Here is a 127337-nt window from a genome sequence, read left to right on the forward strand (position 1 = left end):
TGGTTGTTCGATGTTGGCAATATTTTCCATAACGTTCCATTTAGCTGCCAAAAGCAAATTAAATAGACAAATAGCTTACAATATCGCCAGGCTGCAATATCACCTTTCCTTCCCCATAGCTAAATGTAGGCAACGTTAAGCAATTAACAATTAGCCTACTAATATCAACTTACAATCTGTCTATGTCGTTCACTGCGAATTGTGTCCTCTCTTCCGCCCACAGCACGGGAACGTTAACTACGCTCGCCTGCCTACCGCGCTAGCCAGGGCGCTAAGGCTCTGAGGCATGGGAATCATAACGATACTTTCATTCAATAAACAGACTTGTAGGCTATTTATAGTTTGACTCGCTTTGTTGTCATGTTAAATTAATATCTAAATAATCACGCTGACGGTGTCAATGACAATCAATCAGGAGGAGTAGTTATTGAAAATAATCACGCTTTAGACATGACCAGCCTACTTCAACTTGATGGCACATAGACCATAGCTAGCAATAATTGCAAATATTTTTTAGATCTTCTGACTAAGTTTACTGTACTTATTCAAACGACATCAGCACCACTGTCACTGGATATAAAGCAAACGTTGACTTTCACTCGGTGCTTCACTGACTGTAAAAAAGTGTCATAATATTATCTATCTGTGCACTGCCTGATGCTTGACAGCAATTGCTAGCTCGATGAGTTGTGAAACGACATCAGCAAAACGTACCACTCGGTCCGTATTAAATTTACAGTTAACAACATTGGCTTCCCAGGCATGCATTTAATTACCTTTCACTGCCTTCACGTCTGCCAGGCTCCAAACTGTCTTCATAACAGCAGTTGCAATTCAGTATTAAAACAGCCTTGGTAAAGTTAAAACCAACTATTTGAACTACAGTTAGTTTAGCCTACCCTCATAACTAGACCTCTCAAATTCCGAAATTTGAAGTCTAAATATACACACTTTATGTTGAAAGTGTAACTGCGATTACATTCTAATTAAAATCCTCCTTGCCTCAAGCACACTGCAGACAGAGCGACCGCTCTACTTCCGGTATTTCGCCGACGTTGGGAGTGAAGTTCACCCAGAATGCTCAGGTCAATACAAATCATCCAAAACACACCGTCAGTATGAAACATCGTGTAATTGTCTAGTATATATACCAAATGAACACCCACAACATTTAACAGCGTGTAAGTCCGTACTTGTCCTTAGGGGCCATGGCATTGCTTAGATCTAACAAGTCTCCGGATGAGACACGCCGTAGCGGAACATCCTAGAGCTATCCACATTGTACCGTTGCGGATCATCTCCGATATCCAATGATAAATTGTAAGGTGAAAGTCTACTATCATATGCTAGGGAATGTATGCTAGGACATGGCAGAACTCCATAGTGCTGTGAGAATTGCACCAATATATTTTACAAGAATGGCCTTGATTTGATTTTTTTTTTTAAATATCAACATTGTATCTTAAATCACTCTGAAATGTCATTTCTGCATGACCTAAGCAATTTAAGATGAGCTATTCTGAATAATAGCATACATTCACAAACACACACGTTTTTGCTAATTATAGAGCCATCGACAGACCAAATAACACCAAATTTATTGAGGGTGCTTTGGATGGGGTCTCAAGTCATCCCACCAAATATGGCTTTCATACGTCACAGCATTGCCAAGATAGGCACACTTCCTGTTTGGCGGCTTCGCTCGCTGAATTTAATTGGTCGTCACAGGCGAACGCTTGGACGTATGAAGGCGAAATCAAGGCATTTGATCCGCCTTGGTCTGTAGATCACGCGTGCCAAGTTTCATGACGATCGGATGAACTATGCGGCCAAAGTCGCTTTACTTTGATTTTGGACAAAATTCAAAATGGTGGAAAATCCATCATGGCGGAAAATTACGTCACATGGTGCGTTGGAATCGGCTGAGTCAGAGGATTCCAACGGTATAAGTTTTATCAAAATCGGCCATACGGATCAAACGTTACGGGCATTAACGTGTTTTCAAACTTTGACCAGTTGGTGGCGCTAGGGCGTGAGAGCGGAGAGCATGAAACCTGGTGGTGTCAATCAGGGTAGTCTCTTCTATCAGCGTACCAAATTTCATGACTTTATGTCTTACGGTTTGGGCTACAGGTGGAAAAATGTGTGGGCATCAGCGCTCAAAAATAACTTTTCCATTCATTCCTATGGGAAAAAATCGACCGGAAAAACTGGAATAACGGGAGAACGACAAGGCGTATCAAAAAGCTGTATACAAGCCACCATCCTCGCATCAGGACCGACGCGTGAGAGGTGGAACGGCGTCTCTAGCTCTAAATCCCTAGGACAAGATAGGGAGACAAAAGTTTGACTTAAGATAAATAAGTAGTATATGAAACGCACGGAGAACAATAGTGTGCTTTTGCAAGCACACTAATAACTTGTGAGTATACTGTACTTGTGGCCTGCATTTGATCCCAATAAGTTTCACTCAGCCGCAACAGCTGTGACAAAATGAGTTACTGCTGGATAGAGGCGAGGTCAACATAATTTACTCCACTGTCTGCTCCTGTTGGTGAATTGTACCTGAGCAAGCACACTGTCTGTCTATATGGGCTATATGAAATGTTCATTTGTTCATTTATGAGTGGACTTAACAATTAAATTACCTTAAATACAGGCAAGGCTGAAGTTTGACGAGCACCAGCTGGAAAAACATTTTGAGGTCGCAGGCGCAAGGCTGCAAGGCTGCCTAAGAATGACACATTTTAACTACCCCACAGCTGCCACCATTCCATTAGTGAGTCCTACCGTGTTGGGAAAGCTGTTAAAAATTAATTCCATGACGGAAGACTTCGATATCGCTTGCAAGATGGTAGCAGCTGAAATGGCCCATGAGGCTGGGGTTCATACTGTGATTCTTTCTGATGCTACTGTTGTAGTCATTCCATGTGAAATCAGACAAAATTCAGGAAAGTGGTTGCAGTACCGATTCAGATTTTCCTCAAATTTGTTCACACAATATTTAGGTTCCACAACTAAAATCTGTAAAATATTTTTGTTAAATTCTGTTGTTTTCATAGTCTTTTTGCCCTCGATTGTTTACACTACCTAAAAGGCCTTATCTTGGAGGCCATGTTTAGACAATCATATCTTAAAGGAACACTTCACCGTTTTTCATATTAAACTACGTTATTCCCTTAATTAAAACGAGTTGATACATACCTCTCACGTTTCAATGCGCACACTCACTGGCTCTGGCGCACGGCGCTACTTTGATAGCACAGCAGTTCATTCATAGGATCCAAACAGAGATGAAGTTAGAAGCGACCAAACACCTCCATGTTTTCCCTATTAAAATACAGTTACGCGAGTAGTCACGCAACCAAGTATGGTGAGACAAAATAAAACGTAGTGCATATCTACGTGGGTAAGCGGGATAACTGTATTGTGTGGCGGAATAACACTTGGGAGCACTAAGGCCGCGTTCAGACTGCAGACGAATCTGATTCAAAGCTGATTCCTTGTCATATCCGATTTTTAGGGCTGACTGTTCACACTGCCTTTAGCAAGTGTCCAAATCGGATATGACTCTGTTCAGACTGGGTCACATTAGTAACAGATCTGACAGGTTGCTGTAGCAACGAAAACAAACATTTCTGCCATCAGGAAATACTTGCTAATTTGGTGTGATTAAACATAGAACAATACAACTAGGTGAGTGTTCATTGAATGCATGCATACGTGCGCATTTGCACGACAGAAACCGAAACTAATCAGTGGCAAGCTCCGCTTCAAACTGTTGGAAGGCTATTTAATTATTTAACGGCATTTAATAGAACAATGTGGATTATTGCAACTTCCATAGAAACAGAGCAGAGACTGTATAATGCTCTATTTAGCATTGAGTATTCTTAAGTCATGTTTAATATAACATGGTCAAAAGACATAGCCGTAACGTGGCTCCACAACTCGAAATAGGTGGGCGGTCACGCACGTAAAGTCACGTCGCGGACAGTCAAATCCGATCTGAGTGTTGGGAGCTGTTCAGACTGAGACGCATCTGTCCATATCCGATACGAATGCGATATGAAACTACCTCCCGGATGTGGTTTGCAACCGTTTCGCAAAAATCGGATTTCATGTGACCTGTCACTGTTCGGACTTCAAAAGTGACATCCGATACAAATCTGAATGGGCTAAAAATCGGATTTTGGCTGGCAGTCTGAACACAGCCTTAGACTCGGCGCAGTAATATCATCACTCTTGCACTTTCAGTTTCACTTTGGAGTGAGGATATTACTGTGCCGAGTCTAAGTGCTCCCAAGTGTTATTCCGCCACACAATATAGATATCCCGCTTACCTGCTTAGAAATGCACTACGTTTTATTTTGCGCCAGAGCCAGTGAGTGCACGCATTGAAACATGAGAGGTATGTATCAACTTGTTTTAATTAACGGAATAACATAGTTTAATATGAAAAAACGGTGAAGTGTTCCTTTAAGATATGAATGTCTAAACATGGTGTCCAAGATAAGGCCTTTTAAATAGTGTTTTTCCAGTTGGCCTATTAGCCTGTTTGATGCTCAATGCAAATCAAACAGGCTAATCTCTAGCTATGGTGAAGGGTACAGTATGTGACGATGTGGGGCTATTTTAATTCCAACAGGCAAGGGAACTTTATCAGGATGCATAATATCCTGGATCCACGAAATAACTGGCCTTTAAAAATAAAAATCTGCCTGCCCCTATGTTAACTCTATGTGTTAAATTCCTATAGGGTTACATAGGGGGTCAAATACTTCCTTCCCCCTATAGCATTTATTTATTTACGATACATTCTTCAATCACAGAGAATTTGGTTGGTGTCAGTTTGGTTTTTACTAATGTTTTTAATTAAGGCATTAAGATCAATTGTCAAATGATGATGATTTTATATTCCTCTTTTTAGGCAACTTTAGCATGGTATCAAATACATGTTCTCCTCACTGTGTACAGTACATGTTACGAGTCAGCTAAGACCGCCAGCACGCACAACCAAAGATCATTGTGCTCTAGAATTTATTTGCGCTCAACCAACACCGTTCGTTATGGGCACTGCTATCAACCAACACAGCAAAGCAAAGCTCTGAGGTCCACTAAAAATTACAGGTCCATCTTCAGTGAGCATGCATAATGTAATGTTTATTGCTGTGCCAACATGATGGCTAGAAATTAGGCTAGAATTTTACTGCTCCGGTAGGCCAGTGTAGGACTCAAGGTTAGGAGCTGCACCCATAGGGCCTCTCATTCGTCTTTTTGTCTAGGCTATCCTCCGTTCCTTCCTCGGTCCTCGTTTCCCACTGATCTAGATAAAGAATGATGAGGTGGCAACAATGGGATAGTCTATCCAGTGTTCTTTATAAATCAGTTGGAACGAGCCTGGAGGGCCGAGCATCGAGGAGAGAGGTTGAGAAGGGGCCACACTACAATTCTTCATTCACATCCCATACCTTAGGGGGAGCATGTCATTATAAGTTATGTCATCTAGATGTAACGCAAAGCGCAAGTGTGTGTGCTTGTGTGTCTGTGCCTCTCTGTGTGTGTTTATGTGTGAGTGTGTGTGTGTGTGTGTGTGTGTGCATGTATCTTTATATGTGTGTGCGTAGTCACTAAATATATATCAATTTATTGTATGGTCCCCCATGAAGCAAATTACACAAAACATGGCATACATTCAGAGGGTGTCATCATGATCCTACACTTCAACACTTGGTTTTGAACAGTTTCCACAAATATGCGGAAACTGTTCACCAAACTTGAAATTTCTGTAAATGATCAATGATCTCAACAGATGATAAGATTTTGGTGGGTTTGAATTACTGTCCTTGTAGCAGCCCTTCATTTCCACATTCCACAGTGGAGAAGTTCACCTTTTCTAAATAATTCTGTTTCCTTATTAGCTTAGTGATTGAAATCAGAGAGGGTTACAGCAGATCTTGTCTTGCTGTTGGAATCATCATTGTCGTTCCCATTTTCCGCTTTGAGAAGGACTCAACCTCCCTGGTTAAGAACCCCGAACTGGTGCACTCTAAGGTGAGGGCTAGGGTGGCCAAGAAGGGAGGTGACCCCACCGACCACCGGCAGGTACTGGCTGAAAGCGAGCAGCAGCTCAGCCAGTACAGGGGTCCGACTTTCCGTTTGCTATTCCGTTTGCTACTCAGAAACGACGTGGGATACTCAGTCCGTGATGATCATTGTATACCACGAGGCAAAGAGAAAAGCAGATTGCAGCACCCAGAAGCATGCCCTCATTGTCCACAAGTATTATTATATTATTAATAGGGTATTATTCAAAATGTTACAACTATGGAAATTCATATATTTATGGGAAATTATATATTATTGTGTTGCTTTGTGGTGTTTAAAGACACCACAAAGACCTAGGCATTCTGGGCTAGGTAACAGACAAGCACTTGTCGCCTCATGTCCATAGTCATATGAATAGGTGTTTCTGTAAACAGGCCACCCAAAATACGGTGTAGCTACAATGACTCCTACTTTGGCTCTAGACATACATTCATAAGCTACATTTAACAAGTTCAGTCAAATATATTCACAAACAACACTGGATGTGGTGGACATTTCTTTATTCTGAGAGGCATCACAGGCTCCTTGCCCCTCCCCGCTTTCTCTCCTCTGCATTCGCATATAACAAAGCATTAAGGATTGTTGAAGGATTATTGATGCCACATAGAAGCATTGCATAAGACGGCGTGCTAAACTGCTATTAATTCCGCATAGCATCAGGCACTCAATTAGATACACTAACACTGGTCAACATTTTAATGCCTCTGTCATGTTTCATATTTGGTAAATAAACCACAATGAAACGTTAACTGCTGCCATTGGTCAATTTCTCTGTACTGTAGGTTATCTGACAACCCAGTGTGAGAGGTGCAAGCCGCGCAACAATGTTTATTTTTGCAGCCAATCACTGCTATTGTTTTATTTTTATTCATTTGATCTTAGTCGGCTAGATTTGAAGGCAGCCCGCAGGTCAAATCCAACGGGCCGCATTCACCCTGCTTTACTTTGAGGTTGGCTACGACAGCGCCTCCGGTGTAGTCTACTTTTAGATTAGATTAGATTAGATAATACTTGATTGTCTGTTACACAAGGGTTACAGAAAATGTTCTTTGACAAGGCTCCAATAGATAGATAGATAGATAGATACAGTAGATAGATAGATAGATAGATACTTTATTGATCCCCAAGGGGAAATTCAAGGTCCCAGTCCCAATCACAAAAAACATTCACACAGATATATAAGGACAAGACATGGGGTGTTGAGGTATCAGCTGTGGTAATCATTTTGTGTTGTTCAGTATGGTTATTGCAGAAGGGATGAATGATTTCTTGTAAATATTCTTCCGGGCCAGTGGTACATTGAAACGCACATCTTTGTGCATGGTGTTGTAGTGGTGACTCAAGTTTAAAGGGACACTTCACCGATTAGCATTAAGCTTTGTATCTTTAGAAAACCAGTCATATTTTTGAATGGCCGTGCAACATTCCCTCAGGTTGCCTTGAGACGAGAGAAATACGGTTTTCAATGTTGGACTTCCTGCTTTCAATGATGTAAAAATCGTCATTTTACATAATTGAAAGCAGGAAGTCCTATATCTTTGTCGAGTAGATGAAACTACAAACACTTTCCTCATTTTTCCAAGAGGGGGCGCTAGCGGTGGGACTTCACTTGCAGAAACTAAAATATATAGCCGCCATCTTTTTTGGAAGCTATAGGCTCCCGGTCTGTGGAGAAAGCTGATAAGTAACTACGATTTAATATTAAATAATAATTCATTGAATGTTGATATTGAAACTGATATGGCAAATGGGAATTCTGAAGATCTGGTATGTGAATTTGATGCACGAGATGACCTGTACGAGCTGTAATACAGCACAGAACATCAAGGCCTCCATCAAGGCCTGCAGCAAGCCTGGACGTCGATTAGGATCATTGGCTGTCCATTAGCCTTTGCCTGGGCTAGCTCTGGCTAGCTCAAGAATGGACTAGCTCTCACAAGGTCAGTTATCCTAATGTTATTCACAAGTTATGGCACAAATAGTATTAGCGATACTAATACTTGTTAAAGGTCGGGTATTCTAGCATATTCTGTCAATTTGCGGGACATTTGACATGGAAATATGTTAATTAACGTTTTGTTTTTTTTTTGTTTTCGCTAATTCCTTTTGAAGACCAGCAACATTGATATATGGCCACAAGATTGAGTACAACATAAAACAATGATCGTTTTAATTTTAGAATCGTTATTAATGCCAAAATGTTACATTAATGAGTCCTTCTGTGTACTTGTCTTCTTCCTGGTGGGTGCTGGTAAGGCAGTGAAAGGCAGGGAATTCTGGGAGTTGTTGGATTTTATCCACATGACCCAAAAATACATTTTCGGCTTTTTTCTCCCATCTCAGGGGAAAATGAGGGAATGATGCATGACCATTCGAAAATATGACTGGGTTTCTAACAATAAAAAGCTTAATGTAAATGGGTGAAATGCTCCTTTAAATCTTTTAAGGCTGATTTTGTTTCAAAGCATAGCCTACTGAATGCAAAAGTTGACTTTGAATTCTGTGATAGGATCAGCTGTTTCCGATCTTGTCTAAAATGATAGGCTTGCCTGAAGTTACAGACTTACTTTTCCAATACGATAAACAGAGCCCATAAAGAGACGAATCGACCAAGAACAGAGACACAGGGGGCTAGAAGTACAAAGACGTATTAACAGAAAGACAGAGAACTGGACGAGACCAACAATACAACAGGGCAAAGGCCTCTTTGGCAAAGAAGTATTGAAAAAAAACGTCTTATTACACATGTACTAATGATTATGTATGTCACATAAGTATGTGATATTACATATTGTTACATAGGTTGTCACACTGTACCTCATTAGACTATACACTGAAACAAGGACCCCTTAAAATAAAGTGTTACCAATAAAACATAGACTTATTGCCTATGTAACTCTGCAAGGCGAAACCAGTCGCTTTGGTGAAAATCCACAAAATTAAGTTATTGTGCTCACCCGAACGGTCATAAACTAAGCTTTCCAACGATATGTATATCGAGGGTATTGCAAAAACTATCACAAAGATAACTGCTATAACTTACATAAAACACCAGATTATTTAGCCTATTTTACAAAAGCAGAATTGGGACAAACTTCACTGGTCCACAATGGTCCAATTCCATCAGTAGAAAAGAAATGAAAGTTTTACCTACCAGGTCAAGAAGGTTGTCCTTTTGATTTGTGAGGTCTTATACTGTACGTGTGTTGGCTCATTTACAAAGTCCAAACAATAAACCCAGTGGGATGGTCCAGTTTATTGCATTTAGTTAGGTCAGGGATGGGCAACTGGTGGTCCTCCTCCTCATTCAGTGTGGCCGGTGGATCAGTTTTCGGTTTTTACCTTTTATCTGAACTGGATCCATATTGTTATACGATCATTACAATAGTAGTAATGATAAGGAGTGCTTCCCATATTTAAAAAAAAAAAAAAAAAATCAGCGGAGTTCAGCTTTCTGAGCTACAGCCAGCGTGGAAGAGATACCGAGAACTGAGCAGTCTATAAAGGAAACTCAGTCAATAAAATCACACTGTCAGGATCTGGCCTCGGCTGAATGACTTTTTGCCACCCTGGTGGCCGTTTTGTGTATTGTTCTGTGTTTGTTCCCTTTTGCTGTTCCTCATGTGCTCTGTTTACTTTGTCTTGTCATGCATCTCTGCCCATTCCCTTATTTGGACCCTGCACATCCTGTCTTGTTAGTTGTCTTGTTGGTCTCGTCCAGTCTTTCAGTTAATTACAGTGCACGAAAATGCACTGTACTGTTCTTCTTAGGTTTTTTCTTCTTAACATGTTTAATGTAACTTCGACCGTTTAATGTAGAAACTTCATTCAAACTGTGTTATGTAGGTCTTAGTTAGGACACCCGTGGAATGTATTTTTCATCTTTGTAACTGTTATACTTTTAAACTATTAACAAAAAACTACTCAACATTTCCCAATAGACTTAAAGGAGTCATAGAACGCATTTTTTGACCATTACAAATTGATCTTTGAGCCTAAATAATGTCATATGTAAATTTGTGGGGCTGAAAACGCCCCAGGAGCACTGCTAGATCGCCTAATACAAGGTCATAAATAAGCCTGGCAATGAAACAGTTTGTTTTTCCCGCCCACTCAGCAAGTTCATGAATATTCAAATGAGATGCGCGCTGATTGGTCTATTGGCCGATATGTCCTGAAAGTTGATTGGCTCAATCCACCGGTCTGAAGCTAGAGCAAAGTGAAACTACGTTTACTGCTGGTAAATAAAGCCAAAGTCTTTGATAAAGCTATCAACAATGGATTTAAATAAGGAATACAGCCGTACATGTATAAACCGAGTCAGAAGAAGGTTCTGACGAAGATGAAGTGCAGCAGATTCCCCAACAGAATGAATGTGTTAGATTGGTAAGTTTTATCAGTACATTTCTTAGTATAGTAACTCTCCAAAGTTAGCTGTAATAACGCTAGCATTACAACGTCTCTGCCATAGACCACATATCTAGATACTAGCATCGTAAGAGCAGTTTAACAAGAATTAATCGAAGGTATGCAAATGAGAGGGGGTGTATCTAAAGGGGGATGGGCGCCTATTACGTGTTATCTGAGCTCTGTTCAGATTGGAGCATTTCAACACGGCTGTTTCTATTTCCCAATTTGCATACGAAAGCAGGCGGGGGACGCGGTAAAGTCTTTGGTGTTGTCCTTTGGACACTGCTCGCAGCCTAAATTCAACAGGAACAAGGTGAATGTGGTTTTGAATTCTAGGACTCCTTTAACATTGGGCTGATGACATCACAATGGGCTAATTAATCTGATTTTTGCACCTGTGTCAACGGCCAGCTGCTCAACTAGGCCCCATCAAAGGGTTGTTGTTAAACTGATTGCACCTGTAGTCTATCAACTGCTATCTGCTGAACTAGGCCAGCTCTCTCGTTAGTGTTAGGGGAATATTTCTCATGAGATATCTTTGATTGTCGTAAGCCTACTTCTGTAACTAACTAGGCTATTATTTTTCGCAGTTAGATAGCTAAATGATGCTAGCTCTCGTTGGCTTTTCCAAGTCACGTTAGTCAGGCTAGCAATCTGTGTTTGGAAACTATGCAGTTTGTCGAATGTACATCCTTATGTATCTTTTTGGTATTCTTGAACAGTTTTAGCCTACGTATCTGTAGGCCTACTTTGAAAGCGTATTGTTGAAAACTTAACACAAGTAAACACAAGAACAGTCAAGCATTAGCCTGATTGCCATCGACTTTCAAAGCTCTGCGAGACTTTAGTCTGACCAAGAGCCTGTGCTCAACGGTTTCTCCAAGAGCATGGTTGACCTGCCTCGTTCAAGTGCCTCGATTTGCTACTGGTCAATGTCAGAAAGGGGTTTGCCGAGTTTAAACCAATCACATGCTCCATGGTGAAAATGAATGAAGCGCTTCCCAGAGCCATAGATAGAGAGAGTTGCGACACTCTTTGAAGTCGCCGCCGCGCCGTCACGTGGTTCACGTACGCTACAACAGTTCTAACCAGCCCTGGCGCTGCCATGTTATTTCTATGGGATAGACAGCAATGATCACGAGAAACATCGAAACATTCCAAACACGAGTTCAATTTGAAGTGCTATAACGTTGGTTAGCATGTTTACATAGTGCCCATGACATATCGCAAGTTTGCTCTGCAAACATCGTTCTGAAATAGTCTATTCTGTGGTAGCTGACACTGCCATTTAGCCTACCTCTTGGCATCAGCTCCATTCCTGGTTCCGTGATTTGCCTGTTTGTCGTCATGCATAATAAACTTACATTGTTGAAATGTATGTATTTTGTATCCAATGTTACCGTGGGTATTTGAGATGTTCAGTGATCCTCTCCAGTTATTTTGATGAGATGAAGGTGGCCACCCTAACTATATAGGCCTACACACCCACAGCCTTCACAATTTTAGGAGTAAGCCATGAACATCTATAATATATGGCAACCAGTAACAGGTTATACGTTAAAAGTTAGATCAATGCAGTCAATCAGTTAATTTGTTTATTTTAAGGAATAGCCTAAATATGGCCACCACACAGCCTTAGTAATATTTTCAGATTAAGCCATAAACATATGAAAATACATTAACAAAGAACGATAAATAACAGCCAAAATGTTAAAAGTGTGTATGTTAAAGTTAAGTTTGTTCAACAGTTCGTTCAGGACACCCACTGTTTCGATAACATTGTAACTCAATACGCAATCATCTGTTTCAAGAAAGCACTTAGAACAGCATAAAAAGGATGACTGATACATTTTGAGTTTTCAATACATTTGTTTATTACATTTTCAATGTGTGGAACAAGTAGGCTATGTTTTAACAACATCAAGAACAGGAATACACACAGAAAAGGCTTAAGGGAGATATGGTGAGACTGCAATATAAAAAGGAGGGTTAACACCCATTTATATTTTCAAAGACATTCTGAAAAACATTTCAGATTCCCAAATCTGAACAACCGTACCGTGTGTACAACTAAAGACATTAATGTGCAAAGGATGCTGGACATGCACACCTACAGTACAAGAAGGTTAACTGAGGAAGATGCATCACATTTGGCTGGAGGTGTGACAGGAGGTGTTGGAGATGCTGAGGTTGGAAGGGTCCCTTCGTTTGGACCTAAACCATAAAAAATGACCTTCTCTGATAATTTCAGTCAATACTACACACCCGTCTTGTCCTCTGCATCCTTGGTCCTAGGCAAGAACAGGCACAGAGGAAAATGGAGAGAGCAGGTAAAAGTCAGTGTATACTTGGTACAATACATTCACAGATGCCACATCAAGGTATTAGCATAAACAAAAGCAAAAGGCCAGCAAGAGTTTTACACGGCTGACCCCTTCAAGGTTGGTTGGGGGTGCCACACCTTATAACTTTTATAACACCAATGATTCCCAACAATATCTTTCATGGTTATTTTGAGAATAAAAAGGTGACAGGCTATAAGAAATCACTGCACTTTTAGCCATTGCATTCATCAACACAAGGAGACTTTTCTTATTGTAATAAGAACAATACTGAGGGTAATCAGTAACTGACTTTGTGAGGAATGCCAGCATGCTGTACAGACAACAATTGGGATTGATTACAGTATACCCACTACAGCTAACTAGACTAGGCTACATCATTGCAAACATTGTTCTTATTCTATGGATGGACCTAATTCTACCCTTAAAGCATAACCTACACTTTTCAGTTATCCATACAAGGTTAAAAAAAAAGAAAGAAAATTATTATAGCCTACTTACAAGGACCACTTAATTGAAGACAATGTCTTGTCACATCACTTTCAGCATCTGCAAGATAGTCATTGCAATCAAAATTATTCCATCAAATACATCGACCTGCTGTGGTGATATAGACCTCAGAAATGTACATTCAATGTAGAATAATATTGACTGCAACCTGACATCCAACAGCAGTTGAGACAAAAATAAGTACTGCACTGTACACGCGCCCCTATCCCAAGCTCTAGTCTCGTGCCACTGTCCCGACTCCCGAGTTGGAACAGTAGTGGCACTAGGGGCAGGACTGGACAGTAGTACAGTTTTTGCTTCTACAGCTCTCCTGGCCTGAAGTTCATAATTGAAATTTCTGTTGTGAAGAGATGTACCCGAGTTCATATCCTCTCTGATCACAAGTTTAGCTTCAGGTTCACTTCATAGTGCCATGAAACATTCCATCTAGCAAGCTAACAAGCTAGATCAGGTCTAAATGAAATGTCATCCCATTAATTAGTTCCACTGTTCATCTGAAGAACAACTTAATCACAAACTCGTTGATAACGAGCACATCTGATGCCATTGCATGCATTAAGATCACGTTACTGTTCCCCCTTCATTGCATTTCGAATGTGCGTGAGCTGACTAGCTAACATTAGCTAACACCATCAGGTTCAGCAAATAGGATTATAAATGTCATACAAACTCCTTTATAACCCCATATATTATCTAACGTTGCTCTACTACAGTAGCGTAACCAAGTGTGATATGTCTGACATTCCTTATTGACATAGGAACATTACATTTAAGCTAGCCTGCCTCCACGTCTAAGGTTAGCTTGGCAGGCTAACGTAACGTTATGCTCTGAAATTTCGGTCATAACTAAGATACAAAAATAACAGTTAAACGAGCAGCACAAACAACTCGAATAACACTACGAGTACATACTGGTACAGTTGATATAGGAAATATATAACAATTTCAAAAAAGGTCGTGCTTTCGTTTACTTACCGCTGACAAAGTTAGGCAGACACCAATGGAAGTGAATGAGGCAAACTCCGCGAATGTCACTGTTAAGAACTGTTGAGCTCTCCATAACGCGGAAGTAGCCTGAAAAAACGTCCGCCATTGTTTCCTATGGAGGTCTATGGGAGTTTTTTTTTTTTTTTTTTTTTTTTTTTTTTTTTTTTTTTATTACAACAATAATATTGACAGTAACAAAATATACAAACAGGTAACATTAAGGACTGAGATGATGCCAGGGGGAACATAAACAACATAAAGGGAATACATTACGTGGACATAAATAAATCAAAATGTATGCATAAATCCAGAGTTTTTATAGCTTTGGGATTTGTTGAGTGTACAATATTTTTAATGTACTGTTTAGCTTCATTCAAAAAGGCTGTAAAACATGGCTTTTGGTTACAGAATTTAGATTTGTGAATGTGAAATTTCGCAAGAAGTAATACCAAGTTGATGATATAGAAGTGATTAGATTTACCATATGGATAAGATGTGAAGCCAAACAGTACATTACTAAAGGACAATGAAGAATAGGTGAAATCTGAAAGAATATGCTTGAAGATATCATTGCAAACAGATCTCCAGAAGTTGCCAGTGTAGTTACAAGACCAAAATAGGTGGTCAATGTCCTCCAGATGCAGGTCACAAAAGGTGCAGTCCAGGGTAATGTCTTTTTTAAATCTTTGTAAGAAAGTCTTTGTAGGGTAAAAGCGATGTATCATTCTGAAAGACACTTCTTTAACCTTGTTCGTAATCATATATTTGGAAGGTAAACACCATATTTTTCTCCATTCTAAATCAAAAAACAAGTTATTCCAAAAAGAGACGACACTAGGAACAGAGATCATATCTTTTTGAAACAGAGCACGTATTTTAAAGTTATTATTCTTAATAGAAGAGAAACACATTTGGCCAATCTCAGTGACAGTTGGATTTAACGGTAATAAAGAAGACTCATGTGAGCTATGTTGTAAGAGACGTAAAGCACCAGAAGGTATTGCATCAAATACAATAGCGTATTCTCTAGGTGGGATAGGTACATTGTGTGTGTGTAAGAATTCAGTGTAAGACATAAGCTCACCATTAATATTAATGAGTTGATTGACCAAATAAATACCGTGTTTGAACCAGTTTTCTAAGAACAACATTTTGTGTTTATATAATATGTCTCTGTTATTCCAGATATAATACCTGTGAGGAGAAAAGTTATGTTTATAGATTAAAGACCAGGAAAGAAGCATCTGTTTATGAAAGTGGGAAAGTTTTGAGGGTATCTTTTCAATCTTGTAGTTACACAATAGGAAAAAGTCAAGACCACCAAGCTTAGAAAATAAGATGTTTGGGATAAAGTTCCATATAGAGTTGGGGTTTCTCAGGAATTGTTTAATCCAGTTTATTTTAAAAGTAAAGTTAAGAGTAGTGAAATCTAAGAAGTTTAGGCCACCTTTGACATAGGGATTCATCAATACAGATTTTCTTATATAGTGGATTCTATTTCTCCACACAAAGTTGTAGAGCATTTTGTCAATGGCTATGGAAGTTTCTTTGCTAACAGCCAGGGGTAGAGCAGCATAGATTAGACGAGATATACCTTCTGCTTTAGATATCAAAATTCTACCTTTGATGGACAGGTCTCTCTGAAGCCATGAACAAAATCTTTTCTGTACTTTGTTCACTTTAGAATTAAAGTTCAGAGAGCATCTAGTATCTTGATTTTGAACTATAGTTAAACCAAGGTATGTGACTGAATCTTTTATTGGAATGCTAGATATTGACAGAACATTGCAAGTCTTAAGGGGGAGCAGTTCACACTTACTTGTATTTAGATAAAGCCCAGAGGCAAGAGAGAATGATTTAATTGTATCAAGGGCAATTGAAACTTGTGAGGCGTCTTTTAAGAATAGTGTCGTATCATCAGCAAGTTGACTGATTATGATTTCTCGTCCTGCTATTTCAATGCCCTTAAGGGGGCTAAGCGAGATGAGGTCAGACAGCATTTGGGCACATATTAAGAATAAATACGGAGAGATGGGACAACCCTGTCTGACTCCACGATTTACATTAAACCTAGGAGAGGTTCCAGTGTGTAATTTAATTGAGCAATTAGCATTTTTGTACATGGTCTTAATTGAAGAACAAAAATAAGGGCCAAAACCGATTTTTTCTAAGGCTTTAAAAATAAAATTGTGTTCTATTGTGTCAAAGGCCTTACGAAAATCCAAGAATAAAATATAGGCCTCATCACTATAGAGATCAGGATAGTCAATGAGGTCAAGTACAAGTCTAATATTATTAGAAATGTGCCTGCATCTCATAAAACCGGATTGTGTCTCATCAATAATGTAATCTAGAACAATTTTTAATCTCTTGGCGAATATTTGGGCTAATACCTTATAGTCATTGTTGAGGAGACAGATTGGTCTCCAGTTATCAATGAGAAGTGAGTCTTTATTAGGTTTTGGGATAAGGGTTAACAGTCCCTGGGATAGAGTGGGGGGGAGAGTTTCAGATTCAATGCTTTCAGCAAATACATGAAGGAGGAATGGGGCTAACTGCTCTGTAAAAGTAATGTAAAATTCAGAGGTTAGGCCATCAACACCTGGAGATTTGTTAACTTTTAAGCGATGAATGGCCAGTTTAACCTCATTTAATGTTATTGGATCATCACATAAAATATTGTGTTCATTTAATATAGATTTAGTGTTGGTAAGCTGCTCTAGAAAGTTGGTAGTTACTGTGTCATTATATTGAGTTTGATAGAGATGGCTATAAAATGATGAACAGTAATTGGCAATTTGTCGGGGATCATCTGTAATAGTGCCATTAACATTAAGTTTTTTAACAGAATTTGATTTATTACGAGACCTTTCTAATTGAAAAAAATAAGCAGTATTTTGTTCCCCCTCTTCCAACCATTTACACCTTGATCTCACAAATGCTCCTTCTGCCTTTTTCTTGTATAAAGCATTTAGTTTGTCTTGTTGTATAATTAGTTCCTCTCTGTCTTCTTCAGTTAAGTCGTCAGGTAGAATCTGTGTGAGGGCAGTTATTTTTGTTATTACATTAGTTTCCTCACCTATCCTTCTTTTGGCTAAAGTGGCTCCATAATCTCTTAGAGCTTTGGCTACCTCAAATTTAAGGAGTTCCCAGTGTCTGGTATAATTGTTTTCTACTTTAGCCTTGCACCAGAAGTGTTCTATGAGTTTCTTAATCATCTCAACTACAGATTCATGCTTCAGAAGGGAACTATTAAGTTTCCAATATGAGCTTCTAAGTGATTGTGGGTTTTTTGAGCCAAAAGAGACCTGAAGCGTTACTGCTTTATGGTCAGTCAAAGGTGTTGTGAGAATATTGCAAGTAACATTATTTTTGTCTAAACAACTAGAGATGAGCCAGAAATCTATGCGTGACATAGAAGTCCCAGCTTTATTGCTCCATGTGTAAAGTTTAGTATTGTGATTTTTCTCTCTCCAGATATCAGTTAAATTGAACCTCTGCATGAAAGTAATCAGATTAGAGGGAGCCCTCGCTACACTTTGTGGCCATCTATCTAAGGAGTTGTTTAAGGTTATGTTGAAATCGCCTCCTATCAAAAGTAAAATATTAGGATACTTAGAAATCCAGTGTAAGAGGCGGGTTTCTAAGACATCGAAAAAGAAATCATTTTCAGGCTTGGAGTTATACCCATATACATTGGCAAGAAGAATAATTAAATTATCAATGTTAATAATTAAAATAAGGTAGTGGCCCTCTGGGTCACTTTCGGAATGTAGGACCGACCCATTAAAGCAATTCTTAAGAGTAGTAGTCCCTGCTGACCTTTCTGTACCGTGCGAAAACCACACTTCATTGCCCCATTGAGATTTCCAGAATGAAGTATCATTTACCACAGAATGTGATTCTTGAAAAAAATAAAAATCAGCCTTTTGCTGTTTAGCAAATAAAAATAAAGCTTTTCGCTTAACATTTTCTCTCAACCCCCTGGCATTTAGGGAAACTATTGATAAAGACAGTGTAGAAACGAAGAAATACGAGTTGAATTGTACTAACCAAAGTGAACAATTTTCAACCCTTTTTGCATTAACTGTTAGATGAATAAGAACAACATCTATAGGGTTTGGCACTATATCAGAACATAACTGTGCCAAGATTATCGTAGACAGTGCACTTGCATGTAGAAACAGTAGCACATAGAAAAGCAGAGTTTATGTCAGGTTGTAGGCTACTGTAGAGCAAGTGTGTAAAGGTGAGTATGAATTGTGTGCATTTGTGTATTATTACGTGTGTAGAACTTTAGTGTATGGCTGTGGTAGGTGTGTGTGTGATGTGTAGCCGTTGTGGTTAAACCAGTGGGTTTGAAGTGTCCATCTCTGCCGAAGTTGGGTGCGCCGGTTGCTCGCTGTGCAGCGCTGGAGGTGGACGAAACTCCTTCCCCTCAATGATGACTCTGATGCCTGCAAAGTGGGCTTTCTTCCCTTCTTTTTTTGCCGCGTCGATTACAGGCCAAAGCTTCTGTCGTAGAGCTCTGTCTATCGCCGTAAGATCCTCTGTAAACCGCAATTTATTTTCCGATAAGAAAGCACAGCCTTTTGCCTGCCTCCAGACCAGGTCCCGCGTCGTTCTGTTCGAAAATCGGATGATGGTCATCCTTGGTTTTTTCTGCTGCTTGTCATACCGGCCCAAACGGTGGACAATGTCGATGTCATCTTTCAATTTCGTCCGGGCTTCCTCGACAACAGCAGCACAAATGTCTAACACTTTTTCTTTGATATTTTCATGCATAGTCTCGGGGATGCCATGGAGTTTAAGATTCCATCGTCGCTGGTATCTTTCCGCCTCGTTAACTTGTGCCTCTATTTCTGTTAGCCTTCTATCGTTACGTTCACATGTACTTCGGACTGTAGACATTTGTGATTTCAGGCTGCTAACTTCTTGGAAAGCAAAGTCAATTGACTTTTTCAAGGCATCAATGCTGACAGTGTTACGGGTAATCATACTTTCTAGGCTGTCAGCTCGCTCATTAACAACTGCAGCAATATTCTGTTGTAGATCTGACAGAGTCAATTCACCTTTGAGGCGCTTCTCAGCTGGTTTGGCGGGAGTGTCTGAGTCCAAATCTGGCATCGTTATTAGCTCCGGGCTTGGGCTGCGCCGAGAGTTGGAGTAGCTATGTTCCAATTTGTCTCCACGTGAATCATTTGGCATATTCGCTCGAACAGGCTTAGCTGAAGACATCTTTCCAACCTGAGGTGAGACTCTCGTCGTTCTTGAAGTTTCTTGTTTACGTTTGGTGGTTTGTTCGGATGGCATGTCCGCCGGCTAACAGTCACACGTTGTTCCTCGTATTTTCAATCACGATAATAATGGGCTACCTACCAGATACTATATACGATACTTTACATATAATATAGATACACATTCATTCCGACACAATTTCGATCGTGTGTTGTTCAAAACATTAGGAAAAGGGGTGAATATTGAAATTCCACTCTAGCTGTGTAACTTTCCGACCGCACTCAGCGCCATCTTGGCCGGCCCCCCAGGGGTCTATGGGAGTGTCGCCACTCTGTTATATCTACCGCTCTGGCGCTTCCGTTCAATCCATGTGTTATGGTCGCAGTTCTGCTGCGTCACTGCCTTGAACACGCCTCTACCCAGAGCCGATGGAGCTGCTCAAAGTTGATTGGTTCTCGACCAAAGGGGGCAGTTCCGCAGTTTCGTGGAATTCAGAAATCCTGCCCGATCAGCAGTTGGCCAGACCAGCGACAGCAATGCCGAAGGTGTTACGTCACTGGGAGGGCGTGCCAGGCTAGTCAAGCATGGCCATCATTGGAAAACTTCTGACAAACAGTGTTAACTAGCTCTCTTGTTCTGCCTGCTGGTAAGATAATATGGGCAGCATAATATACATCAAGGTATTCTAAATAACTAATTCACTAAGCCATTCATCTGCACATTTATTCTCTTTGATAACATTCTGCGTGTCCTTCAATCACCTGCACCCATTTTTAACGATGACACATGGAAAACGATTAAACGATTGTTCTTCCTATTGTAGCTAGCAACCCACTGCTACGCAAGTAGTTGCCATCTCTCAATCTGTGTTTCGATCATAAAAAATACATTTCGGAGATATTTGTAACCGTAGTAACTACAGTAGGCCTATGTGTAACATAATGTAACCCCGCTGATATGTACGGTTCTGCCTACCACTCCAGTTGTAGGCCTAAACAAACGGTCACATGACATTAATGGCCTGTGCAGACTACACAATTTCAACCCGATTTTGCCACGATTGTGTCGTGGCCGACAAATGTCCATTGTTGGGTCCGAATATTCAAAGTCGGGAACGACGTTTAAAGGAGGAAGCGTCAGAATTTTTGGGGAATCTCCTGCGACTCCCATGTTGACACTGACACTGTGACGACACACGACGAGAAGGCTACGATAGATGATCTTGTAATGTGGCCAGTCTTGCGGCCACGACGCTGCACGATTTTGTGGTTCTCTGATCGCCTAGTCTGACATGGTCAATCGTAAGAGATAATCGTGAAAGACAGAAAAGTCGTGTAGTCTGTACAGGCCATAAGGCATTATGACGTTGGTAGATGCAAAACCTTAATAGCAGACAAGACTGACCTTTGTCACCTACCTTTTACAAGGATACAAGGATGTGGTTGGCCACAGCATTGCCAGAGTCTCCCCAGTTATGTCTACTTGGAGATAGGTCCCTTTTGCCACCAGGGGTTTCTAAAGCAGAATCCGCTCTGGCACTAGCTGGGTTCATCACTGCTGTACGAATCATTCTTAGACACTGGAAAAGCCAAGTAAGGCCTAGTTTTGCAGACTGGCTGAAGCTAATGACAGACACAGCCTCATTTGAAGAGCTTATAGCAAGACTGAATGATGGTAGAGGTAAATTTTCTCAGGTCTGGTCTCATTTCCTGCATTTTATTCAATTTCAACAGACTAGTGCCCAATAATTAATTATTATTGTTTTCAAGATTAACGTAATCTAAGCCACACCCCCCCCCCCCCCCCCCATTTTACCTATTATGTGTGTGTATGGGTTTTTATTTATTTATTTATTTTCCTGTCTTTTTTTTTTATTTTTTTATTTCTTTCTTTCTTTCTTGCCCAGATTGCTATATAGTACTGTATGTGTATGTGAGTGTATATTGTGTGTTTCTCACATGAAAAAAAAAAACACAATAAAAACTTTGATAACAAAAAAAAGGATACAAGGATGTTTATTTGTCACATGCATATGATTACTAAAGAACATTGTCAGTTCAGTAGTAGGTAGAGGCTGTAGGTAGGAGCAGGATAAGTGCAAAAAGCGCATGGGGGGGGGGGGGAGTAAGCGCTGCAGGGGGTGAATGATGTATGTGTGTGTGTGGGGGGGGGGTACTAATGTTGTACTGTCTGTATGTACAGTATGTAGGGGTTGGAGAGTTAAGGGGTATGTGTGTGGGGGAAGAGTGCATTTGTGTGTGTGTGTGTGTGTGTGTGTGTGTTCTTATTTGAGTTTTGGTTAATATAACATGGATGAAGTGGAGACCTTACGGACTGTAGCCATAGGCCTATTAAGAAGAGTTTGGCTGCAAAATGCTACAATAGGCTATATCCTCCATTTTGTTCTTTTTTTTTTCATTTTGTTTACAGAACTTTAATTGGGTAGCCTAATTGTTATTTAGATGGCTGATGAAAGGAAGTATGTCTTAGGGTGCAAAGGTATGATTGGTATAAATATTACAGACATACTTCACCTTAGCCCATAGCCACACTTCTTCCTCAAAAAGAGGCCACTTTGGCAAAGTATTGTAACAAGCACTTCTTATTACACATTACATGTACTGTATGTATGGACAACATACAGTAAGTATGTGATTACATATTGTTACATACTGTAGGTTGTCACACTGTACTTCATTATGTAGATAAGGACCCCTTTAAAAAGTGCTTAATAAATTAAAGTTTTACCTACCAGGTTTACAAGGTTGTCTGAGCTTTTCGCTCTATCTCAGTTGATTGATTTGTGAGGACTTTATCCAAAGTCCAAACAATAAATCCAGTGGGGTATCGCTATCGTTGTATAGCTAGGTATACGCATATACGCAGTATTTTACAGTTATTTACTTTCACTATTGACTGACAACGGGTTACAATCAAAAACATAGCCTGAAAAAAACACTTACCCCAATAATGTTTGAATGACTGAGATTTTTAGAGGATATAAGATGGCAATTTCTGGATTGTGCACACCCCTGGACACAAGATTTAATTAAAGTGGAGTGCATGGTGAAAAATTAATCACTTTATTGGCTGTAAGATAAGAACAAGCCTTGTGTGTGTTAGTGTCTATGTACTGTATGTTTGCATGTGCAGGATTTACAGATCTACTGTGTGTGTGTGTGTGTGTGTGTGTGTGTGTGTGTGTGTGTGTGTGTGTGTGTGTGTGTGTGTGTGTGTGTGTGTGTGTGTGTGTGTATTTGCGTGCCTATGTATGTGTATCCATCTGTGTGTGTGAGTGTGTACATGCTGGCCCATGTTTGCGGTCAGTGCCTTGAGCAATTAGTTGCAGGGCTGTGTGTGCAAGTGCAGTATGCCGCGCGCATGCATGTGCAGGTAGTGGAAGAGCTCGTCCGACATAGCGTGGACGCCCGGCTTCGCCTTGACGTCGTCGTAGTAGTGGTGTGTGATGGAGGCACCCTCCGGGTTCGTGGGGAAGGACCAGAAGCCATAGAGGTGCACCTCCTCACACAGCTCCATGGCGATGGTGACGAGCATGAGGCCGGTACTCAGGCGTCTGGCGCGCACCCCCTCCAGCTTCCAGAAGCGCGCCACGTTGAGCAGGTACTGCGGATGGAAGAAGAACACATTGCCTGGTGACCTGAAGTCATCCAGCGTGTACTTGGCACGGAAGGAGAGGCCAGTGTCCGCCCCCTGGTAGAAGGCGGGCAGCACGATGGAGGCATTGTTGTACAGTTGCAGGACTTCGTAGAAAGGCCTGCGCCATTTCTCTAACATTTGGAACCTGTGGTGAGGAGTGGGTGTTTTTAGTGACAGTCATACACACAGATAGGTGAGTGTGTGTGTGGCTGTGAGAAATTAAGCTTTGTATTCATATGTTTAAATTCCAGCAAATGACTGCAATGGTTTGTGTAGCATATTCCACTAATTCATTCAGACAATTCTGCAGTCAACGTATGGCTTTACAATCATGGCACATTTCAAAAGACGTAACAAACACAGTGTGTATTACACATTGAACTAAATTAGATTTATAAATTGGAATTAGTATTTCCAGGTCATGATTTAAAACCGTAGAATCTCACCAATCAATTGCACGTACATTCACATTTAGCAATCCTAACCAAAGGGGCGTAAGTGACATTTCACCAACTTTTACAGGAGAGCCAAAACAAATCTAACTGCTTCTATATGTTCACAGTTAAAGACCTTTGGTTTTTGTTCAATAACTCTATATTTAGAAATGTTTTACTTGTGTCAGCTAAGAGAGCTCATCAAGAGCTTTCAGGTGATATATATAACTCAATTTTGACCAAAATGTTACTTACGCCCCTTTGGTTCTCAGTCCTCGATATGTCTATGCAACAGGTTGTGTTCAGGTGGAGTTGTTTGTGTACCTCTGTCTGATGATACTTGGGTTGATGGTGACAAAGTCAGTCTTCGATCCCACATCGGCAGAGTATTTGTGAGACACAGGTGGAATGTTGCACCTGGCCGAGAGAACGAGAGGTAAACAGTGCGAGAGCAGTCAATGAAGGAGTGTTGTACAGTAGTGTGTGGTGATGGTGGTGTGTGTGGGTATTAGATGCCAGTCTGATCTTTTGAGACCCACTGACAGCATCAGAGGAAAACTCAACAGTAGGTGAGACAGCAGTTCACTGGAGGAAACACACAGCATAACTTTCTTCGATGAACAAAACAGTTTCAAAACAAAACTAACATTTAATCCTTCTGTCTGGCAGCCTATATTTTGTCTTAGATATAACATATTTTTAACATTTCACATTTTCCACATACCTCTACTTTACCTAAGTAAAATCAAAAGTTCCTACTTTTCACTTTTACTCTGTTACAATTTGCAGCAATTATCTATACTTTCTACTGCACCATGGCTACATTCTGTTACAGTATGATTTTTTATATATATAATTATTCTTTTTTTTGTTTGGAGATGGCCCCTTTCTGTTCCAACATGAATGTGCACAAAGCAAGGTCCATGAAGGCAAGGATGGCAGAGTTTGGTGTGGATGAACTTGACTGACCTCAACCCAACAGAACACCTTTAGGATGAATTAGAGCAGAGACGGAGAGCCAGTCTCCTTATCCAACAGCAGTGTATGACCTCACAAATGCACGCCTGGAAGAATACTCAAAAATTCCCATGAACACACTCCTAAACCTTGTGGAAAGCCTTCCCTGAGTTGAAGCTGTTATAGCTGCAAAGAGTGGACATCACATTAAACCCTGAGAATGGGATGTCATGTCACTGAAGTTAGTATGAGAGTCAAGGCAGGTGACCCAATACTTTTGGCAATAGGCTATAATATATTCCAACCTCAGTTTATTCAGATATACTGTAGTATGTCAGCTATAGTTGTGTGTCTATTGACTGAGTCGCGCTGCAGAGCTTAGCCATTTACACTGTACTGTATATGGCACTAATGTCCCCAGTATGCAAAGATGAACTTGTCTGTTAGCTCTCCACCAGTAATAAGGGGAATTGTCTCTCATCTGTACTTGTATTCTGCACAATGGCAATAAAGTTTAATCTAATCTAATATAGGTGTACATTCTCTGTGTTTACCACACTGCAAACTTTTGTTTTTTAGCCGTTTAACTGTAAGTATTAACCAGTTAAAACCTTTTGGTTATCGGTCAAACGGTGAATTATGAACACCTCTATACTCATCATCATCACTCACATTAAATTCAAATGCTGCATTTTTACCGGAAGACAAAGTCAGCTGAGTCTATCTCTTTTCCACATTTGCTGTTTATGTTGATGCCTCCATTCCCAACGACAGCGCAGCGCTTAAACTCTGATCTTGAATAGGGCATGTCCTGTGAACACACAGACACACAGCAAAGCTACAGATGTAGGCATTTTCCAGAGGCACACATTTTCATCTAGTTATTTGTTTGAATATGCCAGACACAGAGAGAGAAAGAGAGGGAGTGTGTGTGTGTGTGTGTGTGTGTGTGTGTGTGTGTGTGTGTGTGTGTGTGTGTGTGTGTGCATGCATGCATGTGTGAGTGCGTGTGTCTGATGACTCACATCAGGGAACATGCCAAATATCTCAGGGTTGATGTTCAGGGTTCCTCCAACCTCATAGCCCAGCTTCGTGCCTAATGGCGTATTGCGCTTAGTGGTGAACAGGAAGGAGGATGCATTACAGCACTGAGACACAGACATCCTAGTTCACACACACACACACACACACACACACACACACAGACACACACACACAAAGGGTTACATATGAAGGGTATGATGAACGATATCAGAGATTAATTTCTGTACAGTGTGTTCTGTGTGTGTGTGTGTGTGTGTGTGTCACTGACGTGAAGTCGTTGATCTCTTCCTTGTTCTGCTCCCACTTGCACACCTGCATATTTCTCCATCTATCAAACAACTCTGAGCTATTCACCCTAAGTATGCACACACACACACACACACACACACAAAATAAACACACTTACAGTGAGAAAAATAATTTGGTACAAGAACATGCGTATATTGATCCTCACTAAACAAATAATATAACTGATAAAACAAATGTAGGACAGGAGTACATTCATTTCGAACAAGAGGTATGTTTGTGTGTGCTGTGTATGTTGTGTGTGTGGACAGTCCTATCATGGCCAAAGCGAACATGTACTGTGGGGTTGTGTGTGTTTGTTTATATGGAACTCACATAGTGAGGACCTTCACATCCAGGATTTCCTTCCTCAGCATTTGACACGATGTGGAATTGAACTCGAAAATCCTATGGGAGGACTCCAGAGACCTGACAGAAATAAAACTCTTAAATTATGGGCCATCCAATCTTCTGCCTGTTTTTATTAGTAAGTAGACACGAATGGTCAGTTGGTCAGTCAATCAGTCTCTCTCTCCCTCTCTTTGGGTGCCTCTCATGCAGCGTTTATACGTCCTCCCTCGCTCCTCGGGCCTCGCTCCTCACTGATCTACATAAAGAAAGATAGAAGAAGGGATAGACTGTCCCATTGTAGCCCCATCATTCTTTATGTAGATCAGTGAGGAGCGAGGTCCGAGGAGCGAGGGAGGACGTATAAACGCTGCATGAGAGGCACCTTTTATCTCCATTGTTTTGTCAAGAGTTGCCTATCAGCCACTAGAGGGCCTCTTGACACAGATGAAGTTTAAGGTTTAAGTTTAAGTTTAAGCTGTTTTACCTCCCAGTGTTAAATTCAGTGACTGTGAATACTTCACAACTTGTATACTGTAGTACATTCGATGTAGACTTCATACAACATTAATTATACAGAGGTGGAAAAATCAATTTTCAGAAAGTAAAAGTCCTACCACATACAGTATCTGTGCCAACCATTCATTTAAACCAGCTGATTCTAATTAGCACAACTCTTCAGCTGGGTAGAGCAGCAATTGATGAGATCACCTGTGCTAAGTGCACAGGTAGAAGCAATACAGTACAGTACATGATCGGACTTTTACTCACTGAAGCTGGAATTTTCCACCTCTGATTATATAGAATATCCATATTGAGTGCAGAATAGACTAGTTGCACAAAAGTCTCCAGGTGAGCCAGGTGTTTGCACCTGCCGCTATTCTGAATGTACAGTAATTAGTGTCTACTGTACACGTCCTTCTTCATCTTAACATTCTGATTCACTACTGTAGGTGCAATATCCGATAAGGTGGGATAGCTTTGCCAACACAAATCCAATCAGCTATACCCTCTCTCTCTCTCTGTATTCTGTCTTCCTTTCTTATTTTCTTCCTGTCTGAGGGTGTCTGGCATACTCGATACCTTATTCTCCCATACCTGGCAGGTGTCAGTGGAGAGTTGTTTGGCAGGTTCAATCCACTCCAGTTGCCTGCCTCATCTCTGTGCAACCGTCTAAACTCTTGCCCACTGGTGGGAAAATGGGTCAAGTTTATTTAATCTTTATTTATCTTTATTTAATCACCAGTTTAAACAAAAAAAAAACACCTTCATTAAAACCACACACACACACACACACACACACACGCGCGCGCACACCAGTGGGCCCCTTCTGTCACACATGCACACACAAGGCTGTAGCCATGGGGTCAACATTGGGGGCGACGAAATGTGCATGGCGGTTGAAATCAGTCCCTGCCATTCTATATACAAATTCAGTTCTCAGTAGTTCTCAGTTTCAGAGACTGGAAATGGAGTAACCCATTCTCAGAAGTCTACGATGGCTCCCTCAAGACCCACATTTCCCTCCTCTGGGATGATGAGGTGCACTCATGGTCTCCCAGAGGAGAGCTCATTTGTTCAACCTCACAGACCATGCAGAAGCGGTGTGAGGAAAAGAAACTGGATGGTGAGGTACTTCAGCTGTGCCTCCCCAGGATGGCACAGGCCCCGGCACAGGGGTTTAACAAGGTTACCAGGACAAAGGTGGATAAGAAACAAGGTACAACAAGAGACCATGGGTGCATCCCAAAGCTCTATTTGCTATTCAGATTAAGGGGTCTGGCCACGAATAATGAAAATGGCCAAACTCGAGGGGCGGCACCAAGCATGCATTTAAAAATCTCACTGCACGCAATTGGATAACACTCTACGACCAATGTTTACTCTGACTGATTCTGGACTTTGACGCAATTGGATAACACTACAACCAAAAACAAATGTTGTAATAATGTGTATCATTGCTCCTGGTCAGAGTATCTTGCGGACACAATTCAAATTGTGCTCTCGCGAGAACTCCAGCTCGTGCCCCTGAAATCTTTCAAAGCTTGACGTATCGAGGATGTCTCATTTTTCTAAATGCAAAGAACGGACAGAGGACAGACAAGAAAAGGCAGATACGCAAGGAAACATCCTATGTTATGCGGAAATTCTCTCAGTCGAATTGTGCAATCATAGGTCCAAGCAGTGAAAGTGAAAAGTTCCCTCCTAGTGAAAAGTTGAAAAGTTGAAAAGTGAAAAGTGAAAAGTTCCCTTCTGTCAACATTCAGTTTCAAACAAGTTTGTAGGAATTTATAACTGACAATAAATGAGTGCATATAGATCAAGAAAATATCTTTATTTAAGGGAATGATCATTAACTACCATGCAAACTTGAAAAAAGTTCATGCCTATTTTCTTCACGCATTGTATTTAAACTAGATGTACTGCAAAGCGGTACAAAATATGACCGCCGTGTGTGTCTGTGTGTGCATGTATCTTTATATGTGGTTTTGCATGCATGTAGTGTACAGTCACTAAATGTACAAATATATTAATTTACTGTATGGTCCCCCATGAACCAAATTACACAATACTTGGCATACATTCAGAGGGTGTCATAATGATCCTATACCTATATACACTTAAAATTCTTTGTGCCGTTTGAACCTGTCAATCAAATATTTGGAAGAATGGAAGAATCACCGGACCAATCACATCGTGTATTGAGTCCGTGGGCGGGCTTAACATAATAGTGACCGACATGCGACCAGAAGTTGCGACGGTTACGCATCCTGCTACTTGAAAACAAAAAGATGATTAGTTTACCATTATCCTAATGCGTGGAGAGGGAGTTTGAAAGACAACTGTTTATCCCACTCCTCCATTGAGCCCTGCTTATGGTGTGTTCCCAGACCATACATCTTGATGTGGGTCTGGCTGGTCAGGCTAATATTTTCAGGCTGTTGGTATAAGTTCATATTCTCTGCATTTTGCGTCTGTTTCTTCTAGCCTGTTGACTAACAAATATGAGACCACTATTCTGATCGTGCATTGAAACTTTGAGATGAGAAGGAACTATTTTTCTAACATACAAGCAGGACATGGATGTCCTCTCACTCTCCTTAATGCAGCAGATCTAACGTTACCTTACCATATAGCCTAACATAATTTGGAAAGTAGGCTACTTAGAGCGTGTGCACACACAAAAGAGCGAGAGAGAGTTGTATGCTCTTTGTAGATTACAGCTCAGCATTCAATACAATCATCCCAGACATCCTCATCAGGAAGCTGTCTGACCTTGGCCTCTCCTCTCATATCTGCCGCTGGATTATGGACTTCCCCACAAATCCTCCACCCTCACTCTCAGCACCGGCTCCCCTCAGGGCTGTGTGTTGAGTCCTCTGCTGTACTCATTGTACACCCAGGACTGTAAGCCCCCCTACCCCAGCAACACCATCATAAAGTTTGCAGACGACACCACACTGGTCGGACTCATTACAGGAGATGAGGCGGCCTACAGATCTGAGGTCCAAAGACTAGTCACATGGTGCACAGAAAACAAATTGTCTCTCAACACTGGGAAAACCAAAGAACTAGTCATAGACATCAAAAAGTCCAGCGCCGACCCCCTCCCTCTCTTCATCAATGACTTCAAATTCCTGGGAACCCTGATCTCGGACCGACTCACATGGATGGACAACACCACAGCAGTGGTAAACAAGGCACAACAGCGCCTGCATTTTCTCAGACTTCTTATGCTGATGGTGCTCTTCTACCGCCCCTCCATAGAGAGTATCCTGGTGTACTGTGTGTCAGTATGGTATGCTGCTCTGCAGCAGACAAAAAACGTATACAGAGAGTGATCAACACAGCACAGAAGATCATTGATTGTTCTCTACCCTCACTAGAGGAAACTGCCAACTCAAGACTGCTCTCAAAGGCCACTAAAATCACACAGGACTCACCCTGGTCACTCACTGTTTGAACTCTTCCCCTCAGGGAGACGTTATAAATATGTCTAAAAACGAGAACTAGCAGGTTTAGGCATAGCTTCTTTCCCAAGGCAATATCAATTTTAAATGAAGCTAAACTTTTTTAATAATGCTATTTGCATTGTTATTCAGCACTTTACGCTCATATATATTTTCTTACTATTATTTATCACACGCTTTTATTATTTATGACACAGGCGGCATGGAGGATGTTTGCAATGTTGCAATGGATGGTGGGAGGATGTATTGAAACGTGTGTATACATGTGTATTTGTGTGTGTGGAGGAGGGTGTAAATTTACAATGAATGTGTTGTAAATGGATTTTTATTAAGTGTATATGTGTGACGCACTTTACTGGAGTGGCTCTATAAATCTCATTGTACTTAAATGCAATGACAATAAAGACATTCATTCATTCATATGAAAGAAGGGTTGTATGAAATGCAAATTCAAAGTTATTAGGAAATCCTAAAGGGAACTAGAACAAGGAAGTGGTGAAGCAATGCTGTTCTGGTCATTTAGTCTACAAGTTCAGGTTTGTTATCAGCCTGCCCAGCAGTCAATCATTATAGCCTAAGCCTACAGTTTAGAGCTAGAGCTGCCCCCCTCCCCCCCCCCAGTATACAGTATAATATATGAAAATTGCATGAGCCAATCTTTCTTCTTCTTTCACAAGCGGCTTACACTATATCTAAGAAAATACAGTTCTGTGTTGTGTAGAAGGTGGCAGAAAATGTGAACTGTGGAAAAGGCAAAAGATTGCATTAGATAGTTCGCTAGATAGAAGTCTAAATATAAAATGCTTAATTCCAGCTTGCTCTAAACCAAATAAAAATGTGCAAATGCAGCAAATGGTTTTGTTTAGCTATAGAATGTGTTTTTGCTTAATTCTTTATAGAACGATTGTTTAGCCTTTAAAGTGTTTTAATCAAGCTTATAGAGTATGCTTTAGTAGTTTTAGTAGTTCCTGCTTAGGGCTATATATAGGCCACGTCCATGTGCTGTGTCAGAATTTTAAGTTTAAGAGTTCATGCTTAGAGCCATATATAGACAACATCCATGTGCTGTGTCAGAGTTTTAAGTTTAAAGAGTTTAAAGGGAAGTCACCAGAAAGAGGAACAAGTGATGGACAGACAGCTGAATGAATAAGTTCAGGCTCCGATGGACAAGTATAAAAAGGGCCCCGTAACCGGGGTTCGATATACATGCAGACAGGCTCTCCATCACCTCTTCAGAACCTCGCCGAATGAGAGCGAGAAGATTTTTTTATTCAATAAAGTCAGAACCCTAACCCTTGGTTAGGGATTCTGAAAAGGCAGCAGAGTCCTTTTTCAAGTTTTCTTTGCCTCCCCTGTGTCAACGAGAATGCTGAACTTCTTGCAAGAGACGCACGCCAACAGAGGAGACCAGGCGGGAAACTGGTAAATTGTCCGTTTGAGGGCTTATTTCTAGACACTGTTAATGGGCAAACACTTACCGCACAATGCACTGACATACACTGGAGTAGCGAACTCAGCTGTGTATTTAGGAAGGGACGTCCTATGCACTGATGCGGTCACAAAACCAACCAACTATTTAGCGGGTGTGTTTCTTTAAAGAGTAAGGTTGAGGCTAGTGGTGCCGGCACGTTTAGGGTAAATGAAAGATGTGGGAGCCATCTGTGCTGCCCACCGTGTTCTACGCAACTTGCACATCATGCAAAGATACGGAAATCTGTTTTTAGTAACAAATGATCAATTAAATCTGTCATGTGCCATGCGTGTTATACAGATTCACACTTGAAAAAGGCCATATTAATTCATTTTGCTCTGTGAATAGATTCAGATTAAGTGTGTTGCATGTTTCCGGTAGGATAAAGGAAGGATAAAGGAACCTGTTTCCCCCAGCCCTGTTACACAACTTACAATTAGGAACCTATAGTAGGAATAGCTAGGTTCCCTTGTCCCTCCACTGACAGGCGCCTTTGTAACAGGAGGATCATTGTCACAGATTAGTTTATGCAATAAATAGCCCAGTCCCCCTATAACAAGAGAATCACATAATTACAAGCATGATTGCAGGTAGGGTAGCGTGAAACAGAAACTAAGGAGAGCCTTCTGTATAATATCCACTTGTTGACCCTGAACTCCGGATTAAGGATTTTGATTCATAAATGGAGAGAGCCTCTCCCTTGTATCAGTCCTTTCGTGCATCCTAAACCCGTCGAAAAGGGGCCTTTGCAACAGACACAACACTGATAACTAGAAACGCAATTCCAAGGAATTACCAGTGCATGAAAATGCAAAAATAGATAGATAATGTAGATATGGTTACTAAGGTGTAGCTAGGGTAAACATGGTGGTTGCATAGTTTACAGAGAGTTGATAGTGTGAAGATAGACAGTTTAAAGGAGTCATAGAACGCATTTTTTGACCATTACAAATTGATCTTTGAGCCTAAATAATGTCATATATAAATTTGTGGGGCTGAAAACGCCCCAGGAGCACTGCTAGATCGCCTAATACAAGGTCATAAATAAGCCTTGCAATGAAACAGTTTGTTTTTCCCGCCCACTCAGCAAGTTCATGAATATTCAAATGAGATGCGCGCTGATTGGTCTATTGGCCGATATGTCCTGAAAGTTGATTGGCTCAATCCACCGGTCTGAAGCTAGAGCAAAGTGAAACTACGTTTACTGCTGGTAAATAAAGCCAAAGTCTTTGATAAAGCTATCAACAATGGATTTAAATAAGGAATACAGCCGTACATGTATAAACCGAGTCAGAAGAAGGTTCTGACAAAGATGAAGTGCAGCAGATTCCCCAACAGAATGAATGTGTTAGATTGGTAAGTTTTATCAGTACATTTCTTAGTATAGTAACTCTCCAAAGTTAGCTGTAATAACGCTAGCATTACAACGTCTCTGCCATAGACCACATATCTAGATATTATCATCGTAAGAGCAGTTTAACAAGAATTATTAATCGAAGGTATGCAAATGAGAGGGGGTGTCTAAAGGGGGATGGGCGCCTATTACGTGTTATCTGAGCTCTGTTCAGATTGGAGCATTTCAACACGGCTGTTTCTATTTCCCAATTTGCATACGAAAGCAGGCGTGGGACGCGGTAAAGTCTTTGGTGTTGTCCTTTAGACACTGCTCGCAGCCTAAATTCAACAGGAACAAGGTGAATGTGGTTTTGAATTCTAGGACTCCTTTAAAGATGAAACATTCCAGTTCTAACTTAACTAATGATTTCTATTCATGTTAAAATGTTGATTAGCTAACTTAGCTAATGATTTCTAGCAGTTACGCTAAAAATGCTTATTATGCTAGCAATGCTAACTTTACTAACAATGCTAAAGAGGTTGATTAGCTAACTTAACCGATGATTTCTAGCAGTAATGCTAAAAATGCTAACTATGCTAAATTTGCTAACAATGCTAACCAGGTTGATTAGCTAACTTAGTTGATGATTTTTTGCAGTTATGCTAAAAATGCTAACTATGCTAACAATGCTAACTATGCTAACCATGCTAACTAGCTAACTTGCTAGTGAGGACTTTTATTTTGAAACATTTGTTGCTAGGGTATCCATGGTGGCCACTATCAGGAAACAAGAAGTTACTGCAGTATAATCATGTTGGTTGCTATGGAAACGGTCATAAACACTTAATTTTAATGGTTGCTATGTTGGTTGCTAGGTACATGGAGGTTTCATGTAGTTGACTGGAGGCATAGTGGATGATAACTGACAGTTGGAATGGTTGAACAGTTCAATAGTTGAGTAGTTTCAGTGGTTAAATGATTTAATAATGTATTATTGCAGTGAGGACCTTTATTTTGAAACAGTTGTGGACAGAGGAAGTAGTGAAACAGGATCTGTAGTCTTAATGAGATTGTATGCTGAAAGCCTGAGACAGAAGGTGCCTCTCATATAGCATTTACGCGTCCTCTCTCGCTCCTCACTGATCTACATAAAGAATGATGGAGCGGCAACAATGGGATAGTCTAGCCCTTCTTCTATCTTTCTTTATGTAGATCATTGAGGATCGAGGAGCGAGGGAGGACATATAAACGCTGCTTGAGAGGGACCCACAGTAAATACTTTAAAAGTTGTATGTAGATAGTCTAATTAATGTTGATAGACAGAATGTTTAATGGATGTTGATAGGCAGATTGTTTAATAGATATTGATTGACAGTTTAATGGGTGGATGAGTGAATGGTCTGAAGAAGATGAATGGATAGAAGGTTGGATGGAATGTGCCTTATATTCTTGTTAAGAGAGACACTGATACAGCTCTCTGAGAGTAGTTGATACAGGTGTAATCAATTTAACTGGCTAGTCTGAGACAGAGTAAATAATTTAAAAGTTGAATGTAGATAGTCTAATTAATGTTGATAGACAGAGAGTTTAATGGATGTTGATAGACAGATTGTTTAATAGATGTTGATAGACAGTTTAATGGGTGGATGAGTGAATGGTCTGAAGAAGATGAATGGATAGAATGTTGGATGGAATGTGCCTTATATTCTTGTAGAATGGAGAGACACAGCTCTCTACTGAGAGTAGTGGATACAGATACAGGTGTAATCAATTTAACTGGCTAGTCTTAAGAGAGCCAGCCTGAGACAGAGTAGATTGTTTAAAAGTTGAATGTAGAGCGTCTTATTGATGTTGATAGGCAGACTGTTTAGAATGGGTGGATGAGTGAATGGTTTGAAGAAGATGAATGGATATAAAGTTGGATGGAATTAGGAGAACTTATTTTGATACTGTTGTGCGCAGAGGATACAGGGGAACAGAATATGTAGTCTTCAGAGAGATTGTATGGTTAAAGCCAGAGCCATATAAAGAGAGAGTTGCGACAACTCCATTGACGCTAATGTTCCATATTTTCTCAACAATAGTTCCCGGAAGTTAGGATCGAACACTCGTTAACAGACAGTAAAAGACGGTTATTTTTATGATTCTAACGAACAGTCAAAATCGCTTCCGGGAACTATTTGAACTACTTGAAGTTACACGAACCACGTCACAAACCGAATTTTCTGTACCCGGGTTGTCGCAACTCTCTCTTTATATGGCTCTGGTTAAAGCCAGAGAAACTGACAGTTGGTGCCCAGGTGGCCGGCCACCTGGCCTAAGATTCTAATTGCTGCCGTGATGTCACAATGAGCAATGTTAAGTCTATGGGGAAATAGCTCAATGTTAAATCTATGGGGAAATCGTTTTTTAATTCATAGTTTAAAAAGTATAAAAGTTACAAAGTTGAAAAATACAAAGCAGACATGGCATGAGCAAGACCTACGCAACAACGTTTGAATGAAGTTTCTACGTTAAACGGTTAAAGCTGAATTGGCTGCGTTAGAAGAAGAAGTTTAACTAGAAATGCAATTCCAAGGAATTACCAGTGCATGAAAATGCAAAAATAGATAGATAATGTAGATATGGTTACTAAGGTGTATCTAGCATAAACATGGTGGTTGCATAGTTTACAGAGAGTTGATAGTGTGAAGGTAGACAGTTTAAAGATGAAACATTCCAGTTCTAACTTAGCTAATGATTTCTATTCATGTTAAAATGTTGATTAGCTAACTTAGCTAGCAGTTATGCTAAAATGCTAATTATGCTAGCAATGCTACTTTACTAACAATGCTAACCAGGTTGATTAGCTAACTTAACCGATGATTTCTAGCAGTAATGCTAGAAATGCTAACAATGCTAAATTTGCTAACAATGCTAACCAGGTTGATTAGCTAACTTAGTTGATGATTTTTTGCAGTTATGCTAAAAATGCTAACTATGCTAAGAATGCTAACTATGCAAACCATGCTAACTACTGTAGCTTACGCTAACCATGCTAACCCAGCTAACAATTTCTGGTTAGGAGAACGTTTTTAGAACGTTTTTTTCCTGGTTAGGAAAACGTTGCCTGAAAGTTGCGAAAGTTGCCACAAGGTTCCCCAGGAAAGTTTTCTTGACGAAAATACTACGTTTTTTTCTGGTTGTTTATTTTGGTTAGCAGAACGTTCTCCTACCCTTTAGGGAACTTTACTATATTTGGTTGCATTAACGTTCCCCTAACCTCCCAGCAACAAAGTGTAAAGGGGGAAAAAATATGTAGAATTATCATGACATCGAGGCATATGGCTCCGCTGTACACTTGCCGACTGCGGCGACATATCTGCAAGCTGGGAGAGCGAACGTATCTGAGGACTAAGGCAATGACATCATAGGTTACTACACACATGAAAATCACTTACCATGAGATGCTTGCTGAACTACGACGAATACGACTTGTTACCATAACTGAGTGTCAGCTAAGTATTTAAATGCGGTTAGGTCTAATACTTTCTTGTCTACGGTGTCTTTTCCTATAATAAACGATTAGTCAGATCAAAACATAAGCAGAGCAGGCGCTAGCCTAACACACTGTTTCAACATTCAAAACAGGCTGTTTTTATTGCATCGTATGCCATTAAAAGTCCTCGGTTAAGAATTATGATGGATTTTGGTTTATTTTGTTTTAAATTGGGACTGGGAATTGTGGGATAGGCTGAGTGAACAGCACAGTAACATAGGCTATAACTTGGACTAGGCTACGTGTTAATATAAAACAATTCTCCCCCGGGAACATTGTGCTGTTTAAGATGCAGTCTCAACGTTTGAGAAAGAATTCATTGGAGTCCTCATCATCATATTTTCATAACAAATAAAGCTTTAAAAACATGAATGCATTTCAGGTGCCACTCTAATCGATTATGGATTAATTCAAAACTATTCGTCAGATTAGTTAGCATGAAATCGTTGTGTGCCTGCCTGGGACTATGGCTAGCTAGCTCTTCCACCCGGTTTACCCTGTACAGTGTTTTTTAAAAGGCTGTTGGACTTAATGGAACAAGTGCATGGAGAACGATGTGAAGAATGTGATCGATACCATACAGCCAGCCTACGTGAGTAACTTTATCTCTGTGTTATCCAAATGTCTTAAAGTTAGCGAGGTTGAGTCTGCTTAAACACCAACACCCCAGTACGGACCCGAGATGGAAGTTTCTCAACCTAGCTTCTCGCGCTGGCCCCTTTAGCTGGGCTGGCTTTGGTCGGCCGAATATCAATCCAACAGAGGGGGGAAGAATAGAATACGGCTATATGTCGATTTTGCAACAAATTATTCCGACTTTGCAGTGTGGCTGCTGGCCGTGTTCGATTGGAAACTCATAGAAACTCTGGGGCGATTTTCATCAATCAACCCCACGCACATAACCAGAGAATACCGATATGGTTATACAAATAAGATACCTAAAAACAACTAAGTAGCAACGTTGTGTGAAAAGAGAAATGCAACCAGAATATAACGTTTTTTTCTTTAGTTGTAATAACGTTCGGGAAACTTTGATAACCTGGAGCTAACGTTCTCTCCAGGGTATTAGAAGGTTACTGATAAATTAACCACAGGAGAACCAGCGGCTAACGTTATTTGCTTGCTGGGATTCAACCAGAATATAACGTTTTTTTCTTTAGTTGTAAAAACGTTAGGGGAACGTTATTTGTTTTGATAACCTGGAGATAACGTTCTCTAAACGTTATTAGTAGGTTGCTGAAAAACGAACCATAGGGGAACCAAAAGCTAACGTTAGTGAAAGTTAGCAGAACGTTAATTGTTTGCTGGGAACTAGCTAACTTGCTAGTGAGGACTTTTATTTTGAAACATTTGTTGCTAGGGTATCCATGGTGGCCACTATCAGGAAACAAGAAGTTACTGCAGTATAATCATGTCGGTTGCTATGGAAACGGTCATAAACACTTAATTTTAATGGTTGCTATGTTGGTTGCTAGGTACATGGAGGTTTCATGTAGTTGACTGGAGGCATAGTGGATGATAACTGACAGTTGGAATGGTTGAACAGTTCAATAGTTGAGTAGTTTCAATGGTTAAATGATTTAATGGTGTATTATTGCACTGAGGACTTTTATTTTGAAACGGTTGTGGACAGAGGAAACAGTGAACAGGATATGTAGGCTTCTGAGAGACTGTATGCTTAAAGCCAGAGAAACTGACAGTTGGTGCCCAGGTGGCCGGCCACCTGGCGTAAGATTCTAATTGCTGCCGTGATGTCATAATGAGCAATGTTAAGTCTATGGGGGAAATTGTAATAGTTTTTAACTAATAGTTTAAAAAGTATAAAAGTTACAAAGTTGAAAAGTCATAGCACACATGTCCTAAGTAAGACCTACGTAACGCAGTTTGAATGAAGTTTCTACGTTAAACGGTTCTAGCTGATTTGCGTGCGTTAGAAGAAGTAGAATAACTAGAAATGCAATTCCAAGGAATTACCAGTGCATGAAATGCAAAAATAGATAGATAATGTAGATATGGTTACTAAGGTGTAGCTAGGGTAAATATGGTGGTTGCATAGTTTACAGAGAGTTGATAGTGTGAAGGTAGACAGTTTAAAGCTGAAACATTTTGATTTGCTGATTTCTATTCATGTTAAAATGTTAACTATGGTAACAATGATAACCAGGTTGATTGGTTAACTTAGCTACTGATTTCATGCAGTAATGGTAAAAATGTTAACTATGCTAACTATGCTCACAGTGTTAACCAGGTTGATTAGCTAACTTAGCTAATGATTTTTAGCAGTTATGCTAAAAATGCTAACTATGCTAGCAATGCTAACTATGGTAACAATGCTAACTTAAACTAACAATGCTAACCAGGTTGATTAGCTAACTTAACTTATGATTTCTAGCAATAATGCTAAAAATGCTAACTATGCTAAAATTGCTAACAATGCTAACCAGGTTGATTAGCTAACTTAGTTAGATGTTTTTTGCAGTTATGCTAAAAATGCTAACTATGCTAACAATGTTAACTATGCTAACCATGCTAACTAGCTAACTTGCTAGTGAGGACTTTTATTTTGAAACATTTGTTGCTAGGGTATCCATGGTGGCCACTATCAGGAAGCAAGAAGTTACTGCAGCATAATCATGTTGGTTGCTATGGAAACGGTCATAAACGCTTAATTTTAATGGTTGGTATGTTGATTGCTAGGTACATGGAGGTTTCGTGTAGTTGACTGGAGGCTTAGTTGATAACTGACAGTTAGAATGGTTGAACAGTTAAATAGTTGAGTAGTTACAATGGTTAAATGATTTAATAGTGTATTATTGCAGTGAGGACCTTTATTTTGAAACAGTTGTGGACAGAGGAAGTAGTGAAACAGAATCTGTAGTCTAAATGAGATTGTATGCTTAAAGCCTGAGACAGAAGGTGCCTCTCATATAGCGTTTACGCGTCCTCTCTCGCTCCTCGATCCTCACTGATCTACATAAAGAATGTTGGAGCGGCAACAATGGGATAGTCTAGCCCTTCTTCTATCTTTCTTTATGTAGATCATTGAGGAGCGAGGAGCGAGGGAGGACATATAAACGCTGCTTGAGAGGCACCCACAGTAAATACTTTGAAAGTTGTATGTAGATAGTCTAATTAATGTTGATAGACAGAATGTTTAATGGATGTTGATAGGCAGATTGTTTAATAGATATTGATTGACAGTTTAATGGGTGGATGAGTGAATGGTCTGAAGAAGATGAATGGATAGAAGGTTGGATGGAATGTGCCTTATATTCTTGTTAAGAGAGACACTGATACAGCTCTCTGAGAGTAGTTGATACAGGTGTAATCAATTTAACTGGCTAGTCTTAAGAGAGAGTGTGCTTAAAGCCTGAGACAGAGTAAATCATTTAAAAGTTGAATGTAGATAGTCTAATTAATGTTGATAGACAGAGAGTTTAATGGATGTTGATAGGCAGATTGTTTAATAGATGTTGATAGACAGTTTAATGGGTGGATGAGTGAATGGTCTGAAGAAGATGAATGGATAGAAAGTTGGATGGAATGTGCCTTATATTCTTGTAGACTGGAGAGACACAGCTCTCTACTGAGAGTAGTGGATACAGATACAGGTGTAATCAATTTAACTGGCTAGTCTTAAGAGAGCCAGTGTATGTAGCCTGAGAGAGAGAGAGAGCTGCTGCACCTGGACTGGCCACCTGGCGTAACATTCTAATTGCTGCCGTGATGTCATAATGAGCAATGTTAAGTCTATGGGGAAATGTTTAATAGTTTTTAATTTACAGTTTAAAAAGTATAAAAGTTCCAAAGTTGAAAAATATATTGCACAGGTCTCCTTAGTAAGACCTACGTAGCAAAGTTTGAATCAAGTTTCTACGTTAAACGGTTCAAGCTGAATTGCGAGCGTTAGAAGAAGTTGGATTAATAACTAGAAATGCAATTCCAAGGAATTACCAGTGCATGAAAATGCAAAAAAAAGATAGATAATGTAGATATGGTTACTAAGGTGTAGCTAGGGTAAACATGGTGGTTGCATCATTTACAGAGAGTTGATAGTGTGAAGGTAGACAGTTTAAAGCTGAAACATTCCAGTTCTAACTTAACTAATGATTTCTATTCATGTTAAAATGTTGATTAGCTAACTGACAAAGAAATTAATATATTTATCATTATGAACTTCATTTGTGTGCGTCAAAGTTATAATCCACACTTTCATATGTGTGTTCAAAGTTGCTATTCACAGTTTCACATGGGAACCTCACAGGAACGCTATGCACCTGCAGATAAGAAACTGGACATGAGCGAGAGGAGGATTTTAGGGAGGTTTCGACCAAGGTCATGCTGACTTGTTTTGCTCTCTGCTTTTCTTTAATAAAACAGCCTCTTTGCGTCCAAGAGCTCAGAGACTGTTTTGGAGAGGGGAGACTTCTCCTCTCTGGTCACTCTCTCCTCTTGGCGCCAGAGTATACTGAAAATTATACTACTTGTCTGTGGTTCTTGTGTCATAATATTGGGAAGATTTTCCTGACACTAACTTAGCTAATGATTTCTAGCAGTTGTGCTAAAAATGCTAATTATGTTAGCAATGCTAACTTTACTAACAATGCTAACCAGGTTGATTAGCTAACTTAACCGATGATTTCTAGCAGTAATGCTAAAAATGCTAACTATGCTAACAATGCTAGATTTGCTAACAATGCTAACCAGGTTGATTAGCTAACTTAGTTGATGATTTTTTGCAGTTATGTTAAAAATGCTAGCTATGCTAACAAAGCTAACCATGCTAACTAGATAACTTGCTAGTGAGGACTTTTATTTTGAAACATTTGTTGCTAGGGTATCCATGGTGGCCACTATCAGGAAACAAGAAGTTACTGCAGTATAATCATGTTGGTTGCTATGGAAACGGTCATAAACGCTTAATTTTAATGGTTGCTATGTTGGTTGCTAGGTACATGGAGGTTTCATGTAGTTGACTGGAGGCATAGTTGATGATAACTGACAGTTGGAATGGTTGAACAGTTAAATAGTTGAGTAGTTTCTAGAGATGCACCGATCGCTCGGCCGCCGATCAGAATCGGCCGATTTTCACGTGATCGGCCACGACCGGCGACCGGCCGGTCAGTCTGAGACATGCCGATTTTATGCCGGTCAAATGCACTCGCACCTACTTGTAACAACATCACACAGCTGAGTAAGCAAAGTTTGATGAAGCTAGCAAAGGCTAACACTCAGGGCTGGATAAAGCGCTAATGCTGAGTTTTTCTATGCAGCGAACGCTGTGCTTTGCCATATTGCGTGGAATTTACTAAGCTGTCACTAGGTTACGTAAACAGCGCACATCACCGCCCGTCTTTGCCGCTAATTGCGTGCTCACAGCTGAACCACAAGCGCTGTCAACAAGCAGCAACATAGCCACGGCAGGAATAAACATCGTTTTGCTTCAGTTTGCCACCTTAGCATGTATTCTTTCACACTAACACAACAACAAAGTCCGATTTACACATTTAGAGGTTTATTTCATTACCTTTTGTCTACTCACGCCTGTATGTTTCTTCTAAATTCGCCAAAAGTAAGCATTCTAACATGTCATACACTATCGCGACCGTGATACAAAACATATCATGTGTGGTGTCGTTGGAAAGCTGTGTTTCTCCTGCATGACGTTATGCCATCCAAATATGGACACTTCCTTTGTATCCGCAAGCAATCGCGAAAGTTCAAAGAAGAGTGTAGTAGACTGAGTATGCATGCCATTGGCTGTGTTTCAAGGCTGTTATCTCAAAATCAGTTTTTTGTAATTTTCCAACATCTCAGCCTATGTAGCACCTATACACACTTTCCAGTTATACACAAGATCAGTAGTCTGAAGATATTTACAGTTGGATATTGTATGTGAGAAGAAAAAAATAGTAGTCCTACAGTGCATTTCTATTAGTAGTGTGTGAAATGAATGTCCCACACTGGGAATAGCCTACTGCAGCTGAAGAAGACTTGAAGAAGAATCTGTCTATTCACATTTTTTTTACCAGCCATTGATAAGTTGATTGCATTTCTATATTAACATGTTGTATTAAAGAAAGGATAGAAAATAACTCTAAATAATTTTGTGTGCTGTAAAGTGGTTAGAAGATGCAAATCGGAATCGGCTAAAATCGGTATCGGCAGGTCAAATTCTATGAAAAATCGGAAATCGGAATCGGCCAAAAAATTGCAATCGGTGCATCTCTAGTAGTTTCAAAGGTCAAATGATTTAATAGTGTATTATTGCAGTGAGGACTTTTATTTTGAAACAGTTGTGGACAGAGGTAACAGTTAACAGGATCTGTAGTCTTAATGAGATTGTATGCTTAAAGCCTGAGACAGAAGGTGCCTCTCATATAGCGTTTACGCGTCCTCTCTCGCTCCTCACTGATCTACATAAAGAATGATGGAGCGGCAACAATGGGATAGTCTAGCCCTTCTTCTATCTTTCTTTATGTAGATCATTGAGGATCGAGGAGCGAGGGAGGACATATAAACGCTGCTTGAGAGGGACCCACAGTAAATACTTTAAAAGTTGTATGTAGATAGTCTAATTAATGTTGATAGACAGAATGTTTAATGGATGTTGATAGGCAGATTGTTTAATAGATATTGATTGACAGTTTAATGGTGGATGAGTGAATGGTCTGAAGAAGATGAATGGATAGAAGGTTGGATGGAATGTGCCTTATATTCTTGTTAAGAGAGACACTGATACAGCTCTCTGAGAGTAGTTGATACAGGTGTAATCAATTTAACTGGCTAGTCTTAAGAGAGCCAGAGTGTACTCTTAAAGCCTGAGACAGAGTAAATAATTAAAAAGTTGAAGGTAGATAGTCTAATTAATGTTGATAGACAGAGAGTTTAATGGATGTTGATAGACAGATTGTTTAATAGATGTTGATAGACAGTTTAATGGGTGGATGAGTGAATGGTCTGAAGAAGATGAATGGATAGAATGTTGGATGGAATGTGCCTTATATTCTTGTAGAATGGAGAGACACAGCTCTCTACTGAGAGTAGTGGATACAGATACAGGTGTGATCAATTTAACTGGCTAGTCTTAAGAGAGCCAGCCTGAGACAGAGTAGATTGTTTAAAAGTTGAATGTAGAACGTCTAATTGATGTTGATAGGCAGACTGTTTAGAATGGGTGGATGAGTGAATGGTTTGAAGAAGATGAATGGATATAAAGTTGGATGGAATTAGGAGGACTTATTTTGATACTGTTGTGCACAGAGGATACAGGGGAACAGAATATGTAGTCTTCAGAGAGATTGCCTGAGAGAAACTGACAGTTGGTGCCCAGGTGGCTGACCAGCTGGAGTAAGATTCTAATTGCTGCCGTGATGTCATAATGAGCAATGTTAAGTCTATGGGGGAAATTGTAATAGTTTTTAACTAATAGTTTAAAAAGTATAAAAGTTACAAAGTTGAAAAGTCATAGCACACATGTCCTAAGTAAGACCTACGTAACGTAGTTTGAATTAAGTTTCTACGTTAAACGGTTCTAGCTGATTTGCGTGCGTTAGAAGAATAATAAGAAGAAGAAGCCTAGGAAGAACAGTACAGTGCATTTTCATGCACTGTAATAATAAGAAACCTAGGGAGAACAATATAGTGCATTTTCATGCACTATAATAAGAAGATTTTGGAAGAACAGTATAGTGCACAGGTGTCAAACTCAAGGCCCGCGGGCCAGATGCGGCCCGCCACGTCATTTCATATGGCCCGCGAGAGCTTTAAGGGTTTGATACAGTATGTGGCCCGCGAGAGCTTAACATGTCCGATACAGTTTTTGCGCATAGGCAATACACTGCAATACAATGCACGCATGTGAGACTGACAGGGAGGCAACATCAACCACCTTCCTCTATGATCAGTGCAACTGGCTACATCAGATGTAATAGCAACGTGTACGTGTGAAAACAAAATAAACCAGTATTCTAAACTATTTAGCGAACGGAGCGCCTAAATTACGCGCTCGGTTTAGCCTGCCTGTGAAACGCATGATTGTTTGAAGTGCGTGTGCTTCTTTGAGAGGGGAATCGATGTAAGTTGTAAACTACGTGATACGTTTACGTCTACGTTTAAAAGGCATGTATAATTGTGTGTAGTCCTATTATCCAAAAAATCCAGCTCCAAATCCTTGCTAATCGAGCAAGTGATTGTTTGGCCAAAAGCGAAAGTAACCCTATTCTGACCGAGAAGAGGTGCATTCATATCAGGCAAGCAGAGGTAGGCTATGCTAGAGGTTTGTAATCGCCCTGTTGCTTTGCATTTTCCTTTCAGTTTAAAACGAACAACATAGAATCCACACAACACCTTTCAACTTTAAAACTTCAAAGAAAAAGTCCACCGGGACCGTTCGCTTCTACTGTATGTGTATGGAACGGTGTAGGCTAGTGACGCATTTCATATGGATGCACTTTTTGACATGACAGTTAGCCTACTCGTTTGCATCACTTGCTAGATGTAAAACTGCATTTCGTTACTGGTATTTCACTCGTGCAATGACAGTAAAGTTGAATATACTCGAATCTAAAAACTCAGAAATATGAAAAAAAAAAAGAATCCATGGCATGATCTCTTCCTGACTGACCAGTGACCCTCATTGAAAAGTCAAACTGTATGGAACTGACAGTGGTGTTTTGTTTTTACAAAACATAACAATAATAAAAAAGAACATGTCATGCTGATACCTCGATTTTAGACGTTTTATCAATGCTAAAGATTTTGTGGCTGGTGCTACAAATCTTAGAAGTTACATCTGGCCCTTTGAGGGCAACCATTGGGCTGATGTGGCCCTCGGTGAAAATGAGTTTGACACCCCTGGTATAGTGCATTTTCATGCACTATAATAAGAAGACTTGGAATAACAGTACAGTGCATTTTCATGCACTGTAATTACTTCCCCTTTTTCGCAGAGCAGTCGCCTCACAGAGTCGAAAAGGGGCTACGTACAAGCTATCTTTAGCAAAGCAGAAATCTCTTGCAGAGGCTAAAGATAGTATACACACACTAACCTATTCCCAAAGTGAGGAATTCACTGAAAATCGAAAAGGTTTAATACGCACACACCACCCTTTTTTAGAGAGGGATTCATCTAGTGAGGGATTCACAAAGTGAGGGATTCACTGAAGTCTAAAAGGGTACACTCCCGGAGTAGCGATCTCAACTGTGACTATTGAAGCGGAGCCCTGTAATCACCAGAGTGGACACAAAACGCGACAATTGAAGGTAAGTGAGCGTATGGTTTGACTTTTGTTGTGGCATCCATGTTTTTCAAACATGCTGACGGCAAAACACTTGCAGTGGGAAAAACAACGAAAAGGAAACCAAGTGAACAAAACCCTCTACAAACGAAAAGACCCAAAACCAAGACACCAGAAACACAAAACAGGCACACAGAAAGACAAAACCCCAAACCACCATACAGACACACAAAATTAAAATAAGGGGAAAAATAAATAAAGAAACTGTTTATAGCTGCTCACAGAAGGCTGCTCATACATTTTGATGTGGTTCTTCGCATGAAGGATCTGATGCACCAGCGCTACCAGGGCAAAGGCACAGATGAAGATGAAACAGAGGGAGCGACAACCCCTCATGCCACGTCCAGACAATCTTGTCATCCTATAATGACAGAAATTGTCTCAAAAAAATTATAAGATTCCAAACAACCACGCTCACACACTCCTTGACATCTTCAAGGATGCTCCAATTTTTGAAAGACACTTGTGCCAGCTTGCACTTCAGGGTTTGTTTTCCTGCTGCATTCTCGTTTCCTTTTTAGAGGTTCCTGCCCCATGCCTCCTTGCCTGTTGAGGTAAGGAAGGACAACCTTAGCAACCTTGACATGGAGAACAAAGAGGCGGAATCCCCCCCTGACAATTGCACTACCCTATCCCACCCATAGTATTCTATTTATTTACAAATGTACATAATGCAATTACACTTATACAAAACCATATTCTACTGGTCTTCATGCTATTCATTACATGCAGTACATACACTTATTCTTATTCGTTTCTGCACTACAATCAGATGTGGGGTGGGTTTCCCGTTAACGATGGATACACGCACTCATGAAGGTTTTCTACGATTCATCTTAAGCCCAATTCACACCAAAGATTCCCGACGCGACGAGACTGAGTTGCAGCGGTGTGAATTAGAAGTTCCACGTAGTTGCAAGCAGTCGCAAGCCGTCGCAGAGCATTAAACACGTTGAGTCGCAGTCGCAAGGTTTAAGAACGTCGCGGCTCGTCTCGTCTCGTCGGGACGCTTTGGTCTGAACCATACTTTAAGATCGTTCCTTTGGTTTTTCAAACTGTTTCCCGAACAAAGACCTCTGAAGTTCACCTACAAAAAAGCTACCATCTTTGCCCATATAAAGAGATCTGGTATCTTGAGTTTCTTGGCGTTGGCATCTGGGGGCCTCCATGTCCATTTAAGCTTGGGGCCTCCAGAAGCTCAGCAGCGGGCCTGTCACCTAAGTTCATATGTGAGTCAAGGCAAGTGACCCAATACTTTTGGCAATATAGTGTTGTGTATATAGATAGTTAGATAGATGTCATCACAGCGTCTCACAAAGTATTTTACAGTATTTTGAAAATACACAACGCTGAAGTATTTTGATACGAAATACAAAGGCGTATGTCAAATACATGTATTAGAAATAGGCTACTGCCCATCCCTGCCTATAGTGTCAGTTTCACTTACGCAGACGCGTTCAATGGGCTCTCACACACTTCTGAAGTCAAAATAGGGTCTAACACTGTGAGCTGAACTACCCTATTTTGACTCCATACACTGTAGGCTAGCCTATAATTGTATGCCTCTTTATTTTTATGACACCAAATTAAGAAGTAGCCTACAGTATATCTCGATCGGGGAAAGTGTTCCCAAATAAAATTCAAATGTGCACACCGCTTATGACAATGAATGAATAAACCATAGCACCTGGTTTGTCTCGCATCAGTCACTGAATGTGTCGCCGGGGTCGGGGGAAAACAAGTTCAACAAGTTATGATAAGCTATTGGCCCTATGCAGCAGCAGCTGTGATGTTTGCTGAGTGTAGGAGATGTACTGTAGGCTCTTTTTTTTTGTTGTTGTTGTCCAAAAGCATCTTACATCGAACAAACTTACATGCTAACCATGAATGGTTTGTATGACACTCCTCTGCGATCTAAGCTTCCAGTTGTTTGTTTATTCAATATATTTTAATTTGAATGTTTTTAGCGTATATGATTGATTGATTAATTGTGTATATTGTAGACATGTTACAACTGTCCCTATACGGGTTGTAACAGTGGAGATATTATATTAAAATCAATTTTGCAACCTGTTCATAAAACCATTAAATACATTGTTTCAGTAGTTTGCCGTTTATATAACAAATTGGTTATTCCAGTGTAAATGATTTTTGATTTATTGCTAAAAATGGCAAAACTGTCAACTTTAAGGCTATATACCCGCCCAAGTATTTTGAATATTGTAGATATTTTATGTATTTAAGATACCTCATGATGAAAGTTTTACCCACCAGGATTCCAAGGTTGTATTGTTGATTCGTGAGGACTTGTACATTAGGTCGGTTAAGCAATTATTTTGTTAAGATGATCCAATATCCACTTGGTAAAAGGAATGTGGAGGTTATCCTGAGCCCCCGCACGGCATGGATGGCAGTGTTCTTAAATGCATACAGTTATCCACTGTTCAAACAAATCTGATGGGAGGAGCAGAGAGGATGCAGTGTCATTGCCATCCGCGTCACTGCTAAGAACAATGCGCCTTTTCCTGTTAAACAATATTAAGCTGCTGTTTTCTCTCCATGACGAACACTACGCTTGAATGATTTATCGCTTGAATGATTTTTTAAGCGCTAGAATTGAGGTCACAGGTGCAAGGCTGAGAACATCAATGCAAACAGGGTTTTATCAGCTGTCCCTGCCATACATGTAAGCTTAGTCAATAAAGTAGCCTAAGAATGACGTACATTTTATCTACCCCACAGCTGCCGTCTGTCCATTTAAGAGTCATACAATGTTGGTATAGGTTGGTAAAAATTAATTCCAGAACAGAGTACACTACAAGCCCATGAAAAGAAATTGTGACTACTTCGAAATCCATCCACATGTCTTACATATTCCATAAACCATAGAAGTACATTTTTATGTTGATATTATTTATATTATATTATTCTGAATACCACCGATAATAATTGTTGACAAAAATGCGCATGGCCTAAAAATGACTAAACACTGAATGACTAAAAATGTGTCTGTTCTGGTTTGTCATTAGCTGCGTTTACTTGGACCTTTTTTTAATTTCAATGTGATTGAAATGATACAATGATAGCTTTTTTACTATCTGGCCAGTGTGACCATCCCAAGTAAGGTCTTCTGTGATATTAACACCAAGGAACTTGACGTTTTTGACCCTTTTCACAGCATCGCCGTTGATGATAACGGCATCAACTGATATTCTTTCCTCTCTTTCCTTTCGTTTAAGAAGATGTGACTAGTAATGTAAAATGAAGGTGTAGGCCTAGTAGATGTAACTCGCATGTTTCACACATTTTGGAATAAACAAGACCTGTTGGACAGCACAAGGAATTCTGCTGACATTGACACCCATGGATGTGTAAGATATTGCTTCAGTGAACCAAGTATGAGTGCCTATAACTGGTTCACACCAAGACCGCCGGAAATCATTCATTTTCTATGGAGAGTCGGCATTACAGGCGTCAAAAGCGTTCTGGGCGTGAGTGTGGCTTCATGAGCTTCACGGGCGTCAAAAAAAAGTTGAGCCTCAGTTAACTTTATGGTAATTAACTATGACACTAATCAGAATGTCAAACTCGCAGGATTGCTGCTTGTGGTTTGTCCGAATGTTTCACATCATGGCTTTGACGCTTTAGGCGCTGAACTGGGTTGAGCGTCGGGCTATGAGCTTCACCAGCGACTTTGACGCTTTTGACGGTTTTGGTCTGAACGCACAGTAAGAGGCAGAGGGACAGAGTCAGGAAAGAGGGGGACAGAGCCAGGAGAGAGAGAGAGCCAGAGACAGGACAGGAGAGATAGAGGCCACACAGGGCACTCCAGAGTTGATGGGGGAACGCAGGCGTAGGCGGCGACTTGTCTCCTCAAGCCCCTCAACTTTTGAGGACAGAATTGTGACCGCTATTGAAGCCGCAAATTGAGGCGGGACACAGGAGAAACACCCGGACTAGGCCTGCTCCCTGCCCCAAGGATGTCCTTACAGAAGAATGCAGCTGCAACGCTCAAGATACATCAAATTATATATGAAGCTGAATTGGAATATACGTACAGTATGTTGTTGTGAATGCTTTGCACACTGCCATTGATAATGTGTACCATGCTGCCATCTCACATTTTCATTTTTGCTTTGGGTTTTTTGTTTTTACAGAATCTGGTCCATCTGGTGGAGCTGTCTTTTTTTTGAAGTTCAGACAAACAGTCACACGTCACTTGCTGTCTTTCCCCAGTAATTATGTCATTAGCATAATAAAGTTCACTTATGGTTTGGTATTGTGGTTTCGTTTTTGGTAAAATTGCAGGAAAGACAGCTAGAAGAGACTACACATACACACAAACACTAGGACAGGGTTCTTACGGGTCAGAATTGTTATCATTTATGGGGCAAAGTCATGGACTATCAAGGAATTTAGTTGTAACTATTTAAAATGTACTTGCCAAAACACATTAATACAACACAGATTTGGTGTGTATCTAATTATTAGGAGCCCTGCTTGTAGTGCATGTGAATTTAATCGAGTCAGTACTGTTACTCAATGACAAACACAATGTATAGCTCACTAACTTTTTAATGACCACCGTCACGAACACTCATACATGAACTGCACACTCAACATCCGTTCCTACACAAAAGTCCCTAGGTGTTTCCGTCACAGTAAAAGTCCCTAGGCCATTTCATAGAAAATACAACATGTTATATTTCAGTTAACAAGTACCTTACCGGAAATGTTGCTGAAGTGTTGCTAAAGTGTTCCCCAGCTGCAGCAGCGACATTTCCGGAGAGGTACTGGCTTGATTAAATTCATTCTGGACTCTCTATCTGACCACATAAAGACCTCGGGATACTTCAGTTTGGCTTTAGGGACCCTCTACTCACTACCACATAAGTGTAATGTTGTTTGGAACAGTAGAAGAGGTATAAAAATAGTGTTTTGTAACGGCGAAAGGACATGCCCGGGTCACTTCCAGGCTAACGAGTTTTGGCTAAAAACTCTCTCAAAACACATCCGAATGACATGATTTGATGTCAACTCAACGTATGTACTCCCAATCATCCATAAATTGATCTAAAGTGCATTTTACTCCAGATAATCCCTTTAAGGTTGGATTTTTACTCATTTTTGTAATTAAGGCATTATGATTAAGGCACAATTTCCAAAAGATGATTTTATATCTCTTTTTGTCAACTTTAGCATGGGTTCAAATACTTATTCCCCGCACTGTATGTGCATGCGTATGTACAGTATGTGTGTCCGTCTGTCTGTGTGTGTCCATGCTGGCCCATGTTTGCGCTCAGTGCTTTGGGCAATCAGCTGCAGGGCTGTGTGTGCAAGTGCAGGATGCCTCGCGTGTGCATGTGCAGGAACTTGAACAGCTCGAGCGGCATAGCATGGTGGCCCGGCTTCGCCTTGACGTCGTCGTAGTAGTGGTGTGTGATGGAGGCACCCTCCGGGTTCGTGGGGAAGGACCAGAAGCCATAGAGGTGCACCTCCTCACACAGCTCCATGGCGATGGTGACGAGCATGAGGCCGGTACTCAGGCGGCTGGCGCGCACTCCCTGCTGCTTCCAGAAGCGTGTGACGTTGTGCAGGTACTGCGGATGAAAGAAGAGCACACTACCTGGTGACCTGAAGTCATCCAGTGTGTACTTGGCACGGAAGGAGAAGCCAGTGTTCCACCTCTGGTGGAAGGGGGGCAGCACGACGGAGGCATTCTTGTACGACTTCAGGACTTCGTAGAAAGGTCTGCGCCATCTATCCAAGCTTTGGAACCTGTGGTGAGGAGTGGGTGTTTTTAATGACTGTTACACACAGAGATGTGTGTGTGTATGTGTTCGGTGTATGTATGTTTGGCTCTGTGAGATAAATTACAGATAAGCTTTGTATTCATGTTTAAATCTCAGCAAATGGCTGAATTAGTGGAACATGCCACACAAACATTCAGACAATGCAGTCAACTTATGGCTTTATAATCATGGCACAGTTCAAAGATTTGAAATACAAAGTATAATCACGCACATCCGTAAAAATCACCTTTCTATAAACAGGACTGAACGTATGCCAGCTCATCCTCACTCGATATGGAGTACAGAAAAGTTCAGAAAATACTTTTTTAGGAGAAGGAAACGCACCCCATATGTGACCATTCAAAGCGAAATCAGTCGTTTTGCGCACAACGTTATTTTGAGAAAATCAACAATAACAAACTTCCGGGTTAAAGGTATACTATGCAGGATTTGCGATTTCATCGCCGGTTTCGCTTTCACTTTTCATTTTCGCTCGTTTTATGCTTGCATATTTCTCTGCAGAGCTTCCCCTACAGCTTTAGCGTGTATATTTGACAAAACTCCTCAATCGGTCAGTCTGCCGTGCCTTTTCATGAGACTTTACATGCCACTTCCTGGAGTAGAGCATGGGTGCGTGCCCGGTGTCTCCTGAAGTTGCAAGTGTGGTTCTACCGCTACAGACCACTAGAGCGGCCAAAAAAAACACTGTTTGACCGGTAATGACTCATTTAATCATATATAACAGTATGGAACGAATTGATTAACTGAAAAACGTTGCATAGTATACCTTTAAAATGTTGAATTTCACGTTTTCGCATAATTTGACTGTATACAGTCTACCGTTTCATATCGTGAACGCATTTCACGGAAAAACATACGTTTTGACTGTTAAACCCGGCGAAGATTCAACACATTTGCTGTCATTCCCGTTGTGCACGCGCAGCTTAAAAAGGTGATTTCTCCTCTTCTTCCATATCGTGACAGGAGAACCATGTCAACTTTGGATGCGGTTATCTTAGCGATAGTTTGTGTAATAGCCTCGATATACATATCGTTGGAAAGCTTAGTTTGTGGCCGTTCACGTGAGCACAATAACTTAATTTAATAAATTTTACCGAAACGACTGGTTCCGCTATACAGGGTCGTCACATATAAGAAAAAAGAAAACAAAATGAGATGCTGACGTGGAAATCGACCGACTCCCTCCAAAAAGCGAACGTCTCAAGAAGAAAATGTCCAGTTGATCAACTGAGCCAGTAAGTCCAGTAAGCCTATCTCTCATACAACTAGTAGAGGCCTCTCCTTTGTGCCAACAACTGGATGTAATGATTTTGACACTATGGTCTTAAAAAGAGAACTGTTTTGGACATAAACATTAAACACTTTAGCCGCTAGAGGCCACCTCCATTGCTTTCTTATATGACACTTTTTTCCTCCAAATCTCAGGTGCCTCCATATATGTTGGACTGTTTGAACAAGAACACATCTATGACCATCAGGCCAATCCCTTCCGTAGCTTAAAGAGAAACTATGCAGGATTGGCGATCTCCGGTTTCAGTTTCGCTTTTCGTTTTCGCTCGTTTTATGCTTGCATATTTCTCTGCAGAGCTTCCCTTACAGCTTTAGCATGTATATTTACAGGCTATGTATAAATAAATAAATTGCAAGCGTGGTTCTTCTTGTCCCTTATGTGTCTCAGACTTCCAGATGTAAACAAGGAGCGATCACCTCCTGCACAAACTGCAAGGTTGCAATAGTGGATAGGGACACTGGGGGCGGGAGGAAATGTTACTGTTTTCGATCAAATTGGTCAGTCAAGCAAAACAACGATTTCTAAGCGATTTTATGACTATGAAAAAGTTGCATAGGGTCTCTTTAATGATTAAAAAAACCATATATTTTCGGAGCTCTTCTTCGGTGTGCAGATTTTTACATTGCCTTTGAACAATTCAAAGATTTAAAACCCCAGTATGTCACCAATCACTTGCACATATTCACATTTAGCAGTCCTATACATGCAACATGTGTTCAGGAGTTGTATGTGTACTTGTCTTTGATGATACTTGGGTTGATGGTGACAAAGTCAGTCTTCGACCCCACATCGGCAGAGTACTTAGCAGACACTGGTGGAATGTTGCACCTGACCGAAAGAACAAGAGATAAACAGCATGAGAACGGTCAATGAAGGAGTGTTGTAGTTACTGTATTTGTGTGTGTGTGTGTGATGGTGGTGGTGGGTGTGGGTATTACAGGTATCTATGGGTATTACAGGTACAGTATCTCTCTACATTGCCACCCTCGGCCCCGGGTGACCCTCCCCATTGCTGAGCCCCCATTCCTCAGGCATGCTGGCAGAGATTGATGCTTCGGCTGTGCCATTCGACCTTCCTGCCCCCTTCCAGTAGCCGCTCTGCCCCTGCTGTGGCTCCCTAGACTCTATACCCATATGAATTAACGCCATCTAAAGGCTGGCTTACATTGCACGATTTTGGTCTGTTTTAACAGTCGCCGACTACTTTTCCAAAATCGGGCGCAAATCTTGCCAGTTGTACTAGAATCTCGGCGCGCTCCCGTCATCTAAATCGTTAAGTGTAAGGTGCCAATCTTAGCGGTTTAAGTCCTTCGGAGTCAGTCTTTTTCTAGTTTTGCCGTTACGACAATATCAAACATGTTTGATATTATCGTAAGTCTTTTCAGTCGTGGCTCATGCAAATAGTGACGTGAACATTAAAAACCAATAGTGACCTCGGTCGACGAACACGAAAACGGAAGGGGCAAAATAGGCGACAGCTGTAGCCTGTATGATTATTTGTTATTTCATTTCTTATAATTTATTAGTCGGCTATTCTACGTGACAGAACAACTCTATATCTGTTAGTGATGTCACACTATCAAACAATGCTGCAGAAACGCGAAAAAAATACTTTGATATGAGTAGCCTATCACGTGAGTTCCTGTTGATGATGACGTATAGCCTAGTGCACGATGGAAATAATTTGAAGGAATCTAGCAGCAGTCTTGTAAATAGTGACCACAGTCTTTGCAAAATCCTAATCTGAGACTGGCCTGTGACTAGACTGTGACTAAAAACTCAATGAATTGTCTTTAGATGTGAGAGGGTCTGAGACTGTAGTCTTTCAAAAATCTTTTCCAAATCTTTGCAAAGTCTGGCAATGTAAGGTAGGCTTTAGTTGTAGCAGAGCACTCAAAGAAGAAAACTCGCCCTAGAGAGAGCTGTGGGGTTTTTTCCCCCCCTGCTGGCTGATGGCGCCCTAGCGGAAGAAGTGTTGGCTTGGACTAATCGGGATTGGCAAGGACAACTCAAAGAGGCCAAGAAACCAGGCCACCGCAGCCATTCACAAAAACCACCCAGACGCGGTGACGCAAGGCCCCCACCCCTCTTAAAGTGGCTAAGGAAGGGTGTGTGTGTGTGTGTAGGTGCCTGTGTGTGTGAGAGTTTTTTTTTTTTTTTTTTTTTTTAAAACCCCTCCAATTACAGTCTAGAGGACTCATGGTTACTGTAGGCCTTGGCTGAAAATGCCCCCCTAGATTTCAATTCTTAGTATCATCCATCATTAATCGGATGCTGTCAGGTGAAAACTCCGCCACTGGCGTGCGGGGAGAGAGTGGCAGAAAGTGTTTCACGTCACACTTGGGCTTGCGTCTCTACGTGGTGCGCTCACGAGCCACAGCGGTGCATCGTCCGTCCAGATAACTTGTGGAGACTTCAGTAGCCGCGTTTGTCCCCTCGCGACCCTGCGGCATTTGCGCTCATCCCGTCACAGACAGAACAGATGCTTGAGAATGGTATGAGAGAGTTCCCCCACATTCCTCTTTGATCTTTCATCACTTACATGGTAGCGTGTGTGTGATGGGTGGTTTCGGCTTTCTTGGCTGGAGGGACAGCTCTGTCTTGACTGATAAGGACTTTGTGAGCAGTCCCTATTTTCTTGTCTTGGCATAAGCCTTATATCTTTCTCTAAGGTTGTTATTTGGGACTGTGTGTTTGTTTTCTTTGTATATTTCAAAGCTGCCGAAAATACTGGCCCTGAGGCTGTCTCTCTTTTATTTTTCACCATCGATCTGGGAGAATTGAATGATTCCATTTACTGCAACTTAATGTTTCCTTAACTTTATTCAACAAGAACTTCATTCAGAACTTCACTCCGAATCTATAGCAATCTGTTTGGATTCAATCAGGATTAAATGACTTGTCACCATATGAGGTTCTCGCAATTTCACACTGCTTTACTGACCTGGTTTCAATTATTCTGGACGGCAAACATAAATATAATTGTTGTTGTTGTTGGACGCCCTTTTGTGCGGGCGCGTCACCATCACAGACAAATGGCATTTTGTTTGTGGCCTAATCAAAACCACTCCGCAGCGAACAAGCTGTGATGGCCTTGCGATGAGGAAACAACAAACACTGAGGCGTTTTCCAGCCGAGCAAAACGCCCCAATCAGTTCAAGACGCCGTTGATTTCTTTTCCCCAATTCTATACTGTATCTTCTTTATGGAGTGTGTCTCTGGAAACATTGACGGACGGTGAAGAAGGGACTCTCCCTTCTATTTCTCCCTGTTTTCTGTTCTCCATTTCCGATCTCTCTTCTCCAGTCCCCTCACTGCCAGTAAGAAGAGACTGACCAGATCTCTGATACCCCCCATACCAACCTCTTTTAAGGATAATTAGGTACACAATTAAATGTGTTAATTTTTTTGGAAGTTTGAAGAGAAGTATGAATGTAGTCTTCTGTTGTGGTTTTGGCTGACCAGATTTTTAGAGAATGAATGTCTTGTAATCGTGCGTATGAACCATAGATAGGCGTATTCCGATGTTCACTTCTGCCAAAATGAAGTCTTGCCATGGAGAACTCAACTGACCCTGTTTCTGCTATTTTTGCATTGCCTACTCCACATCTGATAGCATCAAATGTGCAAAAATGTGTTTCATGGTTTGTAGCTCCTAAGCTCCACAAGGATGAGATACAGACCTGCGAAACTCACAGCAGTAAGCAGAAGTTATCAGATGTGACGTAGTTACACAGTAAAGACCGACTGCATGTTGAACTTCATGATATGATGGGATGAGTGTTGGTGTGAAAGAGAATGACTTTGTCATACCAATACAATATAATAGAGGTCGAGTTTGAAACAAGAGTGGAGAGGGAAACTCTTCAATTTCAGAAAGAGGGACAGTCAGTGAGTTCATGACTTATCATTAAATAAGAAGATTTAGTATGTTGCTTAAATTAAAAATAAAGCACAATATGTCAGAACCACAAAAAAGCCTGAATGTAGCACTGGAGTTCTGGGTGTTAACTGTTTCTGTGGTAATACTGCATTTTAGAAATTCCAAAAGAGAAAATTAAATCGAAAGAGAGAGAGAGAGAGAGAGAGCTGAAAGGGGCCAGCATTTGTTTGTCTTGTGACCTCACCTCTTCCCCTCTCCCTCAGTCATCCTCCAGGAAAGAGAGAGGGAGGGAGGGAGGGAGAGAGCGAGAGAGGGAATGGCATTGGGCGTCATGGCTGCCAGGTCTGTGGGGTGAAGCTGAGGTCAAATTGCTTATTTAAAACGATATAATTTATGAAGTTGTTTTGGCTTTGCCACGCGTTCGCGTCCAGTTTGACGTGTCTGGATTTTCTGATAATGAGTGACAGCAATCTCGTGATGCTGAAATTGACTTTTAATTTCTGCACGTGTAAACTAGTCTAAGCTACTGTGCCAGTTAGCTGTGACAGACTAGCCTACTGGTTTTCATCGTTTAACCACAAAGCCTGTCGACCTTAGGTCTACTAAATTGTTTAGTTGACACCTCATTTCGCGTTTGTCCAGCCGTTCACCTCCGTGCGCCCCATGTCATTCAAAACAGGATAGCCATCTCACTATGAGAAAACGTACAACGATAGTGCTAAGAGATTAACACGTTGGCATGCTTGGTAAAAGTCAGTCTTGCACATAATATTGAGCTGATTTTCTATTGGAAATGGCTTACTGTAGCATTGTGCTGATAGATGAAAAATGTCGCCTATTTAAAGGCACAGTCTGAATTTTAATCCTAGCTCTCCATTTAGTGTGTGCACTTGAACAACTAGTGATGTAGCATAACAGTAGGGCCTGCCATTTATTTTAGGAGGACAGGTGTAGGACATGATACTTTGGAAGGAGAGGGAGTGGTGCAATTTGATTTTCTTTGGAGCAACCTCTTCAAACAGCATCAATATCAATAGGCCTATGGTTCACTATATTGTACAGGACTAGAGGACTGTAAGGGGGCAGGCTATATGTCATCAAGTAGGCATAGGCCTATACTAAAAAATTATAACTTTATGTTGATTTAAGTTTAAACAAAACATGTTATGAACTGAGAAAATCCATGGTTCTACATCATTGTTGGCAAAATGATCATGATAGCCTACATATTTCAGCCATATCTGGTTTAGTCTTGAGTAGGCCTAGGCTACTTTGCTATAAATTAGTTATAGACTTATATATAGACTATATTGTAGTATGTTATAATGTTTGAAATATATGTATCACAGTTTATCAATAGTTCTCATAAAAGTCATCAGATGTCATAATTTAAGGGGTTATTTTTCAAATATTTCTCCCGGCGGTGCTGGGTATATTTTCCTCTGCCAATCACACCCCTGGAATATGGTGTGAATCAATCCATGCTGTTCAACATTATCAAGTGCTGTCAGTAAGAAAAAGAACAAGGACATTTGATATGACATAGACCAAATAGAGCAGCAGCAAACGCTAATGAAATGGTTTCATTTTCTATGCCCCATTCAGTTAACCTAATGATAGCTGCTGGTTATATATTGGGCTTAGGTTGTATCAAATGTTCAGGGGCCGGTTTCCCGATAACGTTCACTCTTAGCGAGCTACGAAGACTCCAAAGGTATAACTTACCAAAGTTGTTTACCTTTATAGTCGTGGTTCCCGAACTATCACTTAGGAGTCTTCTTACGAAAAGCTACTTACGTCCGATGTACAAGGTACTGTCCACCAAGTAGGTGCTGAAACTGGTTGACATCGATTGCTCAGAAATCGATTTCTCACACACGCGGAGCTGCTTGACAGCGTTAAGAAAGACTGTGCGCTCCTTGCACACGAAAAACATTGCAGAAATGTAATTGAAGGTGCATAAACTTACATACGATGATTAAAAATAATAATAATATGATCTACCATGAATTTGGCTAATAAAGTTTCCACGAGGGGGGCGCGAACCCGCAATCTGTCGATGTGATCAGCTATAGATACCACCGTGTTTGCCTGCTACGCCATCCTTCATCACTACTTACAGTATAATGAGTTCTAGGACATGATTTTAATCTGATTTCATAGTAGTATTTAATCGTCTTTAATCACAGCTGATTGACCTGCAGACTCAATTAATTACTGATGTAATTCAGTGTTGCCATTGGTTAATGGTAATGCCATTGGTTAACATTATCAATATAAGCAACCCGCCACCCCCCCCCCCCCCCCCCCACACACACACACACACACATTAAACATTGTAAAAGATGGAGGAGAAAAAGAACAGGAAAAAGAGAGCACCAAGCTTCACGGTGGATGAGACGGAGGTTTTGTTAGAGGAGGTAAGTCTACACAAGACTACCCTCTTTTCAAGCTTCAGAAACACGGTCTCTAACAAATCTAAAAGACCTATGGGAGGGAATAGCCCTAAAAATGGCAGCCTCTGGCTCAGGCGCGCCAAGAGACTGGCACGAAGTCAGAAAAAAGTGGCATGATATGGCCAGCAACGCCAAAAATCGCAGTGCAGTGGTCCGCCGAAAACGGGAGAGGACGGGTGCTGGGCCCAGTTCAGTACCCCAACTAACCTCCCTGGAGAAGGCTCTCAGTATTTTGAATGAGGAGTCGATCCATGGGGTGTCTGGAGGGATTGATGTACGAAGAGGTGATGCTGAGCGTGCATCTTGCTCCCTGGCCAGGCCATCGACACCCCCAAGTGCGTCAACATCCCAGGCCCAGCCTGCAGCCGTCTCCCCAGCCAGCACGGAGTCGCATGGATTCACCACTCTTCCACTGGCACGCACGGCCTCGCCGGAACGCCGCGGGCAAAAAACACACAGGTTGGCACCCTGCCGATGCAGCGAGGAGTTGGTGGACATTGAGAAGGAGAAGTTGTTGGTGCTCCGTAACATTGAACACCAGTTAACGGAGGCGAATGAAATCGCGCGCCAAACACTGCAGCTGAAGAAGGCGAAACTGGAATTGGCCCAACAGCAGCATGCACTGGCAGAGGCGCAGTTCCAAAGACCCTCCATCTCGGTCTCAATTATACTGTCAGCCAATGGTAAGTCTGTTGTTCGTTTATACATTCTGATGTGTTTGATGTCCTCCCAGTTGCCAGACACTCACATTTCTTTTTTTTATTATTTCTACAGATGCTGAACAGCCATAGTGACACCACCAGTCACTGTGTGTGTGTGTGTGGATTCTAATAAACAGTCGAACATCAATGAGTTGTATGTCATTCTTGATTTGCTGAATATCTGATTCCCTTTTGCAACAAAACAAGTGTGTGTGTGTGTGTGTGATGTTAAATCTGCGCATTGAAATGGCAATCTAAGGGCACATTCATTCCTAACGACTGAATTTGCAGGAGTCTAGGACCTGCCTTGAGTGTGCGTTGTGTGCGTTTACGATATGTTTGTTGCTGAGCAGTGCGAGAAAAGTTAAACGTTGACTTATTGCACATTTACAGACGGCTGAGCCAAAGTAAAGTGCAGAAAGAGCGAAGAACAGATAAAAGCCCTTAAGGCACAAAACAAGGAAAAGGGCTACAGGACGATGAGTTAAAATAATACAAAAAGGACAGACCATGAAAAAGGTAACCAGAGGACACTGCACAGGCACTTAAAAAGGGAGACCCTTATACTCAGTCAGTAGAAGTTTAAAATCACGTGTAATCAAATGGAGCAGTGGAATGATGCGTGGAACGGGCTAATATGTTTGTGCTGTTTTGTACAGGTGAGAGAGTTGAGCGGCTGAGTTCTGTAAGGCGGCGGAGCTGAGATTGATCAGTGCCCACTTCTAGGGCATTGCAGTAGTCCAGTTGAGATGTGATGAAGGCATGGATGACTCTCTCTAGTGTAATGTGGAGCAGGTAGGCTTTGGTCTACTCTTAGCAAGGGTTCTTAGATGGAAAAATATTTCCCTAACCACTGCACTGACCTGCTGCTCCAACTTGAAGGCACGAACTTGAAGTTCCAAATATCCATTTATCCACGACACTCAACTTTTCCTATCCTTCCCACCTGAGGACTCTAATGTTTCCCATCGGATCTCTGCATGCCTGAAGGATATTTCAATCTGGATGAAGGATCAGCACCTTCAGCTTAATCTTTCAAAAACTGAGCTCTTGGTGTTCCCAGCAAAAACAGCCATTCCCCAACAGATGAACATCCAGCTTGATTCATCCTCATTGACTCCAACTAGATCGGCACGTAACTTGGGTGTCATAATTGATGACCAACTTACTTTCTCTGAGCATGTTGCCTCAATTGCAAAGTCATGTCGGTATACCCTGTACAACATTAGGAAGATCAGACCTTATCTGACACAAGATTCCACTCAGCTTCTTGTACAGGCAATGGTTATCTCCAAGCTGGACTACTGTAATTCCCTGTTAGCTGGCCTACCTGCTTGCGTATTAAGACCACTACAGTTGATTCAGAATGCTGCAGCACGACTGGTCTTCAATCAGCCAAAGAGGACACATGTAACCCCTCTCCTAGTTACTCTCCACTGGCTCCCTATAGTAGCCAGAATTAAATTTAAATCTCTCACTCTGGCCTATAGGACACTGACTGGATCTGCTCCTAGCTACTTCAGTTCTTTGATCAAGATGTACATTCCCAACTGCCCATTGCGATCTTCTGAGGAGCGTCTGTTATGTCGACAAACCATACATGCTAGGTCAAACTGTAGATCCTATTCTTCAGTGGTTCCGTGTTGGTGGAATGAGTTGCCCAGTGCTCTCCGTTCCAGCAACAGTTTTGGATCTTTTAAGAGGGGTCTTAAGGCATATTTGTTTAATATGCACTTAGTCTTTTGAGCGTTTGTTATGTGTTATGGTTTGTATAATAGTATTGTTTTGTTAAAATTTGTCCATTGTTAGAATTTGACATTTATTCTGCTATTGTCCTTAAATTTAGCCATACCATGCTATAGTTATTGTTATTATATAATTAACTGAGTGACTTATTTGATTGCTATTCTCATTTCATTGTTTTATTTCTCATTAGATTAGTGCTTAAATTATTGTTTTATTGATAAATTGCTATTCTCCCTATTTGTAATTGTTCACTGTTATTTAATTTGTATTGTTATTTATTTGTATGTCGCTTTGGACAAAGGCGTCTGCTAAATAACCATAACCAATAACCATAACCATCCAAATATCATCTTTTTACATGGCACCTTTCCAACGTTTTACACATAGAAAAGGGAAGAAGCTAAATATTCAATGTAAAAAACGATGCAAAGAATAATGCAAGTAGGAAAACTATACTCGTAAATCTTTCTTTCTCCACTCAGGCCTACTTCATTACAGCACTCACAGAAGCTTGAACGACTGTGGGGTTTGAACTTCTGCTTTTATTCATTAGTAGAATAATGAAATAAGAAAAAGAAGGAACACGTGTCAAAGACAATTAACTGAAGTGTGGCAGAGTTGATGAAGGCCAAAAATACAAAAAAAAAAAAACATTTTAACTAAAAATAAGCAACCGCCTTGCTTGAACCCCGGCAGCGTGGAGAGCAGCCCTGGGATGATTAACCCCAATGTGCTCCTCATCTTTCTCGTCCTGGTCCTCCTCCTCCACCACCTCCTCCTCCGGCAAAGGTGCACCTCTTTGAACAACCATGTTGTGGAGCATGGCTGTTATCACCATGACTGCGCAAAAGCTGTGTGGCTTCATCCGCAGTCCTCCTGCCGACTTGTGCAGGCACCGAAAGCGCAGCTTCCAGAGGCCGATTGTGCGCTCTACCACGAGGCGGGTGCGGACATGAGCGGCATTATATGCCTCTTCAGCCTGTGTCTGTGGATTGGCGACGGGGTTGAGGAGGTAGGTTCGGAGGGGGTAGCCACTGTCCCCGAGGAACACGCTCTGGCCAAAATGCCTCCAGTGACCTTAAACAACAGGACTTTGGATTTGTTCACACTCAATTTCGGTACTGGAAAACTGGTCTTGAAAGTCCTTAAAAAGTGCTTGAATTTGGCCATGAAAAAGGTGTACGAACCCTGAAACTAACATTTAATCCTCCAGTCTGGCAGCCTATATTTTGTCTTAGATGGAACATCACATTTTTAAACTCAGGCCTTCTAACAACAGGTAGCCTAGCCTAGGTCAGTGGTTTTCAAAGTGGGGGCCGCCAGGGGGCGCTAGGGGGGCCGCAGCAAGTTGGATGAAAATATATTGTACAAGCAAAAAAAAAAAATCATAAAATATTTCTATTATTGTATGTATTGATATGAAATACCATTATAATAATTTGTTGTACACCGTTTAGGGTTGTAACGATTACAGTGTAAAGGTAAACCATGATAAAAATGTTGACGTTAACAATTACTTTTCAAACCCTATAATTATTATCGCGGTTGATAACCACGGTCTGGAAACCGTGTGTTAAATTGCGTCCAGCGTCATCTGAGCCTGCTTTTGATATAGGCCTGTTAGGCTACTATGAAGCAAAATTGGTACCCTACTGATTCTGTTGTCTAATTTGATGGATTTAACCACGATTCGGATTTAGGCTACACCTTTTAAAAGGCGGAACATTTTCACCGCAAACGTGCGCTGGCTGTCATATAGCCACTCGGCGTCTTTTTATGTACATATGTACATTCATATTAAATCCATTCTAACGTTATCAGGAGAATACGTAACGTTTTATTTTGAGCACTGGTTGTCACTCATTGGATACATAAAACAGATACCAAACTCAAAGTCATGATAGAAGCACCCAGCCAATTAATGACCAAGGAAAAAGTGAACGGGACAACACACAATACCATGCTACTCCTAAGTCATAGATTTTAACATTGCAAGACACTTATCTTTTCTATGACACCAGAAATATTTTCTTTACCTGGTTCGTTTTTGAACATTCATTTTATGTAATGAAAACATATATCCTTGAACTATGCGTGACTACTTTCCAAAAACCGAATGAAACCTAATTACGTTCATGAACTTTTTAAAGTGACAGGCACTCAATTAGACCTACACACCACCCCTGTGATATCATTAAAGACAAGTGGAATCAATGTGAAGTACTCAAATTACTGAATATTTTTAGCTTTAAGTAATTATGCAGATCTCAAAATACTATAATGTTAACAAAATATATAAAGTTTTTGAATTCAAAATATGAAATAGAAACCAGACAAGCCATTTTCTGTGTGAGTGGAGGGTTGAACAGAGACTGCTGTGCATGATCTGTATCCCGCTTAAAGGGATAATCCGGAGTGAAATGCACTTTAGATCAATTTTTCGGACTATTGGGAGTACATACGTTGAGTTGACACCAAAATCATGTCATTCGGATGTATTTTGAGAAAGTTCGAGTTCACCGTTTTTAGCCAAAACTCGTTAGCCTGTAAGTGACCGGGGCAGGTCCTTTCGCCACTACAAAACGCTATTTTTATACCTCTTCTACTGTTCCAAACAACACTACACTTACGTGGTAGTGAGTAGAGGGTCCCTAAAGCCAAACCGAAGTATCCCCACGTCTTTATGTGGTCGGATAGAGAGTCCAGAATGAATTTAATCGAGTCAGTACCTTTCCGGAAATGTTAGTAAAGTGTTGTTGAAGCGTTGCGCAGCTGCCGCAGTGACATTTCCGGAAGGTACTGACTCGATTAAATTCATTCTGGACTCTCTATCCGACCACATAAAGACGTGGGGATACTTCGGTTTGGCTTTATGGACCCTCTACTCACTACCACGTAAGTGTAGTGTTGTTTGGAACAGTAGAAGAGGTATAAAAATAGCGTTTTGTAGTGGCGAAAGGACCTGCCCCGGTCACTTACAGGCTAACGAGTTTTGGCTAAAAACGGTGAACTCGAACTTTCTCAAAATACATCCGAATGACATGATTTTGGTGTCAACTCAACGTATGTACTCCCAATAGTCCGAAAAATTGATCTAAAGTGCATTTCACTCCGGATTATCCCTTTAAGGCAATAAGGTTTTGCCTATATATTTTTGTAATGTAATAAACACTGTCACACTTTTTTTAAAAACTATTTCAGCTTGTGTGTGCCTATCAGTGCTTTTTTAACATATGAACACACATTTTTTTTTAAATACCGCGAAACGTCTAAAACCATTGCATCCCTAAATAGTGCAAAGCCTATAAAATAAATAGATTTTCACCTATATAGGCCTATTTTATTAACTTATTTCTACATTTGCCGTATCGTTGATGGGTTAAATACAACATCATGCAAAAGGGGGGCCTTGGCCACAATCTAGTGGTATTTGGGGGGCCTTGTCATGGGAAAGTTTGGGAACCCCTGGCCTAGGTTACTGTACTTACAGGTAAGCAAATAATTGGTTACTGTACTTAAGCACATTTTCCACGTACCTGTACTTTACTTATCAATAGTGCATCTTTTTCCCCCGGCAAAATGCCTACCCAGGGACAACACAGGGCTAAAGTGACACTACCTGATGCACAGGCTTGTAACCGGAGGGTTGCCGGTTCGATCCCCGACCAGTCCACCATGACTGAAGTGCCCTTGAGCAAGGCACCTAACACCTCACTACTCCCTGCGCATCGCTGGTTGGGCAGGCAGCTCACTGCTCTGGGTTAGTGTGTGATTCACCTCACTGTGTGTGTGCTGTGTGTGCTCACTAATTCGGTTACATTAGGTTAAATGCAGAGAAACGAATTTCCCTCACGGGATCAAAAAAGTATATATTCTATTCTTTCTATTCTTTTTAATATTGTGATATATGCTGTATATATTCAATTTAAATGCTGCATTATTACCGGAAGACAAAGTCAGCTGAGTCTATCTCTTTTCCACATTTGCTGTTTGTGCTGATGCCTCCATTCCCAACAACAGCACAGCGCTTAAACGCTGATCTTGAATAGGGCATGTCCTGTGAACACACAGACACACATTTACAGCAAAATTACTCCATGTGGACCAGACACACACATTTTCATCTGGTTGTTTGTTCGAACATACTATGCTGTATACTGGCTTTTTTGCACACTAGCACTTTAAGCACTTTGCACTCGTCACTTTAATCACCTGCATCATGTGATGTCAGGTGTTCAATCAGTATAATTAGTATATAAGTATGGGCTGCTAGATACCTGTCTTATGTCTGAGGAAGGGCGGTTGGCCCGAAACGTCACATGTGGTGAATAAGAGAAAGAAATAATATTGGAGCCTTAGTGTGCGGAGTTTTTTGTCCTTTTACTGTTGCCTTTTTTGAGTCCAGCACCTACTTTAAAATACTCAGATGTGCGCACCCGCTTCTACACTATTGTTTGTTCGAACATGCCAGACACAGAGAGAGAAGTGAAGTGTGTGTGTGTATGTGTGTGTGTATGTGTGTGTGTGTGTGTGTGTGTGTGTGTGTGTGTGTGAACATACGCATGTGTGAGTGCGTGTGTCTGATGACTCACATCAGGGAACATGCCAAATATCTCAGGGTTGATGTTCAGGGTTCCGCCAACCTCATAGCCCAGCTTCGTGCCTAATGGCGTATTGCGCTTAGTGGTGAACAGGAAGGAGGATGCATTACAGCACTGAGACACAGACATCCTAGTTCACACACACACACACACACACACACAACAACAACAACAGAGGGTCACATAAGTTAGGGTATGATGAACCATATGGAAAAGCGGTTTATCTCTATATGTGTGTGTGTGTGTGTGTGTGTGTGTGTCACTGACATGAAGTTGATGGTCTCTTCCTTGTTCTGCTCCCACTTGCACAGCTGCATATTTCTCCATTTCTGAAACAACTCTGAAGTATTCACCCTAAGAATAATTTAAATATGGAACAAAAACATGCTCATGTTAGTGCTCACTTACTAAACAAACGTATGACAGAAAACAAGTGTAGGACAGGACTTTCAAACTATGTTTGTGTGTGCTGCGTATGTTGTGTATGTGGACATTTCTATCATGGCACATCAATTGTGGGATTGTGTGTGTTTGCATGATACTAACATACCTGAGGACCTTCACATCCAGGATTTCCTTCCTCAGCATTTGACATGATGTGGAATTGAACTCGAAAACTCCATGGGAGGTCTCCAGAAACCTGCCAGAAATAAAACTCTTAGGCTGCGTTCAGACAGCAGACGAATCTGATTCAAATCTAATTCCATCTCATATCCGATTTTTAGGGCTGACTGTTCACACTGCCTTTAGCAAGTGTCCAAATCGGATATGGCTCTGTTCAGACTGGGTCACATTAGTAACAGATCTGACAGGTTGCTGTAGCAACGAAAACAAACGTTTCTGCCATCAGGAGGAAATACTTGCTAATTTGATGTGATCAAATATAGAACAATACAACTAGGTGAGTGTTCATTAAATGCATGCATGCAAGTGCGCATTTGTGTGACAGAAACCGAAACTAATCGGTGGCAAGCTCCGCTTCAAACTGTTGGAAGGCTATTTAATTATTTAACGGCATTTAATAGAACAATGTGCATTCTTGCAACTTCCATAGAAACAGAGCAGAGACTGTATAATGCACTATTTAGCATTGAGTATTGTTAAGTCACGTTTAATATAACATGGTCAAAAGACATAGCCATAATGTTGCTCCACAACTCGAAATAGGTGGGCGGCCACGCACGTAAAGCGCGTAAAGTCACGTCACGGACTGTCAAATCCGATCTGAGTGTTGGGAGCTGTTCAGACTGGGACACATCTGTCCATATCCGATACGAAAGCGATATGAAACTACCTCCTGGATGTGGTTTGGAACCGTTTCGCAAAAATCGGATTTCATGTGACCTGTCACTGTTCAGACTTCAAAAGTGACATCCGATTCAAATCTGAATGGGCTAAAAATCGGATTTTGGCTGGCAGTCTGAACGCAGCCTTAATCAAGGGCCATCCGATCTTCTGCCTGTTTTTATTTTGTAAGTAGACACGAACAGTCAGTTGGTTAGTCAGGGCCAGATGTACTAACGCTTTTGTGCCCACTTCAGGCGTATTTGTTTCACAACGTGTGTGTAAAAAATTGTTGAGATATGTGCAAACAGGCCGCACTGAGGTAAAAGCGCAGACTGCCTGTGGTGGGAGCTGAGCTGTCACATGCATATGCATTCATAGGGTCAGGGAAAGTGGGGTTTCATGTAAAAACATGGGAGAAGAACCATAAAATGCGCCTTAGGCTACTGATCCGCGTAGCCGCAAAGGTATTGTGGGTGCATGCTTCACAAGTCTGATCATTTGCAGTAATTATGAAACCATTCTAACATGAATCATGCCAACGTGAAAGGTGGCAACCCTTGTACAAAACCCGCTCTGATCAGATGGCAAAATCCAGACACACAGCTCCAGCTGCTATCTCCTTCAACCCATGTTATCACTGATGCTCCCGAGCTACAAGGCCTTGTGGTAAACAGGCCTACAGTAAATGCCATACTTAATGTCAGCCTTTCTGGAGCCAGAGAAAGTCATGTACAACGCGGGTACACCTTACCACAAATATTCTATCCAGGAGAAACATATGAACACATTTATACAGTGAATACCCCAGAGTCCCCCCTTGTAATCAAAAAACACAGATTTTTGCATAGATCACACAACGATAAACAGGTCTGATGTACTCAGATAACAAACACAGCATTACTTATCAAGCACTCTGAAGAAAAGAAAAAGAATGCAGGCACCTTGAAAGAAAAACATAAAAATGTATTTTGTTACCGGTGATTATCTTACTGTACATTCTAAAGGGCAAAAGAAAGAAAATCACCGCCACGCTGGTGGGTCAACTAGGGGATTAGGGGGAAGGACTCTAAAGTCCAACGCCCACCAGAAGCGTACGCGGCGCGCCGCGCCACGAAAAAAAAATAGAATTCCATTGTTTTCAATGGAGCATCGCCCACTGGAAACGTCTGCCGCGCAGCAGCCGCACAGAGATAGAAAACTATTCTAAAATCCTGCGCGGCAAGCCCAGACCGCCGAACACCGCTGAACGCCGCTTCTGGTGGGCGCCGGACTTAATAGGGGCCAATCTAGCAGTGGTAGTGGTGGCACACTTCATGACGCACAACACCAGTCGGCCAGACAAGTAAATGACTGAGATGGGGAAGGAGCAGGGGAACGTCATGAATCGAACAATCTTAGCAAACAACAGCCCACCCCAGCTACTTAACTAGTTTCCAAGAAACCACGCATTAAGCCCGGCGCCCACCGGACACGCCGTTCAGCGGTGTTCAGCGGTCTGGGCTTGACGCGCAGGATTTTAGAATAGTTTTCTATCTCTGTGCGGCTGCTGTGAGGCCGACGTTTCCAGTGGGCTTTGCTCCATTGAAAACAATGGAGTTCTAATTGTTTTATTGTCGCGGCGCGCCGCGTAGCCTACGTGTCCGGTGGGCGACAGCCTTTAGTATCCCGCTTGAGTTGGTTTACATTAGCATAGATATCCCTGATGTAATCTGTGACATTACCGTTTGTGTCGGGCACGTACAGTACAGTATGTACAACATTCCTGCCCAATAAGAGCACAAGCACCCCCTTGCTAGCCAAGATCACATCCAGGCAAAACCGGTTCTGGAGGGCCACTTGCCTCACTGCATGTAGTTCCCGGTTAAAAGGACACTTCACCGATTAGCATTAAGCTTTGTATGTTTAGAAAACCAGTCATGTTTTTGAATGGTCGTGCATCATTCCCTCAGTTTGCCTTGAGATGGGAGAAATACTGATTTCAATGAAACCCATGAATAGGACTTCCTGCTTTCATTGATGTAAAATGATGATTTTTGCATCATTGAAAGCAGGAAGTCCAACATTGAAATCTGTAATTAGAGTTTAACACGGTTTTAAACTCATGTTAGACAAATAAGTCACGTGACTTAGGCCTACTCTCTGTTGTCATCAGTGCCTCTGGTTTAATCTGCTAGTACTGTGTTTTACATTTATCTCCATCGCTGTGTCTTCAAAAGTTTTGTATCGGTAACCAGAGGGCACCTGTACAGTATGTGCCTTTTAGCTTAGGGGCACTTTACATGAAAATGGGTTAAAAATACAAAATCATTTTAGCTCCACTCTCGCGTCACCATGTATAGGATGAAAACCGAAAAACTGTGTTTCTTGTCCAGGGGCGGGGTGGTAATCGGGAGATTCGGGACATTTCCCCGCCAGGCCGACCGGCCTGATGTTGTATTTGAACTGGCCCATGACGTGCCTGAGTGGCCGCTAGAACATTTACTACCATAAGATTTAGTCCATATACCTTCTGTTCCCTAAAAATCCCTCCAGTGCCGCCGGTTCCAGCCCCACGCTCTGCTCCGCCAGTTCCAGCCCCGCGCTCTCCAGTGCCTCTGACTCCCGAGTCCCCGCACTCCCCAGCGCCCCTGACTCCCGAGCCAACCCGACATTCTGCCCTGCGGCACCCTGGCCGCCCTCCCGAGCGGTTCCGTCGCTCTGTCCGGCACCCGGGCCGTCCTCCGGAGCTGGCTGACCAGTGGGCTACTATGTAGACTACTTTTTAGCTAACTATATAATATAATGTGCTATATAAATAAAGTGACTTGACTTGACTAGTGCACAAACGTAAAATTTAAACAGAGAAATATAAACTTTGAATGTTTGGTTGCGTGCGAGCATGGGAAATGAGTGTGCATAGCTTAATATACATACAGTACATTCCTTCAGGTGCCCCTGATGCAGTTTGACTGGGTAAAGCCTCATACATTAAAGCAACACTAAAGAGTTTTTCGTACCTTAAAATAATGTTTCCAAAATTATTTCAGCGGTTCATCAACTCGTAACAGGGTAAACAGCACTTCTGCATTCACTTCGCGGCCCTCTATCGGCTATAACCGCACTATGTAACTTTACCAGTTCGGGTAGCGTACCTGTAGTTCGATGAAATGAGACATAAGAAACTACAAATTTGACTTGCTTTGATGTTGCAATACATCATACTTTCACAAAATCATGCAACATACTCTACCTTGTCTGGTATTTGCTGGATAAACAAATAGTGTGTGTGTGAGGAAAAGTGCTTTAGTGTTGCTTTAAACATGGATCTTAAAATAAGCCGCATCATCATGTTGTGACTAGAAAACTTGTGTACAATATGTACAGTATATATTTCAATGTAAAATGCAACATTGTGATTTTCTAAGATGATACATGCTTGGAACTACATTCTCATTCTGGGAAACCACTGCTGCGCTATGCTAAGCTATGCTAACGGTGGGTGTTTCAGGCTGAGTTACTGCATGCACAGAGACGAGAAGAGCATGTATTGTCTTATCTAACTCTGGGGGAGGCAGTCAATAAGCTACAGTATTCCTTTAACTGCTCATCTGTTGAGACTGCACTAAGATATAATGTAAACAGAATGAATTGAAGATGAAAATGGATGGATTTCCAGTTTCAAGAATGAGGTGGATAACTTTGCCAATGCAAATCCAATCAGCTACCCTCTCTCTCTCTCTCTCTGTATTGTGTCTTCCTTTCTTATTTTCTTCCTGTATGAGGGTGTCTGGCATAGATGAGTGAAGTCGGTACTTTCTCCTCCTATACCTGGCAGGCATCAGTGGAGAGTTGTTTGGCAGGTTCAATCCGCTACCGTTGCTTGCCTCATCTCCGTGCAGTTGGCTAGAGCGTTGGGGTAATGGGAAAGTTCAGTCAGTTTATTCCTTCTTTAAAACCATTGACACACACACATACACACACAGACCAGGCCGTAGTCATGGGGTCAATAGCGGTTCTACATGGAGGCCTAGGGACCTAGAGAGGCCCGTGCCACTGTAGCCATATCCCTCGCCCCCCCCCCCCACCCCCTCCCTCCCAGAGCTCAGCAACTCTTGAAGTTAAGAGAGGAGCTACGATTTCTCATGTTGCAAGAGTCGAAGGTAAGCAAAACGATTTCATCTCGTAAGTTACTTGTTGTTCTTGCATATGACCGTGTTACCTTAGTTCCTCACACTTATAATGAAATCTAGTTGGTAAATGTGTGGTCTCAATATGTTTAGAAACTTAATTATATCTAAGAAAACTCATTGAAGCAGATGCGAATATCCAAATGTCAGTATATCCTTGCTAGGTCTAGTGTTGTGAACCACGTGACTTCTGTTGCATTGCTATAGATACATTTTAGTAAAGTAATCAACTGGTTATCTGCCCGTGTTAAGGGAGGGGTGGCTAGTCAACGAAATGTAATGCGTGCCGTGCCCCTATGTTTTTTTTCTTCTAATAGTTATCTTGATGCGAGGAAGGGGCATAGTGTCTTTTCTTGCCCCAGTAAACAAGAAAGTGAGATAAACAGCAGTGAGAGAAACAAATCAAGGTATTGAGAGAGTTGAGGAGCAGGAAGAGGGAGAACCAGAGGTGTCAGTGGAAGCTGGAGAGAGGGCATGTGATGAAAGTAGTGAGGGCTCTGACAGAGAGGGACATTTCAGAGGGTGAGGAGGAATTACAGTTTCATTGTAGACCTACTGTGTGCCCTTAAAATGGTGCTTTCTGCTGTAAACTACTTTTTGTGACAATACGGCTCTAATGTTTCTTTTCTTAAGTAAATACTTGGCTCACATTTTGCAATACATGCAGATATTCATGCAAGTAAATAAATCTAGTAGTTGTGCCCTATGTTTACTGTATATCTTTCTACAGATATCAGCAAGTCCAAGAATGATCCAGCACAGCCCATCTTGAATATATTCCCAACCACTTTGATGGGGGACAAAGACAGAGTTTCAGGCCAAACTGGTATAATCTTCATCTATGGCTTGAGTATTCTGTCATGATGGACTCCACATGTTGCTATGCATGAAGATATTTTACAGTGATGGGCAAGCTACTTAGAAAATGCAGTGATCTAAGCTACCAGTTAGTCTATATTAAATAAAGCTTAACTACACAAAAGCTTCCTGAGTACAAAATGTAGCAAGGTAAGTAACTTGTAAGGGATCATAGCCAAGGTGACAGAGCCGACTCCCTGGATTAGCAACATGGTGGTGATGGAGAAGAAAGCTACGTATGCCTGGCCTGGGTCCACTGAACAAGGCCCTATTGAGGTCACACTACCAGGTGCCCACAGTAGAAGAAATACTGCCAGACTTAGCAAGATATTCTCAGTATTAGATGCAAAAAATGGCTATTGGAAAGTGCGACTAGATCAAGCATGCAGTTATTTGACCACATTCTGGACCCCAGAAGGATGATACAGATGGGTTAGAATGCCATTCGGCACAAAAACAGCTGCGGAGGAATATCAGAGACGACAACACAAAGCACTTCAGGGCTTAAAAGGTGTTAGTGTAATCGCGGATGACATAAAAATCCTTCTGCTCCTATGGGAATTTAACATAGGGGTCAAATACTTCCTTTCCCCTAGCATTTAAGGAAGAACATTTATTTATTTACGATACATTCTTCAATGACAAAGAAAATTAGTGTCCTTAGCGGTTTGATTTTTACTCGTTTTTTTAATTAAGGCATTATGATCAATAGTCAAATAATGATTTTATATTCCTCTTTTTAGGCAACTTTAGCATGGTATCAAATACATTACATGTTCTCCCCACTGTATATGGGTCATCAGAAGGCCTGCGTCCAGATCCTGACAAGATTACAGCAGTGCAGAACAAGCAGACACCAACAGACGTCAAGTCACTTTAGAGGCTGTTAGGGTTTGTGAACTATTTATCAAAGTTCTTCCCTAGCCATAGTACTCGGGAGGACATAGACTGGAAATGGCTGCCAGCACACAACGCAGCACCTAATCATCACACACCACCCCAGTCCTCAAATACCAGGTTGGACAAAAGGGAAACACAGGTCTAAAGTCGGTTTTAAAATAGCCACATACAAATGTAAAAATAAAATAGACCTATGCATATTTTCACACATCCACAAGAATATGACTGTATTTCAAGTTGATCATTTAAGATCCATATCAATTTACTTATACCCGTGCCCCAGAATTCGTTAAGCCTAAGCCTACTTTCACTTTTAAAAAATCACAAACCGCGCAATCTGCCTCCAGTCGTCGAGATGTCCGCCTCTGCATGCCACCGGCAGCATGCCACCAGCGGTCTGTTATCTGCCAATCTCATTTTGCTGGGTTATCTGCATGGGCGGCGCCAGGATAATTTTGTTGGTGTAGCTAAGCTGTTGCTGTGATACAGACAGGTGTTGCTGCTCCCACCCACCCCCCCCCCCCCCCCCCCCCACCCCCCCACCCCCCCCGGCCCGAAAAATAAGGAAGGAAAAAAACTTGGCTTACAAATGGCTAAGAAATCATGATGAGAAGGTAGCCCAGGATACAACAATTAACTTCATCCGCCTTCGTTTCATGACACCCAGTCCTGAGGCTATTCAATGCACCCAACAGGAACAGCAGCACAGATAACCAGATAACGTACACACATGCACGCACACACACATGACCACGCAACGGCAATTGCAAATGCAAAAATCAACAAAATACTAGGGGAAGCTTCTTTAATTAACTATGTATGGATGGGGGAAGCAGAAGCAGACTTTATGTCTTTGACCATGTTGATGGCTGCTGACTCCAAAGTTCGTCTCTGATATAAATGCGAGTTCGAGAACCATAGCCTGTTACATTGACTCCTTCGCGTCGTTTTTTTAATCCACTGACAAATAGCCTACACTTGTTGCATATCGCCGACCAGGAGCGTCACTAGTGTAAAGACCAGTTTTTTCTTTCTTTGGGGTACAGGGGTTTCTCCCCCGGGAAATTTTGAAAATTGTGCTGTTTAAGATGCAGTTTCAACGTTGTTTGACAAGGATATGAAGGCCATTCGTTCGGGTCCTCATCATCATATTTTCAGAACAAATAAAGCTAAAAAAAAATCGTCATTTAGGCCTAACAGAGACCTCACAACCAAGATTTGTTTCTGCCTATTAGGCCTACTGCACTACAACCTGGGAACACTTTCATGTCCAACAACTTTTAATGTGAACTTGGGAATTTTTACGTTTTTGTCAGTTGAAAATTGCAGATCCTTCTTTCACAAGCATCTTACACAATATCTTTAAGGTTAGTCAGTGTATGCTTTAACCTTTGTTGTGGCATCTATATTTTTCACACATGCTGAGGAAAACAAGGAAAGCAGGAAGTGAACAAAACCCTCTACAAACCAAAAGACCCAAAACCAAGACCCAGAAACACCAGACACACAGAAAGACAAAAACCCAAACTGTGACACAGACACATAATTAGCAAACAAAATTACAATAAGGGGGGGGAAAGTATAAAGTAACTTTTTACAACTGCTCACAGAAGGCTGTTCATACATTTTGATGTGGTTCTTCGCATGAAGGATCTGCTGCACCAGCGCTACCAGGGCAAAGGCACAGATGAAGATGAAACAGAGGGAGCGACAGCCCCTCGTGCCACGTCCAGCCATTGGATCCACGCAGGCCATTCTCGTCATCCTATGATAATAACAGAAATGATCTCCAAAATATTAGAAGATTCCAAACAACCATTACATGCTCACATTCATCTTCAGGGTGACTGCTGCGCTTCTGAAAGACACTATGCTGTGTCAGCTTGAGCTTGTTTGTTTTCCCGCTGCATTCTCGTGCACCTCTGTAGATGTCCCATATACTGTAAATTAATGAACAGACGGTGCGTGGTATGTGTTTATATGTGTTGCCTTTAATCTAATTTAATCTTAAAACTAATCCACTGTTTGCGATTTTGGGCTCTATCTTATGCCGGTGCTAGCTCTATAGTAGGGATGCACGATATTGAATTTTAGCCGATATCCGATATGGCGATCTACAAGCTCATTTTGCCCGATTGCCGATATATCCCATACACAAAAGAAATATATTTTAATATATTTTTGGGTGTATGAAATATATGTTGAATATATTACAATATATTTGTCTTTCAGACAGCTTATAACAACATATTCTGAAATATATTTGAAATATATTGTGATATAAATTCACTTATATTTGACATATATTTGACATATATTTGCGATTTTTAACAGGTGAAATATGTTTAATTGCATACCGCTGTACCCATACACAAAATAAATATATTGGGCATATATTGTCAAGAATGTATGTTAATATATGTCAGAATATATTTTTAAATATATTTCTAAATACATTTATAATATAAGTTGAAAACACATTCAAATATAGGGTGAAATATATTTTGAAATACATTTTTGAAATACATTTTTGAAATATATTTTTGAAATATAATTTGAAATACATTTTTGAAATATATTTTGAAATACATTTTTGAAATATATTTTTGAAATACATTTTGAAATATATTTCTACATACATGTAAATATAGGGTGAAAATGTATTAAAATAAATGGTGACATATATTTTAAAATACATTTAAATATAGGGTGAAAATACATTTGAATATAGGGTGAAAATACATTTGAATATAGGGTGAAATATATTTTTAAATACATTTAAATATAGGGTGAAATATATTAGCCTGAATGCCAGACCGAAGTTTATCCCCACCCAGGGACGTGCACAGGGGGGTTGCTTAGGTTGCTCGGGCAACTGCCCATATGCCCTTCTCGACTCATGTTGCCCTTCCGAGGGCAAACAATAATAATAAATCGTAGGCTACAATGGATGCAGAATTTCACGTGGGCCTAGATTTTTTAAAAATCGCAAAGTAAAAGTAGCCTCATTCACTTCCATTGGGGCACCGAGAGCGAAAGTCAGAAGGAGGGCAAATTCTGTTTCGTATAGGCTACTGTTGCAGCGCTTCACGCGACCGGCAACTGAGTTGAGCCTGCATGACAGTCTATCGCGGCCCTCGACGAAAGATATTGTCGCGGTTGTCTGGTGAGACCGACTGCCTCCTCAACGTTGTCGGAAAAGGTTAGTTTGTGATGTATAACAAACGAACAATAATCATCATGAAGTTGTATGATATTAACTAGAAAACGTAATTTCGAGGAAATTACCAGTGCATGCAAAAGCAAGACATAAGATAAAATGTGAAACAAACTTAAATGTACAAACAGTTGTGGACAGAGGAAGGTGAGGGAAGGGGGGGGGCAGTGTGTTGTATGTATGTGGCTTAGGGGCAGAGGTGGAAAAGTCCAACCAACCAGCTGATACTCATTAGTAACTCTTCAGCCAGGCAGAGCAGCTAATTGGTGAGATCACCTGTGTTTAAAGGGACACTTCACCGATTAGCATTAAGCTTTGTATCTTTAGAAAACCAGTCATGTTTTTGAATGGTCGTGCATCATTCCCTCAGTTTGCCTTGAGATGGGAGAAATATGGATTTCAATGTTGGACTTCCTGCTTTCAATGATGTAAAAATCATCATTTTACATCATTGAAAGCAGGAAGTCCAATTCATAAGTTTCATTGAAATCCGTATTTCTCCCATCTCAAGGCAAACTGAGGGAATGATGCACAACCATTCAAAAACATGACTGGTTTTCTAAAGATACAAAGCTTAATGCTAATCGGTGAAGTGTCCCTTTAAGTGCACAGATAGAACCAATACGTGATTGGACTTTTACTCTCTGAAGCTTGACTTTTCCACCTCTGAGTGTGAGTGCGTGTGAGTGTGCGTGCGTGCGTGTGTGAGTGGATGTAAGTGGATGTAAGGAGCATGGCTTTCTATGATGCAGTGAAATGGGAGAGTTGGGTTAAGGTGAGAATGTTGTGGAGTGCATGGAGAAGTGTGGTATATATGAAGTGCTGCAGTCAGGTGTGTGTGTGTGTGTGTGTGTGTGTGTGTGTGTGTGTGTGTGTGTGTGTGTGTGTGTGTGTGTGTGTGTGTGTGTGTGTGTGTGTGTGTGTGTGTGTGTGTGTGTGTGTGTGTATATGAGTGAATGGGTAGACAGAGAGAGCTGATAATGCAGGTTCAATTTAACTGGCTGTCAATTAAACTTGATAGGGCCTTGAGCAGCTGCAGGTGCAAATCAGCTTAATCAGCAGTGCAGTGCGATAGACCTCTGAAGTTCGCCTACAAAAAAGCTTGCAATATATGGGCAGTTGGCTTCAATTAACTCCCGGATCTCCTTATATGGCCAACAGGGCAGCTTCAGAGGTCTATGAAAAGTCAATGGGGAAAAATATTTTGCTAATATTTCAAAAAGTATCAAGTTTACAGAACTGAAATATACATAGACTTAGTCTTAGTTTCAAGACCTACGTAACAAAGTTTGAACCAAGTTTCTACGTTAAACGGTTGAAGCTAATTAGGACCTGGTTAGGAGAATAATAATAACTAGAGATGTAATTCCAAGGAAATTACGAGTGCATGAAAATGCAAAAATGGTGAGGACTTTTATTTTGAAACAGTTGTGGGTAGAGGAAACAGTTGAACAGGATATGTAGTCTTAAGAGAGCCAGAAAGCCTGAGACAGAGAGTTGCTGCCAGGTGGCTTTGAACACCTGGCTTAAGATTCTAATTGCTTAACGACTTCATTGTGATGTCATAATCCAATGTTAAGTCTATGGGAGAAAAAATGTTTTTAAAAATTCATATAAATTAAACGATAACGTTTTCAAAGTTGAAAATTACATAGCTGAAGTCACCTAAGTAAGACCTACGCAGCGCAGTTTGAATGAAGTTTCTACGTCGAACGGTTGAAGCTGAATTGAACGCACAAAAAGTGACTGAAGACTATAATATCGATAACTAGAGATATAATTCCAAGGAAATTACGAGTGCATGAAAATGCAAAAATGGTGAGGACTTTTATTTTGAAACAGTTGTGGGTAGAGGAAACAGTTGAACAGGATATGTAGTCTTAAGAGAGCCAGAAAGCCTGAGACAGAGAGTTGCTGCCAGGTGGCTTTGAACACCTGGCTTAAGATTCTAATTGCTTAACGACTTCATTGTGATGTCATAATCCAATGTTAAGTCTATGGGAGAAAAAATGTTTTTAAAAATTCATATAAATTAAACGATAACGTTTTCAAAGTTGAAAATTACATAGCTGAAGTCACCTAAGTAAGACCTACGCAGCGCAGTTTGAATGAAGTTTCTACGTCGAACGGTTGAAGCTGAATTGAACGCACAAAAAGTGACTGAAGACTATAATATCGATAACTAGAGATATAATTCCAAGGAAATTACGAGTGCATGAAAATGCAAAAATTGTGAGGACTTTTATTTTGAAACAGTAGTGGGTAGAGGAAACAGTTGAACAGGATATGTACTCTTAAGAGAGCCAGAAAGCCTGAGACAGAGAGTTGCTGCCAGGTGGCTTTTAACACCTGGCTTAAGATTCTAATTGCTTAACGACTTCATTGTGATGTCATAAACCAATGTTAAGTCTATGGGAGAAAAAATGTTTTTAAAAATTCATATAAAATAAACGATAACGTTTTCAAAGATGAAATTTACATAGCTGAAGTCACCTAAGTAAGACCTACACAGCGCAGTTTGAATGAAGTCTCTACGTCGAACGGTTGAAGCTGAATTGAACGCACAAAAAGCGTTAGAAGAATATCGCCGAAAACTAGAGAATGTAATTCCAGGGAAATTACGAGTGCATGAAAATGCAAAAATGTATAGATACAGTAGATAATGTAGATATAGTTACTAAGGTGTAGCTAGGGTAAACATGGTGGTTGCATAGTTTAAAGAAAGCTGATAGTGTGAAGGTAGACAGTTTAAAGCAGGGCTATTCAATTAGTTTGTAATAGGGGCCAGTTCATGAAAAGTATCACAACTGAGGGGCCGGAGAAATACCGCTTGAAATATGAGTAATTACGTACAAATGTAGATACAATAAACTACAACAGCACAAACATGGGTGTTCAAATGTTGCATTTTGTAAATGCATAATATCAGAGCCCGTCCCTTATTAGACATTCTCTGATAATATCGTTTTTTGGTGGTTATTTGTGTTTTGGGAATATTTCTGCCACAGGCCCAGACTACCACAGTGGTAGGCCAACATTGGGAAGGTGACACTGGATCTATATTGCTAATATGTTGCATTTTGTAAAAGCATAATTATTTTGTTGTATTTGTGTTTTGGGAATATTTCTGCCACAGGCCCAGACTACCACAGTGGTACGCATTGGGAAGGTGACACTGGATCTGCATTGCTATGGCTAATATGAAATCTGTGATAACATTAACAGCAATGGAATCTGAGCTTTGCGCAGTAACTGCTAGGTCCATACAATTTCCAATGGGCACAAACAGGTTTCAAACAGTGTTTAAATGAATTAAATGTGCGTAATCGGTCGCATATGTAACTCTTCTCAACATACATTTAACGTTCCCACCATTTCAATTGGATGAACGTGTTCACAGATCAATGTTACTTACAGTGGACTTGACATCAAGGCGATGGATGTGTATTAGTTTCACACTGAAACTATTTCCATGGTGCAACCCGTTAAAATGTTAGTAGCTTATAATACTCCAACGTAGTGGCAATTTACGTTGAAACTAAGCTAAGATGGAACTTATGTTCAACTCGGTCAAAACGTTACGTGCAATTGGCTGAGGTGCAGTGGCTGCAGGACTTCAGAGCGAGTGAGAGCATGCAACAGAACTGATGCCACCAAAGTTAAACTTTTAAACCGACTCCTATTTGCTCCAATAGCTACATTACGAGTGGCGAATGTTTTCGCGAGGATCTGCTTGACTGGAGAGGCACACTACCGGTGAGATTTCATGCACCGAAAATGCTTCATGCTTTGAGGAAAAAAGCTTGGATTTGGCGCACGTCAACATGTTGGTGACGCTGCGTAAAAACGAAGCAAGGCACCTCTTTGTATAATATCCAGTAACAAAGTAGCCTACAGCGGCAACGCACCACACAGAACATTATTTCTAGGCGCTACTCGCAGTGTAGCCTATCACTGCACCTCCATTAGCGTGTTTTCCACCAGCTATTTACGTCTCTACCGATCATAAAGATTTGCTCATATATAACATCAGCCAACACTTCAAGGGCCACTATAAAGTATCTCGGGGGCCGGATCCGGCCCGCGGGCCGCTAATTGAAGAGCCCTGGTTTAAAGCTTAAACATTACAGTTCTAACTGAACTAATGATTTCTAGCAGTTATGCTAAAAATGCTAACTATGCTAACAATGCTAACCAGGCTGATTAGCTAACTTAGCTTATCATTTCTAACAGTTATGCTAAAAATGCTAACTATGCTAACAATGCTAACTATGCTAACAATGCTAACCAGGTTGATTAGCTAACTTAGCTAACCATTTCTAGCAGTTATGCTAAAAATGCTAACTATGCTAACAATGCTAACCATGCTAACTAGCTAACTTGCTAGTGAGGACTTTTATTTTGAAACATTTGTTGATAGGGTATCTATGGTGGCCACTATCAGGAATAAAGAAATTACTGTAGTAAAATCATGTTGGTTGCTATGGAAACGGTCATAAACGCTTAATTTTAATGGTTGCTATGTTGGTTGCTAGGTACATGGAGGTTTCATGTAGTTGACTGGAGGCATAGTGGATGATAACTGACAGTTGGAATGGTTGAACAGTTCAATAGTTGAGTAGTTTCAATGGTTAAATGATTTAATAGTGTATTATTGCAGTGAGGACTTTTATTTTGAAACAGTTGTGGACAGAGGAAACAGTTTAACAGGATATGTGTAGTCTTCAGAGAGATTGTATGCTTAAAGCCTGAGAGAGAGAGAGCTGCTGCAGGTGGGGCTGGCCACCTGGCATAAGATTCTAATTGCCCTATTATGATGTCATAATCCAATGTTAAGTCTATGGGAGAAAAAATGTCTTAAAAAATTAATATAAATTCAACGATAAAGTTTTCAAAGTTGAAAAATACAAAGCTGAAGTCACCTAAGTAAGACCTACGCAGCACAGTTTGAATGAAGTTTCTACGTTAAATGGTTGAAGCTGAATTGAACGCACAAAAACGTTAGAGGAAAAATAAAAATAACTAGAAATGCAATTCCAAGGAATTACCAGTGCATGAAATGCAAAAATAGATAGATAATGTAGATATGGTTACTAAGGTGTAGCTAGGGTAAACATGGTGGTTGCATAGTTTACAGTGAGTTGATAGTGTGAAGGTAGACAGTTTAAAGCTGAAACATTCCCAGTTCTAACTTAACTAATGATTACTATTCATGTTAAAATGTTAACTATGGTAACAATGATAACCAGGTTGATTGGTTAACTTAGCTACTGATTTCATGCAGTAATGGTAAAAATGTGAACTATGCTAACTATGATCACAGTACTAACCAGGTTGATTAGCTAACATAGCTAATGATTTCTAGCAGTTATGCTAAAAATGCTAACTGTGCTAGCAATGCTAACTATGGTAACAATGCTAACTTAAACTAACAATGCTAACCAGGATGATTAGCTAACTTAACTGATGATTTCTAGCAATAATGTTAAAAATGCTAACTATGCTAACAATGCTAAAATTGCTAACAATGCTAACCAGGTTGATTAGCTAACTTAGTTGATGTTTTTTTGCAGTTATGCTAAAAATGCTAACTATGCTAACCATGCTAACTTGCTAGTGAGGACTTTTATTTTGAAACATTTGTTGCTAGGGTATCCATGGTGGCCACTATCAGGAAACAAGAAGTTACTGCAGTATAATCATGTTGGTTGCTATGGAAACGGTCATTAACGCTTAATTGTAATGGTTGCTATGTTGCTAAGTACATGGAGTTTTCGTGTAGTTGACTGGAGGCATAGTTGATAACTGACAGTTGGAATGGTTGAACAGTTAAATAGTTGAGTAGTTACAATGGTTAAATGATTTAATAGTGTATTATTGCAGTGAGGACCTTTATTTTGAAACAGTTGTGGACAGAGGAAGTAGTGAAACAGGATCTGTAGTCTTAATGAGATTGTATGCTTAAAGCCTGAGACAGAAGGTGCCTCGCATATAGCGTTTACGCGTCCTCTCTCGCTCCTCGATCCTCACTGATCTACATAAAGAATGATGGAGCGGCAACAATGGGATAGTCTAGCCCTTCTTCTATCTTTCTTTATGTAGATCATTGAGGATCGAGGAGCGAGGGAGGACATATAAACGCTGCTTGAGAGGCACCCACAGTAAATACTTTACAAGTTGTATGTAGATAGTCTAATTAATGTTGATAGACAGAATGTTTAATGGATGTTGATAGGCAGATTGTTTAATAGATATTGATTGACAGTTTAATGGGTGGATGAGTGAATGGTCTGAAGAAGATGAATGGATAGAAGGTTGGATGGAATGTGCCTTATATTCTTGTTAAGAGAGACACTGATACAGCTCTCTGAGAGTAGTTGATACAGGTGTAATCAATTTAACTGGCTAGTCTTAAGAGAGCCATAGTGTATGATTAAAGCCGGAGACAGAGTAAATCATTTAAAAGTTGAATGTAGATAGTCTAATTAATGTTGATAGACAGAGTTTAATGGATGTTGATAGGCAGATTGTTTAATAGATGTTGATAGACAGTTTAATGGGTGGATGAGTGAATGGTCTGAAGAAAATGAATGGATAGAAAGTTGGATGGAATGTGCCTTATATTCTTGTAGAGTGGAGAGACACAGCTTTCTACTGAGAGTAGTGGATACAGATACAGGTGTAATCAATTTAACTGGCTAGTCTTAAGAGAGCCAGAGACAGAGCTTGCTTACTTTGCTTAAAGCCTGAGACAGAGTAGATTGTTTAAAAGTTGAATGTAGATCGTCTAATTGATGTTGATAGGCAGACTGTTTAGAATGGGTGGATGAGTGAATGGTTTGAAGAAGATGAATGGATAGAAAGTTGGATGGAATTAGGAAGACTTATGTTGATACAATTGATACAGGGGAACAGAAAATGTAGTCTCAAGAGAGCCAGTGTGCCTGAGAGAGAGAGAGAGAGAGAGAGCTGCTGCACCTGGACTGGCCACCTGGCGTAAGATTCTAATTGCTGCCGTGATGTCATAATGAGCAATGTTAAGTCTATGGGGAAATAGCTCAATGTTAAATCTATGGGGAAATCGTTTTTTAATTCATAGTTTAAAAAGTATAAAAGTTACAAAGTTGAAAAATACAAAGCACACATGGCATAAGCGAGACCTACGCAACAAAGTTTGAATGAAGTTTCTACGTTAAACGGTTCAATCTGAATTGCGTGCGTTAGAAGAATAATAAGAAGCCTAGGAAGAACAGTATAGTGCATTTTCATGCACTATAATAAGAATAAATCGGATAACAGTAGAGTGCATTTTCATGCACTCTAATAATAAGAAGATGTCGGATAACAGTAGAGTGCATTTGCATGCACTCTAATAAGAATAAACAGCATAACAGTAGAGTGCATTTTCATGCACTCTAATAAGAAGAAGATGCCTAGGAAGAACATAACAGTGCATTTGCATGCACTGTAATAATAATAAGAAGATGCCCAGGAAGAACAGAACAGTGCATTTGCATGCACTGTAATTACAATCTCCATAAATCCAGGCTGAGTTTGCTACGTTTAGCCTAATCAGACAGCCTGCAAGCAGACAAGCAGCCCGTTGTCCCATAGCAGGCTAGCCTACTATTCTTTTTGGTATAGGCATAATAGTTTGTTTCTCACATTTCGCTTTAGCAAGAAGAATGAATAATGGAAGTAGCCTAATGCATCACATTCATTATTTCATTCAAAATGGTTGAATGCCTAAATCCTATCACTAGGGTATTGAAGTAAAAATGATCACTGAAAAAAATCAGGAGAGGGAGAGACAACTCAAGTAGGCAGCAAAGGGCAGCACATCAATGCAGGGTTGGCTACGAAAAAGCCAACCAGCAGGTGAGACAGAGACTATGCACTGTGATAAAGATGACATAAAGATGACACTGTGTAGGCGAATTGATTAATTAATCAGACTCATATTTTAGCCTAGTAATGACAATTTTTCATAGGCTAAGGCTACGTTACATCTAAGATGTGGAGCAGCCACAAGCCCCCAGACCCTGGAAAATGTGGACCAGAATCAGGCATATAGCAGATAGGCCAAGAGATGAGTTGTGTTTTTTTTTTTTTTTTTTTGGGGGGGAGGGGGGGTACCCTTTTTTCAGGTCCGAGCAACTGCCCCTCAAAATTCCTGTGCAAGTCCCTGTCCCCACCTACAGTACATCCTTTTTCTGCGGGGAACTTCGGTCTGGCACTTCTCCGTTCGGCTGCTACTATTCGAAATAGAGGTCTGTTCGGACCAATCAAATTGTCAGGGCGGGCTTTACGTGATGATTGACAGATGATCAGCAGTGACGTTCACGGCTGCATGCGTCCTCGTTCGACGATTTAGGTGTGAGACCGTGTTGGCTTAGGTTGATTTTGATTGCAATAGAAACGCTATGGCTATGAATGCATATTTTTTTCATGCAGTTCGGCCTTTCGTTTAACTTAGCTATGGAAACTGAGGTTTTATCACGGATTCACACAACTATTTCTGAACACTTGGACCAACGTGGATATGTGGGAAAACTTCAGTTTCACTTTCACCAAGTTTAAAACAGCATGTTTGCGTGATGTTGTTCCCGTTTGTTTGAAATGTGTTTCCTCGTTGGGTTAACGACACACTTCCCCAGCTGTTCATTGCATATTTGTACAGTTGAAGGAATTATTTTTAAAAACGAAGGAGGGGAAATGTTTTCCATATAGCCTACCCTGCTACATATTTCGTTGTCTTACATTTCGCTATCAGGTGTACAAGATAGATACTGACAGCGCAATGACTTGTTCTGTTTGGTTTGGTCTATCCAATGAGTGCAGAGCAGGTCTCTGCATGAATTAGTGAGATGTAGCACACATTAACCCACAGCAGTGAGTTACCTTGCCTGGGGTTACAAGTCTGAATCCCTAACCAGTAGGCCACAGCAGTCTTACTGAATGTGTTGTGATGTGTGTACTGTATTGGGCCAGGCATACTGTCATCATTTACTGTATTGGGACTCTTTGTCTTCCTCTTCCTTCCCTTCCTCCTACCTGCCCCCCTCCTCTTCCTTGTATACCACCTCTAACACACACTTGCCCCATGCGTCTCTGGTTTCTGTTCATTGAAACTCCTGTTTACTGTAAATTCTGTACAGACGTATATTGGTTGTCACATCATTAGACACAAGTGTTATACATTTTGAGTGGTAGTGTTCAAATGGGGACAACTGTGCTCTAATTGTGTTCACTTTCTGAGTTGTTTGGTTATCAATAATTAAGAAGTGCATTATAATGAACATGTGTTTAGAGTTTTGCAAAACAGGTTAATGAGTTTTGTAAAATGCACCTACTTAGGTGAAAGCAGTCTATGGTTTTACAAAAGCGGAGATTAATTCAATAAATGTACTCAGGCATTTGAGAATTTGATTCAGAGAATGAGGTTGTAATATAAAAGAAATATATAAAATATATTGTAACATACAGTATATTTTGAAATATATATATTTACAATGTAGGGTGAAATATGTTTTAAAATATATGCAAACATATACGGCATATTTTTTTTTTTTTTTTTTTTTAAACGGCCAAGTATAGTTGTGTATACAAGGAATGTGGTTGAGGGTTGGGTTGGGTTGGGTTGAGGTCAGGACTCAGGTCAGGCAAGTCCCACATGTATTTGTGAGATGTGTTTTTTTACCTTGAAATACAACACCTTATCCTGTGTATTAATGAATGATGCAAAATAGATTGCTGTCAGAGAACATATACACTATATTGCCAAAAGTATTTGGTCACCTGCCTTGACTCATATATACATATAAAGAGAAAAAAGAACAACAATATAGGAACTTAAGTAAGTCAGTTTCCATACATACAGTAGGTGTCACAAAAATCACAGATTTTTAAGTGGATTAGCAGAACTACTAGGCATTGTCTGTATGTTGCTGCTCATTGACATATACTTGACATATATTTGACAAATATATGTCAAATATAAGTTATATATCACAACACATTCAGCAAGACTGCTGTGGCCTACTGGTTAGGGATTCAGACTTGTAACCAAAAGGTTGCCGGTTCAATCCCTGACCAAGCAAGGTAGCTCACTCTGTGGGTTAATGTGTGCTACTGTGTGCTACATCTCACTAATTCATGCAGAGACCAAATCCATTGTATGTGCAAGTATACTTGGCCATACACACTTATATTTTAAATATATATTATCAGAAACATCAGAAATATATTAAATTTATTTTCACCCTATATTTAAATGTATTTCAAAATATTTCAGAAATATATTAAATGTATTTCAAAATATATTTCAGAAATGTATTTACATGTATTTTCACCCTATATTTAAATGTATTTCAAAATATATTTCTGAAATGTATTTACATGTATTTCACCCTATATTTAAATGTATTTCAAAATATATTTCAGAAATATATAAAATGTATTTTCACCCTATATTTACATGTATTTCAAAATATATTTCAGAAATATATGAAATGTATTTTCACCCTATATTTAAATGTATTTCAAAATATATTTCAGAAATATATAAAATGTATTTCAAAATATATTTCAGAAATATATAAAATGTATTTTCACCCTATATTTAAATGTATTTCAAAATATATTTCAGAAATATATAAAATGTATTTCAAAATACATTTCAAAAATATATTTCAAAATATATTCTGACATATATTAACATACAATCTTGAAAATATATGGCCAATATATTTATTTTGTGTATGGGATACACCTCTGCTTTTTAATTATTGAAAAGTCTCTCCGGTACTGTAATTAATCTGTTATTATGATAGGGTACTTGCTGTACATATGGGTTATTAAAAACATGTAGCCTATCATTTTAGAAATAGACATTCACTCATGAAAACTATTGAAATTATTTCAAATATTTATTTACATTTTCACATCACAGTTTCCATAGGCTACTTGAACAGTACAGGGCTCAACATTAGCTTTTAAAAGTGGTTGCCAACTGGGCATAAAATAAGGCATATTTTTAACGTCTTGGATACATGCTGTCAGTATCTACAATATGTTCAATGTGGTGTAGGGCTAATTGAGTGCACGTTGGTTGTGTGTAGGCCTACAGTAGTGGTAATTGAGTGCCGGTCACTTTAAGAAATACAGTAGCCTACGTGAGAGTAATTAGTCTACCGTCTCACTGTGAATAATATTGTGCATGCGTAGGCTATATGGATGCAGAGGTGAAGTTCATTGTTTTTCATTACATTAAATAAATGTTCAAAAATATAACATGTCGAAGACACTCTTTTGTCTTCCCATGTTAAAGGTTGGGTACGGAATTAGCAAAACGGACGGCAGAGTTTGAACATATACAACCTCAAGTCCCGCCCTCCATGCACGAGCGACAATTCAAATGCGCAGCGCGAGAGCGAGCCAGGCTAAATGAAATGCCATCCTGGCGTCTACAGCACTATGAGCTCTAGTCTCCATACAATCACTCACATCAACTTCCCCAATTACATTCTTTAGGCTATTCACCTCCAAAGGGTTGTAGTACATATGGTTCAGTAGCCATAGGTGTGTATATTTGAACAGAATCTGGTTTGTTCTTACCAGGGCGATTATCTCCTGAAATATCCGAGTTTAGTGCTGCCCCGTTGGTTCGCCTATTCCACCGTAGCTCCAAGCTGTTAAGTTTTGATTTCATGTTTACAGCACTCTTCGTGTCATGGTAAAATGTAATTTTTGCTACATAGCTTATTTATTGCGTGGGTGATTGAGTTTCCATAGGTATCCGCTGCCTTAGTTAGTTTGTATAGAAATGAAGTGACACAACAAGAGGGGAACATGGACGTGCAGCAGCAGGCAGTTGGTTTCGTTTCAGCACTGACTCGCGGTCACCAGCTTTCGAAAGGGTCGCGCGCGGTGGGGAGGGGGAGTAGGAAGAGGAGTAAGACGTTAGATTGACGATCGAGCTGTGAAATGATGGTATGGGGTGAGGAATTCTATTGGCTGGAGTTTTTCGAGCCCTGCCCGTTCCGCAGATGATTGACGTGTTTAATTTCCATTTCAGTGCTTCCAACTTAGTGGCTATAAGTGGGTTAGGAATAGGATTTCAAGTGATTTTGCAAAAATGGCCAAAAAAGCTCATTCCATACCCTACCTTTAATTAATGATTTTAGTGACCACTACACGAATGACAGACATGACCTGAGGCATAGCAAGGAGCTCTCTCCAGATTTGTCAAGGTTGCGTAGCCTAATTTCTAAATGACGTTAAACCCAGTAGGCCTAAATTACCTAAATCCCATAGCCTAGATAGGTTAGCAACACACATTTCAGAGATGCACGTGAGCAAATCAACTTGACATCATTAGCCTATTATGTGTTACAATAGCATCACTTAAACTAGCAGGCATGTCTCACTGTTTATGGCACTGCGTGTGTGAGAAACGCACAGCCACAAGCTAGCTTCTAGGGGAGGGGATGCCTTGTGCACACGCATGTTAGGCTACCTCTTTGAACTTGAACAACTAGTTTCCTTAAAACTGTGATGTTTACAATAGCCTAGGTGCACAAAAGGCTCTTCCTGTAGGCTACACACATTTATTTCCGGTGGAAATTAAACTGTTGTAACGGCATCTTCTATTACATTATGCTCGTTAAATCTTCCACTCTGACACTGAATATCTTGTTCAACTAATAATAACAATTTCAACACGTATAAATCTTTCTTTGTCGTAACGTGCTGATTCCCAGGTTCAGCAACCGGGTCCGTGTCTGGTCCGTGTAGACACTAATTGCATTACCAATAGCCGCAGGCTCAAACACACCTGGCTCCATCGGAAACACACGAGCGTAGGCGAGAGCCTTTCCTGCACGTAGCCTATGACACATCTTGACACAACATGACAAATATACAGAAATGCCAATTGCACGTCACCTTATCGGCCAGGTATATCGGCAGAAATGTTGATATCTGCAGATGCCGATAATTAAGTTTTAAAGCTGACCCTTGTCGTCCTTCCGCCATATTGGATTTTATTGAAAGTGAAACTAAACATTTACAGGTCACAAACTTTATCCAATTTATCCAAGTATTTACTTTAAGCACAAAATAAACCACCCAAACCAAGTGTCCCACATTACCCACATTACCCGAATCCACCCTAAGCTTTAAACTTGGCTTGACTCATTCCCATAGGGGCACTGATTGATAGAGGTTTTGGAATAGGCTAGGCCTACTGTTTGTTAAGTTTCCAATCTGATATTCACTTTGAAAACTGGTTCTCTTTAGGCGGAGATGGTTTTTTTCATATTCTAGTTTTGTTGTCTCTTATGTTCATTCTGACACTTCAGCAGACAACCCATGAGTGTTGGCTTTCTTTCGATAGGCCTACCATTTATTTTTTTTTGTCCTTGTGGAGAGCCTATTCAACATTTATTGTTGGCATGTCGTGTTGAGCAGGAAACCCTCAATTGTAGGCTACAAGTCACAATTGTTTTTAGCTTGCTTACCTAGCCTATGGGTGTCTTAAAAAATAGCTAAAACAAATGGGTGACAGCTTCTAGACCAAAACATGTCCGCAAAAGTCTTAACGCAAGCCCTTTTCAGAATTGGCCCCTCTAAGTCAATATTTAGGTTAAAATGCTCATGGGAAGATGTAGGTTACTTAAACAACATTTAGTAGCCTACAATAACATAGGCTACCAGTCATGGCCTGCATTTAATGGGCAACGCATGTGAGGCTACACCGGGCACATAACTGAAGCGTTCCCAATAATTTAATTGCTACTGCTACTCCAGACCTGATAGCCTTGCACAAGCTTGAAAAAATTAGCCTAGACAAATCTTCTAAAAATAAAACCATCTGAAAGTGACTTCAACATAACATTTTCATAGGCTTACAGGTTAGCATCTCATTGGTAACCCCATTACATCTTTATTGTATTCGGCCTACCTCACCTGTCCCTCCTTGTCTGCTCAACTTCTGTCTCCAAACGTAAACTTCGTTGCAGCCTTTGTTCAGGTCAGGTGAATTAGATTAGCCTACTGGCCGAAATGAACAAACGATAACGTTTATTTATTGAGGACAATTGATTCGTGGGTATGAAGTGGTGAGCTGCATTGCGTTCGTTAGTTTAGCTTTCTCAGACTACAGTACGCGATAGCCGAGTCGACTCTACTTTCGTTTGGACATGGCAGAGGTAGCCTATCTGCAACGACGTGGCACGAGACGGTGCGTTAACGCAAGGATTGTCTCGTCGGGTATTCGTAGGCTACTTGATAAATGAGATGTACCGCAAAGCGCTGCTATGACCGCCGCGCAGTCCTGCACATTTTCTCCGCACACTTGTCAATCTCCTACTCCATCCCCTACTGCAACTTTTATGTAGCCTATTGGTTGAATGAGTGTGTGCATGTGAGCGCTTGCTTTTGTGTATGTGTGCTTTTCTGTTTGTGAGTTTTCGCTTGTGAGTATGTGTGTGTGTGTGTGTGTGTGTGTGTGTGTGTGTGTGTGTGTGTGTGCGCGCGCGCGCGCGTATGCTTGCCCGTAGGCTATTTGTTTTGAGTTTTCTACCTCTGTTCCACAGTACTAGTCTACACCCAAGGCAAATAAAAGTCTAATGTCAGAATGACTATTTGAACACAATAAGGTTGTGTTTCATTCAAAAACTACACTGTTAAGTCATTGTAACCTAATATTGATAAATTGCCCTGACTGTTCCTTTTTTTACAGTGCATGCACGCACGCACGCCTACTCTCTCTCTCTCACACACACACACACACACACACACACACACACACACACACACACACACACAATCCCTATGGGCTGAAGTTTACACTTCTGCAATTTTGTTATTGATCTTATTGTTATTTATTCATGCTTTTAATGAGTGAATGAATAATGAGCGTTTTTGAGTTACTGAGTGATCCGCACAAGCATTCCAATGCATCTACACTATTGAGCAAATGGCAAATAGGCTAAGCAGGCTATTTGAACTTAAAATGTCAAATGAAACTCGGGTGTTGGCTTTTCTGAGAAATAAATATCACATAAGCTGATGGTTATATTCTCAGATAACCTATGGTGATGTCCTGGCATTTGTGGTAAAATGTATGTGTCTGATTAGCAGGTGTATTCAATCTTCTAGCCCTGTGCAGATCTGGCTGAATCTTACAATTCAAACATGTAAAAAAACGTCAAACGCACCTCAAGTCCAAAACTTCACCCCATAGTCACTTTAGTTTTTTTCCTTCCACAAAGAGAGGCCACTTTGCCAAAGTAAACAAGTACTTCTTACACATGTACTAATGATAATGTATGGGCAACATAAGTGATATTACATACACACTGTACTTCATTAGATACATTGGAACAAGGGCCCCTTAAAATAAAACATAGACTATAAACATATCACTCCAGCTGTTCATGTGTTCATGTGTTCACTCTATGGCTATACGGTCTTATAGCATCATAAGAGTAGATAGGCGTACTTTAATCACATGAAACACAAGAGGGGAAGCCTATTTCACAAAAGCAGAATTGGGACAAACATCACTGGTCCACAATGGTCCAATTCCATCAGCAGAAAAGAAATGTAAGTCTTACCTACCAAAATTCACTGAGTTGTCCTCAGCCTTTTGCTGTATCAGTTGATTTGTGAGGACTTACAGGTGTGTTAGCTCATTTATCCAAAGTCCAAACAATAAACCCAGTGGGATGGTCTTTATTGTTAGGGGATGGGCAAAAAAAGTGAAAAAGTGTTTTTATTTAAAAAGTTTAAGAGAAAAAAATTAAATGTAGTCTTATAATGAACAAAAAACAAGTTAATTGAGGAATTCATGGGGGTGCTGGGTCATCATGAAAATAAGTTATAGCTGAGTTACAGAGAAAACTAGAAATGTGCATCTCCGCGGAGGAGCTGCAAGAGTGGGCTTGCTCACCAGGGGGCAGTGTTGTCAAAGCCTGAACAGTCTACCATTCATTTCAATGGGACCGAAAAACGGGAATACCGGAAAAACGACAACCGGCAGCCATCCGACATTAACAAGCTAGCTACACCGGATCAGGCCTGATTTTTTAGTGTTGGAACTGCGTCGATAGCTCAAACGCTAGGAGAAGAGGCGTCTTAAAAAAGTGGGTGAAAGGAATAATAAATAAGATAGAAGTAAACTTAAGAAGAACAATAGTTTTACAGCAAGCCCACTAATAAACTCGTCCGGGTCACTTGTGACCCATGTTATGCATTAAAGGGCTAACAGGTCACTCTTCACTGTACTCAACCTTCCCTCATATTCTCCATTCTTGAATCCAAGAGTTCTCTGCCTGGCGCTGGAAGGTCTATGATAGTCAGGTAGAACTTTGTGGAATTTGGGCATAAGTGTGACATAAGGTACTAATGCAATTTTTTTGCATAAATTGATAGTTTAGGGGGTGTCCTTTCAGAATCTGATGGGTGCCGCTCCGGCACCCTTGAGCATTTTCTTTAAAATGACATCATCTGCCACACCCCTTTTTTATCATAGAAAGTCATCTGAATATACATTAACATATAAACCCATCATGTATGGTATCAAATTAAAGCTCTTCTCATGCAGGAATCAGCTTTGACCATCAAAAAGATGAAAAAAAATAGTTCAGGTCCCTTCAGAGAACAAAATACCATCTGCAAAGTGACCTTTAAGGTCAGATTACGTTTCTTTTTGCCGCATAATAGCTGACTCTAAATCATGTCATATTTTGGTATTAAATTGAATAAATGATGGAACTGCCATTTAGCCTAATACAGTGATTCTTAACCACAGGGCCGCGGCCCAGACTTACGGTGATTCTTAACCAGAGGGCCGCAAGAAATGTTCAGTGTTGCACCTGTTGGCCGCAAGGGCCACGGTATTGGGTAGATTATCAAATGAAGACATCAGAGATATGTAATGCATGAGACTTCATTCCATTCATCACCTTGTGGGTATATCCGTATCGAGGATATGTACTGCAAATGCTGCTAGCTATATTAGCACATTGTCGTTATACCTATGCACTCACAAGAATCCTTACAAAACTGCTGGGATTCTGACACTACACATTTCACTAAAGGGGAGACTTGCCCAACGTGTTAGAATGAATGGATGGCCAGAAGTTCATCGCCAGAAAGCTACCATTAAGTGAATCCAGCCATGTCTAAAAACAAATACCGTTAACGTAACGTAATGAAATTGCACTTGTGAAATGTCTACCAATAAATACAAAAACGTGCGCTTTTTGGATGTGAATGATGAATATTAAATGGGCCCCGGGCCACTTTCTACTATAACAAATTGGGCCTCAAGGTTGAAAAGGTTAAGAACCCCTGGCCTAATACATACAGGAATACAATCATTCAATAGTAATTAATTTTATTGTGAATATTATAGCAAGTCTGATGTACCCTTGTTAGTTAGCATGTTAGTTATAATTTCCCTTGAATCTGTCACTGAATTTGACAGCAATGTTGTGAGGTACTTCCCAGGTAGTTAAGCACATTAATTATGACTGTCCTTGGATCCTCCCCCAGAATTACAGAAAACAATATTTTTCATCCTATCATTTTTTTAATGCTTTAAGAATAGACACCAAACGGGGTGAAGACAGCTGTCTTCTCTCTATCCTGGTCACTCATAGTCACTTGAAAGTAACCCATGTCAGGTCCAAAGTGGGGAACAGCTGTGCCTTGCCCAGTGCATGAAGCGCCTCCTCTATCCGTGGAAGTGGGTATGCATCTTTGCACATGACCATGTTCAGCTTTCTGTAGTCACAGCAAAAGCGCACACTCCCGTCTTTTTTTCGCACAATGACCACTGGCGATGCCCAGGGGCTGCTACTCTCTTTGCCCCACTATGTCCTGTACATGTCGCTTGAACTTTTGATCGGGTGGGTGTCACCAGTTTATATGTTATGTCATGTGTCACTGCAGTTGTGTAGCCATAGTCATTGTCGTGGCTTGAGAAGACATCCCCGTAGCTTTTCAACAGTGCACTAAGCTTTACATGCTGTGCCAAGATAAGCTCTCCTGCAGCTACCTGTACTGGAAGAGGCATACATTGGTGTCCATCTTCGGTAGCCTGAACACTGTTCAACATGCAATACCCCATCCATTTCATCAAACCCCACCACCTCTTTTGGACAGATCCTCTGTGACTTGGACACCACAGCTACCCTGGCCCTGGATATTAGTTTTATGGCCTTCTCACAGGTATTCATAACCCCGACAGGGACTTTTCCACCTGCTGCCTTTCCGAGTATGTTGGCAACCAGAAGCCCCTCCTGGATGCTGATCTTTGGAGTGGCTTCCACCAGGAATGGCATTCCACTGTTGGAGGCACCAGCCTTCAATCACCTTCTTTCTGTGTGGTGGGATGGTGATCACTTCTCTGCCAGCCACCTTGACAAACCCAATTTTGCCATCTGAATCCAAGAATTCCACCTCATTCTTGACCCTAGCCAACACACGACGGACACTTGCCTCTGGTGGAGCAGCCTTTTCATCCTCATTGCATCCACACCCAGCAGAGAGGTCACTAGATCTTTGATGATGTTCATCCCCATAATGCCAGGGAGCCCATTTTTACATCTTTACAACATCCAGATGGGTGTCTCTCAGTATGAAGATGCACCGCCACTAAAGAGTGGTTCCAAAACACTCAACATCTGCTTCAAGACAACCAAGGACCGGCATGTTCAGTCCATAGGCTCCACCCAATGGGTGGACTTTAGCTGTTCCTCCCCAAAGTGTTCTCTAAAGTGAGACTCTTTGATGGTGGTGACCTCAAACCCAGTGTCCCAAAGGCAGCTTGTCTTCACTCCAGAGATCATCCGGTCAACCGTCCAGCAGTGACCAAATGCATTTTGTTTCAGGAACTGGTCGACTTCAGTGTCAACACAGTCTGCCAGCCCACTCCTGATCATTGATTAACCAGGGGGCCTTGGTTCACTCTCTGGTGGAGTATTCTGTGCACTGTCTGCCTCTCCTGGAGCATGTCTTTGCCGGGTGACTTGGCCATGACTGTTGACTGGTGTGACCGGACTCTCCACATGTGTAGCATATGTACTGCCCTTCCTGGTCTCTTAATGGCTCTCTCTTTGGGTCACGAGGTGGTCGTCTGCTTCAGGGATCCATTGCAAAGGTGATGAGCAGTGTGCAAATAAAAATTCGACTTTCAGTGGAGGATACTGATGACAGCGAGGGAGAAATGTCTGATTGAATGAATGTTCTTTGGAGGAGACATTTGATGTTTGTGATGTGTACAAGGCCAGCCTGGCAACATGTTCTTGATATAGTTGCTTTCAAAAATCTGTGATAAAGTACTACTTTGTTGTCTATTTGATTAATTGGTGAGGGTTGATACAATTTGTTGCTCAGCCTACCATTTCAGAGGTGTGACCGTACCAGATTTTACAGTTATTATGTTCTCTGGAGGGATAATTTTTAGCATTTTTTAAATTGACATCATTGATTTGTGTTTGAGAAGAGCTTTCATTTGATACCATACATGATGGGTTTTATACAGTAATGTGAGTCTAGTTCTTTTTTTATGGTCAACAAAAGGGGGCGTGGCAGATTATGTAATTAAAAACTATTTTTTTTTCATCTTTTTGATGGTCAAAGCTGATTCCTGCATGAGAAGAGCTTTAATTTGATACCATACATGATGGGTTTATATGTTAATGTATATTTAGACGACTTTCTATGATAAAAAAGGGGTGTGGCAGATGATGTCATTTTAAGGAAAATGCTCAAGGGTGCCGGAGCGGCACCCTTCAGATTCTGAGTCTACACCCCCTAAACTATCAGATTATGCAAAAAAATTGCATTAGTACCTTATGTCACACCTATCCTGGGGTTCTACCTGACTATGATCGTCATCCCCATCAATGCATAGCCCTTTTACAGACAATGTGGGAATGTGGGGATATTGACCAGGCAATCATGTCAGGCCTGGATACGGCATTCCAGAAGATATTTTCCCTGGTGCCTTGGAGTAGACGACATTGCATGCGATATAGATGAAATTTTGAGAGAGACGACACAAGGATGGCTGTTTTTATGTGTGTAAGTAAACACCAATACTTGAAGTTTGGATCCCTGTATGTTTACAAAACTATGACAAAAGTATGACCTCAAACTGACAGCCTACCTTGTGCACAGAGAAAGCATAAGTCAAATGTATCTTTTATTCATACCATCAGTGTGTAGTTGGCGCATTGTGTGCTCATTATTTTGATGGCTTAAATTTACTGAGTGATACCAAAACATCGTTTGTTCAAAGGTGTGACGAGTTAAGCAAGGTGTGTTAGCTTTAGGAAGAGAACAATGTTTTGCTGATTTGGTGAAAAGGTTTTCCTATTTGCATGTATGAAAAAAAACAGCGCCAATAGCTAAAGAAAAATGAATTTGCTCTGCTGTCGGCTTGCCTCCACATCGCCCAAAATACTTGATCGCATCGCATTCTCCAATTATTTAGCTACATTTTCATGTACCACATCAGCATTTTCATTCAATGAATCTTTTGTAATTGTTCGATAATGAACTCGACTGACTGTGCACCAGAGCACAAAGCAAGGTCCATAAAGACATGGATGACCGAGTTTAGTGTGGCCTGCACAGAGTCCTGACCTAAACCTAACAGAACACCTTTGAAATGAATTAGAGCACAGACTGAGAGCCAGTCTCCTCGTTCAACATCAGTGTGTGACCTCACAAATGCACTTCGAAGAATGGTCAAAAATGCCCATAAACACACTCCTAAACATAACATTCCCAGAAGAGTTGAAGCTGTTATAGCTACAAAGACCAACATCATATTAAACCCTATGGATTAAGAATAGCATGTGACTGAAGTTCATATGGGGGTCAAGACAAGTGACCCAATACTTTTGGCAATATAGTGTAGTTGATCAGCTATATAGGCCTACTTAAATACGTAGCTCTGGCTGTTCAATTAATCAGATCTGCTGCTTTATGAGGTCTGGTCATGTGAATGACTTGTCAGGGATAACAATTCTATCTGTTATCAACATAACACTTCATCTACTTTATGTGTGTTTTTGTTGTTTATGTCATATTCCTGATTTGTAAAAAGGAGGTGTTTAGGAAATAATCTCTTGATATAACAGTGTAGCTAATAAATCAACCCCTATGTTACCATCATGCTCGCACGTGTGCAATCTTAAATATATACAGTATATATATATATATATATATATATATATATATATATATATATATACACACACACACACACACACTCTCTCACACACACACACACACACACACACACACACACACACACACACACACACACACACATACATGCTTTGAGTTTGAAGATATTTAGGCACATTTAGGCACTGGACTTGAATTTGGAGTCTCATGCACAGATACTGTAAAAAAACACTCATATGATTTTGGCCTATTGATTATAATGTGGTTCACTGAAAATTCTGTCAGTTGCTTTGGAGAAAAGCATCACCGTCCTAAATGTAAATGTAAATTATTGAATGAATTTAATTCTTACTACACCAATTCTGTAGCCTGGGTGTTCCCATCCTGCCTTGTGCGGTGATTTCATTCACGCTGTTAAGGCAGTCTGGAAACGAACACCCACATTTTCGCCTGATGTTGGCGACCAATCACAGAACAGGGGAGAAAGCAAGACCATGATGAGCTATGCACAGACGCATTTGATAGACATCCGTGGCGCCCAATGAACGGATCTGGGCATTTTTTCAAATACGAGAAAATGAACGTCTGGTTGCCAGACCACGTCTCATTTGAGAAGTGGTATAGGCGCTAGCCAGGCTACAAATTCTGATCACATTAGATTAGAATACAATAGAAACTTCAATTGCCACACAACAATGTTGGTGGTATGACCGGGGAACATGCAGGGTGGCAGCGGCTCAGGAGGAAACGTCCAGAAGTCGGAAGGTTGCCAGTTCCAGCCTGATACTGTAGATAGATAGATACAGTGAGGAGCACATGTATTTGATACCATGCTAAAACAGGAATATAAAATCATCATTTGACAATTGATCTTAATGCCTTAATTAAAAAAAAAATAGTAAAAATCAAACCGCCAAGGACACCAATTTTCTTTGTGATTGAAGAATGTATCGTAAATAGATAAATGTTTTCCTTAAATGCTAGGGGAAGGAATTATTTGACCCCCTATGTAACCCTATGGGAATTTAACACATAGGGTTAACATAGGGGCAGGCAGATTTTTATTTTTAAAGGCCAGCTATTTCATGGATCTAGGATTTTTAGGCAACTTTAGCATGGTATCAAATAAATTTTCTCCTCACTGTAGATAGATACTTTATTGATCCCCAAGGGGAAATTCAAGCCTAACCTCTCCTGACCCTGTCGGAGTGACATAATAACCCCAAATGTGCTCCAGGTTAAGCCTTGCATGGCAGCCTGTGAATGTGAGGTATGACATTGAAAGCACTTTGAGTGTTTGGATGAATGGGAAAGCACTAGCCTATACAAATTACATTTGCATTCAATATTATTTGGTATCACAGTGGCCAATTAAAGCAACACTAAAGAGTTTTTCATACCTTAACATAATGTTTACAAAATCATTTCAGCGGTTCATCAACTCATAACAGGGTGAACGGCACTTCTGCATTGACTTTGCGGCCCTCTATCGGCTATAACCGCACTATGTAACTTTACCAGATCGGGTAGCGTACCTGTGGTTCGATGAAATGAGACCTACAGTAGGAAACCACAAATTTGAATTGGTTCGATGTCGCAATACATCATACTGTCATATTGTAAAAACATGAAACATGCTCTACCTTGTCTGTGGACATCGTTATTTGGTGGATAAACAAATAGCATGATCAATTTAATCATCTTTTTATTTTTACTTATTTAAATATGTAGGGCCTTGTTTATGGGTTAAATATGTTTGTATTAGTTGTTAGTTAGCTTTCAGTCCCTTAATTTCCACCTCACAAAACCCATATTTGTTGGCCATCTTTAAACATTGCTGCTGTGGGCCCCAGGGGTCAAACCCAAGGCGCCTACACTTCTAGATCTGATCAGACCCCAATCATTTGAAATTATATAAAAAGCATTTTTTTCACACCCCACACTGGTAATTCATTTCAATGTCTCAAATTTCCCAGGGCCCTCCTGGTCCTGGACACATGCCCACTTTGCCTGTGTGTGTGTGTGTGTGTGTGTGTGTGTGTGTGTGTGTGTGTGTGTGTGTGTGTGTGTGTGTGTGTGTGTGTGTGTGTGTGTGTGTGTGTGTGTGTGTGTGTGTGTGTGTGTGTGTGTGTGTGTGGTTTTTGTTTAGGTTGTTCTTTTCTTTACTCACTTTTCTTTCTTTCTGGCCTAAGATCCTCCTTGTCCAAGTGCCTTCTGCTAGGCTACTCAAAACTCCAGCTGTAAGGGGTGGGTGGCTCAACCCTTTCGCTGTTGGTCGATACTGTCTGAAGCTCAATCAGCATCTATTTGCTGTTAAAACAATTTAAAATAGTTTATATTGTATCTAGTGGACAATCAGTAAATCAAATCGGGCTTTCCCCTCTTTCCCTGACCTACCACCTGTTGATACAAACCCCTAAATTCATTAGGCACATGGTCATTGGTCGGCTCTCCAACCTCAAGCTTGCCTAAAAACGTCATCTGTTTTCCCTGTTTAAAGACAGCCCACTGTCAGAAAACAGCATAGACATTGAAAGGAAGATCCGAGACCAAACATTTTGCTTTCATTAATCTGTAAGTAGATATTTGTGAGTATTGGTGATCATTTGTGTTTTATACGTAGCCTACACGTGCTTGCATGGGAATGCACGGGAAATTGTGCATATCGTCTGTAGATCATCGCCTTTGAGGAGCTAACTAAAATAGCAGATGAAGCTAACGTAAATGTTAACGTTACCAAATGAATGAGTAAACCTGACGTTATGAGGCAACGTTTAATATAACTGATTACTTCTGCTAGGTCGCTGGCATTAAATTCAGACCTCTCACAGAATGGACAGTTTCTCTGTTGAAATGTAAAACCTCGTATAACTTGATGATTTCGCAGTAAAATGTAAGTTAATGTTGACGTTAGTTACTCAGAATCTGTTCCCGTTAACGTTTCTACTACTATCAAACATTAGCTAACGCCAACGTTACACAGCGATGCTGTTTCACACAATACCGCAGATTATTCTCAAAATATTCACTTTAATTTGAGCGCTTCCCAAAATGACGATAACGCCAAACGAATCAAACAAGCCGTTTAATTTTCTGTCACTGTAATGTCAATTTGCTTTTTTCTTATCATATCCCTTTTTTCTGCAAAACTGTAAACAAGCACACAACTGAAAGTTTACATAACTTGCGGCTTGTTATTGCATCAAGTAGAAAGTTATAGACTAGATGCAAAAATAATGAGATTATCATTGCTTTTCAAGTGCCACCGAGATAGATTATCTGATTTCCAGTTGAACTGTGGGATGTTGTGATTGAAACCCCTGGGATATCTTCTCTTGAATTTCAGGTTGAGCTCAGTGGTTGCAAAGACCACAACAGAAAAAGATGTCTAAAGGAACCGTGGTCTTAGCATACAGTGGAGGACTGGACACATCTTGTATCCTTGTGTGGCTCAAGGAGCAAGGCTATGATGTCATCGCTTACTTGGTATGACCACTGCATAAACAATTACAATAGTATAATCTAGTTGTCAAGTCATGTCTCGTCTACATTTAGATTTGAGAATCTATAAAATGCTTAGTATAAGAGCAACAGCTGTTTGTTTTTGAAGTACTAATATGTAGCAATTATACTATAAAGGAAAGCTCAGGTTTTTCCTTTTAGTGCCACACGTTTCTCTTCAGTGTCACGAGAAATTCAGTTTAGACTGAACCATGCATCATCTGGAATCTGGACCAGTCACTGTAGTTCTCAGACCTTAAAGGGACACTTCACCGATTAGCATTAAGCTTTGTATCTTTAGAAAACTAGTCATGTTCGTGTCGTACGGTCGTGCATCATTCCCTCAGTTTGCCTTGAGATGGGAGAAATACGGATTTCGATATTGGACTTCCTGCTTTCAATGATGTAAAAATCATAATTTTACATCATTGAAAGCAGGAAGTCCTATTCATGGGTTTCATTGAAATCTGTATTTCTTCCATCTCAAGGTAAACTGAGGGAATGATGCACGACCATTCAAAAACATGACTGGTTTTCTAAAGATACAAAGCTTAATGCTAATCGGTGAAGTGTCCCTTTAAGTTTTCTGACTCAAAGCTTTTAGTGTTAGATTTACATTTTTTCACACACGTTTTCCATCAATAGTTTAGCATTCTATGTCAAAAGTTATATGATTGATACATAACCATGCTTAATTGGCACAAACTAATGTATCTGAAATAGACATTATTAGAGGCTGCAGAGGTCTTCTACTGAAGCAGAAAGGTTAGGCAACTTCATGACATGTAGTGAAGGTGACAGGTGGGTATTGTGTGGTCAGGCGGACGTGAAGAGGGGGAGATTAACTGCTCGTGCTGGGCCTGACGAACCCCTGACCTGAGTTTGGCTTGGTGGCGGAATCTGCTAGCAATGCACTTTACTCCCTCTGTCTGCCCTGAACATAGTACAGCTAATGAAAAGGGGGTGGTGAGGGTGGGATAGGATTGTCATCAAAATGCAACCTACTAGCCAACCAGATTTTGATGGAACCATTTTCATATACGGTAGGTTAACAATTGTTGCCTTAGCTTAGCCCCCCCCCCCCACACCCAAAGTCTAAAGTGCTTGAAAGCATATTTATCCTCTACTGCTGTATTTGCTGTATTTTGCCAGCCTGGCCCCCGCCTGACGACCTACTTCCGCTCATTTACATCTTTCTTCATACTCCGTCTGGTATAGCTTGATTCGGCTTTGTTTACTCCGGCAAGTGCATCTCCGCCCAATCAGTGAACAGAGGGCGTTCCCAAGAGCGATTACATTTAAGTTTCAAGCCTATCGTTATCGTTGTGTCCCCGTGGTTATCATATGTCATTACCAAACGTTAGCGATGAATTCCAATGAATTCAAACTTCAGACAAGCGTCCTCAAACCAGGAAATAAACGTTTGCCAATGGAGCTAGGCCAGACTCTCTGCGAAGAAGAGTCTGGTCTCCAGGCTAGTATTTTGCCACTATGTGAAGGATTCTTTTTATAATTTTTATTTTTCACTAATTTGATCAAGGTGATATTTTTGTGTAATATCAGTGGGTTTAAAATGGCTGCCATGACCATGCCAATGCTTGATCATATCTACACGCAAGTGGAGCCCATGTGGGGACATGACAGTATACTACTTTGTGATTGGATAGAAAAAGCGATGAAAGGCACAATGAGAGTGGTTTCTCTTCTTGAAAGATCCCCTATGTTTGTCTTGCATTAATCCCAGGGGCACGTCAGGCCAGGCGAGTTGTGACCGAGGATTATATTGAGCGCAGTTGTGGGACATCACAATGAAAAATGTGGTGGATGGTTGGGCCCCAAGGAAAACAAAAGAGAAGTAATATCTCTGGAATGCCACGCTAGGAATATCAGTAGCTTTGAGGAATCTGGAATGTTGAGTAAGAATTATTAGCATGTTATTACATGTTGTTGTGTATCGTAACATCCCATGGAGCCAAAACATGCACTTTATGTAATATTTTAAATAATTCACCTAATTATTAACCAGTTTGTTACTAGAAGGCATTACACTCCCAGTGTGTACAACTTTGTGAACCACTATGAAAGATACTCAAATAAGGTTGTTGCTGCACTAAAATCATATGGTCCAAAAGCATAGGTACCTATTGGCCATATACAGTATAGCATTAGTATTGTAGTCAAAAACAAAATGCAAGCAGTGCTGCCAAGGTCTACTACCGGGTGTTCCTCTGGTGCTCTTCAGTTAGGGATCCAAGAAGTTAAAATGTTTCCTAGTATTGTATTATTGCACTTGCAGATACAGTATAGTAGGCCTACTGATTGATGCCAGCTAATAACATAAGCTACTTTCAGACATGTCCTTCGCACAATATGGAAATATAAAAATATAGACCCCTCGGGTGATTCAAATGCATACAGACATTATGCGGTCAAATGTGTTAACGACGCCAACGCACATGAATAGAATCTCTGCGTCGCCGTGGTTGAACAGATTGAACACGCACATGAACAGAATCTCTGCATGTTCTTCGATTAGTTCAGACACAAGGTCATTTACTTAATGTCCGTTATAAATGCTAGTAGAGGAGTAGTGTAAGAGCCGGCAAAGTTCGGAGTTCCAAATGTCCGGTCATGTTTTTCAGATGTACAGCCCTGCAACTGCTTGGTATCCGCAGAACATGCAATGTCATACAACCTATGTCTGAACGCCTAGTCATAGAGAGAACATATTTGCCGTCCATCCTACAAAATTTGGGCCGACAAGGAATTATATTTTTTAAGATATTAACGCCTAAGCATGACTTTCAAGATAAGGCATTTTGGAGAGTGTAATAAATAAAAAAAATATGAAAAATATTAGAATTTAGCAAAAACATACGCTTATATACATCATGTAGACAAACTTTTAGCAAAATCTGAGACAGTGTCATTTCATTGCAGTGCCATTTCAATAGGAGTGAGTCAGTCAGCACAGGTTACGTGACAAGTCCAGACTGCCAGCCTTCCCGTTGACCCCCTGTCTTCCCGCCAGACATGCGGTCCAATGGACTGGAACCGAATTAAACAGGATCCAAATCTCACTTGATTTGATTATCCTCTCTGGATAATTTACAGATCAAATTAATAGCTAGTTTTTGTGGGTTTTGTTTTGCCATTGGGATGCAGACGTTATTTGTGATAATTTTATCAAGGCCGTGGAACTGGAAAGCTCCATATCCCTTGGGACAAATCAACTTGAATCAATATGTGGTAGATAGCAAACCCTTGGTGTGCATTGGGTTGTCATGACTGCTTTGTTATGTAATCATCAAAGAAAAAAAAAGGTTTTCTGTATAATTGGTCTAAACAGTAAATGCCTCTACAGTGGCAAGCTAATCATTGCTGTGCTTTTTCCATGCAACAGGCCAACATTGGGCAGGACGAGGACTTTGAGGCCGCACAGAAGAAAGCTGAGAGTCTAGGGGCAAAAAAGGTGAGTGTCACGTGTTCTTAAGGAAGAGGGAAAGGCAACAGACTGTGCACCCCCACCATAAAAAAAGGTGAAGGTCAGGAGTATAAATTTGCCTGTTTTTGGTGGAACTTTGGAACACTGCGATGTCTATGTCTCCTCCAAAACTGACGATGCACCTTTCTGAACAATGCTGTTGGGCAATATTCCTGTATTGTGGTTCCTTTTGATATTGGGCACCTTGAACTGTAAGTGTCAGTACCTTAGGCAAATTAACATGATCATCCAATCAAAACACATGAAACAGGTTATGTCGTTGCCCTGCAACATTCCTCAATAAGTTGTTCCATGTATCAACCAAAGCAACACAATTAAACATTCACATTTATGCATGATTTATGGCATGTTTCATGGGCATAGAAAAGCTGTTGCTTTTATGTCTATGTCTCCTCCACAACTGATGATGCACCTTTCTGAACAATGCTGTTGGGCAATATTCCTGAGTATTGTGGTTCCTTTTGTTATTGGGCACCTTGAACGGTAAGTGTCAGTACCTTAGGCAAATTAAAATGATCATCCAATCAAAACACATGAAACAGGTTATGTCGTTGCCCTGCAACATTCCTCAAAAGGTTGTCCATGTATCAATCAAAGCAACACAATTAAACATTCATATTGATGCATGATTTATGGCATGTTTCATGGGCATAGAAAAGCTGTTGCTTTTAAACACTATCAACCTCTGTATACTGATGAAGGAATAGATTAAATAGATAGATATGGAGGGTTCGCAAAGTGGGGGCACAGGCCTCGATCCAACACAGAATACTGGCCAAAAAGCATATTTCATATATATTTTTTTAATAATGATAATAAAGACAGAAAGATGACAGAAAGATAGAAAACATGTGACCATGTAAAGCGGAACCAGTCGTTTCGGTAAAATTTACTAAATTAAGTTATTGTGCTCACGTGAACGGCCATAAACAAACTAAACTACACAAACTATCGCTAAGATAACCGCATCCAAAGTTGACATGGTTCTTTTGTCACGATATGCCAGAAGAGGAGAAATCACCTTTTTAAGCGGCGCGTGCACAAAGGGAATGACAGCAAATGTGTTGAATCTTCGCCAGGTTTAACAGTCAAAACGTATGTTTTTCCGTGAAATGCATTCACGATATGAAACTGTTGACTGTATACAGTCGAAATATGCGAAAATGTGAAATTCAACATTTTAACCCGGAAGTTTGTTATTGTTGATTTTCTCAAAATAACGTTGTGCGCAAAACGACTGATTTTGCTTTGAATGGTCACATATTGCAATTGAATATATACAATTTAAAGTACATAATAAAGTAATTTAAAAAAAAAAATATTTAAGAAACTTTTAATTCAGTGACTCCTGGTTCTCAGCATGTGTCTCTTTCTTTCCATACTACCATTGACTCATGGCAGGTGTTCATTGAGGATGTGCGAGCTGAGTTTGTGGAGGAGTTCATCTGGCCATCAGTCCAAGCCAACGCCATGTACGAGGACCGCTACCTGTTGGGCACCTCGGTGGCACGGCCCTGCATCGCCCGCAGGCAGGTGCAGATAGCTCGCCAGGAGGGGGCGCAATACGTCTCCCATGGGGCCACAGGGAAGGTATGTGTGTTCAGGGCCCTAATTGAAATGGCAGGCAAAGTGTGAAGTCTGTCAAATTATCTTTATAATATATTTATCCTGCAGCACAGGTAGGAATATTACGTTGACTCATCAGTGTTTGTGATGAAGGTGTTGCGCATGGGATTAGAGTATTAAATTGAGTTTGCCTAGTAATTTTTTTAGCTTTAGTTAGACTCTGCACTCACTCTTGTCCCTCATTCAATTTCGGCCCGTTCTTTAGTTATTTGAGAGGTTTGTATTATTATCATGGTAAAAGCAGCTTTCTTTACAAGTTGATCTTAACAGAAAAACGATTTTTTCACGTTAATCTCTCTGTTTCTCGAGGTCACGAGTGCTATCGGAGATAACATCCAACAGGCAGCAATAGGCAATTTTTTTGTTAAATATGAGATGGGGAATCCTTGAATCATTGATTGGATGTCTGAGTCTACACTGTCTTTTAAGCAGCCTACTTAGAAACATCAATGTAACTCAATCAGTTAGTCTATAAGTACCCACTCCTAGTGCTTCAGTGTGCTTGCTGTGTTTAATAAATGCTATTTGTTTCTTAGCTGAAGCCAAGAAACGGTAAAGGTCAAATTATTTATTTAAAAAGACATAATTTATGACGTTGTTGTTGTTTTTTTTGTTGGCTTTGCCACGCGTTCGCGTCCAGTTTAACGTGTCTGGATTTTCCGATAATGACAGCAATCTCGTGATGCTGATATTGACTTTTAATTTCTGTGTGTGTAAACTAGTCTAGGCTACTGTGCTTGAAGTTAGCTGTGACAGACTAGCCTACTGGTTTTCATCGTTTTAGCCACAAAGCCTGTCTACCTTAGGTCTACTAAATTGTTTAGTTAACAGTAACACCTTGTCATTTCACATTTGTCCAGCCGTTCACCTCCGTGCGCCCCATGTCATTCAAAACACATTTCGGGATAGCCATCTCACTATGAGAAAACGTATGACGATAGTGCTAAGATATTAACACTTTGGCATGCTTGGTAAACATCAGTCTTGCACATAATATTGAGCTGATTTCTTAGTGGAAATGGCCTACAGTCGCCTAGCATTGTGCTGACTATTTAAAGGCACAGTCTAATAGGGTTGGGTACCGACACTCGGTACAAGTACGTACTCGGGGCGAACATCAACGGTAGTAACCATCCCGAAATACAATGTGAATTTCGGTGCCTCATTTCGGTGCTTCATTAAATATGCAGCTGCTTAATCGCGCTCACTGGTGTTCACTCTTAAAACGGCAGCGTCAGTGCACAGTCTGCACACACCACTGAAGGCTGTTTTCTACTGACAGCTAACCTGGTGTTGTTGAACAGGTGCAGCCTTCGAAAGTCTTTGAACCGTGGTGTGCTAGTGAACCTGCCCGCATTTCCACCAGTTCGGAACCGAACCAAGGATGCATCATCAACAATGGGTGTTGCTTGCAAAAGCAAACGTTAATGAGATGCATAAACGGGAGAATGATATCCCAGCTAACAATTTCTGGTTAGGAGAACGTTTTTAGAACGTTTTTTTCCTGGTTAGGAAAACGTTGCCTGAAAGTTGCGAAAGTTGCCACAAGGTTCCCCAGGAAAGTTTTCTTGACGAAAATACTACGTTTTTTTCTGGTTGTTTATTTTGGTTAGCAGAACGTTCTCCTACCCTTTAGGGAACTTTACTATATTTGGTTGCATTAACGTTCCCCTAACCTCCCAGCAACAAAGTGTAAAGGGGGAAAAAATATGTAGAATTATCGTGACATCCAGGCATGGCTCCGCTGTACTCTCTCCATCTGCGGCTACAGCCTATCTGCAAGCTGAGAGGGCGAACGTCTCTGATGATTAAGGCAATGACATTATAGGCTAGGCTACTACACGTATGTAATATCACTTACCATTAACTGCTTGCTGAACTGCGACGAATACGGTTCGTTAAAATGAATTTGTGTCAGCTAAGTATTTAAATGCGGTTAGGTCTAATACTTTCTTGTCTACGGTGTCTTTTCCTATAATAAACGATTACTCAGATCAAAACATAAGCAGAGCAGGCGCTAGCCTAACACACTGTTTCAACATTCAAAACTGGCTGTTTTTATTGCATCGTATGCCATTAAAAGTCCTCGGTTCAGAATTATGATGGATTTTGGTTTATTTTGTTTTAAATTGGGACTGGGAATTGTGGGATAGGCTGAGTGAACAGCACTGTAACAGGCTATAACTTGGACTACGTGTTAATATAAAACAATTCTCCCCCGGGAACATTGTGCTGTTTAAGATGCAGTCTCAACGTTTGAGAAAGAATTCATTGGAGTCCTCATCATCATATTTTCATAACAAATAAAGCTTTAAAAACATGAATGCATTTCAGGTGCCACTCTAATCGATTATGGATTAATCCAACACTATTCGTCAGATTAGTTAGCATGAAATCGTTGTGTGCCTGCCTGGGACTATGGCTAGCTAGCTCTTCCACCCGGTTTACCCTGTACAGTGTTTTTTAAAAGCCTGTTGGACTTAATGGAATAAGTGCATGGAGAACGATGTGAAGAATGTGATCGATACCATACAGCCAGTAGCCTACGTGAGTAACTTTATCTCTGTGCCAAATGTCTTAAAGTTAGCGAGGTTGAGTCTGCTAAAACACCAACACCCCAGAACTGGCTGTTTTTTTCACGGACCGGAGATGGAAGTTTTTCAGCTTCTCGCGCTGGCCCCTTTAGCTGACGGGCTGGCTGGTCGGCCGAATATCAATCCAACAGAGGGGGGAAGAATAGAATAGGGCTATATGTCGATTTTGCAACAAATTATTCCGACTTTGCAGTGTGGCTGCTGGCCGTGTTCAATTGGAAACTCATAGAAACTCTGGGGCGATTTTCATCAACAATAATCAACCCCACGCACATAACCAGAGAATACCGATATACAAATAAGATACCAAAAAACAACTAAGTAGCAACTTTGTGTGAAAAGAGAAATGCAACCAGAATATAACGTTTTTTTCTTTAGTTGTAATAACGTTCGGGAAACTTTGATAACCTGGAGCTAACGTTCTCTCCAGGGTATGAGAAGGTTACTGATAAACTAACCACAGGAGAACCAGCGGCTAACGTTATTTGCTTGCTGGGATTCAACCAGAATATAACGTTTTTTTCTTTAGTTGTAAAAACGTTAGGGGAACGTTATTTGTTTTGACAACCTGGAGATAACGTTCTCTAAACGTTATTAGTAGGTTGCTGAAAAACGAACCATAGGGGAACCAAAAGCTAACGTTAGTGAAAGTTAGCAGAACGTTAATTGTTTGCTGGGATGATCAGTTGTCCCATAAAAACGGCAGAAATTAGTTGTTTAAAATGCTAGTCAACGTCTGCAGTGCAATGCTAGTTGAATCGTTTTGTTTACTCTGACAACAGTTGATATGGACGGAAAACTCATGCTTTTAGCAGAGACGTTTCTTAGGCAGACTTTTACTGTCTATGGGTAAAAGTCATCGGTAAAATTAATAAAGCCTACATGTATATTTACATAGCCTACAAGTGTAGTGATACACGATTAAACGGCAGAAGAGGATCATCCATGTATTGCTGTTTAACTGGTAGCCTAACGATAGATTGCGAAGTTGATGAGAATGCATGCATTCCGGTTAGTAAAACGTGGAGGTATGACGTATTTTTCTCTGTAAGCCGGCATTGAGTAGCCTATACCCAGCAAACAATTAACGTTCTGCTAACTTTCACTAACGTTAGCTTTTGGTTCCCCTATGGTTCGTTTTTCAGCAACCTACTAATAACGTTTAGAGAACGTTATCTCCAGGTTGTCAAAACAAATAACGTTCCCCTAACGTTTTTACAACTAAAGAAAAAAACGTTATATTCTGGTTGAATCCCAGCAAGCAAATAACGTTAGCCGCTGGTTCTCCTGTGGTTAGTTTATCAGTAACCTTCTCATACCCTGGAGAGAACGTTAGCTCCAGGTTATCAAAGTTTCCCGAACGTTATTACAACTAAAGAAAAAAACGTTATATTCTGGTTGCATTTCTCTTTTCACACAAAGTTGCTACTTAGTTGTTTTTTGGTATCTTATTTGTATATCGGTATTCTCTGGTTATGTGCGTGGGGTTGATTATTGTTGATGAAAATCGCCCCAGAGTTTCTATGAGTTTCCAATTGAACACGGCCAGCAGCCACACTGCAAAGTCGGAATAATTTGTTGCAAAATCGACATATAGCCCTATTCTATTCTTCCCCCCTCTGTTGGATTGATATTCGGCCGACCAGCCAGCCCGTCAGCTAAAGGGGCCAGCGCGAGAAGCTGAAAAACTTCCATCTCCGGTCCGTGAAAAAAACAGCCAGTTCTGGGGTGTTGGTGTTTTAGCAGACTCAACCTCGCTAACTTTAAGACATTTGGCACAGAGATAAAGTTACTCACGTAGGCTACTGGCTGTATGGTATCGATCACATTCTTCACATCGTTCTCCATGCACTTATTCCATTAAGTCCAACAGGCTTTTAAAAAACACTGTACAGGGTAAACCGGGTGGAAGAGCTAGCTAGCCATAGTCCCAGGCAGGCACACAACGATTTCATGCTAACTAATCTGACGAATAGTGTTGGATTAATCCATAATCGATTAGAGTGGCACCTGAAATGCATTCATGTTTTTAAAGCTTTATTTGTTATGAAAATATGATGATGAGGACTCCAATGAATTCTTTCTCAAACGTTGAGACTGCATCTTAAACAGCACAATGTTCCCGGGGGAGAATTGTTTTATATTAACACGTAGTCCAAGTTATAGCCTGTTACAGTGCTGTTCACTCAGCCTATCCCACAATTCCCAGTCCCAATTTAAAACAAAATAAACCAAAATCCATCATAATTCTGAACCGAGGACTTTTAATGGCATACGATGCAATAAAAACAGCCAGTTTTGAATGTTGAAACAGTGTGTTAGGCTAGCGCCTGCTCTGCTTATGTTTTGATCTGAGTAATCGTTTATTATAGGAAAAGACACCGTAGACAAGAAAGTATTAGACCTAACCGCATTTAAATACTTAGCTGACACATATTCATGTTAACGAACCGTATTCGTCGCAGTTCAGCAAGCAGTTAATGGTAAGTGTAATTACATACGTGTAGTAGTCTATGTCATTGCCTTAGTCATCAGAGACGTTCGCCCTCTCAGCTTGCAGATAGGCTGTAGCCGCAGATGGAGAGAGTACAGCGGAGCCATGCCTGGATGTCACGATAATTCTACATATTTTTTCCCCCTTTACACTTTGTTGCTGGGAGGTTAGGGGAACGTTAATGCAACCAAATATAGTAAAGTTCCCTAAAGGGTAGGAGAACGTTCTGCTAACCAAAATAAACAACCAGAAAAAAACGTAGTATTTTCGTCAAGAAAACTTTCCTGGGGAACCTTGTGGCAACTTTCGCAACTTTCAGGCAACGTTTTCCTAACCAGGAAAAAAACGTTCTAAAAACGTTCTCCTAACCAGAAATTGTTAGCTGGGTAGCCGGTTGCCAAAAAAGTAACGATAGATAAATGCGATGTTTATGAGAAATGAATGCATTACATGTAACATGACCTGTTTAAAAATACATTCAACATTGGGTTATTTATTTTGAATTGAATTGAATTGAATACTTAATGTCATTGCACAGAATACAACGAAATTGGAAGAATATAGGGCTAATAATTTAAGACATTGCAGACACACAATCACTCATCCCCATTCTTCTGTCCACCCCATAGTAGGGTGAGGGACCCACACAAAACATATAGCCTACCCTCCCATTACATGTAGGCCTACTATGCTACAATTCAACACATTCATCTGGAATACCAGATTAGGTAGAATGAAGAAAAAAGTGCAAAGTTGCAAACAGTCAAGTCTTTCATGTTTTGTGGTTTTAAAGGTAGGCTACTGCTTAATATGCTGTTGGTCAAATTTCACCTAGGCCTTAGGCTATAATATGTGTAATAATATGTGATTTTTTTGTTTTATTATTTGTATAGGCCTATTATGAAAGCTTTTAGCTGAAAATATTGTAGGTTGGTTCTTGAAAAAAAATCATCATAAAAACTTGTTTTCTTTTTTTTTTTTTAAAGTACCGATTTAATTACCGTTTAGGAACCGGCACCGTTTTGAAAGTATCGATTTGGCACCGGTATCGAAATATACCCTTTCAATACCCAACCCTACAGTCTAATCTACTTTAGTGTGTGCACTTGGACAACTAGTGATGTAGCTTATAACAGTAGGGCCTGCCATTTATTTTAGAGAGGTGTAGGACATGTTAGGCTACTTTGGAAGGAGAGGGAGTGGTGCAATTTGGTTTTTTTTTTGGAACTTAAATATCACAACCTTCAAGCAACCTCTTCAATCAACAACTTTTTCATATTTTTCAAAGATTGTAGAGGGGAGCATATTTGGTAACATTGGTTGGTAACACTAGGTAGTCCAAATGGGGAAATGTAAGTTCGCGGCTGCGTCGTGTTGGTAGTAAAAATTATTTTGGTGGTAGTAAAAAGGTAGTAAAAGGTAGTAAATTCATCTTTATGATTCCTGCAGATACCCTGAATTTACAAGTCTTGTGCTCTTACATCAATAAAACTGCTCGATGAGCATATTCAAACTATGACCACAAATCAATTAGGGAGACTATTTGGACTCGCTCTTGTAACGTCTGGAAAAATAAATTCACACGCCAAGACCAAGATTAGTTGCAGGCAAACATGTGTTCACTTTGTTTGCAGAAAATGGAGTCAAGGTTGCCAAGGTTGCACATTGTATCAAGGAGTGCATAAAGACTGCGTGGAAGCTTGCCAAAACCTTTAGGCTTTCAAACTTCCTGACCTATTTCTGCTGATCCAGGAAGACGTGATACTCCTCGTTTAGTCTTCTCAGATGGCTGCAAGTGGCTCAGTGGTATACGTTCAAATGTCGGGGTGATTGATTTGGCCATACGCTCTAGAGTTTGTTCAAAGAATGCACATGTGCCACTTCTGTCAGGAGCACCCTCTGAAGGAATGCAGATGCAGTTTTCAATATGGCCAATAGGGGGAGACAACTTACTATTTACAGACAGACACCCTGAGTGACGTAAAGTTGCGTTGCCGCATTTCTCAGAAATGGTAGAATGATAGTTCTCACATTTTTTTTGTTCAAACTCCATATCGTCTTATCACATCATTAACGAAGTTTCTCCCCATCTCATCGCTTTAGTGCATTCATGCCACTGATTTCGTGCAAATGTCTTTTTTTTCAGTGGCTAATGTTGGCCAAATTAATGTTGGCCAAAATGCAATATAATGAATAGTCCTACCGCATTAAACAAATCGCCTTATTTCATCGCTTGTGTCATTACATGTAAATGTGTTGAACTATCTGTTATAACTAGTTGTCATAGTCATAGTTTAGCATATGTGGCGTGACAGACAGGAATTTTAGGATGCATAGAAAGATTTGCTGTGGCTCTGACCAAGGGCTGTTTTACGGTATATTAGTCATTTGCACAATGCTGTAAAAGCCTTATTTTTCTTTATACAGTCACAATGTCAGTAAAAACTTTGAAACATATCCACTGTTTTGTAATCAACCTCCTCCACACACGACAATGTGTAACTTTGTAGTTTTAGAATAGCTATGCCACATAGAAAAGCAGTGATGCCTTGCACATTGTTCGTTGGGAAATACTTCAGTAAGCTAGTAAGAGAAATAAGGGTTAACTGTTATATTGGCAAAAAGACAGTTAAAATGGCGTAAGAATTTGCCATTTTGATCACACTGATAGTTTCATTGGTGTAAATGCTTGCTTTTGGCACATAAACAAAGCATTTTGAGCAATATGCATGCTTTTGTAGGTGATCTATCGGGTGCAGTTCACACTAATTGTTTTGAGAAATGCACTTGATCCACATACATCAGAAATCCCCATTTGTCTCTCACTGTCTCTCTCTCTCTCTCACACACACACACACACACACACACACACACACACACACACAAATATTTTGTGGTGTTAGGTCTCCTCACTATTTGTGTTGGAACTGGATTGATGGATGGATATGATTATTCTAGTAATTGTTATATTTACTCAGGGTTAGCTGAGTAAATATTTCATTGCAAACGACCAACCTATTACCAAAGATCCTTTAGAACCTTTCTCAACCGTCTCTGTGTTGCTCTTTCTTTTAAGGGAAATGACCAAATTCGCTTTGAGCTGACCTGCTACGCTCTCTACCCTGAGGTTAAAGTAAGTTCTCGTCCATGGTCCCTGGTGTCTTTCTGATAATGGTCATTTAGTAGTTCTCCATCACAGTCATTCTGTCTCCTCCGAACTGTCCTCAGATCATCGCTCCCTGGAGGATCCCAGAATTCTACAACCGTTTCAAGGGCAGGAAGGACCTGATGGAATATGCTGAGGTAAAAACCAGAGGCTGAAGCATTCTTCTTGCTGTCAAACATTTGGTTCTCATTCACTGACTGTTGTCTGGTTAAGTTTTTGTTGTTGTTGTTGTTGTTTCTTTTGTGACAACAACAATTGTGTGTTTAAAATCTCTAAACTATTAAATTGTTTCTGAAAAATTCTGAATTCTTTCTGAAATGATACAATTCAGTAAAATGGTCTAGATTATGTCCAGTTAGTGCTAATCAAATACTGATGAGTATTTGGTTGTCTGGATGGGATGGAATTGCTAAGTTATACCTCTAGAGGGAGCTGTTGGTTTTTGTGAGAACAAATATAAGAAATGCCAGGATGTCGTTAGAGTAAAGTGTCCTTGTCTTTAAAACTCACAGAGATTAGTTTAATAGCAGTAACTATGGTGACTAGTTTCATCGTCTGAGTCTTTCTTTGAGTTTAGCTCAGACCTTTTGAAACATAACTGATTTTAGATTTAATCAAAGGCATGTATAAGGCTGATTGTCAGATGAAATTCAGTTAATCTGTGTGCTGTTAGTATTGCACACAGCCGTGCCTTATAAAACTCTCGTAAGTTTCTGTAAGTTTGGCATACACTGACTAACAGTGTGATACATGCAGTGTCTTATTGTATTACAGTGCTTGATTACAGTGATTGTGAAATGATCCCAACACCAGTTTGAGATGTCAAACTGTAAGGTAAAAAGAAATTAGCGATAATTTCCTCTGAGAGCAGAGGCAGATTTTTGCCAGCGCTGTTTGTATCATCTTGTAGTGGTGACTTGAGTGGTGTGATGGAGAGTTCCTTCTGTCCCACAGAAACATGGCATCCCAGTGCCTGTCACTCCAAAGGCGCCTTGGAGCATGGACGCCAACCTCATGCACATCAGGTGAACCATGATGATTTTGACTTGATGAGTGAGTGAGTGAGTGAGAGTGAGTGAATGCACTTTCAGAGGATTCACTCAGGTAAAAATGTTCTTGCAAATAAATGGCAGTAAATAGCCAAAGTGTGTTGTATAATGCATTTAATACTTTTGTAAAACATGTGCTACAATTACAAGATGCTCAATTTTGATATGTAATGTTGAATTGTATCTCTCTGAACAGCTACGAGTCGGGTATCCTGGAGAACCCAAAGGTAACCTGTTTTTTCTCATCTTATTTGATAGGTCTTTGTGTCCTGTCGCTGATAAATATCCCACATCATGGCTATTACCACAGGCCTGATAGAGTTCAGCCGTGGTGCCTGAATTCAGGCTTGAGTTCAGCCATGTACGATGTCAAGAAAGGCTATCCTCTATGTTGTCTTTGAATGTATTTGATCATTTCAGGCACAGATCATTTCCTCTCTATCAGCCCTGTTACCAACATTTATTGACCTTTATACCGATGTGTTATTGATTGCGTTGTTAGTAGGCATTAATAGCACAATCTGGGATTTTGTACGAAGTCACATCTGTTTACAGTCATTAGCTTTTGTGCAAAAAAAACGTGCATTATATTTTAACCAAGGACCAAACAAAACACATTAGAGAGGTAGATCCCCCCTACCTACCTTCAGTATTCCTGGACAAATATCAAACTGGATTTTGTTTTTATATGGGGGCAGGCTACACCCACTTTGTTTGTTTCCAGTTTTCGGAGCCTGGGCTGCCTACAAAAACAAAATGAAAACGGGCTAGAAATCACTTAAAATCCCTGACTGCGCCTATAGAGGTAGCCTGTGTGAGAATTTCTCCCAACTAGTGGTTTGGTCTTATATTGCAACCAACCTCTCTAGCGCTGCCTTGTTCATAGTACGTATTAGAACTACGGCAGCCATGCATCGCAGATGTCTTCCACCGCGACCTTGTTCCTTTGCGTGATGACGTTTGTTAGTTTAGCTAATATTGTGATGTCAAAATGTAATTGAATAATTTGTCATGTAATTCTTCAATAGCTTTTATGCAGGTACTAAATAATAATGCTAGGTTGAAGCTATTTTGGTACTATATAGTCATTGCTCAGATGAATCCAAGCTAGTGCTAATGTTATTCAACGATCGCTGGCCACCGTTGTTTTAAAATGGCGCACATACAGTACATGGAGAGTCAACGCCAGATAAATGAGGATTTCTAAGCCAATAGGATATGCTTCGAATTTGTGGTGGTGGTAATCAAACATGAATGCTGATTTTGTTGACAAACAACAGAAAACGTTAAACAGTGGACCTTTGAGTTATATATATATAGTTGTATAGGGTTCATACGTTTTTTAAAAAGTCATGGAATTTGAAAATGCCAATTTCCAGGCCTGGAAAGGTTTTGGAAAACAAAAAACACCCCGAAAGTTTTGGAAAAGTCATGGAAATTGGCTTCAACCAATTAAACTCAGAAACATATCTCATTTGGGCAGGTCATGTCTCACACTTGTGTCACAACCGATTGGCAAACTTTACGTTTTGAGAGCATTCCTTCTAGGTGACCATCCCGTTATCTCACGCGTCATATCTATTATCTCACGCGTCATATCATTAATGTAGCACTAGCTGATTTTGAGAAATATAAGGTCATGGAAATTTGTGAAAAAATCATGGAAAAGTCATGGAAATTCTCTGGTGGAAATGTGTATGAACCCTGAGTTCAGTATTTCAGAGTTGTATTCCTCTCTTGGTATTGAGCACTTCCTCATATTGTAGGAATGTTTAGGTGTTGAGGTGACTTGGAATCTGGAACCTGGAACCCAAAAATATGATATGTAGTTCAATGTTGCCATTAAAACCTCATGAAAGTCCAATTCTGTGAAACTCTTGAATGATTTCATGACAGGCACTTCTCCTGCACAAGAACTTCCGTTCCCTCTGATATAAACCGCATCATTTACATATCCATTGTAGACCAATTTCTGAGCTTTGTGAGAACGTTAATAAGGTGTGGTCAAATCATTGTGATTGACAGATAAAGAATAACATCATTAACACAGTCCACTAATTACTCAACCAAACAAGGCTTGATTGCACCCTGCGTTGTGTCAATGTAATGAGCTAATGTTGGTATCCCCGCCTGTTAAGACATATCAAGGTTGCTCTACACGAAGGTCATTCACAGTGCTTGTTGCACTATTAAACTAGCCCCTTTCAGTATCTAGGAGTTTCTTTGGGTAATTCACATGGCCACCACAGCATATGTTCTCATCCATCATGATCAAAGAGCAAGCGTGATGTTTATGTGACTGTTTGCTAAGACTGATGGATAACGATGGTCTTAGTTGTGGTTTTAACTCTGCCGACTCTGCCTCCCAGAAGTCCAGTCGGCAAAACCACACAGAGAGAGAGAGACGCCCTACTAGAAAGAGTCAAGGGTCAAGCACATATGGCAGGTCACCGAGTCACAACCTACAAAGCACATCCTTTCATTCTCTCTCTCTCTTTCTCTCTCTCTCTCTCTCTCTGTCTGTCTGTCTGTCTCCCACTCTCTCCCTCTCTCTCTCTGTCCCACTCTCTCCCTCTCTCTCTCACTTGCTCTCTCTCTATCGCACTCTCTCTCTGTGTCCCACTCTATCTCCCTCTTTCAAGCACCTCTCCTCACGCATTGCGAGGATGGAAGGCGCGATGGCGAGGGACTCCCACACAGACACTGACTGACTTGTCGTGAGAGTGGGCCGAGGTAATTTCCAATTTCATGGGAGCGAGAGGGTAAGGGTTGGGAAAGGGGTAGGGGTAGGGGTGAGCTGGGGTGGGGTGGGGTGACCCAGCTGGGCCCTCCTGGGCTTGCCGTGGTTCCTCAAGGGCCATTGTTAACCCCCCTCCCTCCTCCCCAATTCACTCTCCATCGCTGCCGCAGGCCCCACAACGTGGGAGGGGACCCATTTCAGTGTGACACCGTGACACCAAGATGTCACCAGTAACAGTAAACTACAAAGGCGACGGCATCGGGACCGACAGGACCCTTCTGAGAAAAAAAAAAGAAAAGAAAAAAGAAAGAAAGAAAGAAATGGCATGTCGAGGCGAAGGAGGGAGGGCTGGAGGGAGGCTTCTTTCTTTTTAATTCACCCCTCTGTATCCATCTCTTTCTACTCCCTCTCACTCCTCTGTATCCATTTCTTTCTTTCGCTTTACACAAGTGTGTGTGAGTATGTGTGAGAGAATGTGTGTGTGTGTGTGTGTGTGTGTGTGTGTGTGTGTGTGTGTGTGTGTGTGTGTGTGTGTGTGTGAGAGAGAGAGAGAGAAGAATCCACTGTATCAGCCCTTTGGTTCCCACTGCTTGAAGAAATAGCTCAACCTAATACATCATAATAGCATTGTTCTTGTACCCTACTTATAATTCAGCACAGTTTAATATACCCAGTAAATGCCACAGCATTAACAAAAACACTGTGCATTAATATTCAGCATGGCCACAATGGGCCTGTAAAACTATAGTTAAAGACGAGCAGTGCAGCAACTAAAACTGACAGAGTTGTTAAGCTTCGATGCATGTCACCTTAAGAAAATGAATAATAATGTGTTTCATGTGCGATGTGGGAGAAAAAGACATTCACACACATTCAGCACAGAATGTAGAGCACACATCCAACAAACAGGAGGAGTCTACAGACGTGAGCCATTTCATAAACTATTTGTACCTCCCTCCGTGTCTACCTACACTAGCTTTGAACACCAGAAAAAGGATGCAGGGCGGTAGAGCATGCAAGAGGGTGCGAATTCTTCACACACTCCCAGCCCCATGCCCACTGTGCACACTTGAATTTTCCGTTACACTTCAGAGCTTCTGAAAGGCGAGTCATTTGCCAGGTCATCTCAGGTATGCCACTCTTAAGTAATGGCTTCACCGAATTGGTGTCATTAAGTCCATAATTGTGTCATTAGGCAAATAGCTCGGGTTAGCCTGCAGGGAAGTGGTGTGGAGAGGGTTGTCATGGTGTTATGCATTTTGGACTCGGGTTACCTTACAAGCCAGGAGGGTGTGTTTACAGTCAACGGTGCCCACCAGTCACACAAAGGCCCACTCTCTGTGCTTGGATTGTGCGCAAGTCGCTGGTGTGTTTTGAGGCATATGTTCCTAACAAAGCAAGGGTCTTGTCCATCATGATCTGATTTCACCAGTGGAGTATGCTACTGATGCCGTTGAGTGAAGGTGTTATAAGGACACTTGTAAGTGCAGTTGTTGTTCTACTGTTAGAGGAGTAGCTGATTCATAAAACCTGACTTCCAATAAGGGGTCATGGAAACACTGTGGACAGGTGATTTTTCAAGCGTATAGAGTTATACTATAGACTGTTGTTGAATATTCAAAGAAAGGTTAATTGGAACACTAAATACTAATATTAAAGCTACATTGTGTAGTTTTTTGGGTCGATTTTTTTCCCCCCAAAATATGTTCTCATTCACGTCTAAGTACTTCCACCAACAAATCAAAGTATTCTCTTAAGCGTAGAATCTGCCATTCAGAATACATATGCACAACTTGTCTGTATGGCGAGAGCCATGTTTCGACCTCCATCTTTAGAATACTGTACTTTAGCCAAGGAGGGACATACCTGAAATTCTAGCTCTGCCTTTCGTGTTTGTCGGTCAGTTAGCGAACAACAGAGTTGTGCTCACGGCTGCTGGGAAACCCCTAATGTTGAATCACCTGATGATCTCTGACGCTTCTTACAGAGATAGAAGACCACGTTAGCATTATCTTGAACTACATATCTTGTACAGCAATGCCGAATTCAGTTAGCATTGATAAGTTGCTTGCTGAATATAAGCCAAAATATCAAATCAACAACAACATTATTCATCTTGCATGAAGTATATGAGCTATAGATTCACAGACTAAATGATTAAATGCAATTTACATTTACTTTTCTAAAACAGCCCCAGCGCTGCCTCAAAGTTGACGGTGGGGGCCCATAAGACCATCATAGATGCAACAGTAGCCAGTCACAAATAAAGCAAGAAGTAGATGTAGAAATAGGTATTTTTCTGTATGCTACATGAAATAAGATTTGAATATTTCTTGACAAGACAGTGTTTGTTTCCTTTTTTGTTTGTTTGTCTACTTATCTATCTATCATCCTATGTTTTCTACGTATCCACCTATCTATAGACTCTTGTTGTTCTACTATATATCATTATAGCACTCTTTTCGTTCTAGCCATTCTATTGCTCTTATCACTCTAGCTATCATTCTGGTACTCTTGTCATTCTATCTATCGTTTTGTCGCTCTTATCGTTCTATCTAGCTGTCTATCTATCGTTCTAGCACTCTTGTCATTTTATCTATTGTTCTATTGTTCTTATCGTTCTATCTATTCTTCTGTTACTCTTATCTTTATAGCATATGTTTTCTCACTCCATCTATCTCTCTCTCCTCATTTTCTCTCTCTCTCTCACTCATCCTCCCTCTCTGACCCTCTTGACAAGTGGTCATGGCCTGGAGCTGGGTGCCAGTCAGCACATCAGTGCTTAAAACAAGATCTACTCACTAAACAGCCTGAAGCCAGGGATAAGTGTGTGTGCGTGTGTGCGTGCGTGTGTGTGTGTGTGTGTGTGTGTGTGTGTGTGTGTGTGTGTGTGTGTGTGTGTGTGTGTGTGTGTGTGTGTGTGTGTGTGTGTGTGTGTGTGTGTGTGTGTGTGTGTGTGTGTGTGTGCCAGCCACCCTCTCTTCGGGTCGGTGCAGGCAAGGCGCAGGGCTGGAGCGTTGTTGTTTGGTAAACACAAGGAGACCTTTGATCAGATCGAACCCGTCGGCTGCGTCCGACCTGTTGGGGCTACACTGGGGGTCCACAAGAGGCGCCGCCACAGAGGACGAGCAGGGGAGGAAATGAGTTCTGAGTCAGTGGCTACTTTATGGATGAGCCCAAGGCCTCTCTGCCCAAAGGGACAGGATGTGTGTGTGTGTGTGTATAGCAGCATAGACCTAGTGAGTCGCTACCGAGAAAACCAGCCATGCAACAAGAACGGCATCCCGAAAAAAATCTCATGAGAATGAAACATTGCCTTGTCAGTAAATATATAGCTGTTTGAAGATTTGCCTGTTTTTGCCTGTTGTTAATCCTTCTCCTTCAGAACAAAAGCATTTTCATTGTGTACAGGGAGGATAAGTCACAAGAAGTTTGTTATTTACAACAACAGAGTGAAATAGAAATATATCTCGACTCTAGAGGGAGCTCTACAGCTGCCAAAAATACCTAAACCTGCATAGTGTACCTTTAATGGTTGAATAGTTAAAAACCTGCATAGTGTACCTTTAATGGTTGAATTGTTACAGTAATCACCACTTCTACTCACTCATGACTACTGGGGGGCAAGGAATCTGTTGATGTGTTTTGTTTTGGAGCTAGAGATATTTCTGTTTTAGTGTAGGAAATATCTCCATCGGCTCTTGTTGATCAATACTGTCATACATTTTCAAATTCTGTACAAGAGAGATAGATTGACATTTACAGAAAATTCTGGGATTTAAAAGGTCTGTATCTGGAAGTCACTCAGTCATGCGTTTTAACCAAATGTTGTGTGTAAAAAAAAATGCTAATTTTAAATTCTAATCCTTGCCTCTGTTTACCATATTTATGACTTGTGTCTAAGAGAAGAAGGAGGCTAGACCAGAAAGCACAGTCATTTAAGTCTCACTTCCAAGTCAGTGATCAAGCAATCTTCCATTCTCTCCCTCCTTCCCCCTCTAATCTTCTTCCACAGTTCTGTCCTTCATTCCTCCCTTTCCCCCTCTCTCTTATTGCACATTTTCTCTATCTGTCCTTCTTTTCCCCTCTCTCTCTTCCCCCCCCTCTCTCTCTACTGCTCTATTCTCTCCTTGCCTCCCATTCTCTCTCTCTCCTTCTTTTCCTCCTCCTGTCTTGCTCCTCAATTCTGTTTCTCCTTCCATCTCTGTCTGTCTTTCCTGTCTCCCTCTGTCTCTGCACTCTGCACTTTCACCTCTGGGATTTGATTGAAAGGCAATGAGGCAGCTAACGTGTGGAAAGACAGAGATTTCCCCGTGCTTCGGGGATCATGCTGCGGCCTATCATCCTCCCTCCCTCTCTCTCTCTCTCTCCCTCTCTCTCTCTCTCTCTCCCTCTCTCTCTCTATCTCTCTCCCTCTCTCTCCCTCTCTCTCTATCTCTCTCTCCCTGTCCCTCAGCACAACAATGTAGCGAGTGCCAAGGCCAAGTGGAGAGCCGGCAAACGTCAGTACGATGTGGTGACACAACGCCGCGGTTCACGGCCCATTTGCCATCAATACACTCTTTCTCTTGCACTTCATCACGCTTTTTTTCTCCATCACTCTCTCTCTCTCATTCTCGTTCTCTCACTCGCTTTTTTTTCCCCCAGATTGATATGACAGGGGCAGGCCCACCTGCAGGGGGGTTGGAATTGAAATGCATTGATCTGGACAAGTTATCCTCTCCTTCTTTCTCTCCGAACAACTCTATTCCTACCCCTCTTTCCACACATGTGTGTCTTTTTCTCTCTGGCTCTCGCATGTTTTTGATTTCATAGAGTTTTGGATGAAGTATTACAGTATTCAGACTTCAGGATTTTCCGACCTAAAAATTTGACCTGTGACCATCGACCAATTTGAATCATGCTGATCAGGGGCTGGGCTTTGATAATTGATGAACAGTGAGCTTAAAAGGATATCTGTTGGTCACGCACACTTTAATGTAGTGAGGTGAGGTGCTGTGGTCCATGGTGGTATGACTGTATTTACATTCCCACTATCAGGCTCTGAAAGTCTGTCCGGAAAGACAGCCAAGTCCGAACACTGTCCATGGCATGCGCAAAATGGAGAGTACACAACTATTGCAGCGGTAATATATTCTATTCATGGGTTTCATCAGGTCCCTTTCTCTTTGGTATTATTTGCCCTCAATGGTGCCTTCCAGGCAGCACTGCCTTCAAGGCACTACTCCCCTCAGTTTAGGGGTAGGATGAGGGTTGAGGGGGTTAGGGTTAGGAATAGGGTAAAGGTAGTGCCTTTTAGGCTGTGCTGCCTGGAAGGTGCCGTTGGGGGCAAAAAACACCATTGAGCGGTGGGTTAATCAAGTACCATGCAGTCTGCATTCTTAATCAAGGTGCTTGATTTTATACACCAGTGGAAAGGGACCTGATGAAGCACATGGATATTATATTCTTTTTTTTTTGCAAGGTTTTTTGGAGATGTCATTTTAAAGCAATTGGTTGCCTAGTTGTGATCTTGATTTGACTCAACCACTGACTCAATGGTTCATATGTTACATGAATATTGAACATTGGAAATTCATCCCGAAGTAATTGGCTACAATAGGAATACAGGTGTTTATAACCTCAGATTTCACTTGTGTTGTAAGTCAGACACAGTCACAGAGCTAGAGATGCACAGTTCTGTAGTTGCCGATGACTTGCAGGTAGACCCAGTGGATTTCTTCAAACCGTTTTCACGGCATTCTGTGTCTGCACAAAATTGAAAAAAAAGAAAAACTGTAGCTGTATGCATGCAGAGTGCCTACAACTACAGAGGGGACAACACAACATAAGCCTGCTCTGACAGGGACTTTTTTATATATATATATAAAAAAGAAAAGATACAAAAAAACACTCCTTTTAAGGCCTGTCACTTTGGCCTGATTTTTTTCCTCATATCCCGCCAGGGCAGCCAGGCGTATAATCCAGGGAGTCTGATGCACCGGGCAGGGCAATTTCAGTGTTTAGTTAAAAGGAAAGTGACGACTGGGACTCATCACGGCATCTGGATTAGTTATTGCGCGACAGCAATATTTGTCTGGTAAAGGTTTCCATTTAAATGCACCCGGTGGTTATTTTGCATAGTTTTCATCCCCTCCCTGCAATTTGCTTCAGCTCACAGGGCAGCAATGGCCGCCTCCACCCCTCCAGATGCCTTCTAATTGCCAGGGGGGGCCTGTCAGCACCATCCAGCATTCGTCGCTCTCAGAGCCTCATCCGTGGATGTGCTGCGTCCGTTTTTGCCAAAGTGCAAATGTGCGCTTGCCTGCCTAGCGTGAACTAATGTTTCCCCATGTGTTCCTCCCGGTCCTGTGGGCCTTTTTAGACTACGTTTGGAGGAAAGGCAAAAATGGCCGTTCACCCAACAGAAAGCAATTCAATGGTTACCTGTCAAGGCCAGTTCGACTTATCACCTGAAGGAGGGATATGTTAGAGTGTTGACGAGACCTCATTCCCCATTTCAATTTCCAGTGTTTATTTTTTTTCTTCTTTATTTTGAAGTTGTGGATAGCATTTCTTTGCGCTTGGCCGCATTTCTTCTATAGTGGGATCAGAGGTAGATGTGGTAGTGTTTGTGGTCTGTGTGTGTGTGTGTGTGTGTGTGTGTGTGTGTGTGTGTGTGTGTATATGTGTGTGTGGGTGGGTAGGTGTGTGTTTTTTTTGGAAGGGGAGGTGGTCTGGCCTCCATCTCTGGGTGCATCACTCTGTCTGGTGGCCCCCTGCCGTGAAGGGCAGCTTGGGGGAAAATGAAACCAAACAGAGGGGAAAAATGGGACATTGATTTTTTGATGTCATTTCACTTACATCTTGATGGCATTTCAAGGCTTGTGGTTTTTTTCCCCCCTTTTCCTCCATCGCACATCGCACAACCCTCGTTTTGACCCATACAGTCCCTTTTACATCATTTTGACATGTTTTATTAATGTTTTCACCATTTGTAATATCGGAAATGCAGGCAATCAGAAGATGTTTCAACTTTAAAGTGCCACAGAACTTTGAGGGACGTTAAACTGGACCATATGAGATTGAGATCATGTTCAGTTTCTGTATTGAGATCATGTTTTGTTTCTGTTATGGTTCCTATTTTAGTTCTTAGTTTATGTTTTTTTAGTTTACAGTTCTATGATTAGAATTTGCAGTTGTGTGTATTGTGTGTGTATTTTGTAATAGCTGGAAATTAAGTCTGTGTCAAGTCACTGTTTCTGTACATTTTCGTTAATTCGTTCATTCCTTCGTTCACTCTGTGATTTTATTTCAGAGTCACGCTCCAGCTGATCTCTACCTGATGACCAAGAACCCAGAAGACACTCCCAACTCACCAGATATGATCGAACTCGAGTTCAGAAAAGGTGTGTGTGTGTGTCTATCTGTGTTTGATTATGATGTTCTCCTGAACTATCCGAAATCACAGCAGTCAAAAGCCAAAGCCCCTATTTTACTGTGCGTTGTGTGTATTTACAGTGTTGTAGAGTATTGTAGGACTGTGTAATTAATCAAATTAATTGATTAACCTTGACTTCCAGCAATGATGAAAACAACATACTGGAGATGTAATGACTACTTTGCTGCATTTCAGTTTGCAACAATGCTCTCGTTTGTCATGTTTTAAATGTCTATTTCAATTGAATTATATTTAAATTCAGAAAGTCTAGAAAATTAATGATTGTTTCCAAAATAATTTAGCGATCATGTTAAATAATCGTGATCTCAGTACTGACCAAGACAATCATGATAATGATTTTTGCCAAATTTGAGCATCCCCAGAGTCCTGTTCAGTCCAAACCTCAAACCTCAAGGCCCTCTGGCGCTGTGACTGTTTTAGGACCACACACACAGGACATGTCTCCACACTCCGTCAGCGCTGTGCTTGCTTGACTATGTACTTGTGCGTCATCAGCTTTGTTTTCTCTTGAATGGTTTGTGTTGTTTTGTCCACCTAAGAAGTTATGTGTTTAGTTTGTTTGTTTGTTTGTTTACTGGTTGGCTGGTCTATTTGTCTGTTAGCATGATTGTGCATAATTACGGGCCTGATAGCACGGGGTGAAGGAACAACTGGCGTTTCGTGAATTTAGTTTTACATATTACTAATGTTGTATGAAACAGCACTTGGTGTGAGCCAAAGTCGACATTCTGTGATGCCTTTCTCATTTGTATTTTTAGTCCCATTTTTGTAGAGTGTGAAGTGTGTGGTCCGATGACTTGTAGATCTCAGGCTGCCTAAATGATTGTTTCCCTGATGGCCAATAGCATATGCACCTTCTCATACAAAAGTAATGCTAAAGTTACATTATATAGAAATTTCAGGTACTAACAGGGCAGGCTTCCTCAAAAATTACAACCATCACTCGACTTCCTTTGTGTGTTTCTCTCTCTCTCTCTCTCTCCCTCCTACTCTCTCATTCCTTCTCTCTCTCTCTCTCTCTCTCTCTCTCTGTCTGTATAGAAAGCAATCCTATAAGAATAAAAGCTCATAGCGCTAAAGCTAACAAGGAAAAACGTGGAGACTCTTTGCTGGAAGTGGGAAGTGTCGAGATTTCTATAACACTCTAATATTCGTCC

At 40.8% G+C, this 127337-nt stretch overlaps 3 protein-coding genes and 1 long non-coding RNA gene across 5 annotated transcripts in view; 1 reads left to right on the forward strand and 3 right to left on the reverse strand.

Annotated features, from left to right (window-relative positions):
* Positions 1 to 12291: 12291 nt before the first annotated feature.
* Positions 12292 to 14454, reverse strand: LOC134101146 (uncharacterized). Its single transcript, XR_009941355.1, has 3 exons — positions 14346 to 14454; positions 13362 to 13409; positions 12292 to 12809 (listed from the first exon to the last, which is right to left on the reverse strand). It is a non-coding gene; the product is annotated as an uncharacterized LOC134101146 (long non-coding RNA).
* Positions 14455 to 22853: 8399 nt separating this feature from the next.
* On the reverse strand, positions 22854 to 46295 carry LOC134101254 (alpha-2,8-sialyltransferase 8E-like). Its single transcript, XM_062554852.1, has 8 exons — positions 46174 to 46295; positions 27404 to 27508; positions 26309 to 26401; positions 25956 to 26042; positions 25669 to 25807; positions 25342 to 25454; positions 24011 to 24103; positions 22854 to 23397 (listed from the first exon to the last, which is right to left on the reverse strand). Exons 1-8 carry the CDS (start codon positions 46293 to 46295, stop codon positions 22935 to 22937), a joined length of 1215 nt encoding a protein of 404 aa, XP_062410836.1. The 3' UTR covers positions 22854 to 22934.
* A 4254-nt stretch (positions 46296 to 50549) lies between these two features.
* On the reverse strand, positions 50550 to 90949 carry LOC134100879 (alpha-2,8-sialyltransferase 8E-like). The gene is made up of 9 exons (XM_062554356.1): positions 90823 to 90949; positions 75262 to 75402; positions 71521 to 71595; positions 66977 to 67066; positions 66694 to 66780; positions 66418 to 66556; positions 65770 to 65882; positions 53775 to 53867; positions 50550 to 51713 (listed from the first exon to the last, which is right to left on the reverse strand). Exons 2-9 carry the CDS (start codon positions 75399 to 75401, stop codon positions 51251 to 51253), a joined length of 1200 nt encoding a protein of 399 aa, XP_062410340.1. The 5' UTR covers position 75402; positions 90823 to 90949; the 3' UTR covers positions 50550 to 51250.
* A 9535-nt stretch (positions 90950 to 100484) lies between these two features.
* The window catches only part of ass1 (argininosuccinate synthase 1), a 49213-nt gene continuing 22360 nt past the window's right edge, over positions 100485 to 127337 (forward strand). Inside the window, exons 1-9 of one of the 2 annotated variants that reach the window (XM_062554842.1) lie at positions 100485 to 100638; positions 101411 to 101550; positions 104969 to 105037; positions 106472 to 106660; positions 114861 to 114917; positions 115013 to 115087; positions 115905 to 115975; positions 116196 to 116226; positions 126037 to 126127. In XM_062554842.1, the coding sequence (XP_062410826.1) occupies positions 101449 to 101550; positions 104969 to 105037; positions 106472 to 106660; positions 114861 to 114917; positions 115013 to 115087; positions 115905 to 115975; positions 116196 to 116226; positions 126037 to 126127 (685 nt within the window). In that variant the 5' untranslated portion in view covers positions 100485 to 100638; positions 101411 to 101448. Of the gene's footprint in view, positions 100639 to 101410; positions 101551 to 104968; positions 105038 to 106469; positions 106661 to 114860; positions 114918 to 115012; positions 115088 to 115904; positions 115976 to 116195; positions 116227 to 126036; positions 126128 to 127337 lie in introns of those variants that run through there. The other variant, XM_062554843.1, reaches the window with a different exon arrangement.

Source organism: Sardina pilchardus, chromosome 14 (genome assembly GCF_963854185.1).
Source record: "Sardina pilchardus chromosome 14, fSarPil1.1, whole genome shotgun sequence".
NCBI classification, from domain to species: Eukaryota; Metazoa; Chordata; class Actinopteri; order Clupeiformes; family Clupeidae; genus Sardina; species Sardina pilchardus.

What these genes read in the sequence shown, in the direction of transcription:
- LOC134101254 (XM_062554852.1), bottom strand. Translation starts at nt 46,295, where the DNA reads ATGACAAGATTGTCTGGACGTGGCATGAGGGGTTGTCGCTCCCTCTGT. An exon ending in GCGAAGAACCACATCAAAAT is followed by an intron (nt 27,509 to 46,173) that starts GTATGAGCAGCC and finishes TTTTCCCACCAG; the next exon opens with TGGGCAAGAGTTTAGACGGT. An exon ending in TATTTGGCATGTTCCCTGAT is followed by an intron (nt 25,455 to 25,668) that starts GTGAGTCATCAG and finishes GTGTGTTCACAG; the next exon opens with GACATGCCCTATTCAAGATC.
- LOC134100879 (XM_062554356.1), bottom strand. Translation starts at nt 75,401, where the DNA reads ATGACGAGAATGGCCTGCGTGGATCCAATGGCTGGACGTGGCACGAGG. An exon ending in TCTCCACTGATGCCTGCCAG is followed by an intron (nt 67,067 to 71,520) that starts GTATAGGAGGAG and finishes TATTTCTGGCAG; the next exon opens with GTTTCTGGAGACCTCCCATG. An exon ending in GAAGAGACCATCAACTTCAT is followed by an intron (nt 66,557 to 66,693) that starts GTCAGTGACACA and finishes TGTGTGAACTAG; the next exon opens with GATGTCTGTGTCTCAGTGCT.